This window comes from Eleginops maclovinus, chromosome 11, assembly GCF_036324505.1.
Source record: "Eleginops maclovinus isolate JMC-PN-2008 ecotype Puerto Natales chromosome 11, JC_Emac_rtc_rv5, whole genome shotgun sequence".
Classification (NCBI taxonomy): Eukaryota; Metazoa; Chordata; class Actinopteri; order Perciformes; family Eleginopidae; genus Eleginops; species Eleginops maclovinus.
In genome coordinates, this window is record NC_086359.1 from 793319 (window position 1) to 932767 (window position 139449).

Here is a 139449-nt window from a genome sequence, read left to right on the forward strand (position 1 = left end):
TAGATATATAGCTAGACTAGTACATATGTAACAAATGTTTGCTGTACTACAACCTATCTTAAAATACTCTCGTCGGCTATGCTTATAAATGTGTGTCAACTTTGCTCGCAAGACTGTACGTAATGAATAATAAGTGAGGTTAGCGACGCAACTCATTACCATTAGCGAATCACAGGCTACCATAGACTGGATAGGCGCAAGGCTACATTCTGTCAGCTTGAATTTCCTTTATATTATTTCAAACATATTTTTCACGATATGTAACGGTATTCTGGAAATGTGTTGAAATATCAAAGCGAATTTATATTAAAAAAAAACAATGGTGAACTGATCAACATAGGCTCTTGTCACGGACCACATGCAATGCCGCCGCGGACCACCAGGGGTCCGCGGACCACCGGTTGAAAACCCCTGCTTTAGGTAATCTATCACAAAATAATAAGCACATGTATTTTTATGCATTCTATTTATTTATTACTCAGAATGCCACCAGCGAGAGGTCCTCGATTCAATGTGCGGATGTGATTGCTGCCGTCCAAAATGGAGAAAGTGACTTTGAAATGGAATCAGAGGACAGTGACACCGCTTCGAGTGAAGAAGAGGCAGATGAAGATGCCTGTGGACAAGTGGACAAAGAAAACAATCCACCCAATGACCACCCAGTCAGGGATATGTGGAAATCGAGCCCCAACCAAATAAACCCACCAAGCCCCGTGACAGGTATCGCTGTACCACTAACGAGTACAGCTTCCAAAAGAATGGAACATCCATCAACACAAATACAAACGAAATTGAGAAACTGATGGCATGTACCTGAAGATGGGCCTAGTGCTAATGTCTGGAGTCCGTATGTATTGGGAGACAGACACACGGTACCCCCGTTTCTGATGTGATGTCATGTTGGCTCTGTTAAAATCCCCGGCTAAACAAATGCGGCCTCTGGCCGAGAAGTCTCTGTCCTGTCGATAATCCCATACAGCTCCTCCAGCGCTGTGTTGTTGTCAGCGTGCGGCGGAACATACACTGCTGTTAGAACAACCGATGTGAACTCCCTCTGCAGATAAAAAGGCCGGCATCCGATCATGATGTGCTCTAGGCTGGGAGAACAGTCCGAAGAAATGATCTCCACATCTGAGCACCAGTTGTTGTTGATCAAGTTTTTCAAAAAAAACATTAAAGAAATGAAAAAATCTGAAAACAAAAACATTTAAGAGAAACATATAATTTATTTTCAAAAATAAAATAAAATATGTTTTTCTTTTCAGATTCTGAGATTTTACCAAAGAGGATTTGAGAAAAAATGTTTGACTTTAATCTCAGAATTTTGATGAAGAAAAGTCTGGATTCTAAAGAAAAGTCTGGATTCTAAAGAGTAAAAATGATGGATGTTCGATTGTCATTTCGTCACAAGAAATGTACACAACACGGACATTGAAAAAATGAGGACATGAACAGATTGATTTCCCCAGCTTTACACCACACACAGTGCATGTACATTCATCAATAGCATGTACAGCTAACAGCAAGAAACAGACTAACCCTTTTTAAACATTTGAAAATAAGTGAAGCGTATTATATTTGGGGGCAAAGTGTTCCAGTCTGAAGGAGCTCTGAACACAAATGATCTTTGGGTCCGGAGGGAACAAAGAGCCTCAAACTGTGGTACCAACAACTGATGGGAGAGGTGGACTCAGACACCAGAGTGTAGGAATACTCTGTCACAGTAGAAGTACTCAGAGTAAAGTAGAAGTACTCAGAGTAAAGTAGAAGTACTCAGGTCTTGTTCTTGAGTAAAGTAGAAGTACTCAGATCTAGTACTTGAGTAAAAGTAGAAGTACTCAGATCTAGTACTTGAGTAAAGGAGAAGTACTCAGGTCTTGTACTTGAGTAAAGTAGAAGTACTCAGATCTTGTACTTGAGTAAAGTAGAAGTACTCAGATCTTGTACTTGAGTAAAGTAGAAGTACTCAGGTCTTGTACTTGAGTAAAGTATAAGTACTCAGATCTTGTACTTGACTAAAAGTATAAGTACTCAAGTCTTGTACTTGAGTTAAAGTAGAAGTACTCAGGTCTTGTACTTGAGTAAAGTAGAAGTACTCAGATCTTGTACTTGAGTAAAGTATAAGTACTCAGATCTTGTACTTGACTAAAAGTAGAAGTACTCAGATCTTGTTCTTGAGTAAAGTAGAAGTACTCAGATCTTGTACTTGAGTAAAGTAGAAGTACTCAGATCTTGTACTTGAGTAAAGTAGAAGTACTCAGATCTTGTACTTGAGTAAAGTAGAAGTACTCAGATCTTGTACTTGAGTAAAGTATAAGTACTCAGATCTTGTTCTTGAGTAAAGTAGAAGTACTCAGATCTTGTACTTGAGTAAAGTAGAAGTACTCAGATCTTGTACTTGAGTAAAGTATAAGTACTCAGGTCTTGTACTTGAGTAAAAGTAGAAGTACTCAGATCTTGTTCTTGAGTAAAGTAGAAGTACTCAGGTCTTGTACTTGAGTAAAGTAGAAGTACTCAGATCTTGTACTTGAGTAAAGTAGAAGTACTCAGATCTTGTACTTGAGTAAAGTAGAAGTACTCAGGTCTTGTACTTGAGCAAAGTACAAGTACTCAGATCTTGTACTTGAGTAAAGTAGAAGTACTCAGGTCTTGTACTTGAGCAAAGTACAAGTACTCAGATCTTGTACTTGAGTAAAGTAGAAGTACTCAGATCTTGTACTTGAGTAAAGTAGAAGTACTTAGATATTGTACTTGAGTAAAGTAGAAGTACTCAGATCTTGTACTTGAGTAAAGTATAAGTACTCAGGTCTTGTACTTGAGTAAAGTAGAAGTACTCAGATCTTGTACTTGAGTAAAGTATAAGTACTCAGATCTTGTACTTGAGTAAAGTACAAGTACTCAGGTCTTGTACTTGAGTAAAGTAGAAGTACTCAGATCTTGTACTTGAGTAAAGTAGAAGTACTTAGATATTGTACTTGAGTAAAGTAGAAGTACTCAGATCTTGTACTTGAGTAAAGTAGAAGTACTCAGGTCTTGTACTTGAGTAAAGTAGAAGTACTCAGGTCTTGTACTTGAGTAAAGTAGAAGTACTCAGATCTTGTACTTGACTAAAAGTAGAAGTACTCAGATCTTGTACTTGACTAAAAGTATAAGTACTCAGGTCTTGTACTTGAGTAAAAGTAGAAGTACTCAGATCTTTTTCTTGAGTAAAGTAGAAGTACTCAGATCTTGTATTTGAGTAAAGTAGAAGTACTCAGATCTTGTACTTGAGTAAAGTAGAAGTACTCAGGTCTTATACTTGAGTAAAGTAGAAGTACTCAGATCTTGTACTTGAGTAAAGTAGAAGTACTCAGGTCTTATACTTGAGTAAAGTAGAAGTACTCAGATCTTGTACTTGAGTAAAGTAGAAGTACCCAGATCTTGTACTTGAGTAAAGTAGAAGTACTCAGGACTTGTACTTGAGTAAAGTAGAAGTACTCAGATCTTGTACTTGAGTAAAAGTAGAAGTACTCAGATCTTGTACTTGAGTAAAGTAGAAGTACTCAGGTCTTGTACTTGAGTAAAGTAGAAGTACTCAGGTCTTGTACTTGAGTAAAGTAGAAGTACTCAGATCTTGTACTTGAGTAAAGTAGAAGTACTCAGGTCTTGTACTTGAGTAAAGTAGAAGTACTCAGATCTTGTACTTGAGTAAAAGTAGAAGTACTCAGGTCTTGTACTTGAGTAAAGTAGAAGTACTCAGATCTTGTACTTGAGTAAAAGTAGAAGTACTCAGGTCTTGTACTTGAGTAAAGTAGAAGTACTCAGATCTTGTACTTGAGTAAAGTAGAAGTACTCAGGTCTTGTACTTGAGTAAAGTAGAAGTACTCAGGTCTTGTACTTGAGTAAAGTAGAAGTACTCAGGTCTTGTACTTGAGTAAAGTAGAAGTACTCAGATCTTGTACTTGAGTAAAGTAGAAGTACTCAGGTCTTGTACTTGAGTAAAGTAGAAGTACTCAGATCTTGTACTTGAGTAAAGTAGAAGTACTCAGGTCTTGTACTTGAGTAAAGTAGAAGTACTCAGGTCTTGTACTTGAGTAAAGTAGAAGTACTCAGATCTTGTACTTGAGTAAAGTAGAAGTACTCAGATCTTGTACTTGAGTAAAAGTAGAAGTACTCAGGTCTTGTACTTGAGTAAAGTAGAAGTACTCAGATCTTGTACTTGAGTAAAAGTAGAAGTACTCAGGTCTTGTACTTGAGTAAAGTAGAAGTACTCAGGTCTTGTACTTGAGTAAAGTAGAAGTACTCAGATCTTGTACTTGAGTAAAGTAGAAGTACTCAGATCTTGTACTTGAGTAAAGTAGAAGTACTCAGGTCTTGTACTTGAGTAAAGTAGAAGTACTCAGGTCTTGTACTTGAGTAAAGTAGAAGTACTCAGATCTTGTACTTGAGTAAAGTAGAACTACTCAGGTCTTGTACTTGAGTAAAGTAGAAGTACCAGAGTGTAGGAATACTCTGTCACAGTGAAAGTATTCTAAATGTTCCTCCAGTGAAAGTAGAAAGTACTCTCCTCTAAATGTACTTAAAGTAGTGACAGTAAAAGTAGTCATTGTCTGATTGGTCCATTTCTGAATAATATCTCTGATATGTTTTATAATGATTGATCATTAAAGTGTTCTCAGAGCTGGTAAAGGTGCAGCTAGTTTGAATGGCTTTGTATACTGCAGGGTAGCTGCTGGATGTACTGCAGGTGAACTACAGTCTGATTTAAGGGATTATATTCACCATCAGTAATCCAGATCTGCCTAGCAACTACATAAATGTAGTCAGGGTTCCTACAGGTTTCTTCAAGTCAAATTCAAGTCTTTTTCAGACCTTTTTAAGACCATTCATGTCAAAACTTAATACCTATTTCACGGCCTATTTCACAGACATACCGGCAAAGAAAAACTTTTTTTTTTAAAAATGTGTTTATTATGATTAATAACGTTATTATTTCTCAAACAAATGTGAAAATGTGGACTGTAAAGCCTTATGGAAGAATTATGTAACTTGCAGCACAGTAGTGAATAGTGAGTACAACACCACAGCATCACAGCACAGACCACAGACAACAAGTCAAACAGAGGTGTGACAAATCTATTTATTAGCTAGCTTATTCCATGCTGGGAATATGGGGAGTAGAGAGACTCCAGAACAACAAACAAAGAAAATCAACTCAACAATAAATAAAATAAAGATCAAAGTCAACTCCTAAGCTCTTCACTTTTAGCAGCGATCTCTTTATCAAGGAGAGCCAGTTCTGCCAACTTCTCCTTATGGCCTCTCCGCAGGAGGTTGGACCTGGAGATCAGGTCAGCCATTTTGCTCCCTGCCTTTGCTTCAGCCTGCTCAGCCAGCCTGTCCGCATCCCTAGCCAGACCCTCAGATACCTCCTTTACGCGTATCCTCTTCACCTTCAGCTCCTGCAGACAGTCCTCTGCCTCCTTCCTCTTGAGAGCCTGGTCTTTTGCCTCCCTCTTCTTTCTTTCGTTCTCAAGGTGGATACGATACCTTGTCCTTGCTCTTGCTACACTTGTCAGTAGTGGTTTACTGAGTGGAACCTGGGTATCGGGTTGGGAAAAGAGAACCAGAGTCAGTGACAAACTCTAGAGACCAACTATGTTGATTCTATCAACTTTTAAGTCAACAGCATATTACTAGTGCAGGCAGGATTCATCTTACCTTGGTAACACCTCCATGTTGTATAATGTAGTCACACACCAGCCTCCGTGTGACCACAGTGTCCTCATGCAAATTATCTGACTCCACCTCTTTATTGATGGAGAATCCACGTTCAACAGTATCTTGGCCGTGGGAGAGGATGAGCAGCTTCTTGCAGAAGGCCCACAGCTCTGGATAAGGCTCCATGGCACTGCTCAGGGAGATGTCCAGCCTCTTCTGCATGGGAGCAAAGTAGAGGAAGTCCTCACTCCGGCTCTCCAAGGACAGGAGACTGTCAAACTGCTGCAGTATGACATCCCCTATGACAAAACAGATGAGAAAAATTTGAGAAAAACATAGATAAATCATTGGGCATTGCCAGAAAATCAGATTGAAAATAAATTCATGTGTAGCCTATAATTTGCCTCTCTTATTCCTACCCGCAGAAGTATTAGTTAGCTGTTTGTCCTGGAGAAACCTCTGAACCATGCCCTTTCATGTGATTCCTGCATCTTTCTGGTTCTCTATACATTACTGACGGATCCAGGCACACCATCTGCCTAACAGTCAGATACTTGAGGGGGCTTTTGTCCTGCACTTTCCTGATGATGTTACACAGTCCCTGCATGCACTCTCTCTTGAACTCTAGCACCCTGAGCTCTGCACCTTTAATGCTCTAGAGAGAAAGAAATTAGCCATGAATATAGAACATGCCTTCACTGACCTGGTTTCGCCTAACCATTTGTAAAATGATCTTTGAAAACATCCCACTACCTTAAGAACTGACTCTGCACCTAGACCAATGCTGATGTTTTGTGGGCTGAGCCAGATGGTCTTGTCTGTGACATCCAGTTTGGTCAGCTGCAGGGCAGTGATATCGTTGAGAACTTCTCTCTTTATGAAGCGTCTGAGTAGACTCTGTCAACAGACAAACACAAAAATGTCTGGTGCGGCTTTATCTCCTAATCACCAACATCAATCATTTTTTACACCTCTAAACCAAAAGCCCCATATTGTCAAAATGTATCAATTGAGCCCAATCATTGGTTATTATAACGTGAAGTAAATTATTACTATCATCAATTCGGTCAGGTCCTTGGAGAGGAATGGGAGCACCGGCTCGTCTGTTTGATATTTTGTTAGGAAGGGCGTGAAGGTCCTGGCAAGTGCTGCGTAGAAGTGAAATTTGGCCAGAATGAGTGGATCCTTTATGGCTGCTGCAACTGTGTCATAAGATCCTGTGAAAGGGACAGAGGCAGGACATTTCAACAAAAACTATGAAAAGGCCACACCACCACCAGGGTAAAGACACAGTCACAGACCTATTCACAGCATTTTAGTAGGGCCCACCTGTTCCAGGGTTAGGGAGTTTTTTTGTTTTCACAGCTTCCATGTACAGAAGAAGTGATGGCCAGACTACCAGGGCTCTCTCCACAACCGGAAGGTTTTCTACCCAACGATGGGCACAGAAAGAAAGGGGGAACACACTGGACTTGGTTACGGTGACGTAATCCTCTCTCCTGGCAGGCACATTGTTAAACAATGTGTGCATTGCTCTCAGCAACTTGTCCAGCAGCCATGCAGTGAACCCACACTTGAAAGCATTGTGTAGCGTGTGTAGGCCACAGCTAGACCTGAGGGTTTCATTGCAAACTTGATATTAGAAACCAAATTCTCCGTAGCAGTTCTCTGTATCACTTTGAACTTGTTTATTCAATGTAAACTGCACTACAAATACTTACTATTTTACTTTAATATTACTAATGGATCACATACACTCTCACCCACACACACAGAAATAACATTAGGCCTATAAACTCCTCACCTCCGTACTGCTCAGCTTGATCTTTCTGGAAAAGTTCGAACAGTTTCCAGTTAACACTGGGCCCATCCATTGAAATGGACACCAAGTCCTTGAGGTTCAGTTTGTCCATACATTCCTGAAAAAAGTGCTGCATTTGATTACCCAAGATAAGATGAATAGATGAGCAGCACATATTGTTAAGGGAAGTGCCTAATTGGTCATTGTGACATTGCCTTTACAGGACTGTGTATACCCCAAAAATGATATCAATATAAACTGAGAAATATTCAGAGTAAAAAAGGTTATGCTTACTTTGAGATGTGACAGCAGGTCTTGTGCAGTGGAATGTCCCATAAACCGGGAGCCCAAATATCTGGACTGAACCTGTCCCTCGTCCCAGAAGCGGACATGCACATCCAGCTTTATTTTTTGTAGTCTCGTTGAGGCTCTCATCGAACATCAGAACGAACGGGGATTTGTTGACTTTGGACACCAGTTCCTCTTTGATGAACACCGCTAAACCGAATTTGGCTATGTACGCCGTTTTGTCGGGACCACACGTGAAAGTGGTAGCTATGTCTGAATCCGGGAACATACATTTGAAAAGATCGGAAACGTTCTCATTTGAATTGTAGGACTGATGTTTGGCGACTGTGTTGAGAGTCCACAACACCTCTGCTTTCATTGTTGGTGTGGACCCAAAGGCTGTGCGCAGATCCACACTAACGGGCGTTGCGCTAGTAGCTGGAAGGGCTGTAGCAGTAACGTTAGCAGCTGGCTGGTTCACGTTACCTGCTACTTCAGACACATTATCAGCTAGCTGGCTAACATTAGCAGGCTGAAACACCCCGGCGACGGAGGGAGTTTGATCCTTCACCTTCATGGAACTGATGTGCTTGGCTGATTTAGCATGAGACTCTAGAGCCTTCACGCCCATGGTACCAAGCTGGATTTTTTTTTGCATACTGTGCAAAAAGCTTTGAATACGTTGTTTTCCACAGGTTTTACCCAGTGAAATGCTCGTTTGTCTCGCCACGCTTCATTAAATTTGCATTTCCCCATAACCACAGAATGTATCTTGGTCTGTCTATCTCTGGTCTGTGCTGCTATGATGCTGTAGCAAAGTGACGTCTTCCGACCCGGGGCAGCGTTCGTTCTCAATTATTGGTTCCGCCACTCTTTATTTAGGCTGTTATTTAATCAAAGTAATAGTGGTGGACAAATTAAACTTTTTAAAAGAATGCGATATACGGAGAAGTTACATACTGCACAAATTTAAGACCCAGGTATCAAAATTCAAGACTTTTTCAAGTCTTTTTAAGGTATTATTTCCAAATTCATAAATTCAATGCTTTTAAGACTTTTTAAGGACCCGCGGGAACCCTGTGTAGTGGAGTAGAGTACAAGGTAGCATTAAATGGAAATACTCAAGTAAAGTACAAGTACCTCATCATTGCACTTAAGTACAGTACTTCAGTAAATGCACTTTACACCCTGCTGTTGTACATAATGTGTATTGTTTATCAAGAACCTCAGTTCGTGATGAAAGTACAAAAGCGTTGAGCTTGTATTTTTACGGAGTTTCGTTCAAACTGAATAACGGCCACCAACCTGTTTCCATGACGACGGCTGTGGACAGACGCGGTCCCAGAGACAGCGGACAGTCAGAATATAAACGACGATATAAACCTTTAAACTAAAGTAATATCTAAATAAACCCCTCAGTGAGGATCTGTGTGGCTTTGTTGTTGTCACCGGAGTCAGAAGTAAGAAGCCATATTTGCCACAAACCAGTTCTCTCTCAGCTTACAACACTTCACGTCAGTTTACGGTAACAGCTGTTCTCACTATGACCGCCAGGGGGAGACATCTTCCCGTCAGATTTATGGAGAAATTCACTTTCTGCTCTTTCAACTTTTTACACCCACACACACACACGCACACACGCACGCGCGCGCGCGCGCACACACACACACACACACACACACACACACACACACACACACACACACACACACACACACACACAAATGTTCCTTGGTATACTTTTACTTTTAAATATTATTTTTGTATTAATATTACTGCTGAATTAATATTTATGTAGACTCTACTGCAGATTAGCCACAACCATGACAATCATCATTATTATTACAATAATTAATTATAATTATTGTTTGTATTCATTTTGTATTATTATTTTATAATCTATTTGCTTTTAATGCTTAGAATTGTCAAATTTCTGCTCAATAATCAATTATGATGCATTATTATAGATTACACTAGTAATTCATGTGAATTAATACAAATATTCGTATTAATTTACAGAAAGCATACTCTTACATTACATACACTTTTTTGCTTGTATTTACATTAAAGAACTGAGTAAATTGAATTAATATTAAAGGAAAGTAAAAGCAAAGGCTTGTTGTCACGTGTTTTTAAAGTCTTTTATTAACAACAAATAAAAACTGTTAGCAGCAAGAAGGTACAAAACTCTGGAGGTCATGTATGTACAGAACACACTCACAAACATGTTGTTTAATGCCAACCTTAAATACAAAGCATTAGAAAACACACAGAAAATGCTCTAATTACCTACAATAATTCCAAGTCACAGGGACAGGAGATGGACAGTTGTTAGATAAGCAAATAATAATTAAAGTAAAACGTGAATGCTTTTAGTTTTAAGTCGGAAATGTAGTTCTAAGAGATCAGACTTTTATTAAAGACAACACAAATATTAAATTGTAGTAAAACAATAAAAAGATGAATTTATTGATCATCTAATTTGTTATTGATGCAAAATAACAATTGTTAACAGCCTTTGTTCATGTTTGATAAATTCAATATAATACACATTTTCTTCCCAAATTATTGAATTTTTAGGACATATTTTAAATGAAAACATTTCCAACTAAATAATCCCTCCTGTTACTAAGTGCATGCTTTTAATTTGAGAAACCTACTGGACAGTAGTGCTTTGTGTCTCCTGAGATGCGTGATGTGAAGTTAGGTTCCTTTTGGGACTCTTCATAGTCTGTGCTTCGATTTTAAATTAATCTTCACTTCTGAAACATTCATGTTTCTGTGGGATTATTTAAAACTGTTTTCTTGTGAGTACCCTTTTGCTCCAAAGCTTTTACTTTGAAAACCTGCTAAACAGTACCTCAATGTTGATTTAAAGAAACGGCAAAGAAGAAGTGAGTAGTTTGTAAAAATAGTACTGATGTTATTTATAGAAAGTGTTCTGAGGTATGAAGTCATTTTTGGTTGTGCGCTTTTAATTTGAAAAACCTATATGATAGAAGTTTAACAAAATAAAATGTCATTAAAAAGTGTTAGTGCAAAAATAATTGATTATAGCGTTTTCTAGGATTTCAAATAAATAAATAAACAAACACAAAACTGCATTTTAGTTTATTTTATACTTCTGATGTCGCTGTTTGTCGTCTACTTCCTGCAGAAACCCCGCCAAAGTAAAAGATTGTATTTTCTTATCTAGGACTCGAGTCATTTTTCTGTTTACTCGTTAAACCCACCATGACGAGTTTGAGTTACGATTGTAGTTCGATTTTGGTAACAGGTTTAAAACGTTAGAAAACTCCAGTGAGAAACTCCAAACCAAGCGTTTCTATTGGCTCAGAGGCCGCACTGTGGACAGGTAAAACAGGTGCTGAACCTGTAGAGGGAGGTTATTGGTTCTACACCGGAGCTGTGGCGTTGGCCCAAGAGGGGAACGTGTCAAGTCCGAAGATCACATACCCCCAGGTGTTGATGGCCAGGCTGATGCAGCCGATCCCGAGGATGTTCATCACAACGCCGGCCTTGGCCTGCAGGGGGCGCAGAGGTTCAGTTACTGTCGTCATTTGACATCTCTATGACGTCATTTTACATCCCTTTGACGTCATTTTACATCCCTTTCAAGTAATTGTGTGTCTCTTTCTATTCAGTTTACATCCCTTTGTGTCACTGTGCCGCCCTGCAGGCTCAGTCATCTATCCTAAGGTCAGAATAAGACGGCAGCAGGCCTCACCATGTCGGAGACTTTGAGGAACCCGGAGGAGAAGACGATGGCATTGGGGGGGGTCGCTACCGGCAGCATGAAGGCGAAGGAGGCGCTGAGCGTGCAGGGGATCATCACGTAGAGCGGGTTCAGACTGATGGACTGGGACTGGAGCAGAGGAAGAAGTCAGTAACATTTCTGACTCTGTGTGTGTGTGTGTGTGTGTGTGTGTGTGTGTGTGTGTGTGTGTGTGTGTGTGTGTGTGTGCATTGCTACCATGGAGGCGAGGATGGGCAGGAAGAGCGTTGCCGTGGCAACGTTGCTGGTGCACTCTGTGAAGGTGGCGACGAGGAGGCAGAGGACGATAGAGATGGCTGCCGGCGGGATTGACTGCAGGGGGGTCATCTGATCCCCGAGCCACAGTGAGAGACCGGACTCCTGAAGAACCACACACACACACACACACACACACACACACACACACACACACACACACACACACACACACACACACACACTGAAAAACATTTCCAAAACATGTATTCCTTCAGAAACGTGGCTCTAACGTCCCTAACTCCAGCGAGGCGTCCTGACTAAGGTCTGACCTCACTGCCTTTGGCGAGAGCGAAGCCGCCTCCCAGCAGCAGCATGATGTTCCAAGGCATCTTCCTCTGAGTCACCTGCCAGGTGAGCAGTGCGGGGGCGGGGCCAGGGGGCACAGTGGACTCTGATTGGATAAAACAAAAGGTGTTTAAATCACTAAAGAAATGTCACCTCTCTCTGTCTCTGTGAGTGTGTGTGTGTGTGTGTGTGTGTGTGTGTGTGTGTGTGTGTGTATGTGCGTGTGCGTGTGTGTGTGTTACCTGTGTCAAAGCTCCTCCTGAAGCAGAGGAATCGCGGTGGCTGGGAGGGAAGAACGAACAGCAAGACGGCGACAAACAGAGCGACCGTCGCATCCGTGACGAACCTGCAGACATTTTTTCATCTGTTATTTAAACTATTTATTTATTTATGAGGTCGACCTGTTCCCATTAGGATGAAGTCTTTACCTTAGGAAAAGAATAATGACCAACGATAGATTTGTTGGGAAAGAAAGGGAAAACCCTTCTGTTGCAACGATGCTTTAAACCAGGATTAATAAGCAGTGACCGCCCCGCTCAGATCCAGTCCTGAACCCGTCTCGTTTGTTCCCAGATCTCCTGTGTCAGACGCTCTGCTCATGAATGAGTTTCATCACTTTGTACTTGATGCAATCCCAATGTTTGCACCCAAAAAGAACTGGCAAGCCTCCAAAGTCTGTCTGTAACCTTTTATTCAAAAGTCCTGTCAGTCAATAAGCTGTGCGTGCAGGAATACAACACGAAGAGGAAAACTGAGAATACAGTCAGGTTTATTACAGACACTGTACAGAGAGTGTACCACGTGTAAGGAGCAGTTTAATTAATATACTGCAGAGTTAATGGGAATACAGTCCATCACATTTTTGACCCAACTTATAATGAGTAAGCTGAATGATTATCAAGACCTTCCAGTCACAGGATGGAGGTAAGAGGTGGAGTTTGTGTAACCAGGAGCCATGTTGAAATCCTCTGTCTGTCCTGCAGGTCCAAAATAAGCCCCCCGAAACACCAGAGATCACCTGCTGCCTCCAACACTTTGTGTTTTACCATAGTTTGAGAACATTTAGGTGTTAAAAGGGTTCAAATACCCTCCAGAAACAGTCAGAGACCCTGACCCGAAGACATGAATAAAGCAGAGGATGTATCAGAAAGTAAAACTAGAGAAAGGATCCACTTCCTGTTTGTGTTTTTGATTTATTTCCCTCCCTCCGAGAAATCAAGTCGTGTTTTTCTGGATTGGACAAAAATCTCCGTCAGGACAAACAGATCAATGTGTGACGTCATGTGACCCGGTTTGTAAATCCAGAAAACAGTGAAGAGGTCAACTGGGCTTTCTGTGACTCCTGCTCTCTTTTTTGAGCTTTTGCACCACGAATAAAGGCTTAACCGATCACGTTTAGGTGAAGGGACTTGGACTCACAGCGTGATCTCCTGCAGTGTAGCTGAGGGTTAGGGTTAGCATAACAGATTTTGTTGCTGAGACAGAAAAAGAACAGTTTGTATTGAACAAAGTTAATGTTCTCCGGGTTTAATCGGCCTATAAAACCATTTTAGTGCCAACAATTGGGTTCAAAATGTACTTTGAAGACTCTGGGGCGACTACATCTGTGAAAACATGTGATCACATTTACAATCAGGAAGAAACTGAAGTCTCAGGACCAGTTTCTTGTCTCAAGAGAGACCCCTACTTTCAGGAATGGCCTCTAGTCTCAGGACTGAAGTCTCAGGACTGGCTCCTAGTCTCAAGACTGGCCTTTTCAGGACCCACCACTAGTCTCAGGACCGATCACTGGTCTCGGTACAGGACCTAGTCTGAGTATTTCTGGGTGAAAGGGTACTCTGCTCTCCGTGACCTGCAGTTTGCAGGTCAGTAAACAGGGTTTTCAGTTTGGCCTCGGGACAGGTTTGCTCTGTTTGCTCCTCGCCTCAGGTTCCTGTGTGGTGAGGGATTCTGCCCCGAGGCAGCGCCTGCGTTAAACAACACTGAGGGGTTAATTTATTCAGCTAATGATTGAATCTGGAGCTGTAGAGCCTGGACAAGCACAGTCCGACCTTCAGATAGCCTCTGATGTATCCACAAAGACTCATAGATACTGCTTTAGTGAGAAGCTGCGTGTTGTCGGGAAGCACCAGTCGAGGGTTGGCTTCACAGGTCTTCAGTCATTATCCTCAATCAGGTCAAATCTTTGGACGTTAGAGTCAAACTTCAGGGGCATCGCATTGCATCTTCTTTTTTTCAGGCTCTGTCTATTAAAAGGTAGTCAGAGTTTGTATGGTTTATTTAATTAAGTCTTAATCAACTCGTAAATAAACGACTGCAAACATCATATTTGTTGCGTGTTGAACCCGGCCTTTCTGACATCCCTGCATCATATGAATAACAGGACATAGTGTGGTGGTACTCACTCGGCCTTGGCGTTGAACACGTGCGTGGCCCAGCCGTCCACGAAGCGCGGGTCTCTGGTGAACCACAGCGCCACCATCAGGATGAGCAGCGCCAGAACGCTGAGCTCTCCATAACTCACCGGGCCCAGGTGCCGGTACTCCACCTGCATCACTTCGTACGCTGAACGCTCCTTCTCCGACTGCGCCGCCCCGCAGCCCCATGTCCTGCGCAGACTGGGGGGGCAGAGAGACAAGAGATATTAGAATGAGGGTTCCAACTGTGAAGCATGTTGTCAATAATGGTCCATTTTGATTGGATTGATCTGACTGAACTTTCACCTATACCAGTATGTGATTATCCATCAACTCTTTTCCTCTAGCTATAGTCAACGGTATCCCACATTCTGACCTTTTTAGAGTAAAAAAATTGGGTTTAATTTGTGCAGACTGGGTCTGATGACCATAAAGTCTGGAAAGAAGAGTAAAACTTGTATGAATGAGTTGAATGAATATCTAAAACAGAGCAGCACAGAACAGGCTGACGTTTTATAAACGATATCCAGACATTGATGGGAAGATACTAAGGTCAATGGTCTGTAGATCAAAGTGCTCTGGGTGTATTATTGTATGGCGGTGAGGCGACTCACTTGCAGCCGATGAAGAGGAATTGCAGCCAGAACCAGGCGAGCGTCAGCGTCAGCAACATGGTGGGGAAGGCGAACACGAACCAGGAGGCAAAGTTGATTACATCTCCATTCTGAGGGAAGAGTCTACGAGGGAGAGACAAGCGCAGGAGAGATAGTACGGGTTAAAGTCCTCAACTTAGAGAGAATATCATACCATTATTCATTCACTTAAGCTCCTCTATCCTGCTGATGTTGCTAAAAAACCACTTTTGGTTTCAGCAGTTTAACCTCCTGGAGTCACAACGGTTCACTCAGGTCTGTTGGTTAAGATCTTAATCAGGGGGTTTTCTAACAACGGATAGCAGGGCTTAAATACAACACACAAATTCTACTTTCAACTAGAAGAAGAAGGAACCCTTACTGGTCCCGAAGACGGGACATTTCTATTCTGCATCTGCCCCATCCTGGTGTTGGGAGCAGACGAATACCATATGTACGAGCAGTGTAGGGAACTGGTCTTTTGGGGCCTTGCACCGGGGAACTTCTGTTTCCCATGCCAAGTCCCTACAGACTTCGCCACCACCGCTCTTTTGAACGAGAAGACCAAAGGTTGTCTAAAACTGGAACCTTAATCTGATCAAAGAATCAGGACTGAAGACTCTGATGTTCATACATTGGACAGGGAGCCTTGGAGACCTGGTTGTCAATGGGTATTGGTTCTGAATGTGAAAAAGTGTGGAACAGAACCATTTCTGAGGCAAATAATCATAGGGACAGTTGCAGAAACCCAGCACCTTCAACTGCGGTGGTCCAACCCCGATCCTCTGCTGGTACGTTTATCAGAAGGCTAATAATTATTGCTATTAACTAACCTGAAGAAGAGTAATAAGCAGTGGTGTAAAGTAACTAAGTACATTTACTCAAGTACTGCACTTCAGAGTCTAAAGGTTTGTATTAGCACGTACTGGCTCATCTGTCCCATCAGCACCAGGTTGGGTCCGGTGCCAGTCAGCGTGGCGATGCCTCCGATGCTCGCGGCGTAGCAAACGCTCAGCAGGAGGCCTTTACTCATCCTGCTCTTCTCCTCGTCTTCATCGCTCACCTCCTCCAGCTCCATCTGACAGCAGACGCTCTCCGGCAGCACTAGAGGGTTACAGGACCGGGGGGAAGGTTATTCTCTAGTCTGAACACTGGTATGGATCATTGACAAACCGTGCATCGGGGTCAGGAGTGGTTCTAGCTCCCTGCAGGTCAGTCTCAGATCAATTATTAAAAACTACTTGCAGAGACATGATAAGAGAACTGAGAGCTCTCCATTCACACACGCTGTAGCAGGAAACTTAAAATCTACTGGACCCTCTTGTGCAAATATAGTCCCTCCTCGTTCCAAAATGCTAATCTTGTACCTCTAAAACTCTTTATAAACCAATTACAGTCTGTGACACCTCTCAGAAGACTCCTGTTTGACTACAGAGGAAGAACATCGATCTGATGAACAGTTATTTCTGTTGTAGGCAACAGATTTTCTTTGGTTGCCTTGCTGTAGACTCACCAGTCCCGGTGTTGGCGCCCTCTGACGGAAGTTTGCCCTGCGGGGTCGGACTGTCCGTCTGGACCGCCGATGAAGCCTTCTCCTCAGAGGACAGCTGGTCTTGTGGGTCGCTGGAGTTCTCAGCGCTGCTTTGTGATAATGTTGCTCTGTTCTGACCTGAGAGGAGACAATCAGAAGTTAGAAATCAGACTGAAATACGTCAGTATCTCACTCAATGATTCAAAGGTTAGAAACTTCAGCAGGCCACGAGTCGTACCGTTCTCCAGGCCGTTGCTGGTGGGTTTCTCCTGGTGGTTCTGGTCGACCCTCCTCCTCCGGGCCTCGCTGGATGGTTCAGGGTCCTGGTTCCCGTGCAACTGCTGCAGGACGGCCTGCACGATGGGCACCATCATGGCGGTGGTGGCCGTGTTGCTGATCCACATGGAGAGGAAGGCGGTGACTCCCATGAAGCCCAGCATCAACCTGAGGAAGAGATCATAAAAAACGTGATGAAGCTTCAACAAATACTGAGACGGTTTCAGAACTCTCAAGGTGCTTTTTGAAACCAGTATGACCAATGGTTGACATGCTAACGTTAGCATTCAGTTCAAACAGCTGAGGCAAAGAGCAGTGGTGCTTGATGGGAAATCAGAGCGTCTGAAGGTGATCAGTTCTAGTTATCCTGTAGTGTGTTGGTGTTCAGACTCACAGGGCGGGCCGGACCCCCACCAGCAGCAGGACCCGCAGCGCGATGCGTTTGTGGAGGTTCCAGTGCTCCACGGCCACAGCCACCATCAGCCCCCCCATAAACAGCATGTTGGTGTCCTTCAGGTACTGCATGCACACCTGAGCAGAGACAGACAGGTGGACACCGTGATGAGGCTCAATTCAGGGGGCAGCCTAGTGTGTGTCTGTGTGTGTGTGTGTGTGTGTGTGTCTGTGTGTGTGTGTGTGTGTGTCTGTGTGTGTCTGTGTGTGTCTGTGTGTGTGTGTGTGTGTGCCTCACATCTTTGGACTCCATGATGCCCAGCACAGGGAACAGGATGGTTGGCAGCAACGCCGTCACCGCCAGCGGCAGAACCTCTGTGCACCAGTACACCGCCATGAGGAGTATCACATAGGCACAGGCTGCCTCCTGCACACACACACACACACACATACACACACACACACACACACACTTTATTTGATGATCCTGAACGTCACCCAGTGCTCCGGTCACAGCTGTGTGCGTCTCTCTTTAGTGTCCGCTGGTCTCCGGTTGTGTGTGTCTCTCTTTAGTGTCCCCTGGTCTCCAGCTGTGTGCGTCTCTCTTAAGTGTCCCCTCGTCCCCAGCTGTGTGCGTCTCTCTTAAGTGTCCCCTGGTCTCCAGCTGTGTGCGTTTCTCTTTAGTGTCCCCTGGTCTCCAGCTGTGTGCGTCTCTCTTTAGTGTCCCCTGGTCTCCAGCTGTGTGCGTCTCTCTTTAGTGTCCCCTGGTCTCCAGCTGTGTGTGTCTCTCTTTAGTGTCCCCTGGTCTCCAGCTGTGTGTGTCTCTCTTTAGTGTCCCCTGGTCTCCAGCTGTGTGCGTCTCTCTTTAGTGTCCCCTGGTCTCCAGCTGTGTGCGTCTCTCTTTAGTGTCCCCTGGTCTCCAGCTGTGTGCGTCTCTCTTTAGTGTCCCCTGGTCTCCAGCTGTGTGCGTCTCTCTTTAGTGTCCCCTGGTCTCCAGCTGTGTGCGTCTCTCTTTAGTGTCCCCTGGTCTCCAGCTGTGTGCGTCTCTCTTTAGTGTCCCCTGGTCTCCAGCTGTGTGCGTCTCTCTTTAGTGTCCCCTGGTCTCCAGCTGTGTGCGTCTCTCTTTAGTGTCCCCTGGTCTCCAGCTGTGTGCGTCTCTCTTTAGTGTCCCCTGGTCTCCAGCTGTGTGCGTCTCTCTTTAGTGTCCCCTGGTCTCCGTTGTGTTGGAGCTTCTTGCAGCGTTTGGTTTCTGCAGCTTTCAGTAAACTGCTCATGTTTCCTCTGCTGAATGTCCTCTAGATGCTGCATGTGTTGAAGAGCTGCTGCAGATGTTTCTGTGTGAGTTCAGATTTGTGTTTCTAAATCTGCATCCTTTCTGAAGCTGCTGGAAGAGGTCTGGGTCTTATTATCCCCCCACAGCCTCGTATGAAACTGAGAGAACAGAAAGTGTTTTTGCAGAGATGTGAGGAGCTGTTTCTCCAGCCTCCTGCTGGGAAAGCTGTCCTCTCACCTGAACTCTTCTGCAGGTTAAAGCTGCACGAAGACAGCGTCCAGCAGAGGAGGAATCAAGAGCAACTTTATCAAAAACAGCAGGAGGAAAGAGTCTGATCTTAGTCCTCTGAGAAAGAGTAGGAGCTCTTAAAGACGGCCAGTGTTCATGTTGGGATTAACTGATGTTTGGACGTTTGAAAGGAGTGTTAGAAACAGCTTTCCTAACGCCTGCATGGGAACATGTCACAAAATGCAACGATTGTCGAGGAAAACGGGACGGGATTTTGAAACATTTCCTAACCTTTTTCCCAAAACACACACACACACACACACACACACACACACACACACACACACACACACACACACACACACACACACACACACACACACACACACACACACACACACACACCTGCTGGGAGGATGAAGTGTGGATTTCTGGGAAACGTTCTCAGAAACCAGGAAAAGTTCCTCGGGTCACATTACAAGTGTCTAATCATAATAACAGTTTCTGTGAGCTGAATATTTTCTGAGTACATCTGAGAGTAATGTTTTGCACAAAACGATGTATTGTTCTGAGTATTTTAAGATATACTTCTGCACATTTCTACGTATTCTTCTCTTCAAAATTCACTTTGGCTGTAGCGTATTACTATCATCTGTTATTTCCTCTAAATTAATGTGTATTGTTCTGACACCTGTCTCTGTGTGGGAAGGGTCAATGAATTCCTCTCTAACTGACGGTGAACGGTTGAACTGAGAGTGAATCAGTGACAGAGGTAATGTCCGATCTGCTGCAGGATCAGGACTCACCAGAAACATGTTCACAAACTGTCTGATGGATATCTTTAGAGTACATTTACTGCAGTTCTGCTTTTCACTACAACGCTGTGAGTCCTTCCGTCCTTTATAATTATAATCATATATTTATTTTACTATCACATTTCAGATTTTTTTAAATGTCTTACATTTATTTACACATTTCTGGCATCTCTAACCTACCTTAATGTGAAGTATCCATTTTTCTATCATACTATTAATTTAATATATATTGTTCTGCTCAAAGACAAAGATTTTTACATTCAATAGATACCTGAAACCTTTTTAGGGACCTGTATTTCACCGGTTTTTCAGCCATTTATTGGGATTTTTTTTTTCAACTCTTTCAATGTTCTACTTTTACAAACATTTCATACTTTTTAAGGAATTTCCAATCACATTTTTGTTGGCTTTTTTTCTCCCCAAAATTAAAATGTCCGTAATTTTATTAAATATAAAAAAGATAGTTTAACAAACCTTCAATAAAAACCTCCTGGCCTCTCATTATATTTTTATTACGCTTTTTAAAATTCTGTAACGTTTCTTAGGATCCTAAATTTCACTTATTTTTTTGCCAGTTTTGAAGAGAAAATCCTTCTTTTAAAGGAATTTATATAAATGCAATAAAGTAACATCAGGTTTCTGCACAATGACTTCTTACTGTCCTTCATATGAGCAAGACTCCCCCCCCACCATCTCCTTGCGACAGGTGCAGTACATCGCTGTAAGTCTACAATGACTGTTTCCTCACCGTGGTGCTGAGGGCCAGCGGCAGCAGCAGGAAGGGGCTGCAGACCAGGACCGCGACCCCCCTCCAGCTCCAGACCCTCCGCAGCATTCTCACACGCAGGGGAAGAACCGACATGCTGAGGAAGAGGAGGAAGAGGAAGAGGAAGAAGGAGAAGGAGAAGAAGAAGGAGAAGAGTTTAAATATCTGTTGGAGTGAATCAGGTCCTGAGTCCCTTCACTCCTCTCTGTCTCTGGCTGTCTCTCGATGTGATGCCCTGCACACGGCTGACACTAAATATTAACTCTCTCTCACACACACACACACACACACACACACACACACACACACACACACACACACACACACACTGCTTATCTCTCTCACAGAGTAAACTCAGGAGAGGAATTCAGATCTCCTGTTTCGTCACTTTTCTTTTTTTCTGCACAGAATCAACAGTCCGTGCTGAGGTAGTATTTGAATAGTAATTAAACCTGACAGAAGGAACAGGGTTTGTTTACAGTAAGCATCTTTCGGATTATGTGCACCTGTGTGTCTATGAGCTGGTTTGCACCACCTGGTGGTCGTGGTGCGCGCTGTCTTGGTGGTTCTCCTTTAGTGTCTCTCAGTTTGATCCATGCTGTCCGGAGAGGACGACCCTTTAATACAGAGCTCCTGCGTTCTGGGATATAGAGTCAGCCGGCGCTCCTCCTGTTGGTTCTGTCACCCGGCTGCGATGTTTGGGCAGACTCTCCCAGCTGACAGAGAGCGTCTGTCTGACGGCAGAAACATAAAGTTCACATCTTCATAACAACACATAAAACAGATGCACTCACCTGGAGCCAATCAGCAGGGGGTTAGGACCCTTCAGGAACAAAGACCCCCCCCTTTCTTTTTGTCCTGATCCATCGTTATAAAACTGAAAATCAGCTGATCAGATTTTGTCCACTTTGTGATGTCACTATGTTTCTTTGGGTTGTGCAACATCTTTAAACCAATCAGCTCTCAGGGGGGCGTGGCCAGCAGCTCATTAGCATTTAAAGCTACAGACACAGAATCAGCTCTTCAGGAGCAGGGCTGAAACAGAGGGGGTTATGGGACAATGATCTGTGTTTCAGCCAATCAGAAACAGGATCTGTAAATGGACCTGGAGTATAGTGATGAAGAAGAGGATGAAGAGGATAATAGGTGAGCTTTAAGTGGTATAGATAACAACAAGCTAAATATATATATTTTTAATTTGGACCTTTCTGTGCCGGAGACCCTCGAGACTTCAGGTGGCATTTACACTTTAGAGTTTAGTTTAATAGTTCTAATTGTGTGTGAATGTGGAGTTGTTTACCCCACTGTTAATTATGTTCTATTAATTAAACGTATTCACAAGAGTATGATAATACGCAATGGGTCTTTAATCAAACAGTTACCTGGAAGTGGATGAAAGAAATATCTGGATTACTGAGTTTCTGAAAGAAGTTGTTCAGATTCTTCTTTAAAGTAAAGCTTTCAGTACAAGGAGTTCAGTTCTTCTGTTGACCTGGTTAATCTGCACAGCCTCTGCTGACACCCAGTGACTTTAAAGGATAATGACATATCACAAACAAGGGAAATCATAAACTTTGACTTTAAGCGATTCAATTAAAGAAGAATCTGAACGTTTCTCAGATTCTCAGCGACCTGCAGGGAATGCTTCGATTAAGGAGCCATTTGTTTCCTTAAATGTATTCAAGGTAAAGACTAACGTTTGTGTTAGTGTGCATCTTCTTTAGGATCCCATCAAGGAGAACTTACACGTTTTATATTTCTTATGTTGGTGTGTGTGTGTGTGTGTGTGTGTGTGGCTGGCACATGTATGTAATACTGGCGGTCAGTCAGTGTGTGTGGGAGGGTCTGGATGGGCTTCTCTTGTGAACACACTGTGATAATCCACAAGGTGCCCCCTGACTCTGACCCTGCCTTCACCTGAGCAGGGCTCTGAGACAGGAACGGGTTTTAGGGGTTTTGTGTTTGAACCTCTGTGAATCAACAGAATCTTGAATCACACTCAGAAGATGTTCTCCTTCTGAAATGAGGATGACTCTCGGACGGTCGTGACTGACTCCAGTCTCAGAGTTGGCTGTGGTTTGTGGTGGAGCTCGGAGGTCGGGGGTCAGCGGAGGTGGAGGAAGATGTTTGTGACGGTGCGGGGGCGTCAGGCTGAGCCGGCGGTCCGGACAAACAAACGCCCCCGCTGTGTGCAGAGCGCTGTGAGGGCACCACACTCAGGACTGAGGTCTGAGACTCCCAGAGACCGGAGAGGGGCGGTGGAAGGTGGGGTCCCCTGCAACTGTCTCTGCAGATAGTGCGCTGATATCACGGAGGAAAAACGCATCTCATTTGACCCTTTTTTGCATCTATGCGTCTGTTTGCTGAAGTTCCTCTTCCATCCAAACCTCTGGAAGAATTTAAGAGGACAGGAAAGGCAGACGTCTTTGAGAAAGAGGATTGTTTTCTTCCTCATGCATTTTCCAGAACAATGTCCTGACCCAACTCCAGATTCATACAGAACCTCTTAATATATGAATGTCGGCCCAATAGTAATAATATTTCAAACGTAAATTCTCACTGTACATTTATATCCTGTTTGATTTTCCATTCCTCACACACTTAATGTATAATATCCTGCTTTACTTTTTTATGCTGTTTTAATTCTCTTGAGATGTTTACATTGTGTTTATTTCTAGTCCTTTCATTTCTCTAATGACCAACGCCTTGTCTTTTTATGCTGCTGCAAAGCAAACACTTCCCAAACTGGGATCAATAAAGCACTGGAGATGAAAATGAGCACCCTTTGATGAGCTGCTGATTGAATTAGAAAATGAATCCCAGCTCGTTGAATCTGGAGTCTTTGCAACCCATCTCTCTATTTCCAAACAGAGTCGACACACATGATGTTGATGATTAACCAGCACTGGGGGGGGGGGTCAGCGTTGAGTCCAGCCACTACTACGCCGAGCAGCCTCAGGACGGTTCAACACATCTGACTTTACTCTGAATTTCATCGTCTTTTAACACCTCCGCTTCCCCATCGTCTGCCTCCTCATCGCACTCAGGACCAGGTGAGTCTGACCCGACTGAGAATCAAAACATTTAGTTCTGAATCTGTGCAGAGATCTAAGAAACAGTTTGAAGAAATACAATAAATATAAAACGTGGGGACTAGGATAATCTTTAAATCAACTGAAGCAGCTCCAGCATTGCCACATTAATTTACAAACAAAAGGAGAAAGAAATGCTCTTTAAATCCACAGAATCAGGCTGTGTTTATCTAACTACGTGGTGATTTAACCATTTGTTCAGGGGCCCATTCGGTTTGAAGGGGTACCAACTACATTGCAAACCACTGTGACATAGCCAAGGTTGCTTCCTCCAAAAGACGGGGAAATTCTGAAAACTAAACTACAGAATATAAAAGAGATATCATTTAAAAAGCGTGAATGTGCTGCCGTGTTCCGTACAAACATCCTGCTCTATTTTCATTGTTATTTTGGAACAAACGAGAGGTGGAAGAAGTCTTCAGGTCTTCCTCTGACGTGATAATAGAAATACATCCGTGTAGAAATATACGCTGCTGGAAGTAAACTTGAATTTTACAAAAGTAAAGATATCCCACAGAATAAGGTTTTTCCTCCCAACACAGGAAACTAGAAATCACTGCCTGAGACAATGTTTAGGTGCCCAGAGCGGGGTCCTGATATTGAGGGGGGGTTGCTAACATGGTTCGGAGCCTTATCTGGAGCCCAGTGTTGATAGAGTCGTGTGGTTCATGCTTCAGTGAATTCTGCCTTCTGTGTATTCAGCGGCTTGCAGCCCAGCCAAAACCTGAACCAGTGACCTTTAGTCTGCGGGTAAACACCGCCGCCACGTCCAAAACCTCAAGTGACTCTGGAGCCGTGGCACGGACACCAAATAGATCCAACACGTTTAACTTTCAGACTGCATTATCTTGGGTACAATGGGATCATCATTAGATTTGATTTGGAAGTCCAAACCAATCCATTTTCAGTTCGGACAGATGCTAACAAACATGCTAACATGCTTGAGTGTTATCGTGAGTGATGTCAGGCGTCAGAGCAGGAACGCTGGGCCTAATTTTGAGGACTGAATTCTCAATATTTTCCAGTTATAAAATATCTCATGGCTTCATCGTGGTTTTGAGAGCATTTTAGATTTCAGGCCAGTTTGGAAATTGCTGTGCTATCAGGTCTAAAATAAATGAAACACGAGTGGTGACCACGAAAACAAATAGGCTCAACCATGGCATTCATACAGAATACGGATCTTCTGTGTCAATGTGTAGTTATAGTTTTGCTTTATCTAATGCAAACTCTCCACGAACAACAGCTGTCCTCATCCCTCCACATCAGAACCTACGATAAAAAAGGACTGCTGAAGTGATAGGAGGTATAAACTATCAGCTGGCTTCCTCTCCAGTCTGCAGGAGTGTATACCAGTGCAGGGGAGAGAAGACCCTAAAGATGGGTGGGTAAGATAAAGTGGCCTCTTCAAACACCCCTCCAGGTTTTAGGGGAATGGTACAGTCCAATTAGCCGGGCACATCTATATAGGCAGGTGCTGTTCATCAGCTCAGCCTTTTTCCAGGAGAGCTGCAAGACACTGACACAGCTGAACACATGAGTAACTCTCACTCATTCATCAAGATGACATGCACTCAGCACATCACAAGGAAGGAAGTAATGGATCAACTGGCTAAAAATGGATTGGTAGCAAATCAGACAGAATTAGCAGTACCTACCAGCAGGGCAGGAGTATGGAATATGGTATGAAGTAACAATGGCAAAAGTCATGGGACAGTAATTCTAATACCAGATACAAAGGGAAGGAGGAAGGAACAAAACAACATCAAGAAACACTGGAAATAGGAACTAGAGGCTTGAGGCTTCACAGCATCTCAAAGCGCTAAATAATGTGCATTAATGTACATCATATACGATGGTTATATGCACATCGTTCTACGCTGGGTCAGGACGTTGCCAGTTCCTGAAAAGAAGCACTTTCTGTAAAAATACATTCACTATGTGCTGTATAATTTGCTCTTTGGTTCCTCTTTCCTAAAAGTAATATTATTCAATCTCATGCTCATCATAAATAGAAGTTCACTGACTATTTTGTGTGATATTAGACGCTCGGATGAATGATCTCTCTCTGTTTCCAGGCGGGTTGTTTGGACATGAAGCTGTGTCTTCTTCTTTTCCTGCTGTGTCTCTGCTGTCTGGGACTGACTGTAAGAAGAACCTCAGTGTAGTAAACTTACCTCCCTGTCACCTCTCCAGAGAGTAAAGACTGTGTCCTCCTGTCCTCAGCAGGAGCTCAGTACTGTCCCTCCTGATGTCCCTTTGGGTGAAGAGAAGGAGACGGAGGAGGAGGTCGGCTGTGCAGGAGGCCAGGCGTTCAGCCCTGAGAAACGGAGGGCGGTAGGGGGCGCCATCGAGCGACTGGGTCTAAAGCTCCTGGGACAGCTTCCTGTTGGCCCCCAGCAGCCCAACGTCATCATATCCCCCCTCAGCCTCGCCCTGGCCCTCGCTCAGCTCACCTTAGGTCGGTCTGGGTTTACTTCCTCCAAGGAGTCTGTTTCCAGGTTTCCTGTTGACCAATCTGAATGAAATTTGGTGGAAGCGTGAAGCGTCTTCTAGGAAACAGCCCTACAATTCTTAAATGGATCCAAACCTTTGGGCAGATACAAGCATTATTTTCTGCCCTTCTAGTCTCTTTGTTGGTTTGTTAGCAGGCTTTGGGAAAAACTGCACGCTGGATTGTTAGGAGGCTGGGTGTCAGGGTGAAAGATTTAGGAAAACCATTTACAATTTTGAGGTTGATCTGAATTTCGGGGCATAGTTTTTCTGCTTTGTCCAAGAGCCCTACTGTTTATTTATGCTGGTTTGTCTGTGGGCAGGGTAATGGAAACAGCTCTGGCCCTATGTTCATTAAACTGGTTTGAAGGGTCATAAAAAAAACACATTACCTTTTAGAGCTGATCTGAGTCACTGGATGGAAATGCGAGGAAACGAGTTATGGAAAAAACTACTGGCTTGAGATTTGGTGGAAGGGAGAACAGAAACCAAGGAGAAAACCCATCACATTTTGGGATGGAAACATGCATTTTAAATGCGTTTATGGAAGAGGCCTCGCCGTACGTCTGCTCTTTTTTTCAATTAGGTTTTTTATTTGCATCCAAAGCTTGTTTTCCACTCTCTCAGGAGCTCGCAATGAAACAGAGAAGCTGCTGCTGGAGAGCCTCCACGCCTCCGACCTGCCGTGTTACCATCACATACTGGGAGCCCTGGTTCCTCACCTCAGGAACACGTCGCTGGAAGTGGCAGCTCGCACGTACCTGCGGCCAGGTAAGAGTCTGGAGCCGGGGAGGGTCTTCAAGAGATCTGGTGTTTGATTTGTTTTATTCGCCGCTTTTATTTTCTCTCTCTTCCGTCTCTCAGGGTTTGATGTGAAGTTGTCTTTTGTTGAGGACTCTCTGGCCAGGTATGAATTCAGTCAGGCCAAACAAACTTCCAGTAACAGACAATGAATTTTAACTTCCTGTATACATTTTAGAAGATACTCTTGGGTCAGCACAAAGTTTGGACACAAATACAGACAACGCTAAAGGCATAAAAGATCAGAGGGATACCTTATGTCCAACAAACGCTCAGCAACGACTCCACCTTTACAGATCACCTGAAGATAACTGTGTCAGGGCCTTAATGGGTGAACAGGTAACAGTGGGGATAAGGTCATGTGACCCTCAGGAGGAAGAGCTCTCTAGTGACGCCTGCTGGTCATATAGGGAAGGTACTGGTATTGAATTACATGAGCTGCAGAAAAGTTTAGGAAGGTGGAGAGAAACTACAGTCGAGACCTGAGGAGGTGCTTATGAGACTATGAGGGGGTTTAGTCACTGTGTAGAATCAGTTGTGCGTGTATATGTATATATATGTATGTATGTATGTGTGTATATATGATATATATATGATATATATAAACGCATGTTTTTCTCTCCAGGTACCGTTCATCCCCGGTGCCCCTGGTCTCCGTGGAGGAGGTGAACCAGTGGGTGGAGAACTGCACCAGTGGTCACATCTCAAACTTCATGGAGAGCCTTCCACACAGCGTGGTGCTCATGCTCATCAACGCCGTCTACTTCAAAGGTAAATCCCTCCCCCAAAGAGCAGGCTGTGGGGGGAGTCATGTCAGGACGTAGAAAAAAGGTTGTATGATTCAAATAACCCATGTTATCAAGTCCTGTTTGACCTTCATAATTGTGAAGGATTTTCAGGTAGAAAAGCAAACATTTTTCGGACAAACTTTAACATGCTGTTGTCACATAACTTATGTACTTAATTAGGCCCCTCTCTGCTTCAGATAACCCTACATATCAATGCTGACGTGCTGGCTCCTTTGATTGAAATAACTGTAGTTTTTGTTGCATTTTGAAAATTACAATCAAGTGAAAAGGACAACATCCTCAGCAAACAGTATGCACCCTAAAGTCTGACGCTCACCTTAAAATATGGAGTGTGGACTGATGCTTGGAGAGGTCCCAGTTCACCTCCTGGGGCCTGCCGTGGTGCCCTTGAGCAAGAAACCAGACCAGCTCATATTTTAAGGAACAATGACAACTTTGCATTGATGCTAGTTGGTTAATGTCAGATGGTTCACGGGACGCCCACACAAGAAAGACTCCTTTTTGAACAGCTAGTGCTTCCTGTTTCTCCCTGTTGTGTTTCTCAGGTGTGTGGCAGACCCAGTTCGACCCCATGGCGACCTTTAAGGAAACGTTTTACCTGAGCAACAGAAACTCTGTGCCGGTGGATATGATGAAGTCTCCTCAGTACCCTCTGCGTCTGCTCAACGACCAACAGCTGGAGGCACAGGTAACCACTGCGCAGATACAGAGGCTTTATTGTCATGTGAGAAACAGGAAATAAAAAGTCCTTATGAAACGATGGAGGTTCAGAGTCCCTCCCTCTCTGGCAGATCGCCAGCTTCCCCTTCAAAGGAAACACCAGCTTCCTGATCGTCATGCCTCTGCCGGGGAAAGGAAACCTGTCGGCGGTGCTTCCCAAGCTGAACATCTCGGACCTCTACAGACGCTTACCGCGGGAGAAAGCCATGCAGGTCAAACTGCCCAAAGTCAAGCTGCAGTACCGACAGGAGCTGCAGGAGGCGCTCACCAACATGGGTGAGAAAATGAGCCTTAGTAAGAAGTGCATCGAGTACAAAGGGAAGAAAGTCATTCATGAGCCGAGCGTCTGGCGCAGGAGATCAGGGGACAGACGGGACGGGTTCAAATCTGAGCGGTGCGTCACTGAATTACACCGTGTATTAATCCTGGGTTAAAGGACCGTTGCAACAGAGTTCATCCTAGTGGGAACAGGTCGACCCCAATCGTTACTTAAATATATAGTTTGAATAATAATGTCTGCAGGTTCCTCACGGATGTGCACCGTTACACTAAAGCAGCTGAACTAGGGAATTACCAAACTAGCATGCTTGCTAATTCTTTAACGTCACGCTGGGTACAGAAAAGGAGCCAGACCTCTAACGTCTTCACCGCTCTGGAGAAGCACAAGCTAACTAGCCAGCCATGTGTTGTCAGAGATCACTGCCCAAAGGCGAGGGTCGTCCCGGCCACTAACAGCAACCGCCATCTCCGTCTGTGCTTCAACAACCACAGAAATCAGATCCTTGTTCTACTCTCATTCCCTCCCTCTTCCCCCCCTCTCTCTCTTCCTCTCTCTCTGGTTCCTCCCCCCAGGCCTCGGCTCTCTGTTTTCCGGCCCGAATCTCTCCGGGATATCCAACGACCCTCTGCAGGTGACGGGCGTCCGGCACGCCAGCACCCTGGAGCTCAGCGAGGAGGGCGTGGAGGCCTCTGCCACCACCGCCGTCACCACCATGCGCTCCATCTCCCTCTTATCCGTGAACTCGCCGTTCTTCTTCGCCCTCGTCGATGACGCCTCCCTGACCCCCCTGTTCATGGGCTTCGTCACAAACCCCGCCCCCGACCGCGACCCCATGCTCAACGACGACCCCGGCCGCAACGGCACCATGAGCGACCAGCCGGAGACGGACAGCGTCGGGAGAGGAGGGATTAACAGCGTCAGCAGCGCCGCCGCTGGGGAGGAGGAGTAACTGCAGGCCGGCGAGGAGGAGAAAGTTTGCACCAGTATGAGGTTTAAAATATTTGGAAATATTCGTTGGTTTTATTGTTACTGAGTATAAAGCAAAGAAGCAGAGGACAGCTGTTTGAGTAATGTCATGAGAATGAACCAGATTATATTTAGAAACGAGTCCTTCATGTCCTGATTAAATAAAGTGTGTGACGGCTGTTTCTGATTCTCACTGATTCACAAAGTGTTGAGAATACATCTTTTATCTACAACCTGAGGACCAGGAGCGGGGGCTGATTTGTTCGGGGGGGGGGGGGATTAACCCTTCAGAGGTAAGACCGAGTGAGGAAATACTGCTTCAGGTTAGGGAGTATGAGAGGTTATATCAGAGGTGGAGAAGTACTCAGGTCTAGTACTTGAGTAAAGTAGAAGTACTCAGGTCTAGTACTTGAGTAAAGTAGAAGTACTCAGGTCTAGTACTTGAGTAAAGTAGAAGTACTCAGGTCTTGTACTTGAGTAAAGTAGAAGTACTCAGATCTTGTACTTGAGTAAAGTAGAAGTACTCAGGTCTAGTACTTGAGTAAAGTAGAAGTACTCAGGTCTAGTACTTGAGTAAAGTAGAAGTACTCAGAGTTAAAGTAGAAGTACTCAGGTCTTGTACTTGAGTAAAGTAGAAGTACTCAGGTCTTGTACTTGAGTAAAGTAGAAGTACTCAGAGTTAAAGTAGAAGTACTCAGGTCTTGTACTTGAGTAAAGTAGAAGTACTCAGATCTTGTACTTGAGTAAAGTAGAAGTACTCAGGTCTTGTACTTGAGTAAAGTAGAAGTACTCAGATCTTGTACTTGAGTAAAGTAGAAGTACTCAGGTCTAGTACTTGAGTAAAGTAGAAGTACTCAGGTCTTGTACTTGAGTAAAGTAGAAGTACTCAGGTCTAGTACTTGAGTAAAGTAGAAGTACTCAGTCTTGTACTTGAGTAAAGTAGAAGTACTCAGGTCTTGTACTTGAGTAAAGTAGAAGTACTCAGGTCTTGTACTTGAGTAAAGTAGAAGTACTCAGTCTAGTACTTGAGTAAAGTAGAAGTACTCAGATCTTGTACTTGAGTAAAGTAGAAGTACTCAGGTCTAGTACTTGAGTAAAGTAGAAGTACTCAGTCTTGTACTTGAGTAAAGTAGAAGTACTCAGGTCTTGTACTTGAGTAAAGTAGAAGTACTCAGGTCTAGTACTTGAGTAAAGTAGAAGTACTCAGTCTAGTACTTGAGTAAAGTAGAAGTACTCAGATCTTGTACTTGAGTAAAGTAGAAGTACTCAGGTCTAGTACTTGAGTAAAGTAGAAGTACTCAGGTCTTGTACTTGAGTAAAGTAGAAGTACTCAGTCTAGTACTTGAGTAAAGTAGAAGTACTCAGATCTTGTACTTGAGTAAAGTAGAAGTACTCAGGTCTAGTACTTGAGTAAAGTAGAAGTACTCAGGTCTTGTACTTGAGTAAAGTAGAAGTACTCAGGTCTAGTACTTGAGTAAAGTAGAAGTACTCAGATCTTGTACTTGAGTAAAGTAGAAGTACTCAGGTCTAGTACTTGAGTAAAGTAGAAGTACTCAGATCTTGTACTTGAGTAAAGTAGAAGTACTCAGATCTTGTACTTGAGTAAAGTAGAAGTACTCAGGTCTTGTACTTGAGTAAAGTAGAAGTACTCAGGTCTAGTACTTGAGTAAAGTAGAAGTACTCAGGTCTTGTACTTGAGTAAAGTAGAAGTACTCAGATCTTGTACTTGAGTAAAGTAGAAGTACTCAGGTCTTGTACTTGAGTAAAGTAGAAGTACTCAGGTCTTGTACTTGAGTAAAGTAGAAGTACTCAGGTCTTGTACTTGAGTAAAGTAGAAGTACTCAGGTCTTGTACTTGAGTAAAGTAGAAGTACTCAGGTCTTGTACTTGAGTAAAGTAGAAGTACTCAGGTCTTGTACTTGAGTAAAGTAGAAGTACTCAGATCTTGTACTTGAGTAAAGTAGAAGTACTCAGGTCTTGTACTTGAGTAAAGTAGAAGTACTCAGGTCTAGTACTTGAGTAAAGTAGAAGTACTCAGGTCTAGTACTTGAGTAAAGTAGAAGTACTCAGATCTTGTACTTGAGTAAAGTAGAAGTACTCAGGTCTTGTACTTGAGTAAAGTAGAAGTACTCAGGTCTTGTACTTGAGTAAAGTAGAAGTACTCAGGTCTAGTACTTGAGTAAAGTAGAAGTACTCAGGTCTTGTACTTGAGTAAAAGTAGAAGTACTCAGGTCTTGTACTTGAGTAAAGTAGAAGTACTCAGATCTTGTACTTGAGTAAAGTAGAAGTACTCTTTAATGAGCGGCGCCGCTCTGAGGGCAGCAGGATGAGTGTGATTTAGTTCAATACCCTGAGAGGAGACGGCAGCCCTTGGATGTCTTCTTGCCTCCCTGTTTTTTTTCCATGAGTCAGCACTTTCTCTCTGGTCTGCGCCCCGCCGCTCTGTTGGCAGCAGGGGGGGGGGGGGGGGGGCGCGCAGGGCTGTTTGAGCAGTCTGGTCTCTCCTGCAGAAAGAGAAACTGAGTCGTGGACCGAGCAGGAGCAGAGAGGTGAGAGCCTTTTTCATTACGCTGTTTGGGTGCATTTCGAATCTTTATACACAACTTCTGACTTTTTCATGTCAAGCAACGAATAGAAATGAATGCCCTGATGATTCAGAGCTGCAGGATGAAGCAGAGATAACCGTCAGGAAGCTCTTCACATAAATCCTATATGTTCTCCTGAAGAAAACACCTTCCTAGCTGCTAAACATCCATATGGTGACAGTTTAATAACAGACTCCAGGAACTGGATGGTTGTGTTTCCAGACACTGAAGATTTATTTTCTGCACAAACTTGCCTCAGTTTTTAGAAAATGTTCCAGCTCTGAAACAGTTGAGTTTATATAACATATGCAGGGTCCAACACTCAATCCAAACCACCACAGTGTGAGTTTAAAGGCTGTTTATCTCATAATATCGTGCTTTATATCGATGGATTCTCTTCCAAAGGTCAGGCTGGAGGGTTTGTTTGCAGCTGCAGGTTATCTGGGGTTGGTTTGTCGTCGGTGCCAGGAACATTTCTGCATTTCTGTGGATTAATGTTTGGACTCAGCTTTATCGCGCTGGGGCATTAAACTCTCAGACATGATGAGACAGTTGATTTGCAGCTAATGAGAAAACATTCCTGTGAGTGTCTGCAAGTTCCTGCAGGACATCGGGCGTCAGAAGACAAGGAGACCTGATGCCAGTTTAGTCTGTGCTCACAGGGACTCTGCTTCCTTTAACTCGTCTCAATGTTGGAAAACTAAACATGAAGCTCCGAAAACCTCTAAGAGAGAAATACTGTTTCAAAGAGAGTGATCTTGAGATCAAATGTCTAAATTGGACTTGTGTTCCTTCATGCTCTGGGGGAAAACTCAAACTTCTGTCTGTGCAGACCAAACTGCGACTCATTCAGGGGTTACGTAAGTCTGGAGCAGAGGCTGGGCGAAACTGAACCATTACTACCAGTTCATTTTCCTGTTTTTAGGGTTCTTTGTTGTTGTAATCTCATTTGAACTTCTTTAGCTTCTAGCTTTTATTCGTTTCATTTTCAAAACTGATTTTTAAGAAATCTAAAAGTCTGAAGAAACGGCTTCTGTGGTTTTTATGGAGGACACTGTCTGGGTTTCCCATCAAGCTGTGTGTGTGTGTGTGTGTGTGTGTGTGTGTGTGTGTGTGTGTGTGTGTGTGTGTGTGTGTGTGTGTGTGTGTGTGTGTGTGTGTGTGTGTGTGTGTGTGTGTGTGTGTGTGTGTGTGTGTGTGTGTGGTTCAGAAGAAACCAGGTCCAGATGTGCCGGGGAACAGTGTGTTTTTGGAGACTCAGTGTGTTGAGAGTGTGTTTCTATAAAACCCAGAGGCAGGATGATAGCACATGATTGCTGGGGAGATAATCGTCTGTTTGTTTTGTGCCGTGGAGTTTCAGCCGGTTGTATAATTTTGTGGCGTTTCCCTGCAATTATACAAAACACTGCCCTGAGACGACTGTGAGCGTCATGGGTTTAAAGGGGCCCTCCTCTGCTCACGTTCAGGTTAATGTTAGTGTTTTAGCATCTATAGTATATAAGTGTTTCCCCTCTGGATGTCACACAGGGATTTTAGCCTCTGCAGACCATTTACGTGCACTAAAACCTATAGAAACACCACTCTTTATGCTCTGATTCACTGAATAAATCAGACGTGTATAAACTGTTCCTCATCGTCGTGTTTCTATGTTTCAGGATGAAGCGAGCAACCTTCCTTCTGGTGTGTGGAGTCGCACTGAGCTTCTGTCGAGCTCAGGTATCTCACTTTAGACCTTTTCTTATCACCAACATGCACAGACTCAAGTCAACAGTGTGTTAGTCCGCCTCGTACAGACACAGACAAGAAGTAAAGGATTCATTTCTTTATTTGTGGAGTACAAGACACCAAAGACTCAGTGGCAGTGGTTCCATGATTCGCTTCAGTACAAAGGTTCAGCTTATTAGATATTCTGCCTTCTCTCCAAAGCTTGGCAGATGAAATTAGTTTCTTAAGCTAAACTGAATAAATAAGTCAAAGTGTAACGTCTCGTCTTAGACCTCTCTGTCTCGTTGAAAGCGTGCCGTGGTAGAGACGTCTTGTCGTTGTGTTTCAGTCGGACTCTGGAGGCGAGGAGGCTGGAGCGGAGGAGGAACATGTGGAGCTCTTCACCACGCCGGCCACCAAGATGGGCGCCGCCACCTCGGACTTCGGCTACAACCTGTTCCGCGCTCTGGCTGGCCGTGAACCCTCCACCAACATCTTCCTGTCTCCCATCAGCGTGTCGGTGGCGCTGACTCAGCTCTCCATGGGTGATGACACAAACACACTAAAACCAAGCTTAGGTTCAGAGTAATTTCAAGTGTTTGTGTGCTGCTGAAACACACCCTCATCCTCCCCAGACCGTGGACAGACGCCACGGTTACCATTGTTTCTCATAATTACTGCACTCAAGCAGTTCAGCCTGAGCTGGGTTTTCGGTTTGATGGCTCGCCAAAGATTCCAGCCCAACCCGATATCCAAAGGCGATATTTAAAAAAGCTTAATCTGCAACTGCTGGGAGATAGAGTCTTGCAACGGGAAGGAAACCGGCAAGAGGAGCAAGATCATTTACGGGTCAATTTCGAATACTTTAAATCAGCGCAACAGTCCTTCATGTAGTAGTTTTAGATATGCTTCATTTAACGAAAGAGGACCCGGCAAAGTCAAACAGTGAACATGTAGAGGCCAGAGAGGGCTGAGGAATGTTGGCAGGGACCCAGGGAACGAGGAATCAGACGGGAACAAAGACGACTAACTCTGAGACATATAGAGACAGGACTAACTACACGAACAACACTCAGCTGGGGGGGCAGGTGAAGACAGGAGGGCAGCAAAAACACAAAGACAGGAAGCAAGATAAGACATGAAAACTAAGATCACAAGTCAGACAATGATGACCACTCCCAGGATATTTCCCCTCATTGAACATGACCCCCTTCTGTCCCCAGGAGGGTCTGAGCGGGCTGAGCGGCAGCTGTTCCGGGCCCTCAGGTACCACACCCTGCAGGACCCCCAGCTCCACAGCACCCTGAAGGACCTGTTAGCCTCGGTCCGGACGCCTGGGAAAGGCCTGAGTACAGCGGTTCGGATCTACCTGTCTCGCCGTGAGTCTGGATGCTAACTATATCTACATTAATCTGTCCAGTTACTTTTGTCTCTCGAACAGCAGCCTAGACTTATCTTTGAAGAATCATTTAGCCATCTACAAACCGGTAAGCGAGGGGAAAGTATTTGTACTTCTGTCTCTGGTCTTTCAGGCATTCGTCCGAAGCAGGAGTTCCTCGCCCTGGTGGAGCAGCAGTATGGAGTTCTTCCCAAGTCTCTGTTGGGAGGACCCAAAGACGTGTCCGAGATCAACACCTGGGTGTCTCAGGAGACCGGTGGGAAGGTGCAGCGCCTCCTGACAAAGCCCCTCCTCCGAAACGCTGGAGTCCACACCGTGAGCGCCGCCTACTTCAAAGGTAAGTCCGAGGAACCGCTGCTGGTTCCCCTCAGGCGGCGGAGCGTGAACTCATCGTCCTGCTGTGAACAGGGAAGTGGGCGACCCGCTTCGGTCAGAGCGGAGTGATGGAGAACTTCCAGGTGGACGGTGCGGCACCTGTCCGCGTTCCCATGATGCAACAGGATAACTACCCCGTGAAGATGGGCGCCGACTCGGACCTGAGCTGCACGGTGAGTGGACCCTACGGAACAGTTCTTCAGCACCCCACCGTCTGCGATTTGACCTGAACGAACCCCCCTCCCCTGCAGATCGCTCAGATCCAGATGCAGGATGATGTCAGCATGTTCGTCTTCCTGCCGGACGCCGTGACGTCCAACACCTCGCTGCTGGAGGAGAGTCTGACAGCGGAGTTCGTGCAGGACCTGTCCATGACGCTACTTCCCGCCCAGGTGTCGCTCTCGCTGCCCGCCCTGAGGCTCAGCTACTCCACCGACCTGCTGCCACTGCTCGGCGACCTGGGTGAGTCTCGCCCTGTGTACCAACCGAAAACTAGTTCAGAAAACCATTGACTTCCAGACCCCGGGACAGGAAGTGCTAGACTCATTCTGATTCCTACAGGACTCTCTGATTGGCTCGCGGACACGGACCTGGAAAAGATCTCCACCCTGGCCGCCAAGCTCGGCAGTGTCAATCACAAGGTCGCCATGGAGACGGCACCCGAGGGGAACCAGTACCCGAGCGGCGGCGCCCCGGCCTACCTGGCCTACCGCGTAGACCGGCCCTTCCTGTTCCTGATCCGGGACGAGACGTCGGGGGCGCTGCTGTTCATCGGCAGGGTGGTCAACCCCAAAGCCCTGACAATATAACACACACACACACACACACACACACACACACACACACACACACACACACACACACACACACACACACACACACACACACACACACACACACACACACACACACACACACACACACACACACTCTTAGCTGGTCCTAGGGGTTCAGCTGTTTGCTTCGTGTTTCCGGTGGCAGATGTTTTGAGGATATTTGATTTACGTTCTTTTCTTCTTTTTGTATTCACGATGAAACATGTCAGCGTGCTCGTGTTAGCCCGACACACTCTGACAATATTCTGAGCTCAAAGTTTAGTTTTAGAGAAACGAAATCAAATGTTGTCCTTTGTGTTCAAAGAAATAAACAACAATGAAAGGAAACGTGTCTCTGTGGTTCTGCGTGCTCCCCAGAGGATGGACGTTTCATTTCTTAAAGAGGTGCTGTTCTTCTTCTGTGGTGTCCCTCTCCTGTGCATGTAAATGGTCTGCAGAGGCTAAAATCCCTGTTCCCTCCAGAGGGAGTTGACTAAAACTAAACCATAATAGTAAGAACTTTCTTTGACTAAGTTAGAACAAAATTGTAAAAAACTGGAATACAAAAGTGCTTTGGAAACAAAAAACACGAACTTTGACCAAATACAATGTACTTTAAATGTGTGTGTGTGTGTGTGTGTGTGTGTGTGTGTCCTGCACACAAGTGGTCTTGATTTTCCACGGTCAGATTCCTGAGGTTTCTGTAACGCTGCCCAGGAGAAACCGCAGAAGGAGAAATCGCAGGAGGAGGAGGAGGAGGAGGAGGAGGAGGAGGAAAAAAGAAGACTTTTTGACTTTTACAAAAACACTTTATTGCAGGTTTAGTAAATGTACATTTACATCAAATACAACAACAATCTATTTACCTCGAATAAATAAAAAAGCTACGCCTTAAAAACTTGTGTAAAGTGCAAATCCTCGTTCACCACAGAACATACGATGTCTTCATAACACCACCGTTGTTTAAAAGCTTCCAAGTCCCCGATGTGTTTGTAAAAACGATGCTCTAGCCAGAGTCTGGCTCTGATGTTGCACAGCCAGATCGCTTTTGCTTCTTGTCCCTTTCTGTTTTCCACTCTGTTCTTCCTACTTAGGTAGATAGCCATTTTAGCCTCACCAGAGAGGTAGTTTAGGAGCTGCCACTTTTCTCTGCTTGTCTTTCTGTATGGCGCTCCCATGATAAACACGCTCTCTGTAAAAGCTATACTAAAAAGACTAAAAACCAATGTGAAGAGAGAAGAAACCCGTGAGTCTCTGGCACTCTGTAAACACATGGAAGACAGTCTCTCTAACACCACAAAATGGACACTCGTTACTGACAGCAGGATTAATGATGGAGATAGCGCCGTGTAAAATTCTCCACTGGAGGTCGGCAGTACGTTTCTTTAAGGGGGGTTTGTACAGACTCCTCCACTGTGGGCCTGGTCCGTTTCCGGCACCCAGTCTAGTGCTCCACACAGTGGAGGCCCTGTCCTTCAGTCCATTTTTGTTAATGGTTTTGACCATGTTCATGTATATAGTCTTTTTGTCCGCTTTATGTATGCTCATTTTCTCTGGGTTTGCAACCTTGAGCAGGGGGCCCGTCAGCTCTCCGAGCCCTGGGCTCAGGTATATCTCCGGGAAAGGGTCTGTTGGGTCTGGTTTGGCTCTGCCCTGTCCGTAGCTCCTTAACAGTCTCTGTTCCTCAGCGCAGAGGCTCCGGCTCCAGAGTTGCAGGATCCTCTGGGCCACCCGGACAGAGTGTAGACCCAGCAGAGAGCCCAAGGCCCGGGCATCGCTCAGCTCCGGCCCCACTGCTTCCACCACCTGCTGAAGGCTCAGGGTCCCAGATCTGCGCAGCACCACCGCCAGTCCTGGTGTCTCGCTGCAGCTAACGTCCAGCCTGGCTCCATGAATCAGAGGCTCTTTTAACAACCAGTGCAGAGAGTCAGTCTTTGGACACCTTCTATGGTTAAAAAGGGCCCAAGACTTAAAAACACCTTGATAAAAGGGAGGTAACCCACTTAACTTTAGACTGGTTGAATCAGTTAAAAACAGAGCAGCATCCAGCCCCAGGTTACTCACGCGTCTTAGAATGCAGCTGCTCACATCTCTCCACACCAAATCAGCCGGGACGGTAAGATACCTTTGCAGAAACTGCACTCTAAAGGTGGCTGTTCGGCTGGCCAGGTGGACAAGGCCCTGTCCCCCCTCCTCTCTAGATAAAAACAGCACCCCCTGTGGCACCCAGTGTAGCCCATCCCAAAAGACATCTACCAATCTCTTTTGTATTTGGGCCAGTAGGCCTGAGGGAGGGTCTACACAGGTAAGGCGGTGCCACAGTTGGGATGCCACAAGGTTGTTTAAAACCAACACTCTACCTTTAAAAGACATCTGCGGGAGCAGCCACTTCCATTTGGACAGTTTTTCCTCAATCTTCTCTGTGACGTTCTCCCAGTTCTTCTGGACTATATTTGTGTTCCCTACGAACACCCCAGGTACTTTATCACCTCTACACAAAACCACAACCTCCCTTTCGTGGACACCTTTACCATCACCCACACCCTGTGCAACACCCCCGCATGCCCCGTCGGACACAGCAACAGCCCGCTGCTCCGGAGCAGCGGTGCGGTCAGCAGCCGCGGCCGCCTCCGGAGGGGAGCCCCCCACCACCACAGCGGCCACATTAACGGCCACCGTCGCTGGAGACACCCCTCCCTCAGCATCAGCCGCCGCCTCCGGAGGGGAGCCCCCCACCACCACAGCGGCCGCACCAGAGGGCACCGCCGCTGGAGACATCCCACCTTCAGCAACAGCAGCCGCCCGCTGCTCCACTACAACCGGCCCCGGCGCGGAGGCAGAAGTGACATCCGGACCAGGCGGAGCCGAGTCCCCGCACCCCGGACAGGCACTCACGGTGTGCCCCTCTTCCCCGCAACCAAAACACTTCATAACTGATGACGTTGCAAAAATCACGTAATCATAATCATCTACTTTAACGTGAAAACGGAGGTTGAGCTCCGCGTTCCGATTGTTCAGTATCATAGACCTGTCTGCGATGAGACACCACGTGCTTCAGTAACTGAGACTTACACCCAGACAGCATCTTCTTCACCGGAGAAACAAGTTTCCCGTGTCTGGATAGCTCTCTACTGAGGAACTCATCAGTTATGAAGGGAGGGACGTTGGACAGAACCACTTTGGTTGCAGGGAGCGTCAGCGGCTGCACCCGCACAAACACTTCACTCACCGTGATGCCTGTCTCGATAACGCGGTTCACTTTCTCCACCTGGTCCAGAAAGATCACGACCGCACTGTTCATCCGCGCCAGGGACTTAATGCTGCTGTGTCCGACCTTCTCCCCCACAGCCAGCCCGATATCCTCCACAGTGCATGGGAAGCCGGCCGATATTTTGATGCCGTGCTTCCGCGTGAGTCTGGCGAAGTCTCCATTCACCATGGCGTCAGACGCCGGCCGGCGAGACACCGGCAGGAGAAGCCCGCAAAACACCCCAAAACACCACCAAAAGACCCCAAACCCACCACCAAAAGACCCAAAAGTTAAGCAAATGAATCTACCACCGATAAACTATATTAAATTAACACCCACAAAATAAAGGGAAAATATAACGCAACAAGTGTCGTTATTTTCTTCCACTGGCCCTCCGAAAGTCTCCCAGCATGCACCGGAAGAAGAAGAAGGAGAAGAAAGTTGTTGATCCTCAAATACAACGATCTGAAAATACTGAAGAACAGCTGCAGAAGTTTTATCAGGAGAACAGTACCTCTTCTGCAGACCTGCCCCCTGCTGTGACAGATTTATTGAGTTGAGCTGTAGAGACTTGTTCATTCTTGCAGTAAAAGTATCTGGAAAATACTCGAACCCCTAAAGGAGTAACAGTATGGCTAATAACTAGCAGGCGGGCCGAGAGACAAAAGGGGTAAAAAATTTAGAAGAGAAAAAAAAGAAGAAAAAAGGAAAAAAAAAAGGGGGGGGGGAGGAAAAGTTTGGGGGGGGAGGGGGGAAAAAGGGTTGGGGACGGGGGAAAAAAAATTTCAATGAAAAAAAAAGGGAAGGAAAAGAAAAGCCCCAAAAAACCCCGGGGGGACAATGGGGGAAAATTTCCCCCAAAGGGGAAACCCCCAAGGGAGGAAGGGAAGAGGGGGGAGGGGAAGAAAGGGAAGGGGAAAAAGGGAAAGGAAAAAAAAAAAAAGAAAAAGAAGAAAAAAGAAAAAAGAAAACAAAAAAAAAAAAAAAAAAAAAAGGGGAAAAAAAAGAAAAAGGGGGAAAAATTTTTTAGGAAAAAAAGCAGCAGGAAAGAAGAAGAAAAAAAAAGGGCCCAAAAAAAACCCCAAAAAAAAAGAAACGAGAAGAAAGGAGAACATCCTTCCCAACCCCCCGGGAAAAAAAAAGGGGTTTTAAAGAACTTTTCAAAAAGAAAAAATCGGAAAAAACCCCAAAAAAACAGGGCGAAACTCCTTTTTTTTTTTTTTAAAAAAAAAAATTTTTTTTGGGGGTTTTAAAAAAAACTCAAAAACCCCCAACCCCAAATCATTTACTAATACACCCCCCCCCAAAATTTTAATTTTAAATAACAAAATCCCTCCAATTTCCCTTAAAAAACTTAACCCTTTATTTTAAACTATTAAAATTTTTAAAAATCCCTTTCCTTTTTCCCTTAAACCCATACCCCTAACAAACAAAAAAACCCCCCTTTTCCCCCCCAAACACTTAATAAAAACAAAAAAACAATTTTAAAACAAAAACAAATCCAAAACCAAACCCCCCCTTTAAATAAAACTCTTCCTTTCCAAAAACTTTAACTTTTCTCAAAAATCCACCTACAAACCTCACCGCTTTGATTCATTCACCTCCGATGAGACACACGTGCTTCAGTACTAAGCTTACACCAGACAGCATCTTCTTCACCGAGAAAAAAAGCCGTGGATCTCTCTACTGATAACTCACATTATGAAGGACCTTGACAGATCCACTTTGGTTCAGGACCAATGCCGCACAACTTCACTCACCTATCCTGTCACGATAACGCGGTCACTTCTCCCACTGTACCAAGAAAGATCGACCCACTGTTCATCCCAGGGACTTAATGCTGAGTGACTTCTCCCACACCAAGCCGTACCCCACATGCATGGGAAGCGGCCTACTTATTGACCGAGTTCCCAGGGCGGGAGTCTCTTCACCATGGCTCAGACCGGCGCGAGACCCGGGCAGTAACTCAAAACACCAAAAACACCACCAAAATGACCCCAACCTCACCACCAAAAGACCAAAATTAAGCAAATGTACTTCTACCACTCAATAAAAACATATTAAATTAACACCACAAATTAAAGGGAATATAACGCAACAAGTTCGTTTTTACTTCCACTCCCTCAATCTACTCAAGGGAAGAAGAAGAAGGAGAGTGTTACTCAATTAACTCAAAACAAGACCTGCAGAGTACACAGTACCTCTTCTCAGACTGCCCTCAAGATTTATGAGTACTGTGAGGCTTTTTACTCCAAAAGTACTGAATCGACCTAAAGAGTAACCCAGTATCAAAACTAGCAACATGTTGTCTCAATACATTAATAGACTTGAGTACTGTTATTCCAAGTACAACACTCTGAGGACTCTGCTTACTCAACGTACTAGACACCTGTCCCCTTTTCAGACTTTTGGATATCAGCTGAGTATTTCTACTTTACTCAAGAAAACTGATTACTTCTACTTTAGTACTCAAGTACAAGATCTGGATACTTTCTGCTTAAAATATAACCTTGAATAACTTGTACTTTCCCTAAAGTACAAGACCTGAGTATACTAGCTTTCAACAGTCCCTTACCAGCTCTGAGCACTTTACTGATAATCAATAAAGACCAGAGTATTATACTATACCAAGTCAGACCTGATACTTCTACTTTACTCTTAAGTACAAAGGATTTACTTCTACTTTACTCAAGTACAATATCTGAGTACTTCTACTTTACTCAAGTACAAGATCTGAGTACTTCTACTTTACTCAAGTACAAGATCTGAGTACTTCTACTTTACTCAAGTACAAGACCTGAGTACTTCTACTTTACTCAAGTACAAGATCTGAGTACTTCTGCTTTACTCAAGTACAAGATCTGAGTACTTCTACTTTACTCAAGTACAAGACCTGAGTACTTACTTTACTCAAGTACAAGACCTGAGTACTTCTACTTTACTCAAGTACAAGACCTGAGTACTTCTACTTTACTCAAGTACAAGATCTGAGTACTTCTACTTTACTCAAGTACAAGATCTGAGTACTTCTACTTTACTCAAGTACAAGATCTGAGTACTTCTACTTTACTCAAGAACAAGACCTGAGTACTTCTACTTTACTCAAGTACAAGACCTGAGTACTTCTACTTTACTCAAGTACAAGATCTGAGTACTTCTACTTTACTCAAGACCTGAGTACTTCTACTTTACTCAAGTACAAGACCTGAGTACTTCTACTTTACTCAAGTACAAGACCTGAGTACTTCTACTTTACTCAAGTACAAGATCTGAGTACTTCTACTTTACTCAAGTACAAGACCTGAGTACTTTTACTTTACTCAAGACCTGAGTACTTCTACTTTACTCAAGTACAAGACCTGAGTACTTCTACTTTACTCAAGTACAAGACCTGAGTACTTCTACTTTACTCAAGTACAAGACCTGAGTACTTCTACTTTACTCAAGTACAAGATCTGAGTACTTCTACTTTACTCAAGACCTGAGTACTTCTACTTTACTCAAGTACAAGACCTGAGTACTTCTACTTTACTCAAGTACAAGACCTGAGTACTTCTACTTTACTCAAGTACAAGATCTGAGTACTTCTACTTTACTCAAGTACAAGATCTGAGTACTTTTACTTTACTCAAGACCTGAGTACTTCTACTTTACTCAAGTACAAGACCTGAGTACTTGTACTTTACTCAAGTACAAGACCTGAGTACTTCTACTTTACTCAAGTACAAGATCTGAGTACTTCTACTTTACTCAAGTACAAGATCTGAGTAGTTCTACTTTACTCAAGTACAAGACCTGAGTACTTCTACTTTACTCAAGTACAAGACCTGAGTACTTCTACTTTTACTCAAGTACAAGACCTGAGTACTTCTACTTTACTCAAGTACAAGATCTGAGTACTTCTACTTTACTCAAGTACAAGATCTGAGTACTTCTACTGTCACTCCGAGTACTTCTACTTTCACTCTGAGTACTTTTACTTTCACTCTGAGTACTTCTACTTTTACTCAAGTACAAGATCTGAGTACTTCTACTTTTACTCAAGTACAAGATCTGAGTACTTCTACTTTTACTCAAGTACTAGAGCTGAGTACTTCTACTTTACTCAAGTACAAGACCTGAGTACTTCTACTTTTACTCAAGTACAAGATCTGAGTACTTCTACTTTACTCAAGTACTAGACCTGAGTACTTCTACTTTACTCAAGTACAAGATCTGAGTACTTGTACTTTACTCAAGTACAAGACCTGAGTACTTCTACTTTTACTCAACTACTAGAGCTGAGTACTTCTACTTTACTCAAGTACAAGACCTGAGTACTTCTACTTTTACTCAAGTACAAGATCTGAGTACTTCTACTTTTACTCAAGTACTAGAGCTGAGTACTTCTACTTTACTCAAGTACAAGACCTGAGTACTTCTACTTTACTCAAGTACAAGATCTGAGTACTTCTACTTTACTCAAGTACTAGACCTGAGTACTTTTACTTTACTCAAGTACAAGATCTGAGTACTTGTACTTTACTCAAGTACAAGACCTGAGTACTTCTACTTTTACTCAACTACTAGAGCTGAGTACTTCTACTTTACTCAAGTACAAGACCTGAGTACTTCTACTTTTACTCAAGTACAAGATCTGAGTACTTCTACTTTTACTCAAGTACTAGAGCTGAGTACTTCTACTTTACTCAAGTACAAGACCTGAGTACTTCTACTTTACTCAAGTACAAGATCTGAGTACTTGTACTTTACTCAAGTACAAGACCTGAATACTTGTACTCGAATACTCCAAAAATCAGGTCCTGTCATCTCTAGATGATCTCTAGTTGACAGGAAAGGAGCTCTGAAGCTTCCTTTATAGCCTCCTTTAGGAAACACTGGACCTTCCTTTAGGAGAGGAAAGGAGAACATGCTGTCCCACAATGCCTTGCAGCAACTTATACCGTGACGCAGCATCCGGCGGTTCACGGAAACAGCCGATCGTGAGAAATGCGTTCGGTGAAAGTTACGGTGCTGATGAAGCAGTCTGAAACTTATACCGTAACTTTCCAAAGAGCTTGGTTCTGAACGTTCAGCTCTGGATTCATCAAAAGGAGAAATATGAACGGTACTTTTACTGAAAGGATCCAATAGAGTCTCAGAGTCTCTGAGCTGTGTGGGGTTTCTGAAGCCTTTACTACATGTTGAACTGTGATATCCAAAGTGATAGCTGAAGGCATCACTAGTTTATTATAACTCATTTGTATTTATTATAAATATGTCATATAATCACACCTATTGGATTCATGTGGGTTAATACGTGAGGCCGGGGGGGGGCTTTGTAATGCAGGGTATCTGTCTCTCTGCTGTCCTGGTTCATAAAGCAGAAACAGCACCATCAGAGAGCACGGTGCAGAGGAGAGGCTCTCTAGCTTTAGAGGAGCTGTAGTTCCCCACAGCAGACGCTCATTAAGGACGGCCTTCATCATCAATACGTGGATAGTGTCGCTCAGTCGGGTTCTCAAAGCAGCCTCTGTTCCTCAGTCCTGTTGAGTTCTCCTGTCCACTGTTCCTTAACCCCGGGACCTTTCACACAGAGGTCAAGGAACAGCTGATAGATAGACCATAGGACCAGATTTTGGACTATTCCACCGTACCCCCAGTGTTTCCTAAAGGAGGTTATAGAGGAAGCTTCAGAGCTCCTTTCCTCTCATCTAGAGAATCAGAACAGCTCTTATCATGGCTGCCACTGAGGTACTTCCGGGTCATTTCGCTCCTAGGAACCTTCCTAAGATAGACTGACTAATCCACTGCACCCCTGAGCTGAAATACACTGATCACAGGGACCAAACCCAGCTGGGGAGGGGAAACACAGGGGCACCAGGTGAACACGATCAGCTGATCAGACAGGAAGTAACAACAGACAGGGGGTGAAGGATTTTCAAAATAAAACCGGAAACTGGTGTGACAGATCCAGACACTTTTAGCATCCTCACTTCTTCCTTTGAATGCTTTTGATTACTTCTGAAGGGGCAGAATAAATACAGTTTGATTCCTTCAGTCACAACAATCCTGGGTTATTGGTTGTTTCTTTATTGTCCTGCATTTACTGTTTTGTTTATTTCATACATTTGTTAAAAGAGTTCAAAGTACTTTTATGAAATAAGCAACTCTTTGGTCTCTCAAGTTTCCTTTGCAAATGATTGACTTCTTGATTCAAAACTTCACATTTGAACCATAAATCTCTTTCATCTCAGTCATTAGAATGTTTCTAGATCTGTATAAGTGCTGCATCATCTCGCCTCCTTTTACACCGTTTTTTATTTATCTGCACCCATGCATCGTATTTTAGAAGCTGTTTGCAGCTTTGTCCTCTGGGAACCACTGTCAGCTCTTCACCAGTTCCCAGTGAAACAGCCCTGTTTTCAGACACTTTTCCCAGCTGATCCAAGAGTCCTTTAAAGTCATTAATCCAGCAGAAGAAGAAGGATCATTTCCTGATGCGTTCTCATGTTGGAGCCTGCAGAGAGAAGCCGTTGAAACCACAACAACACGGAGAAGCTGCCTGGACTCGTCTGAGGGCAGACCTCCAGGAATGCTTCATATAAACTGAGAGAGGATATCAATCACTGAGCTGTCTCTGGAGACACAGGATCGCAGGAGAAAGTAAAACTAGTGAAGCAATCAGGGTTTGACAGGGCATGAGGAAAAGGCTAGCAGCCCAGATATTTCATCACAACCCATCCAACAACATCTCAGCCTGAAAGTGAGAGGAGGACTGAGGGGGCGTCTGATCCATAGAGATAAAAACATGTATTTATGCTGGTGCTCATGTTTACGGTGCAGTGAACACATCACAAGTGCATTTTAGGACTTCTAGAAACCGCCTGATGTAGTGTTTGCTCAGATTTGAGGGGGGGTCACCAACATGACGAAACTGAAGACAGATCCCTGTTTCAAACGTTTATTAAAAATCCCTCCGACTGCCTCAAGTTCAAGACCCTTTCACAGCTTTACATTAATACAAAAATAACTGAACTTCTATTAGGAAGGTGGAGCAGATTACAGTTAATGAAGATTATATTAAAAACAAATGTGATTCTTCAGCGACAGAAACTCTTATTATTACATCTGTCCGAGGACAAAGATGTGCACATTAGAACTGATCCATCATTAGAAATGAATGCCTCCCCTTGAGTGTAAATCTATTGGGATTAAACTAAAACAATAAGAGAGTTTGACTAAAATGAGGATGTTGAAGAATCACACCAGTATGATTTCTGACCTGCTCCCAGAACAGAGAGCCTCCACCTTTCACACACGGCGTCTGTGTTCAGATGTTAATCACACACATCTTTCAGAGCTGAGCCTCCTGTACACCAGCCAGGTAGAAAAGGAACACCTGTGTGACATTTCATTTGGTATAAAACATATTTACAAAAACATAGAGAGCTTAAAAAGAATATGCAGCATATTTTTCGAAGCTTTCAGAAACATGTAGCTTTGTAATTGCTCCAGAATGAGATCCACTCTGCAGGGTTAGCACAGCTTCACAGTGAAGGGATGCCCAAACAGTAGACCCCCCGTGGTGAGCATCCACCACCGAGACCCGGGACTTCTGAGGCTTTGGCTGAAGGACCGTGCACCAAGCCTCCAGGAAGCAAGTTTTCAATGCACACTTGGAGAAGAAGAAGATCCGCTGGGGTCTTTATGGTCGCTTAGAAAGGTTTGGTGCAAAAGCCTTCACCCAAGAGTCAAAGCCCGGATCCCGACTGAAGTAACCCGAGCCTTTCAGGAGGTCAAATAGACTAAAAGCCAGAGAGCGAACGCACAGACAGACTATATCCCTGAGCAGAGGAGAGGTTAATACATGGCTCAGCTTCTGTGCATCCACTGGAGGGTTAGCATAGAGAACAATATGAGAGTCTCTGGTTATACAGGCTGACGGATCCTTTACATCACCTCGCAGCTTCCACCCTGCCTCGTTCAGTGTCTGTATATCCCTGCGTCCCCCGCTTGTCTTCAGGTCTTGATGGCCTCCAGTTCCTTCTCTTTATACGGAGCGCTCACCGTCTCGTAGCCTCCCTCCTGCGGCTGCGGCTGGCTGGCCCTCCGGCGCAGGACCACGATCGTCAACAGGAAGCACAGCAGCGCGCCGCACACAAACACCACCTGCAGACCCAGGAACCTGCACACAGACACACACAATCACAGGGCGGGGGGGGGGGGGCGGGGGTCAAAGCTCTGGTTGTTTGGTGACCTGTGTATGATGAACAGCAGGCCAAGGAGGTGTTCTCTCTGGTTCAGTTTCATTTTATTTGAACCTGGAAGCCAGATTATTGGAATGAAACTTGGTGGAAGTGTGCCGCACGGACCAAGAGCGAAACCCCTTACATCTGAGATCTGACTCACGGATCCAGGCTAGATTCAGGAGTTTCTGGGACCAGAACCTCAAGATTCTGCCAGAACAACAGGCTTTTTTAACACTCACGAAGTGTTTCTCAAAAGAGAGGGTCTCAGCTGTATCATGGTCTCATATCTGGCTTCACAATATACAACAAAAAAAGCATGATAATAAAATATAAATGAAAAAGAGAAAGATATATGATGAATAATAGAAATGTAATAGATATAATAAAAAGATTCAAATAAAGAAAATATAATCAGAAATGTTGCTCACCTGTGTCTGAACCGGTCCAGGTCGTAGTACTGACAGGAAGTCTGCTTGCCGCACTTCCTGCCCCACAGGATGCAAGTGGTGTCGATGACACTACCGTACAACACCGGGCCGGGCATGAACGCTGCACACACACACACACACACACACACACACACACACACACACACACACACACACACACACACACACACACACACACACACACACACACACACACACACACACATACACACACACACACACACACACACACACACACACACACACACACACATTAATGACAGTATATCTTTCCTTACAGACGGTCCAGAATATGTCCATATGTTCAGAAGACAGAGGACCAGCACAGATCTGAGGTCAGTGAATGAAGGTCTCAGGCCCAAACCACAGACCTGGTGAGTGCCTTGCTTAAAGTGCTGAGGAAGCCATTACTCACCGAGCACTCTGAACAGCATGTACTGCACCCCCACTGCGAACGACTTGTCCTCCGCGGGCACCGTCCTGCAGACACACAGCGAGAGACACACAGCGTGATTAAGTCAGTGTGTGCTTCCTATGGGCGTGCGGCGTCATGCTGTGGGAATCCTGAGTCACTGTTGTGGTCTGATGGTTTCTGTGTCACTTCTTAGCAGTTGTATGTTCATCAGCAGTAGTTTGGTGTCTCTTTTTGTCAGATATCAAAGTAATTGGTTCCTTTCTGTTGATGTTCTCTCAGCAGACGTTCCTGCTTCTCTCAACTTCACTCTTTGCTTGTTTTCAGAGCTCTTTCCCGTCAGTCTGACCGTCTAATCTTTGTATTTATGGACTCGCTCAGAGTTCCAGTTTGGCTTCCCCCCCGTTTCTCCCCCTCTAATAATTTCCATATAATCCCCAAAACTTGTTCTGTTTTCTCAAAGGTTTCCAGATGCTGTTGGACCTCCACGAGGAATTCATCGTAACGTTTTACAGATGTGAGCCGCTCCTCATTTCGACTCAACAGCACACTTTTAGTGAAAGTGAATTTCATCAGCGTTTTATATTTAATCTCTTCAAATCACACGCTAGCATTAAAGAAGTAGTAATGTTTAATATAAACTTAGATTAGGGACATATCAGACGCTGTTCAGTTTCACATTTCTGGTTATTTTGAAACTAACAATAGCACAGTGAAGCTGCTGCTCCTCTCGGGATATTGAGGTTAGTGAATATAGCGTGAGGCACCAACATTTAGGCATTTGCACCATGATGCGTTCCTACCTGAGGATCATCATGACGGAGGGCGTCTGACAGAAGGAGGCGATGAAGCTGGTGACCCCCAGCAGAGCCACGAAGGGGAGCAGGAGGTGGGGACATCCACTGCCACAGGTTCCAGGAGAGGCGATGCGGAGACCCCCGACACACCCACACTCAGTGTAGTTCTATAGACAGATATAACCGGGGTTAGACAGCGCCCCCTACAGGCTGTGGAGGGGTCATTACAGACACAGTAAATAAACAACAAGGACAGGTCATGGGGTCATCTGTCCTCTGGAGAGATTAGGATATTTAAAAGTGCACATTTAGAGTAATGGGAAAATAGTAGGACATTTTTAAAAGAGTGAACGTTTTTAGAAAGAATGTCAGACATTTGAAAACATTTCAGATCTTTCAGGGAAAAAGTGGTAATTTGAACAAGAAGTGATTATTAAGAAATAAAATCTGACATTTCTAAAAGTAGAAATTTTGAAAAGAATCCAGAAATTTGAAAAAAGGTGAAGGCATCACTCCCCTCGTTCCAGATACATACTGACATGAGCTCCTTGACTGGGCTTGGTAAATATTCAGCTGTGGTTGTGAAGTTTCTGTTTCTGTATATCTTAGATAAATAACAATCTCCTTCCTGTAGTTAGGCGTGGATGTTTTTGAAGTCGTGACCTCCTGTATCGCTGGGGGGGGGGGGGGGGTCATTCCTTGGATGTGTCTGCTTTCCTTCATTCCTCTCTATTTACTGAAAACCCCCCTAAGAAGCTTACATTTCTCCGGCTGCGTTTCCCTCACAGAAACAAGAACAAGTAGAAGGATCTTGCACTTGAGTAAAAGTAGATATTGTACTTAGTTAGTTCCCACCTCTGACTTTAATCTGTAAAGTCCTTCTGTTTACCCGAGAGGATTTAGATCAACCAAACATCTGGACATTATATCTTTTCCTGCACATCTGGAACATCACTTAAAGTCTAAAGTTGGTTTCTCTTTCTTTTTTAAAAAACTAAAATGATTTCCAACATTGAATGAATAAAGGGCATTGATGCCAAGGCTTTCCATTATATCTACGGAAACTTAAACAGGAAGCCATCTTTATCCAACCTTTGCAACTACTCTGCATATCTAGAATGTTTCTCAGGTTTTATAATGATGGAAAGAGTGGCAGGACTCTGGGATTTTCTGGTAGAGTTTCTTGGTTCCCTGAGGAACAATGATTTAAGGGCCATACCGTTAGCCCATGTGATGTATCCGTTTATGAGTGAATGTCTCTCCAGCGTTTCCTGTGAACATCACGTTTCCTTCATCACAGCTTCAGCAGCTCTCAGTCCCTCCCTTTCGGTTACACTCACAGATTTGATTTGCTTCCATCATTGTTTCGCTTTGCTTAATAATGCCGTCTGTTCCCACTCAAGACCCTTTCCACAGAAAACAAATCATCAGGGAGTAGAAGTATGTTTGAATGCAAACTGAAAGCCAAATGGACTACATGATGTAGCCTTGGAAGAGACAATGAGAGAGAGAACGGATTACAGTTCAGATCTGAAAAAGCCATTTCAAAGTGAATCCAGCCTTTCAAAGACCATTATTCTTGCTAATGTTGTTTTGAATGTTTCAGATGTGGAGGTGTGTGACATCTTTTCAATAATGTAGTTCTTACGCTGGGTTTGTTGTCGGCGTCTATCTCTACGTTTCTGCAGCCGGCGTGGCACGGGGACCTGTACTCCACTCTGTCTGAACCACACACCGGGTTAAACGCCTCCGCCGGACACCGACAGCTGGTGCTGCATGACAACGCAGCACTGCTGCAAACACACACACACACACACACACACACACACACACACACACACACACACACACACACACACACACACACACACACACACACACACACACACACACACACACACACACACACACACACACACACACACACACACAGTATTATAAACTAAACGTTTATGGGTGTGTAGTTACACATAGTTATGTAGTGGTGACATCACCTGGTAACAGTGGGGGAAAATTAGTTCCCTGTCAATAGTGTATTTAGTTCTGTGAGTTTAGCTTATAATTGTTTAATTAGTTTCTTACAAAAAGTCAGAATCAGAAATACTTTATTAATCCCAAACGGCGAAAAAAAAATTCAGAAAAAATGATTATAGTTCCGTTTCAGGGCTGGAATTAGTTCCCTTGGTTGCTGGAATTAGTTCCCTTGGTCGCTGGAATTAGTTCCCTTGGTCGCTGGAATTAGTTCCCTTGGTTGCTGGAATTAGTTCCCCTTATATGTGAAATTAGTTCCCTGTCAGAAGTGGAATTGGGAACCTTTCAGAAGTGAAATGACTTCTCCAAAAACACTAAAATGTGTTCCCTGACAGTGTTTACAATAGTGTAAACATCTTCTTGAGAGTGAGGAACTTAGTTCCCTGTTAGTGAGGAATAGTTCTGTCAGTGGTGAAAAAAGTTCCCTGAGGGAAGTGAAATTAGGTTCAGTTCAATAGTGACATAAGTTCCCTGTCTGTTTTGAAATGAGGTTATTGTCAGTGACGGAATTAGTTCCCTGTTAGTGAGGAAACCGTTCTGTATTCCTTTTTAGCTGTTAAATGAGTTCCCTTCCAGCTCCATCTTCGCCTGTTGGTTGTAAATAAGTTTATATCGGTTGGGATGTAGGTCCCTTCAGTTGGTAAATTCAGTAGCTACCCTGGAGGGAAGACCCCGGCGACCCTCTGTGTGGAGCAGCCGAGCAGCAGCAGGGGTGTAGAGGACACGATGCAGAGCAGGATGGCCGAGGTGCAGAGCTTACTGGCCCCGCCGACAGAGAGACTCAACCTCCGCATCAGGACGCCGCCGAGGACCGTACCCAGCACCGCCAGCGGGATACAAACGCCTCCTGGAGAAAGTAAACAAGACAACAACTATTATCTTACTTTCAACAGCCCTTCAACACTGTCAGGGAACTAAAGGGAACACATTTCACCAACTATCAGTTTCGCTTCTGATAGGGAACTTATTTCAGTATAGAAAGGAACAGATCTGACCTCTGTAAGGAAATGGATTTTACAGGGAACTATTTTCACGGTTGGTTTAAAGGTAATTTTACCAATAACAGGGAACTAATTCCACCGCTGAAGGTTCATGCAAACTAAACTTTCCCTGAAAAATCTTAATGGGCTCTGACTGGTGTGCTAGCTGCAGACCTGTGCTCGCTCACCTATCATCATGGTGGAGAAGGAGACGGTCTGGCTGAACTGTCTCTCAATGAATTTGGCCATGAAGGTGGCGAGGCCGGCCAGCAGCGCCGCCAGGTTCACCTGAGCCAGAACCACCAGCAGGTAGATGGGGCTGCGCAGCGTCCGCAGAGCGATGCGAGGAAAACCTGAGGACAGGAGGGAGGAAGAGGATGAGGGACAGAAAAGTTTAGTCATAAAATGCCATTACTAGCAGGAATATTAACCCTTGTTTTTTCCCCAGTATTGCACAGGGTTTAAACCCCCACAGCTTCCTAAGAGCTGATGGTTCAACAGCCCAGGGACCTCTATTCGATGCCCTGCAGTTGCCTCATCCGCAGAAAGGAAGCAGAAGGGAAATAAGACTCTTACTTTTGAGGAACTGAAGGAGAGATGTTTCCGACTCTGTCTGCTGCAGCTGCTGCTTGCAGTCTGGAGTCGAATCCACGTCATCCTCGGCATCCTGCACAAATATGGAAGCAGAACGTCTTGTTATTTGGGCCTGCAGGCTGCTGGTCTGAGGGGCCTGCAGGCTGCTGGTCTGAAGGGCCTGCAGGCTGCTGGTCTGAGGGGCCTGCAGCTAAAGGTTTACATTAACCGCTCTGTAAGACACTTCAGATAAATGTGCATGCTGCAGAATGTGGTCTGTGTTATGAACGCTGCATATAAATCATCGTACTGTTGGGAAAGCATGTTACTCCTGGAAGGAGAAATGAATTAGTTGGTCAGTTGCATGAAAGGTTTTCCAATAAACAGTATGAAATGTTCATTTTCAGAATGCTAGTTTGGTTAATATTTCCCCGGCTGTTTTATTTATGAGGATTGAATACTTAAAACATCTTACTATATGTCATGTGGACATGTTTTACAGTGGAGGATGTGTCAATGCAGAGCAAACACATTTATTTCAATGCATTTCTTTTATTTTTATGCACTGTTAGAACAACAAACAAAACTCCTCTCACCTTAGAAAACTTCAGTCCTGATTATAACTAGTAAAAATAAATCTTCTTAAAAGTAAACCTAATTTAAATGCTAGTTATAGAACGCTGCTTGTGTTTTATACTTAGATATGTCAATAGAGTTTAAATGCATTTCTATTTATAGAACAAAACATCCTTTCATTAATTATGAAATATTAATATTGCTTTCCTTTTTGTATGTGTAATCTGTTGACAGATATAATATCTAATACTGTATATAACTCATGAAACAAGCACTTTTTTAGCTCTTGGGTTGCCTAAAAGCTCTTCTGATAAACAATCACATGCTCAGAACTTAGATTTGAGTTGGACCTTGGTCAGTTAGTGGTCCTGACATGGTGGTCTAAACGGGAATGTGTGTGTTTAGGGTTCTCTTGTGTTTACTCCCTGGATTTTTTAACCTCTGATCAAACCCAGAGCGAGGAGCCGAGCCTCCGAGTCCATCAGAAGATTTATGATCAAACAAACCTCCCGGGTTAGGGTCTATCTGTCAGGTAGCATCATCGGGCCCGATTACAGACACGCAAGAGGCCCCAAGACCTCGCCAAAATAAGAGCGTTAAGCAAAGAAGTCTGTTCTTTGTTGTTTTGCATCACAAGTTCTGCATCTTTTCGTTATGATTCCTGCAGTGGTTTTTTGCTGTTGTTCGCAGTTATTTTGTTACTCTGGAAAGAAGAGAGGAATGCCTGAATGAACCTGAAATGAAACATATTTAATGACTCAATGATGAACAATGTTCTGCTCATTCTCACCCACATTTCTCTCCCAGACAAAGTTATCTGAGGGTTTTGGTGTTTTTAGTCATTAGTTTCTCTGACTCAGCCGAGGTTAATCTTTGACTTTGAGGAGGAGTGTTGGCAGCGACACAAAAAAGCATTAAACTGCAAACCGTTCCAATATGAGGCGTGATGCCAGCAGGTTGCTCAACACTTTATTATATCTGATGCGACTCCCTGAGCTCAATCACAAAGCTGCCAAAGTCCAGAGCGTTATCTTACAGTGCAGTGAGCCTAAGCTTTGTACTTTATTATTAAGGCTTCGTGTTATTTAGCTCCTATAACATGTCAGACTAGTGGAAGGAAAACCCCAAAGTCCACATCCAGGAGTTTATTTGACTAACTCTGTCTGTGCAGATTCTCCATAAACCAGCAAAAGTTAACAATGCACATTGCCTCATATGCAGATTTAAAAATAGCATGTCAGATATATAGAAAATACTGGTGTTAATGTCAGTAATGAAGTGGGGAGGTATCTGTTAGCTACAGTTTGTACCCCTTCCACCTGTTGTGTTTGTTTTGTGAAATGAAGTGAAGTGAAGCTCAGTCTGCCCTCTGGCACCAAAACAGAAGAAGAGACAATGTGAAAAAAACATTTAAGGAATCCTCAGGTTGTTATCTGATGGATGACATGCAGCAGCCTGCAGGCGATCCAACAATAAGACCTGCAGTTCCGTCTGACAAGGAGGTCATGTTTCGCTGGTTGTTGAGAAACTACTGGTCTTTGGAAGTGTGCGGCATGCGTGACAGAAGAACACATTTGAGGAGGTTTAAGGGAGTCAGCAGATAGGTGGGGGCCAGGTTGTGAAAGGCTTTGAATGTGAGCAGGAGGTTTAATATGATAACCTCACATATTACTTCAACCATTTCCCAATTTAACAACATTTTTGAAGAAACGTTTCTCTGACGATACGTGCTGCCTCAAGAAATATCCTCAGCAGTGCTGCTCTGTTTCTACTGAGACACCTTCACTTCCTGTGGTTGGTTTTTTTTTTCCATAGCGATTTAATAATACTAATAATATGCTACTAGCACAGAACAGTTGGTGCAGGACGTTGCAAGGCGTCCGTGTGTGTGTGTGTGTGTGTGTGTGTGTGTGTGTGTGTGTGTGTGTGTATGTATGTGAGTGTGTGTGTGTGTGTGGCAAGTCACAGAACAATGCAGCGCCTGGACGAATCAAATGCCGCTGTGTTGCACCTCTGGAAAGACGTGAAGATTTGTTTTAAAGGGGCCTTATTCTGCAGATGTACTCCGAAAAATGTATACAAAGCATGAGCCCATCGTCCCAAAACATCGTGCGGCTTAAAGCTTCACATGTTGGAAGGACAAAGCTTGAATACATTTGGCTGGATTCAGTCCCAACACATTCGTTACTGTGTCTAAAAGCTGCAGAGACACTCGGAGAAAGTATTCTCTGAAACGGAGAGTCAGATTCTGTGTTTCAAAGTGAAGTGCTGTCGGCTGTGTTTCTGTTTCTCAGGGAGTTATTATAGCTGAAACTCTGTTGAGCAATAATTCTCCTCCCGAGTTTGATGAAACAAACTCTGTTGAAACGGAGCCAGAAACATTCCTTTAACAGCTTGCTAAGATGAGCCCTTTGTACATTTAGCATCCTGTTTATCCTGATCGTCTTCGACAGAACGTTTTTATTTTGGCTCTGATTTCAGGTTTCTTTAATCTCATATTGTTTCAAACAAACTTGAATGACCTTTTGTTGATGTCAAAGCTCTGAGACCTGTGTTTACTTCCCAGTCTCACCTCTTTGGGGATGCTTCGGGGGAAGAAGAGGTACGGCAGCGCGGCGAGGAAGAGGAGGCAGGATGCCACGAGGAAGCCCAGCCACCAGGCGCCCACCCAGCGCAGATCCTTATGGTTCAGCTGGATCTGGTCTGGATTATAAAAAGGAAAAGATATGAAACAAAATCTGAGCTTTTGTTATGACTTTCACATTTCATGCATAAAATCTACTTGCAAACATGAGGAAGATACCAAGCTATTAATAAAGAGCGTGAACACGTCCCCTCAGCCTCTCATGTGCAGTGTTGGAGGGCCAGCCAATAGGAGAGCAAGTTCTCCTTGGGATTTTAGCCGGACTCTATAACCATCATGGCCCCCGGTAGACCCCCACACATATAACAACACTGACTGTAACACCCCCTGCTGTGTTAATGACTGTGCAACACATGTCTGGCTGCTATCCTCTGAAGGTTTCCGAGGTCTCTGTGTATTTTGTAAACTGTGTGCTTCTTGTATATGTTTTTAGCATCTTGGTGAAGCATTAAGCGGTCTTTGGCTCTTTCTGCTGTAACTATAAACATTTCCCCGGCAAATAAAGTATTCTGACTCTGATTACATGCACTAACACCTACTGCATAGAACTGCAGGAGAGGGAACACCACAGAAAGACGATTAGGATCCCTGTGGTCTGAAATGACCTCATGATGTTTGCTACAATAAGCTGAACATTTAGAGAAGGTTCAGCAGCAGATGACTCGTTGAGCCTGTTGAGGAGTGGCTGGCTGCACATTGCACTATTACAACATCATTTGTGATGTTGTAATCCAACTCTCTAAACTGGTTCACCAACAGCTAGCTAATCAGAGCAGACACTGGGCTGTGGTGTCAGTACAACACACTGCTCATTGGAAAACTACAAAAGAAAAGGATCTTTGTTTTGATTTGTTTGACGTCTGTGGGAAAGTCTGAGCCAATTAAGCGTCACGTCAACAAAACGCCACCAGCTAAGTTTCAAACCCTAAGACCATCTGCATACAAGTCCCCTCTAACCTCTTCATGGACACACAGGCTCGATCACACACAAACGTTTACACTTTCATGAATCACCGCTCATCTTTAACCCTTCAAAATAAAAGCATCCTTTATTTGAGATATCTTTTTTCAATGAAGCCAATTGTTGTTGTTTTTTGTTGGTTTGATAACAGGAATCAAGTGTAATGTTCCCTCATATTTTCTTCTTATTCTTCTTCCTCACGTGTCAGAGATTTAATCCGTCCGGCAGCAACTTGTGAGGTCCGTCACTACACAATTCATTACAAGGACATTAAGTCCAATCTTCTTCTTTAGAAGCTTAAATAACACTGAGGTTGAGTCAATAAGTTCAATATTTATTATCTCAACGCCTTGCAGGAATAAAGATCAGACAGGTCCCCACAAAGTATATGCACATGCACACACACACACACACACACACACACACACACACACACACACACACACACACACACACACACCACACACACACACACACACACACACACACACACACACACACACACACACACACACACACACACACACACACACACACACAGTCCTCGAAGAGTTTGCATTGTGAGAAAATATCCTGCATGTACAACCACGTCCTGCTAAACATACAGTGGTATGCAAAAGTTTGGGCACCCCTTAGGAAAACCACTGCATCAGTTTGTCACTTGCTGAGCTTTTGAAGCAGCAACTTCATTTTAACATATGTTATACCTTATGGTAACAGAAACATCTCAGTAGTGAAATAACTTTTATTGGTCAAACAGAAACATGTTTATGTGCATTCAAACAAAAATAGGCATGTGCATAAATTTGGGCACCCCTAAGAAATAATTCCATTAATATTTAGTATTGCCTCCTTTTGCTGCAATAACGGCCTGTAGACGCCTCCTGTAGCCACAGACAAGTCCCTTAAGCCTGGCAGGTGGTATTTTGGCCCATTCTTCCACACAAAACGTCTCCAGTTCAGTCAGGTTTCTTGGCCTCCGTGCATGGACAGCCTTCTTCAAATAAATCCATACATTTTCAATGATGTTAAGGTCTGGGGACTGGGATGGCCATTCCAGAACATTGTACCTGTGCTTCTGCATGAATTCCTTGGTGGATTTTGATCGGTGCTTAGGATCATTGTCCTGCTGAAAAATCCAACCCCGGCGTAGCTTCAACTTTGTGACTGACTCTAGAACATTCTTGTCAAGAATCTCCTGGTACTGTAAGGAATTCATGTGGCCCTCAACTTTAACAAGTTTTCCAGTACCTGTGCTAGCCACACAGCCCCATAACATGATAGATCCTCCACCAAATTTTACAGTGGGCAACAAGTTCTTTTCATTGAATGCAGTGTGTTTTTTTCGCCATGCATACCTGTTCATGTTATGACCAAATAACTCAATCTTGGTCTCATCTGACCACAGTATTTTGTTCCAAAATGCTTCTGGCTTGTCCAGATGTGCTTTTGCATACCTCATGCGACTCTTCTTGTGATTAACACTCAGGAAAGGCTTTTTGCACATCACCCTTCCAATGAGCTCTTCCTGGTGCAAAGTACGCTGGATTGTGGAACGGTGAACAACTACACCATCAGCAGCCAGATGTTGTTGTAGTTCTCTGGAGGTGGTCTGTGGCTTCTCTGTGACCATTTTCACCATCCTTCGCCTGTGCCTTTCCCCTATTTTTGTCGGCCTACCACATCTTTCCTTCACACGGACTGTTCCTGTGGCCTTCCATTTCACAACTACGTTTCTGACTGTGGAGACAGACAGTTTAAACCTGTCAGATAATTTTTTGTACCCTTCTCCTAATTTATAATGTTGGATTATCTTAGCTTTCAGGTCAGTGGAGAGTTGTTTTGAGGTCCCCATCTTGCCACTCCCTAAGAAAGAACCTAGGCCAGGCACAGCCAGCTATTACCTATGTTAAATAGCCTTTTTCATGATTGGTTCCACCTGTCTTTGTAATTGAAGGTCTAATGAGCTAATCAAAGCAATTTTGTGCAGCAACCTGTCAGCTATAAATCCGTACAGGTGTTGAAATGAATGCTATTTATAAGGGTGCCCAAACTTTTGCACATCCCATTTTTTGCATTTTATTTTATTATAATAAAACTATGTAATGCTACCCTAAGAATTTTGGTCTGGAAAACACTAAAACGTCTACATCTTTGTAGGAAAACAAATGTTGTTGCTGTGATCTTCTATTATAAAGGAAAAGCAAATTGTCATGAAATCTCAGAGGGGTGCCCAAACTTTTGCATACCACTGTATATATTACACATGCATGCACGCACACACACACGCACGCACACACACGCACACACACACACACACACACACACACACGCACACACAAAAACACACACACACACACACACACACACACACACACACACACACACACACACACACACACACACACACACACACACACACACACATGCTGACCCACCAGTTGTGCACACATGATGAGGAACTAGTTTTTTTTTGGAACAACGCACAAAGGAAAGTGTAGCTGGGTCAGAGAGGCATGAAACATCCGGAGTTTGGACTTCAGCGTCCTGAAACCCATCGCGAAATACGAGCTGATGTGAAATCAGGCGCGGAGCAAACGGCTGACTCTGCAGAAATAGCTGCAACTCGAGTCGGGGGTTTGTTCAGTCTGTCTGAAAAGCTGAAAACCAAAACATCTAAAGATTCTGGGAAGTTTTTCCTTATCCGCTGCAAGTGTCTGAGGACAGAGGGTATCTTCAGATGCAAATGTGTAATTTGTGATGTAAGGCTCTCTATGAATTAGCCTGTTTTCATTCAACTGCCGCCTTAGTTCATCTTTAGCAAAACTAACTTGAATGGTGATTTAATGTGACGTACAGTAGCTGTGAAAACACTCTTTCTGTAGGTCACATTAAATCACCATTCATGTTAGTGTAGCTTGAACTCTGTCAGATATTTGTACTCTTTACCCGACAGTCCCTCTGTTGTATTTATGTATAAGTGATTGCAACATGCAGGAAGTCCTCCCCTCCGTCTTTAAGAAACAGGAATAATGAAGGATCTCCGGGCTGCGTCTCCTCACCTTTGGATATCTTGTCAAAGTCGACATAAAAGCGCAGCATGAGCGAGCCGCTGATGAAGCCGAACGCCGGGCCGATGGAGGTCACAGCGAGCAGGATGCCTGGAAAACAACAGAGAAAACAAATATCTGAGAAACAGAAACAAGGAGAAAGGAAATCCAGGAGGTTCAGTTTCTCTGAGCCAAGCAAAAATATCCACCCTATATTTAGAATTTATAACCAAATAAAATGTTGATTTAAGATTTGAACGTTAATGTTATTCATTTAGACAAAATTAAAGGTTCCACAGAAAGCCTCTCTCTGGTATTCAAATGTCTAAATGTTTAAAGAATGATGACGAGCTCTGCTCTGATTGGCTGGTTTACAAGGAGCAGTCCATGGCTGCCTCAGAGCCCACAGAAGTAAGGGAAGTTCGTGAAACCGTGAGAGATGAACCATGGAGGCTATTGGCATCAACCTCACATGTCTGAGCCTTTATGGAAACCGATGAATCTGAAGAACAGCCAGTTGGTCGGAGATTGGAGAGCAGCGTTACGGAGTGGCGAGTGTTAGCCTTAGTGTTTCCAGCTTCTGGTGTGTGCAGATGTTGGGGCTGGACTACCGTGTGTGACGTCACACACAGGGACTGTTGTAATTCACACATTTTACCGCTGTGATGCATATTCAAGATTTGCACGTGAAGGAGGAAACATGGTGTTTGAGGTTCACGGTATGTCAGCTCAGTGTACCGAGCTCTCCTTATTCCACTCTGCCAAGGTGAATACAGTGTTCCATTCTGTGGCACCTTTAAACGAAAATGCAGTAAAATTCTTTTAAATTGGTAAACTGACACAAAACCAAACCAAAAGATAACAGTTGCAAAACAATACTCAATACACTTATCTAATACAAGAGAAAACACGAGGAAAACAATGATAAACCCCGCAAAGAGATCTGGATGTAACACAAAACGATGCACAATCGAGAAATCACAGAAGGTTCATACAAGACGACAAATACAAAATCCTGCACAGAGAGCAAACATGCAGGAAAAGGTGCAAAGTGACTCAAAAGTCATGCAAAACCACCACATCAGGATGCAAAACAACACAACCTGAACCAAAAGACCCAAACATACTAAAGATAGATACACAATTACAGATGCTACCTGCCCAAAAACACACAATGTAAAACAACTGCAAAGAACCTAACGTTTTATAATCATTACAAATAGATGCAAAAAGACGACAAAGGGACACCCTATAGTTCAGGGGCCTCTTACATGTCTGTCCCAGGCCTCACACTGATTCCAGGAAACAATAAAAACAGGTTTGTTGTGGCGGAGGCTTCAGATTCCACAGGCTGGTGTTACTCTGCAGAGAGCTAACAGCTGATAGCAGCCTGTGAACAGAAAGCTGCACGGGCTCCAGGCGCAGCAATCTATTGGTCCTGAGGTCCAATCAGAGGCTCACTCATGAGGAGTTAACCTACTTCAGCCTTTCATCTCTTTATTTACTCGAGTCTCTATCGTCCAATCAGTAACTAAAGCTCTAACCGGTGATTATGAGCAGGAAGCTGTAAGATAAAACCAGGCATAACACAAGCTGGTGAGTGTGTGTGTGACACCTGAAGCACAAACATGACCCCCATTCCCCTTAATGCTGCTTTAATTGGAACGTTTTAATATGCTTTTAAAGGAAATGCCGACCTCCACTGAGGCTGTCTCCATACATAAGAAATAATAATGTTTACAGAAACTTTTCCAGTCAATAACATAATGCATGCACCCGCCCCGTGATTTGGATCAACTCCAATATGATTTGTGTTCTTCCTGGTTCCGTGCTACACCCTTACACCACCCTTCTTGATAATAAGGCCGGTAATTGTTCTGTAATCATGCAAACACCGGGCAAAACCCAGCAGAAAACATTACTCCTTCAGATGATATAAGTCCTCATTCTACTCTAGTCTGAATTCAAAAATATAACGTTAGAGCAAAATGAACCTAAGGTATCAAAAAACAGAAATCAGTGTCCAGAACGTAAAGGGTTTTAGAGTCATAGGATATTATTGTAGCTCAGTAATGATGTAAAAGTAATTGAAGTAACCGAATTAACAGAAATGGAGGTAGAAGGACCAAAACACATCTGCAAAATGGCTTCGAAGAGATGCCAAAGGACCGGAAAGAAGGAAAAATGAGTGCAAAAAGATGCAAGACGTCTGTGAAGAAGTTTGCAAAGCAACAACAATTTGGTTAAAGCCCAAACAAGACGTAGCAGGACTACAAAGAGAGGCAAACAACCAAAGGAACTACTAACGACTACAACAAACACAAAGAGATGCAAACAAGGGATGATGTCACCATGACTCGACACAAAATGACTACAATAAGAAGGAAAACAATAAAAACACGTAGAATAAAAAGCCCCAAAACAAACAGCAAGACAAAACATGGCCGATGACACTAAACGATGAAACACGATGGCAAACGACCCAATCTCTTCCTTCCAAGCCACCATTAAGTATTTAAATCATGACTCGGCGTTTCCCGGACTCACCGAGGTACAGCGGGGAGTTCTTCCTGCTGGCGTGGTCGTCGATGTACGAGATGCCGAACGGCTGGATGGGCACGGCGGCGATGCCCAGCAACAGCTGACCCATCAGCAGCAGAGGGTAGACCCCCTGCTGGGCCCCGCTCTGCTGCCTGCTGCAGCTCTGATTGGACGAGGAGGTGGAGACGGGGCTCTCTGATTGGCAGAGGCTGGATCTGTTAACGCCGGAGGCTGAAAAATAATAATCAACCCATAGATGTGAGCGTGAAACTTCCCCTCTTCAGCACTGACACTGAGAGAATGGAATTTAATATGACCAGTTTTCTGACATGTGATGTTTACATATACAAATGAGACTTCATTTATTATCTGCTCATTTGCATATTATCCGTCTCAGGTTCATCCTTTTTACTTCATTTTATTTACATTTTTTAGAGTTGAATGAGATCTCTTTATGGATCTCTTTTTTACTAGTGTTTAAAAGTTCACCAGATTTGCATTAATGCCCAAAAGGTTTGAGGCAATGTTTTTTGAAATGTCCTGAATATGAGTTGATTAACAAACATTTCACATTATTAAAATTGATAATAAAAGTTTGCATTAGTATCCAGAATATATTCACAAGATCTTCTACCAGACGTAGTAATACTTCCACAGTTTAGTGCAACTGCAAGTCCTGCATTATTCATAGGATTAGCATCAAATATACGAGAGTAACCAAAACTAATCAGGAACATTTTTGGACTTATTTCCATTTTGAAGGTGATAAAGGTTAAGCTAGGTTATTATACTGCCAGGTATCTTTATCCATAAGTAGCAGGAGAAGAAACTGCTGCTGTAAAGCTAGAGCAAATGTAGGTAAACTAACGAGGAAATATGAAAGGACAAAAGACCAACGTTTATACTAACATATGAAAATGATGAGTTCCAGATATTTATCAAAGAACACTAAGAAGAAGAACCTGAAGATGAGCTTTACCACACAATGAACGGTGTGTGTGTGTGTGTGTGTGTGTGTGTGTGTGTGTGTGTGTGTGTGTGTGTGTGTGTGTGTGTGTGCGCTCTCACAGCTGATGCTGTCCGTGTACTCGTACACGCCCCCCAGGAAGTGCGGCAGCGCCATGATCAGCGAGGCGAGACACGCCAGCAGAGCGCCGCCGCCGATGCAGCGCGGCCGGTGGACCCGACTGCCCAGGAAACTCACGAACACAATGAGGACCGTGTTCCCCACCTACACACACACACACACACACACACACACACACACACACACACACACACACACACACACACACACACACACACACACACACACACACACACACACAGTGAAAACGATCCTCTCTTCCGGTTTGGTTTATCTTATAGTGACATTTCTTTCAGTGAATGCCAGTGGGGCCCTCAGACACTTTGGGGCCCCTGGTTTATCCATCCATGCTTACTGACCTCATTGAAAGAAGCCAGGATCCCGGACTTCTGACTGGAGAAGCCGTAACGTCTCTCGATGGTGGAGATGGAGCTCTTCATGTAGCCCGATACCAACAGCTGAGCCAACTGCAGCAAACTGTGGCAAAACACGAAGAACTGCAGAGAAGGAGAAGAAGAAGGAGGAGGAGGAGGAGAGAGGAGGAGGAGGAGGAGAAGAGAAGGAGGAGGAGGAGGAGGAGGAGGAGGAGAAGATACTGAAACATGGCTCTCTGCAGACGTCAAACTCCTGATTTAATAGACTCCAGGTATCGAGTAATTTATGACACGATGGGTTCATCAGAGTTCTGTGACATGACAGGTCGAGAGGAAATGTTTTCATGAGAACAATACCAGGATGAACTTCAGGAAGGGAAGTTCTCACAGACATGAAGGAAATCTGAGCTGAAAACAACTGAACCTCGAACACAGAGTCGTGCAGATTAAAGAGCGTTTAATTCACACGTAGAAAAGCCACCAGCTCTAAATCCTCCCAGAAAAGCCTGTGAGATTGCACACAAACAAACCTTAATGTTGTTGAAGAGACTCCGGCGTTGGGCAGGGAAGCGTGACTCCTCGGGGTCAGAGGTCATTTTGAGGTCGTTGGCTCCCATGATTTATTTTTTATCACACCAACTGAAGCTCAAACCTGTAAAATACAAACACAGTTTCACTTAAGTAAACTTTCAAAGTCCAGAGTCTGAACACTCACTTTTATGACCTTAAGGAAGTGCATTTAAACATGAATGCGACGCACTGAGCTGCAGCGTTAACGTGCATGGCTGCACGTCTGCACAGAGACAGATGACAGGTGATAGGAGAGTGCAAGCTGCAGACTGAGGTTTGGATGGAAGCCAAAGAGATCACTGCAGGACTAAAACAACATGTCGAGAGAGAGGTAGATGTTTAATGAGGGTTCACAGAAAGAAAAGACCACGCGCTGACAAAGTTCCAACACGGAATGCATGGGACCGTCAGGGTTTCAGACGGGGGGGAACTATTGGCAATCTTTTTAGGACTCCTTGAAGGACTCTTTGAAGGACTCTTTGAAGGACTCTTTGAAGGACTCTTTGAAGGACTCTTTTTAGGACTCTTTGAAGGACTCTTTGAAGGACTCTTTGAAGGACTCTTTTTAGGACTCTTTGAAGGACTCTTTGAAGGACTCTTTGAAGGACTCTTTGAAGGACTCTTTGAAGGACTCTTTGAAGGACTCTTTGAAGGACTCTTTGAAGGACTTGGCTGCTCAATAATGAGAAAAGTTGAGAGTGGTTTTTTAGTCATTCAGCCAATTGAATACTTTTGCTTCCCAATGGTTTAAAGAGTCCTCTGATGGAGCGCCTCGATACCCAATTGGTGGCAAAGTGGAAAATAATGACCCAATTTCCATGACAGGCAGTTGCGTCACGGCCGGGGCCAGGGTTGTACTTTCTGACAATTTGTGAGTGTCCTTACACACCGGGGACACATATGTATGTATTATGTAAAAAGTGAATAGGGGACCTTTAAAAACATTTTATAGCAGCACCTAGTGGCCATTAGGAGGAGCTGCAGGGGGTTATTCTGCGTTACTTCACAGATGGAAACTGTAATGCTTTCCTCTTTCCCCCTCGGTCATGGTCTCTGGAGGTATTTCAGTGATTTGGCTGAGTGACTGCGGGATGGAGGATGACTCCGCTGACTCGTCATTATTTGGTGAAGCTGGGTTAGAAACCAGAGCCTGCCGATTAAATTTAGCTCCACGTGGTTCACCCCGAATCACTGAGGTGAGCTGAGACTTATTGACTTAGCAAAGACATTAAAGATGCTGAAAATGAAGCCTGATGAAATGTGAAACGTGTTGTCGATTTATTTAAATACTTCCAAACTTCATAAAGTACTTTCTACGGCAGAGGTGGAAGGAGTATTCAGATATTTTGCAAAACTAGAAGTCAAACTAGTGAAACCAAAGTGTAGAAATGCTCTGTAGAGTTACACCAAAAGCATCAGAAAGTACTTAAAGTACGAAAGGTAAAAAACATGTTGGTTTCAGATTTACAAAAGTTATATTATTGGATAAAAGTTGATATTTGTTTACTATCTATTTATTAATTTACACTTACTTTGTTTATAATACGTATTTAACTCACACAGTAGAAATGATCCTTTAAAAACAAAAAAACTGAGAATATTCAGTTTTTTAAATAGAGAAAAAAAAACAGTAAAAAAGGAAATAATAATAATAATTCAAAAAACCTAAAATAAGAAAAAGTGCGAATGGAAGTTAAATAACATAATAATTAAAACAAAATGCATTAACGCGTAGCAGCAAGTAAAAATACACTGCTGGTATTTTATGAACTTCATCAAGGGATCAATAAAGTTTGATCTTAGAATAGAATAGAATTACTTTATTGATCCCAATTTGGGAAATGTTTACGCTGCAGCAGCATAAAAACAATCAAGTTACAATACAACATAAAAAACATATACATTTCTGACACAAAATGTACAGAAAATATGAACAGAAACCAAACATACAGCAGGGTGTAATATGCACAATGAGTGTGAGAGGTGTGGAATATTCATAGAATGAATATGGAGTACAGTGTACTGGTTTCAGTCCAGTTCACAGACAGGCTATGGTGCAGAGTTATGGCAGTGGGCAGGACGGTTCTCCTGTACCTGTCCTTGTGACTTACAATAATACATTTATATATTTAGATTAATCTGTAACTCAATCTGTGAGTCCCAAACTGTATTGGAGAAAGTCATTTACCTTGAGTAAAATGATGAAGTAGCAGGAAATGGAGAGTCAAATATACACTGCATTAGCTACTCTCTAACACGGATCAGAACCACACCTCTGTCAGGAGTGAATGAATGTTTTCACTCGTTTGATTTGAAAGTTTGTAAAGTTTGTAAATGAGAACTCACTGTGAGCGCAGCTCCTCTGCGATCCTGCACTGTTCCTCACCCTCTGGGGGGAGGGGGAGGAGCTGGAGCTGGTTCATTCTAATCCCTTTGAAACTGTGAGGACGCCCCCTGCTAGATATCAGTGGGAATGCAGGTTTAACGAATCCGAACCAGAATCCAGTTTATTGCCAGGTGCCTTTACACATTGGTGTCTGGTGGGGCGACCAAAACGACCCAAGAAAAGAAGTGGTAAGAGTGGGCTGAAAATATGAAGATAATTATGTTAAGAAACTATTTATTAAGAAAGAAAAGGCTAAACCCAATTTAAATTAGAATGTACAAAGACACTTAAAAGCTGAAGCAGAAACACTTCTATGGGAATATTTGGCAAACTCCAGTGGAGTGTATTTGAAAGTGGAGGTCTGGAGACGTGCTGAGCCTGCTGCTTTGATCCTTTCAGTTTCAACCTTCAGATTTCTTTCCAAAGTTTTGACAGAATTTCAGACAATTTCTTCAAAATGATCCTTTTTTTCTAAAACATCTGAAGTTTTTTACTGAATTTCAACTTTAGAAAATGTCCCGCTATCTTCCATTATTATAACTCCTTCCTAAAAGCTCTGCCTTTTTTTAAACGACGCCTTTTAAAATGTCATATTTCTAACTTCGTTTTCAGTTTGTTCACTTCTTAGATAAACTCTAACCGCTTTTCAAAATGGGATCAGATGTTACTCTAAGTAAATAATGAATATGCATCAACTAGGGCTACATATAAGAAGAATATCTGTACTTATCACTGTCTCCAACAGGCGACCCTTTTTCAGATGAAAATAAAACAGTATTTTGAATTAATTTGAATAATAATTGGATTCAAATAGCGCCTTTCATTTAACATGTGTGTGTGTGTGTGTGTGTGTGTGTGTGTGTGTGTGTGTGTGTGTGTGTGTGCGCTTGCCTCGGACAGATGTGCTGTTCAGATGGCAGAGGCTGCTGACACACAGAGACTGAATCAGCAGAAACTCTTCAGACTGAGTTTACAAGTTCTGAAACATTTGTCCCAGCAAAGTGATCAAGGTCCAAAAGCACTCTGAATGTGGGGATCCTAAAAGCCCTCGCTAGACGGGACGTAACTCCTGCAGCAGCAGCTCCTCACAGAGCAAGTATTCCCACTGCCCCGGGCGATGAATCTGTCGCCCTTCCGCCATCAGATCTGAGGACGCTGATTGGGTGATTTTATGGTTTGCTCGTATATTTCTCGGGTAGCAACGGTCAGTGATTGGTTGGCTGCTGCAGTTGCTGGGGCTCTTTTCTGAGCGCCCCAGACGACATACTGTCATAATGGTTTAGATTTTATATATTAAACCGTATTGTACGTAAAGCACATACATTCTGATGATAATTAGTTATATATTATTTTGAAATATAAAAATAAAAACAGTATATTTATTACACCGGGGAGGAAGGTGGGGCGGGACCCTCGTGCCCTCTACTGGCCAGCCACCACTGCTCTACAGGTAAAACCAGCAAAACATACAGACACGGCAGACTGAAAAGAGACATGATATAAAAAGCAAACATGAAAGAGGGGCCGAAAGTCAGATTTAGAAAACCAAACCAGATGATTAAGGGCCTCAATGAGGAGGCCAGGTGTATTCAAGAGTTGGGCTTTTATCGCTGATTCCCGAAACTGTAGAAAATTAACTTTTGCATAAAAATGTTGCATTTGACAATCAGCTGAAGATGTAGCGGGGAAAAGTTAGTTGTGAACTGTAAAGAGACCCCTTCATTAAAGACCCTGAATGATCTCACAGTGTTTGTTTGTGGTTTCTAACCAAAAGTTTGTTGAAACTGTTGCATGTTGGGAGCTCAGGGGAGGACGCTGCCCCCTAATGGTCCACCAGTGTGATCACTGTGGCCCCAGCAGCCAGTAATGAGTGTTAGTGTTTCTGAAACATCGTTAATGAGGTCCGCTGTGAGCTGCTTCCTCACTAACACTGATCAACAGTTCCTGATGGTAATGAGCCCTGTGGGAGCAGAGGGGGGCAGGTAATAGATGTTTATCAGCGCTCAGAGGATAAGCAAGCCCCCAGGATCAAGAGCACTCAAACCTGTGACTGCTGCTTTCTGCTATCTCCTCCCTACATGTTATCCTACATCACAAAGGTCAAATGAACCTGGAAAAAGGGGTTAAAACGGGTCAGTTTCATTAAGATTAGCAATCAAAAGATCACAACATATTTCCAATTACATCCCCAATGCTATCATGCTAATAGTCTACAGGTCTCATGTCAATGACCCCTGTTGATGGCATTAGTTCTGCAGGTATCTGGTCAGAACAAAGTAGTAGGAATTGGATCATGAAGCTCATTCCCTTCCAAATTGTCCAAACCTTAAGCTGATATGTAAGCAATAGAAACTGAGAGCAAATATGTGATGTTCCTGTGGGTAGATTCCCTAGAACACGGTGTGATCACCGTTATACTGCCTGGTCCCTCTCATTTCAGTACCTTGATTTACCTGAGAGATAAAGACAATATAAACAAACGGCACTGATTGTGAATTTGGTCCAATTAGGGTTAGCTTTATAATCACATCCATTCATCAATAGTGCTCGGCCTTTGACATGAGATATTGTAGCTTAGCAAAGTATGTGATTTATTGTTAGGTTAGGGTTAGCAGTTTCACCCTGCTTCCAGGGGCTGTGATACGCTGGGCTGAGAAATCCTGCACTTGGCTCTGTGACGGATCAGAACCAACGTGAGTTCTGAAAGTTTCTTGTAACTCTCTGAGGTCGACGCTGACGCCGCAGCAGGAATATATCCGCAACGGAGCGAGCTTAAGTTTCACTCTCAAATGCACAACATAGCCCAGCGCCACACCCTCCCCACACATGGTGCCGCACGTTTGAACCGTTTTCAGGGGATTAGTAATCTGTTGGAGAAAACATGATCTATATTTTTATTCCAAGAAGCGTATGAACAACAATGGATGTCTTTTACGGACATTCATTCATGTTGGAAGTAGATTGAGATGTTCTAGGAGTGAGATACAGGTTCTAGATCTAATTAAGCATCCCATGAAGCATTGCATGAAGTCTGTTGACGAATCAGAGGCTGTTGTAGGTAGACCATGCAGGCCAGCCGCTGCTGTTTTCCCTTTTGTACTTATGGTCTCTTAACTATTTGTACATCCATGTTGTATCCCTGGAGCATATATGCTGATAGCTTAGCTTGTGATGAATACAAACATGTGTATTTCTTGATTAAGCAGCACATGTTTAAAAAGCATCTTTACCAAAAAAGACCAGGCGAGCCAAATGTATGAAAACAGGTGTCTGACCCCTGAGGGTTCAGGCTTTATCTGAGAGAGGCAGGGTTAGGCTGTGGAACACAATTACATGATGTAAGGACCTCTGCTTTGAACACTGGAGTTTAATGATATGGTATAAGACATAAAGAGCTGTGTCTTCTGTAGGAAATATAACATGTACACCCCCACCCCAAATACCAACACTGCTGCAGGAGATCTTGATTAAATACAGAAGGCCGGTCTGAAGGCTGCCGTTTCTCCAGAGACGGAGCGGCTCCCGGTCCGTCGGACCCTGAACGCCTCACTGCGGCAGCTTTATTTCTATTAACCTGCCGGGCACTGAGACACCAGGGATCTCCGAGGCCTCCAGGACTCTCATTACAGCCAACCCTGACTGCAACACACACACACACACAGGCCGGTGTGGACGTCAGATTACAGTAATGGGTCACACACAGAAATACCTCACTCCAACAGTTGAAAATACTATCAACCGTTTCTACAGTTTTGGCTTCTGGAAGAAAGTATCATTGTTAAAACATCTCGACAGACATCGTTAAATATGTTCTGTAATTACCAGCCAGGGACTCAGAGGACTCTGGCTTTTCCCAAACTACATCCGAGTTTTCAATTCAACCTTTCTGTGATTGTTTTGCCTCATTGTCCACTATGAATGCATTTTGTGGGGGTCACTTCCTGTGAGCAGATTGACAATCTACTGTTGATCTGGAAGCATGGAAGATGGGGGGCTGATTCCTCCAGATACCTGGGTGCACAGCTGGCAAAATATGAACTCAAAACTAGGAGAAAGGCCTCAAGAGTGCAGACCTCTACCAAGACCGTGCTGCTATTCGCACGGCTCTATTCCAAAGAGTGATGGGTTATTCATCGTGCCACATAACGGCCAGCAGTTTTTCAGGGAAGTGTTTGGGGGCCCTGTGGTTCTGGAGCCGATACAGCGTCGACACCCTGGGCCTCAAATGCCCAATACAGGTAATAAATATGGTACAAAAACTCAACGTTTTACAGACAAAGCTGCAGACAGATCTTCATATTCCTAATTTGAGTCACCCTTTGTACAAAATGTTTCCATGAAGAATTCAAAATGCCGGGCTACGATTGAGAGTCATTCAAATCTAGGAACAGGATAGAAATAACGTCAGCTGTTTTGTCCCCGTGGGATCATTCAACGTGCACACAGTAAGGAGTCTCTCGATGTCTCAATCCTTCCACTGTTGCTGTTGTTCCAATGCCTTAAACCCACCGGGGCTGCGAGCCGCCTGGTGGCTTCAGGTCGTGGGTTGGGTCTGAGCAGAGGAGCTCTCCTCAACAGAGGGCTTGTTGATCCACCTCAGCTGGTGTGGAGGGAGGCCGGGCGGGCTGAAGGTTCCCTGCAGAGCTGCTGCTGATTCATGTGCTAATTAACCACAGCAGACACAGAGGTGGTGAACCAGTGAGGTCGGGGTTACACTACGTTCCTGAGTCGGGGGACCTAGGGGTCCCGGACCCTCTGAAGCTGCAATCATCTGACATACTGACTTCTTTTATTGACCTTCAAATCAAACCCAAGCACTGACCTCGAAACAGGAAGTGTGAGGCTTTGACCTTTGACCTTTAGGGTCCATCACTCAGAGCTTATTTATCAAGCCCAACTTTACAAAGGCTCTGTTTGTCTCAGTGGCCTTTACAGTTAGTACACAACACAGGATCCAGGACTCAGGATCCAGGACTCAGGATCCAGGACTCAGGATCCAGGACTCAGGATCCAGGACTCAGGATCCAGGACTCAAGATCCAGGACTCAGGATCCAGGACTCAGGATCCAGGACTCAGGATCCAGGACTCAGGATCCAGGACTCAAGATCCAGGACTCAGGACCACAGCGTCAGGCACAGCCAGGACTCAGGATCCAGGACTCAGGATCCAGGACTCAGAATCCAGGACTCAAGATCCTGCACTCAGGATCCAGGACTCAGGATCCAGGACTCAGGATCCAGGACTCAACATCCAGGACTCAGGATCCAGGACTCAGGATCCAGGACTCAGGATCCAGGACTCAGTATCCAGGACTCAGGATCCAGGACTCAGGACCAGAGCGACAGGCACAGCCAGGACTCAGGATCCAGGACTCAGGATCCAGGACTCAGGATCCAGGACTCAAGATCCAGGACTCAGGATCCAGGACTCAGGATCCAGGACTCAGGATCCAGGACTCAGGATCCAGGACTCAAGATCCAGGACTCAGGACCACAGCGGCAGGCACAGCCAGGACTCAGGATCCAGGACTCAGGATCCAGGACTCAGGATCCAGGACTCAAGATCCTGGACTCAGGATCCAGGACTCAGGATCCAGGACTCAGGACTCAGGATCCGAACTCAGGATCCAGGACTCCGGATCCAGGACTCAGGATCCAGGACTCAGGATCCAGGACTCAGGACCACAGCGGCAGGCACAGCCACGACTCAGGATCCAGGACTCAGGATCCAGGACTCAGGATCCAGGACTCAGGACCACAGCGGCAGGCACAGCCACGACTCAGGATCCAGGACTCAGGATCCAGGACTCAGGATCCAGGACTCAGGATCCAGGACTCAGGATCCAGGACTCAGGATCCAGGACTCAGGATCCAGGACTCAAGATCCAGGACTCAGAACCACAGCGACAGGCACAGCCACGACTCAGGATCCAGGACTCAGGATCCAGGACTCAGGCCCACAGCGGCAGGTACAGCCAAAACTCAGGATCCAGGACTCAGGATCCAGGACTCAGGATCCAGGACTCAGGATCAAGGACTCAGAACCACAGCGACAGGCACAGCCACGACTCAGGATCCAGGACTCAGGATCCAGGACTCAGGATCCAGGACTCAGGACCACAGCGGCAGGCACAGCCACGACTCAGGATCCAGGACTCAGGATCCAGGACTTAGGATCCAGGACTCAAGATCCAGGATTCAGGATCCAGGACACAATATCCAGGACTCAGGATCCAGGTCTCAAGATCCAGGACTCAGGACCACAGCGGCAGGCACAGCCAGGACTCAGTATCCAGGACTCAGGATCCAGGACTCAAGATCCTGGACTCAGGATCCAGGACTCAGGATCCAGGACTCAGGACTCAGGATCCGAACTCAGGATCCAGGACTCCGGATCCAGGACTCAGGATCCAGGACTCAGGACCACAGCGGCAGGCACAGCCACGACTCAGGATCCAGGACTCAGGATCCAGGACTCAGGATCCAGGACTCAGGACCACAGCGGCAGGCACAGCCACGACTCAGGATCCAGGACTCAGGATCCAGGACTCAGGATCCAGGACTCCGGATCCAGGACTCAGGATCCAGGACTCCGGATCCAGGACTCAGGATCCAGGACTCAAGATCCAGGACTCAGAACCACAGCGACAGGCACAGCCACGACTCAGGATCCAGGACTCAGGATCCAGGACTCAGGATACAGGACTCAGGATCCAGGACTCAGGACCACAGCGGCAGGCAATGCCACGACTCAGGATCCAGGACTCAGGATCCAGGACTCAGGATCCAGGACTCAAGATCCAGGATTCAGGATCCAGGACACAATATCCAGGACTCAGGATCCAGGACTCAGGATCCAGGTCTCAAGATCCAGGACTCAGGACCACAGCAACAAGCACAGCCACGACTCAGGATCCAAGACTCAAGATCCAGGACTCAGGACCACAGCGGCAGGCACAGCCAGGACTCAGGATCCTGGACTCAACATCCAGGACTCAGGACCACAGCGACAGGCACAGCCACAACTCAGGATCCAGGACTCAGGATCCAGGACTTAGGATCCAGGACTCAGGATCCAGGACTCAAGATCCAGGACTCAAAATCCAGGACTCAGGATCCAGGACTCAGGATCCAGGACTCAAGATCCAGGACTCAGGACCACAGCGGCAGGCACAGCCACGACTCAGGATCCAGGACTCAGGACCCCAGCAACAGGCACAGCCACGACTCAGGATCCAGGACTCAGGATCCAGGATCCAGGACTCAGGACCCCAGCAACCGCCACGACTCAGGATCAAGGACTTAGGATCCAGGACTCAGGACCACAGCGACAGGCACAGCCACGACTCAGGATCAAGGACTCAAGATCCAGGACTCAGGCCCACAGCCGCAGGTACAGCCACGACTCAGGATCCAAGACTCAAGATCCAGGACTCAGGCCCACAGCAGCAGGCACAGCCACGACTCAGGATCCAGGACCCAAGATCCACGCCTTAGGACCACAGCTACAGGCACAGCCCCAACTCAGGATCCAGGAATCAGGACCACAACAAGAAGTACAGCCACGACTCGGCATCCAGGACTCAGGATCCACTACTCTGGATCCAGGACTCAAGATCCACTGCTGAGGATCCACGACTTGGCATCCACTACTCAGGATCCAGGACTCAGGACCACAGCGGCAGGCACAGCCATGACTCAGGATCCAGGACTCAGGATCCAGGACTCAGGATCCAGGACTCAGGACCACAGCGGCAGGCACAGCCACGACTCAGGATCCAGGACTCAGGATCCAGGACTCAGGCCCACAGCGGCAGGTACAGCCACAACTCAGGATCCAGGACTCAAGATCCAGGACTCAGGCCCACAGCGGCAGGCACAGCCACGACTCAGGATCCAGGACTCAGGACCACAGCGGCAGGCACAGCCACGACTCAGGATCCAGGACTCAGGATCCAGGACTCAGGATCCAGGACTCAGGATCCAGGACTCAGGATCCAGGACCCAAGATCCAGGATTCAGGATCCAGGACACAATATCCAGGACTCAGGATCCAGGACTCAGGATCCAGGTTTCAAGATCCAGGACTCAGGACCACGGCAACAAGCACAGCCACGACTCAGGATCCAAGACTCAAGATCCAGGACTCAGGACCACAGCGGCAGGCACAGCCAGGACTCAGGATCCTGGACTCAACATCCAGGACTCAGGACCACAGCGACAGGCACAGCCACAACTCAGGATCCAGGACTCAGGATCCAGGACTTAGGATCCAGGACTCAGGATCCAGGACTCAAGATCCAGGACTCAAAATCCAGGACTCAAGATCCAGGATTCAGGATCCAGGACACAATATCCAGGACTCAGGATCCAGGACTCAGGATCCAGGTCTCAAGATCCAGGACTCAGGACCACAGCAACAAGCACAGCCACGACTCAGGATCCAAGATCCAGGATCCAGGACTCAGGACCCCAGCAACAGGCACAGCCATGACTCAGGATCTGCAACTCAGGATCCAGGACTCAAGATCCAGGACTCAGGACCCCAGCAACAGGTACAGCCACGACTCAGGATCCAGGATCCAGGACTCAGGACCCCAGCAACAGGCACAGCCATGACTCAGGATCTGCAACTCAGGATCAAGGATCCAGGACTCAGGACCCCAGCAACAGCCACGACTCAGGATCCAGGACTCAGGACCACAGCGACAGGCACAGCCCACGACTCAGGATCAAGGACTCAGGATCCAGGACTCAGGACACAGCGGCAGGTACAGCCACAACTCAGGATCCAAGACTCAAGATCCAGGACTCAGGCCCACAGCCGCAGGTACAGCCACAACTCAGGATCCAAGACTCAAGATCCAGGACTCAGGCCCACAGCGGCAGGTACAGCCACAACTCACGATCCAGGACTCAAGATCCAGGACTCAGGACCACAGCAGCAGGCACAGCCACGACTCAGGATCCAAGACTCAGGATCCAGGACTCAGGACCACAGCAACAGGCACAGCCACGACTCAGGATCCAGGACCCAAGATCCATGACTTAGGACCACAGCTACAGGCACAGCCCCAACTCAGGATCCAGGAATCAGGACCACAACAAGAAGTACAGCCACGACTCGGCATCCAGGACTCAGGATCCACTACTCTGGATCCAGGACTCAAGATCCACTGCTGATGATCACGACTTGGCATCCACTACTCAGGATCCAGGACTCAGGATCCACTAATCTGATCAGCCATAAGCTTTACCAAAAAAGAAGGTCTAAAGCGCATTCTTAAAAACGGATAGGGTTTCTGCCACCGAACATTCAGATGAGGCCTGGACCTTTGTATTTAAGATTAGGCGTTGCTCTTGAATGAATACCATTAAGCATTGACTTCAAATTGAGCTACACATTGACAGTTAAGGTTAAGCATGAACTTCATTAATTATCCTTTATATCAATGAAACCATTTTTAACAATGACATTAATCAAATCAAGGGGGTCACAACCTTAGTGTTGAAAGAACTGCCTGGTATTCTCCTAAATGAATCTCCTAAAACACTCTCATACAATACAGTAATATCAAAATGACATTCAATTTCAATACATTTGAATATCTCATCAACAAGGCAATTAGTGAGGCCGGGTTGCCCATCGCTACCAGTTGGATGACTTGATGTTCAGTCACCCAGGACTCCAGAACATCTCTTATAAAATGGAGACACATGTGATGCTGTTCTGTCAGACGGCTGCGGGTGAGAAGCTGTGACAACAGGCACGGAAAGAGAAGTTTAAGGTATTACTGCCATGCTTTTGATTATTTAATCACTGAAATATTTTGAATGCATCCTCTGTTTACATTTGCAGAAACTTATACCTTGTGTGAGAGTGATTTTTGTGACCAATCAGCACCCCCCCCCCCCATTTGTGTCTTTCTTTTCAGATTGATGGAAAACTACACCTTCAACAGCTTTTACATCCAGCTGGAGGGGTTAAAGGTCACCGAAATGTCCCTGTACCCTGTGTTTTTCTTCTTCTTTTTCTCATACCTTTTTATTATGGTGGCAAATGTGGGAATTTTAATCCTGGTTTTAATTGACAAGAACCTTCAACAGCCCATGTACCTTCTTTTCTGCAATCTACCTCTGAATGATATTCTTGGAAACTCTATCTTAGTTCCTCGTTTGCTTGCAGATACCCTGCGTCCCCCCTCTGAGCGCCTCATCAGTTATCCAGAGTGTGTGCTGCAAGCTTTTACTACACACATGTTTGGTGCCACCTGTCACACGGTGCTCATCATCATGGCTGTTGACAGATATGTGGCCATCTGTAACCCCCTGCGCTATACGTCCATAATGACCAACAAGATGGTGATCAAGCTGACCGTTTCTGCCTGGGGAGTGGCCTTCGTTATGGTCGGGATTCTGCTGGGTCTGACCATACGGCTGAACCGATGTAGGACTATGATTACCAATCCTTACTGTGACAATGCTGCTCTGTTCAAACTGTCCTGTGAGAGTGTGTTCATTAATAATGTGTATGGCCTCACGTTCACTGTGGTTCTGTTCACGGTTTCAATCGGCAGCATGGTGATCACCTACAGTAAGATCACTGTGGTCTGTCTCACCAGTAAGAGCCAGTCTCTGAACAGTAAAGCCCTGAAGACCTGCAGCACTCACCTCTCTGTATATCTGATTATGTTACTCAGCGGTATGCTTGTCATCCTCCTGCATCGCTTCCCTCAGTACTCAGACTACAGAAAACTTGCTGCCATTTTATTCCACATCATCCCCGGCAGCCTGAACCCTATCATTTACGGGGTTCAGTCCAAAGAGATACGCAGATTCCTGTCACAGTTGTTTCTGCGTAAAAAGGTTTTGCCATCGTTGTAATGTCGATACAAATAAACAGGTATATATATATATATATATATATATATATATATATACGTGTTTATAAGAAGGAGTATGCCTGTGTGTGTTTGTTTTGTGCAGATTAAATGCGCGGTCAGATAAGTACTAAGTTGTGAAAAGATTGCTGACGTTTTAAAAATCAACATTTGCTTCATGACTCCATTATTTGCTGTAATGAAACGAAGCGTTAATTTATCCTTATTGATTATCTTGATGACATCACACTTGATAATGTCTGAATGTCTTTCAGGTTGTTGTTGCAAACACTGTGAAGCTTTTGTACTTTATGAAGGAAACGTTTCTGAACAGCTGATTTGTCTATGAAAGTCTCCCTTCTTAAACCTTTATTCACTGAAATCTAAAGGATGTTTTCTGATGCTTTAAAATGTATTTGATAACCAAAGTATTGTATAGTCCAGTTCTGAGGTCTTTACTCTGAGAGAGGGGACCACATCAGTCCAGTTCTGAGGTCTTTACACTGAGAGAGGGGGTCACATCAGTCCAGTTCTGAGGTCTTTACACTGAGAGAGGGGATCACATCAGTCCAGTTCTGAGGTCTTTACACTGAGAGAGGGGGTCACATCAGTCCAGTTCTGAGGTCTTTACACTGAGAGAGGGGATCACATCAGTCCAGGTCTGAGGTCTTTACTCTGAGAGAGGGGATCACATCAGTCCAGTTCTGAGGTCTTTACACTGAGAGAGGGGATCACATCAGTCCAGGTCTGAGGTCTTTACTCTGAGAGAGGGGACCACATCAGTCCAGTTCTGAGGTCTTTACACTGAGAGAGGGGATCACATCAGTCCAGGTCTGAGGTCTTTACACTGAGAGAGGGGACCACATCAGTCCAGTTCTGAGGTCTTTACTCTGAGAGAGGGGATCACATCAGTCCAGGTCTGAGGTCTTTACACTGAGAGAGGGGATCACATCAGTCCAGTTCTGAGGTCTTTACACTGAGAGAGGGGATCACATCAGTCCAGTTCTGAGGTCTTTACACTGAGAGAGGGGTTCACATCAATCCAGTTCTGAGATCTTTACTCTGAGAGAGGGGATCACATCAGGCCAGTTCTGAGGTCTTTACACTGAGAGAGGGGATCACATCAGTCCAGTTCTGAGGTCTTTACACTGAGAGAGGGGTTCACATCAATCCAGTTCTGAGATCTTTACTCTGAGAGAGGGGATCACATCAGTCCAGTTCTGAGGTCTTTACTCTGAGAGAGGGGACCACATCAGTCCAGTTATGAGGTCTTTACTCTGAGAGAGGGGGTCACATCAGTCCAGTTATGAGGTCTTTACTCTGAGAGAGGGGATCACATCAGTCCAGTTCTGAGGTCTTTACTCTGAGAGAGGGGGTCACATCAGTCCAGTTATGAGGTCTTTACTCTGAGAGAGGGGGTCACATCAGTCCAGTTCTGAGGTCTTTACTCTGAGAGAGGGCACTTTGAGCTGCTGTATAAATGAAACCTCAGAGACCAGATCTTTGAGGAGCAGGAAGGCGGGCCTGCTTCCTTCGGCTCAGAGTTGTTTTACTATGAAGTCTTTCTAATCTTACATCCTTTGAGAGTGAGAACTGTTTTCTGGTTAATCTGATATTTATTTTACACACAATCCATGATTTATGTTCACGATAAACGATAACAGTTACAAACATATGAAAGCTCACATTCATTACATTTCATTCAGCGTCCTCACAAATACAGGAACAGCCGTCATTACTAACAACCACTATTAACATGAATAATTAATAGTACCTTAATTTAATACACATTCATTTATCGTGAACCGACAAATGAATGATACTAAATAACATTTACCTGTCTTTAATAATGCTATAGTTCCTGTTTGTATATCTCTACTTTATGTTATGAACGCTATATACAATATTAAGTACCAAAGGATTCAGAAAACCTCATCAAACATTACATAGACTTTGTGCCAGAATCTATGTATTAAAAATAACTGGTGTCTTATTGTTAATTAGATGCTTTAATTAACAATTTATAAGATATTGTAAACCTTAAAAGTTGCCGTCCTGATAATAGATGTTAAAGATAGATGAGTAAGAATGAAGCTGATATAACACATTACACATTATGGTGTGTTCAACATAACCTGTAAACAGTAATCACTTGTTATAAGGAAGCCAAATAATGAATACAGTTTAATTAACTATTCATTTCAATAAGTGTGGTGAAAATATTCAAAGATCAGGATCATTTTTAACATGTCAGCACTAACTTCCATTAAAGACAAACTGCTTCTAAATAACTGGATTTATTTGATTGTTTCTGTTCAGAATTAAAACGATGGCAAAACCTTTTTACGCAGAAACAACTGTGACAGGAATCTGCGTATCTCTTTGGACTGAACCCCGTAAATGATAGGGTTCAGGCTGCCGGGGATGATGTGGAATAAAATGGCAGCAAGTTTTCTGTAGTCTGAGTACTGAGGGAAGCGATGCAGGAGGACAATGAGGAATCCACTGAGTAACATAATCAGATATACAGAGAGGTGAGTGCTGCAGGTCTTCAGGGCTTTACTGTTCAGAGACTGGCTCTTATTCATCAGACAGACCACAGTGATCTTACTGTAGGTGATCACCATGCTGCCGATTGAAGATGTTAACAGAACCACAGTGAACGTGAGGCCATACACATTATTAATGAACACACTCTCACAGGACAGTTTGAACAGAGCAGCATTGTCACAGTAAGGATTGGTAATCATAGTCCTACATCGGTTCAGCCGTATGGTCAGACCCAGCAGAATCCCGACCATAACGAAGGCCACTCCCCAGGCAGAAACGGTCAGCTTGATCACCATCTTGTTGGTCATTATGGACGCATAGCGCAGGGGGTTACAGATGGCCACATATCTGTCAAAAGCCATGATCATGAGCACCGTGTGACAGGTGGTAGCAAACATGTGTGTAGTAAAAGCCTGCAGCACACACTCTGGATAACTGATGAGGCGCTCAGAGGGGGGCCTCAGTATGTCTATGAGCAAACGAGGCACCATGATAGAGTTCCCAAGGATATCATTAAAGGGCAGGTTGCAGAAAAGAAGGTACATGGGCTGCTGAAGGTTCTTGTCAATAACAATCAGAACAACAATCCCCACATTCACCAACATAATAATAAGGTATGAGAAAAAGAAGAAGAAGAACACAGGGTACATGGACTTCTCCGTGACTTTTAGCCCCTCCAGCTGGAGAGTAAAGCTGTTAAAGGTGTAGTTCTCCATCAACCTGAAGAAAGGAAACACAAAAAAGATGGATACTGATGAGTCACAAAGGCTCCACGATCGATTCAATACATGTTAGACAATTTCAAATGTTCATCAGGGAGAGAATTAAAGCACTAAAGCATTATATTACCTCTAGTTTATTTCCCGTCACCAAATACTGAGCAGCCCCCTCCTGACAGAACGCTTCCACCTCTGTCTCAACTTTTAAAGAGACGCTCTGCAGTCACAACGTGGCTGATGTGACGTCCAGGGATCATGCTCGGCGTCTCCCCCTGGTCCAAACCCAACACAGTATACCCGCAGCTCCACGGTTGTTGGAGGTAACAGGGCTTAGAGGGACATCTTCAGTCACACGTTCAGAGACCTGTGTCTCCGTTTGGCCTTCCCGGTGTAGCGTCACGTCTTTCTAGACGCTACAGTAGTCTAGCTGCAGATCATGGAGTCCTCGTGTGAACCTGGAAATGTTGAAACCCCAAAGTGTTATGTTAGAAATGTATAGTAGGGGTCCCCAGCACATAGAAACTGCTGGATGCTAACCTGCATATGTTGGGCAATTAGCATAAATTAGCATAAGTTAGCATATGGGGACAATAGTTAAAAATGGATGGCTGATCTGGACAGTTTGAAGTGGTTTGGGGAGTTAATGAAGATGCTGAGTCCATTTATGACATTTTCAGTATAAAAAATGACAGTTTCTACCAGAAAATGCCAATATCTGTTCTCTCTGTGGGCAGATTTTGATACATTTTGGTTCAATTTGGCAGATCTATGGGACTATTGATCACCTGGATTGGACAGATTGCTTATTTGTTGAAAAACGATTGTCCACTGTAGAAGTAATAATATTCATCTTGTGCCCTCTGTTTCCAAAGGTGCCGACACTGCTCATGGTATTTAAAATCAGCCCACAGAAGGTACAAATATGTTAATTGTCTGGTTAAAACTGCTATTTGTATTTCAGAAATGGACTCAGCCTCCTCAATATCCTCCAAAACCACTCCAGATTGGTTCTAGTTAGGCCATAATGCCATTCATTTCAATTTCAATGGACACAACTAATGCTAATTGTGCAAATATATATATATATATATATATATATATATATTTTAAACTTTTGTGAATTATTGTGTTAAAAGATGTCACTAACTTTAGTTTAATGTAAGTATTGAAAAGATTATTCATAATTCTGATGCTTTTTCACGTTCTATCCAACGCCCGCCTTAACCAGAGTATTTGCAGGAAGTGAGGTTTCTTCTGATCTGATGCTTTGAGTTCAATCAGGAAATACTTCATTTTTTAAAGGACATTTATTGACACATGCACCATATGATAGAAATGATAAAAGTGGTGATTAAACCTGGTCCTGGGCGATGGATGAAGGTGTGTATTTATTCAAGTGTATTCATTTAGCATGAGAAACAAACAACATAACAGCTGACGCAATCTTAAAGGTGTGACTAATGGAACAATTGATCTTCTAATACCTCTGTTCTACCATGTGTTCATAACTCATGGCTGATAACAATTACCTTCTTATCACAGAAACTATTCCGAACACATTCAAACCTTCCCACTGTGTTCAGAATGTGTTGATGACTACCATAGATCTGTTGAACATCAGATAGATTGACCAGGAACGGATTGTTAACAATTAACAAGTATTATCTGAATGTCTGCATTATGTCTATAGATGACACATGGAGTGTTCATTCATAATTTAACGAGGTAATGTAAGAGCCATCCAAAGGATCTTTACAGGCGCTTTAGAAAGGAATAAATAAGGTCTAAAATGATTTGGACAACTATCCTAAAGTTACAACTGATGGGAATAATACGCTGTTAAAGAGTTAGTGGCCAAAGCATCCATAAGCATTACTCAGACAGAGTCAATACTTTGGTTATTAAATACGTTTTAAAGCATCAGAAAACATCCTTTAGATTTCAGTGAATAAAGGTTTAAGAAGGGAGACTTTCATAGACAAATCAGCTGTTCAGAAACGTTTCCTTCATAAAGTACAAAAGCTTCACAGTGTTTGCAACAACAACCTGAAAGACATTCAGACATTACCAAGTGTGATGTCATCAAGATAATCAATAAGGTTAAATTAACGCTTCGTTTCATTACAGCAAATAATGGAGTCATGAAGCAAATGTTGATTTTTAAAACGTCAGCAATCTTTTCACAACTTAGTACTTATCTGACCGCGCATTTAATCTGCACAAAACAAACACACACAGGCATACTCCTTCTTATAAACAGGTATATATATATATATATATGTGTTATTATTAGGAATTAATACGCAGAAACAACTGTGACAGGAATCTGCGTATCTCTTTGGACTGAACCCCGTAAATGATAGGGTTCAGGCTGCCGGGGATGATGTGGAACAAAATGGCAGCAAGTTTTCTGTAGTCTGAGTACTGAGGGAAGCGATGCAGGAGGATGACAAGCATACCGCTGAGTAACATAATCAGATATACAGAGAGGTGAGTGCTGCAGGTCTTCAGGGCTTTACTGTTCAGAGACTGGCTCTTATTCATCAGACAGACCACAGTGATCTTACTGTAGGTGATCACCATGCTGCCGATTGAAGATGTGAACAGAACCACAGTGAACGTGAGGCCATACACATTATTAATGAACACACTCTCACAGGACAGTTTGAACAGAGAGGCATTGTCACAAAACGGATTGGTAATCATAGTCCTACATCGGTTCAGCCGTATGGTCAGACCCAGCAGAATCCCGACCATAACGAAGGCCACTCCCCAGGCAGAAACGGTCAGCTTGATCACCATCTTGTTGGTCATTATGGACGCATAGCGCAGGGGGTTACAGATGGCCACATATCTGTCAACAGCCATGATGATGAGAACCGTGTGACAGGTGGTCCCAAACATATGTGTGGAGAACGCCTGCAGCACACACTCTGGATAACTGATGAGGCGCTCAGAGGGGGGCCTCAGTATGTCTATGAGCAAACGAGGCACCATGATAGAGTTCCCAAGGATATCATTAAAGGGCAGGTTGCAGAAAAGAAGGTACATGGGCTGCTGAAGGTTCTTGTCAATAACAATCAGAACAACAATCCCCACATTCACCAACATAATAATAAGGTATGAGAAAAAGAAGAAGAAGAACACAGGGTACATGGACTTCTCCGTGACTTTTAGCCCCTCCAGCTGGAGAGTAAAGCTGTTAAAGGTGTAGTTCTCCATCAACCTGAAGAAAGGAAACACAAAAAAGATGGATACTGATGAGTCACAAAGGCTCCACGATCGATTCAATACATGTTAGACAATTTCAAATGTTCATCAGGGAGAGAATTAAAGCACTAAAGCATTATATTACCTCTAGTTTATTTCCCGTCACCAAATACTGAGCAGCCCCCTCCTGACAGAACGCTTCCACCTCTGTCTCAACTTTTAAAGAGACGCTCTGCAGTCACAACGTGGCTGATGTGACGTCCAGGGATCATGCTCGGCGTCTCCCCCTGGTCCAAACCCAACCCAGTATACCCGAAGCTCCACGGTTGTTGGAGGTAACAGGGCTTAGAGGGACATCTTCAGTCACACGTTCAGAGACCTGTGTCTCAGTTTGGCCTTCCCGGTGTAGCGTCACGTCTTTCTAGACGCTACAGTAGTCTAGCTGCAGATCATGGAGTCCTCGTGTGAACCTGGAAATGTTGAAACCCCAAAGTGTTATGTTAGAAATGTATAGTAGGGGTCCCCAGCACATAGAAACTGCTGGATGCTAACCTGCATATGTTGGGCAATTAGCATAAATTAGCATAAGTTAGCATATGGGGACAATAGTTAAAAATGGATGGCTGATCTGGACAGTTTGAAGTGGTTTGGGGGGTTGATGAAGATGCTGAGTCCATTTATGGCATTAAATCAGAAATTCCAATATCTGTTCTCACTGTGGGCTGGTTTTGATCAGCTTAAGGTGGATTTGGCAGATTTAGGGGGTTCCCTATATGCTCCCTGGTTTAAACTGCTGACTGACTCAGCTTCCTCAATAACCTCCACAACCACTCCAGACGTGTTCTACTTGGTCAGTTTCAATTAATGCAACTTATACTTTAACTTATGCAAATTTCCCAACATATTGAGGTTAGCAGTTTCTATGTGCTGGGGACCCCTACCATACATTTCTATCATAAAGCTTTGGGGTCTCAACATTTCCAGGTTCACAATACTGGCAACTAGACTATTAATTAGGCAAACAGTGTAGCTAGAGAAGTGCATTAACCACATGCTGTTGTAACCTAAACTATAGGTTTACCTTTAGTGGGTCTTCCTGGAACACCAAGTTGGGACCATCAACATCAAATCACCTTTTCTTACCACAATGACAACATGCACAAACTGTAATGCAAGGTCTAAATCAAATGAGAGTCACCTAGCTGATGATTTAAGCTGGAATTGAAATGGTGCCTCACACGAGGCCCCAATAAACCCGGGGGTTCAGTATCGGGTTATGAATGAATATTAATAAATACATATACATATTCCTAAAATCCTGAATAAAGCTTGATAAGTTTAATTCAATTAAAAGAGTGTTATTGTATTTAAAGGCATCAATGTGGTGTATTTTAGGGTTCGGTTAGATGGGGTTAGGGTTCGGGTTAGATGGGGTTAGGGTTCGGGTTAGATGGGGTTAGGGTTCGGGTTAGATGGGGTTAGGGTTCGGGTTAGATGGGGTTAGAAACAAATGGAGTAATGTCTCATGATGAAGGTTTTAAGGGGGTATGGTTTCTGTTCCTCTGCACCGTAACATCAGGACACGTTATCTCCTACAGTCACTGGGTTAGTGCCATTCTATCAGATGTATTCTGTACACTAAAGGGGGAAAAACCCGAGCATACACATGTTTTAATGTCTGTTTGAAATCATTATGAGTGTGATTGCTATCACTATGGACACGCTGCACACAGAGTCACTCGTTACTAAGTGACAGGTGACGCTCCAGGTAAAGGCCTGAGATGCACTGAATATAAGTGCTGCAGCAGCTCCAGGTTGGGTCTTAGGGTGGAGGGGGCGTCATGGTACGACAAGGTTACGCTTCCCCCCACCTGCAGCTGGAGATAGCGTGTGTACCTCTGAAATATGTAGCTATTCTGTAATAACAGCGTGTTTCCTTTATTTGCATTTTACACTTTCTTTGAAGAGGGGACGATTGAGTCTGCTGTTTAAACATCAAATATAATATATGGAAAAGCCTTAACTTTAATATTCAATACTCCAGGTGAGACATTGCTGTTGATTACAGGCTTGATTATGCTTTGTCTTGTATTCATCTTCTGGACTGTAAACTCTTCCCTGTGTTCTTTGTGTGTCTGATTGGACGTCAGTGGGATCAGGGTCAGAGTAAAATAAGACATGAATCATCTTTGTGTTTAAAACCTGCATTACAATAACCTGATGCCTTTTCTCTAGCTTCTTCCTGATAGTCATTCTGTCCACATGACTGCTTATCTACGATGAAGCTGGAAGAGTTGACTGTACTGTACTGTTCGTTATTAAATGTGCAGTATATTAAATGTAGAGCATGACGCTCCGCCCTTTCTGCTTTGTAAAACATTGTTGTTGTTTTCACAGGAACTTTGCAGGGACATAGAGATGGAAAACCTGACTCTGAATGAGGATACCCTCCTCCTGGAGGGGTTAAAGGTCTCCCCTCAGTCCACCATCCCCTCCTTCGTCCTCCTCCTCCTCATCTACATCTTTGTCCTTGTGTCTAACATCACGCTGGTGGTGCTCATCACTTCCAGCAGTAGCCTGCACCAGCCCATGTACCTGCTGTTCTGCAACATGAGTGTTAATGACATCTTTGGGGCAACGATTGTCACCCCGCACGTTCTCCGGGACATCTTTATCCCTCCATCAGAGCGGTACATTCGCTACATCGACTGCGCCTTCCAGGCCTTCTGCGTTCACCTCTACGCCGGCACATCCCACACCGTGCTCATGATCATGGCGTTCGATCGCTACGTGGCCATCTGCAACCCGCTGCACTACGCCACCATCATGACCCACAGGATGGTGCTGGGTCTGTCGGTGTGGGCGTGGTCGACCACGTTCATCGCGGTCTCGATCCTCATCGGCCTCAGCGTGCGGCTGTCTCGCTGCAGGAAGGTGATACCCAACCCGTTCTGCGACAACGCCTCCCTCTTCAACCTGTCCTGCGAGAGCGTGCTCATCAACAACATCTACGCCCTCGGCTACACCGTGGTGCTGCTGGGCTCCTCCATCATCAGCGTCACGCTCACCTACCTGAGGATCGCCACGGTGTGTCTGCGCAGTAAGAACCAGGCCCTGAACAGCAAGGCGCTGCAGACCTGCGGCACGCACCTGGCCGTGTACGTCTTCATGCTGGGGTCCGCCCTCATCATCATCACCCTGCACCGCTTCCCGCAGATGTCGGACTACAGGAAGGTGGTGTCAGTTTTATGTGAAGCCACTTTGCCTGCTTTCAACGCCATCATCTACGGGCTGCAGATCAAAGCGATAAAGCAGAAGATTACGTTTTTGTTCCGCAGCAGACGCGTTCAGATGAAATAGAACGTTTCTGCAGCAATCATGTTGGAAGGACTGCTGTTGTAAATATGTTCATACCAAATAAATACTGGCTTCAGCAGATTGTTGAGCCATGATAATCTGATGATCGTTTTACATTCATTGCACATTTTTACAAAAAGTTTTCAAAATGAATAAATGATCATCAATAAACCCTCGTCATTCATGGAGAAAATGTTCTGAGAGTCATGCATTTTAAAACCAGAGAGACCAGGAGAGTTTATGCATCATCAAAGACATGTTGAATGAAACAAAGCTAAGGGTTATTGGACTAAAGAGGAGTTGAGGAACAGGTTTCTTAAGAGTGAAGTGTTCACACATTGTTTAATGACATTGCCTTTCTCATTGCATCTGAGTTACTGTTCATTCTGTTGAAGCACTCATTATTATCACCATGTTTCTGTCGACACGTTTCACAAAACGCAGAGAAACTAAAAGCTCCCGCTCCTCCAGTGGAAGCCTTAAAACCACAGTGTATAAAAACTTGCTTTCAAAACTTCACTTAAAGAAAAGTCAAACTCCTGAAGTTAGTAAAGTATTCCCATTTCAATATTCTTAAAGTACAAAAGTAAAAGCACCCCATTTCAGGTTAATATGAAATCACTTCCGGACCAAACGAAGGCCCCTGACGAGTGTTATGTGGTACAACAAAGGTTAAAATGTCTTCAGCTCACGTTAACCTCAGACCTTATTTCAGGATAACGACCAAACACACATTCAGAAAACCCACTGACCTCCAGACCAGGGGACAGGAAGTTATGAAATGCTGAGTAAGTCCCAGGTTTCAGGACTCATTCCTGCATCCGTACATTTATATTAAGCAGGCAAGTTATTTAAAACTCAAACCTCTGTAAAGATGTTAAAAACAGGCCAGAAGGTTCATGTTTCTGCTGTATAGCGGGGCCTTTTACCATGGGGGTCTTTGGGGGTTTCCTCACTTTCTGAGCCTTAAAGTGGCCTTTCAGAGATCTCCAGTCCATTTGTCTTTATATATTAGAACCAGAGGTTGCCGCTTTGTCCACACACGAGCACACCTCCAGATATTCAGTCATATACTGTATCTGTTGGCCACTTCCAATATCTTGAATGAACCTTCGGCAGATACACTCATGATGACGCTTGATAGTTGCCTAGTAACCATTGACCTGTCAGTGCGATGCACCAAATAAAGGTCCTCACTTCTGGTAGGAGGAGGAGGGAGGACTGTGTGTCCTCGGCAGCTGCTGTGAGACGTTGTGCTTATTTAAAATATCTTTATCCACCGGAGCAGCTTATAGGATGTCTCAGTGTGCAGGCTGTCCTCCAGTGTTGGTTTACCCCAGTTTTAGCCAGCGATAATTACATGTGTTGTTGAGTGTGTGTTTCTGCCATCACTTAATGCATTATAAGAGAAGTTTGTTTTGGCTGCTCACAGTGTGAGGAGAGGGATCCCTCCTCTGTGGCTTTTCTCTTGACATTTCTCCCCATGTAAAGGTTCTTATTGGAGATTTTCCTGATCTGATCTGAATCCTGTTCCGTGTTGAGCTGAACATTTACAATTTGTCTTGCAGGATCAGTGTCTGTGTTACTGTGATAACTATATATATGTATATATAATTTCACTTCCAGGAACAAGTCTTCATTAAATAAGATTTGAAGTTTTCTTTTGTAACTGGTGTGGATGTAAAAAGAACGAAGACATGGTGACCTAACGTTACGAGCCTCTGTTTCTGCAGAATAACACGATGATGCCTCTAATTTACAGAGTCATTGTTACTGACACACATTCAGATTCACTGTGGTAACTTTATTAGGACTTTTCAAACAGCTACAGGAACATGTCTTCTATAACTTGTAACATATGAAAGTCTGTTTAGCTACATGATAGAGAGCTATGGAAAACAGCACTGTTGGTAGAGATATCCTGATGCTGGAGGGGTTAAATGTCACCTCCCTGTCCTTCATTCCTTCCTTCATCCTCCTCCTAATCGTCTACATCTTCATCATGGTGTCCAACCTCGGCCTGGTGGTGCTGACCTTCAGGAGCAGCGGCCTCCACCAGCCCATGTACCTGCTGCTGTGCAACATGAGCATTAACGATGTGTTCGGGGCTTCCATCATCATCCCTCAGGTTCTCCGGGACCTCCTGACGTCGGACTCGGAGCGGCTCATCCAGTACGTGGACTGCGCCGTCCAGGCCTTCTGCGTTCACCTCCACGCCAGCGCCTCCCACACCGTGCTCATGATCATGGCGTTCGACCGCTACGTGGCCATCTGCAACCCGCTGCGCTACGCCACCATCATGACCCACAGGATGGTGCTGGGTCTGTCGATGTGGGCGTGGGCGGTGTCCTTCCTCATGGTGGGGTTCCTGGTCGGCCTCAGCGTGCGGCTGTCTCGCTGCAGGTGGATTATCCTCCACTTATTCTGCGATAACGCCTCCCTGTTTAGTCTGTCCTGCGAGAGCGTGCTCATCAACAACATCTACGGCCTCGGCTACACCGTGGTGCTGCTGGGCTCCTCCATCGGCAGCATCACGCTCACCTACCTGAGGATCGCCATGGTGTGTCTGCGCAGTAAGAACAAGGCCCTGAACAGCAAGGCGCTGCAGACCTGCGCCACGCACCTGGCCGTGTACGCCATCCTGCTGGTGTCCGGCTTCATCATCGTGATCCTGGCGCGCTTTCCTCGGCTGGCGGTGCACAGGAAGGTGGCGTCGGTCATGGGACACGTGGTGCTGCCGGCCCTCAACGCTCTGATCTACGGCCTGCAGATCAAAGAGGTCCGGCAGAGGGTCTTGGCTCTGTTTCATAAGAACAAAGTCGCTTCAATGGATGGTAATTGAGACGGTGTGTTTGGTGCATCGATTGTGTTGAAGTGATTCGTGGCGGTGTTTCTGCAGAACGGGCCCACAGAGTGCATCGTGCTCTGATGAACTACGCCTCAAAATGCTTCTTCTTTTCCATTGTATTAATGCATTAAGGCTGTAAATAATGATTATATCCACATTAATGTCTAAATAAAATCTTATGAACTTGCTTTTCACGGATCGTTTCATGACTCTTATTGTCTTAGTGTTTTTGGTTTGTTTCCCTGCAAGATTACAGAAACTCTTTCAATGCAAACTATCAAACTATTAAAAATGTAAACGCCACCTCAAGTCTGAACTAGGCCGGTCATCACATGTATTGCATTATAAAAGAATGGTTTGGGGTATAGATCATAGCGAAATGTGAGATGTTACACCGTCAAACAGGAAGTGGTACTCATGCGTCCAAAACAGCAACAATAAGACGTTTATTTTCCAGAGGTGAAACAGCTGTTTCTCTGTGATCTGTGATGGAAGCCGTGGAGCGTGCAGCGCTGCAGGTTATAAAATACTCTGCAGCACCGGCTCTCTGCAGGAGATCCATGTGAAGCAGGTGAGGCACACACATCTTCACCGTTCCTGAAGCATGCACGATGACTTAGACTCTGAAGACTGATGTAGAGACAACTTTCTAGTTTAGCTTGTGACTGAATGGTATTTTATTCTTTTTGTATCCTTGTATACGCATTGGTATTAGGAGGGGGAGATAGTGTTGCTTTAGATTGCGAATCAAGCTAAATAAGGTTTGTTTTGATTATAATATGTATATATATATGTATATGTGTATATGTGTATATGTGTATATGTATATATGTATATGTATATATGTATATGTGTATATGTGTATATGTATATATGTATATGTATATATGTATATGTGTATATGTGTATATGTATATATGTATATGTATATATGTATATATGTATATGTATGTGTATATATATATGTATATGTATATGTATATTTATACTCTTCTGCTTCACTTGAGTTTATTTATCTACACAAACAGTTCTCATACCTCTGTATTATTGTAATTGTTTTGCATCTTGTTCTGAATTAGTATTTCAGTTTTAAAAAGCCAGATTATAGCTGCTCTATTTACAGGCTGTGTTCTAACATGGAGCCCTTTCTGCTCGGGGTTACCAAGGAACACTATTCATACAAACCATGAGCGTCTAACATCAGGTTTTATGTTTACCACATTAGTTCTGCTCATGTCTTTTAAACTACATCCTGAATCTGAAAGTGTTTTGAAGCCCTTTAACAGAACAGCATGTATAATACAGCCCATCATAGCTTTAAGCAGCCTCACAATGGCAGACACACACACACACACACACACACACACACACACACACACACACACACACTCTTTGGCATAATCATTTTAAACTGTGTGATGTATCTATAGAGTGTGTGTGTGTGTGTGTGTGTGTGTGTGTGTGTGTGTGTGTGTGTGGAGGTTCTAATTCAAAGCGTCTTTAGTTTTTATGATGTTTTTGAATATTCTTTGTATTTATTTCCAACATCATCATCGTACGCAGAAAGTAACCGACTTCCTCTGAAAGCTCTCCGTACGATGAGTTGATTATCTGCGATGTTGCTGACAGAACTGTTCACAGATGAGAGATGAAGCCGTCTCTTTTATCTTGATCTGAATTCTGTTAACTAGCTTCAATTTCTCTTTCTCAATCCGGTTCGAAATGTTTTTAATCAAAGAATTGAATTAAAATCTGAATTTAAGTGAATTTAATTCAATGGGAGGATGGATCAAATCAGGAATAAAGCCTTCAGTCAAAAATGATGGCGTTTTCAGGGGTCTGTAAGTTATATTTAAATCATATTTGAATAAGTAAGTGAGATGTACGCTTTCTCAGCCTTTCCTTATTTTTCTCAATTCAGCAGATTTGATTCCAAACGTTACGACGTAAGACCACATCACATCCAACTTAAAAACAAGTCCTGTAAACACATCAATGTATTGACTTGTTAAAACACATATATATATATTATAACTATATATCAATAATTCTCGGCTGTATTTTGTGTTAATCTGATGCGTGGTGAGGCTCGTGTTCAGGGCCTTTTAGGAGCTACAGAAGATTCTGTGTTAAAAAGTCATGCAAAATTAAAACAAGACAACCGTTCGGTGCATCCAAACACATGTATGAAGCAAGGAAGCGCCTTTTGAATTATTCCGAGTGATTAAAGATCTTAGACGTCTTTTCATTTCAAGGCTTGTCTCTTTACTTCTCTACTTGTTCTTCCTGAGCAGTTGTATTACAGGTCTTTGCACGGCCTGTCTTTCTGTATATTTGCTCTTCAGACACACTTCTTTCATTCAGACCTCTGTAAACAGTAAACCAGATCATGCAGTGTTTTATTTCAATCAGGACGGACTTGTTCTGATGTAACAATTGAATTCTATATGCATGAGTGTTTAGAAAGACTTCCTGATTGAACTGGTGCTGAGCTTCGTTTGTGTCCAGAGCTGTTCTTATCTTCAGAATGGATGTGAGAGTAAAGACATATTTCTTGGTCCATTATTTACCAGGCCAATACCGCTGTGCAGTATGGAGAACCAGACTCTAGAGGCAGATACTTTGGTCCTGGAGGGGTTAAAGGTCACCCCTCAGTCCTCCATCCCGGCCTTCACCCTCCTCCTCCTCATCTACATCTTCATCATGGTCTCCAACATCTGTCTGATGCTTCTGATCTGCACGGAGCGCAGCCTGCACCAGCCCATGTACCTGCTGTTCTGCAACATGAGCATCAACGATGTGTTCGGGGCCACCACCATCATCCCGCCGCTGCTGAGCGATGTCTTCACTCCGATCACGGAGCGCTACGTGGGTTACATCATCTGCGTCTTCCAGGCCTTCGGTGCACACTTCTACGGGAGCGCGGCCCACACCGTGCTCATGGTCATGGCGTTCGATCGCTACGTGGCCATCTGCAACCCGCTGCGCTACGCCACCATCATGACCCCCAGGATGGTGCTGGGTCTGTCTGTGTGGGCGTGGGCGGTGCCCTTCATCATGGTGGGGATCCTGGTCGGCCTCAGCGTGCGGCTGTCTCGCTGCAGGAGGGTTATCTTCAACCCGTTCTGCGACAACGCCTCCCTGTTCAAGCTGTCCTGCGAGAGCGTGCTCATCAACAACATCTACGGCCTCGGCTACACCGTGGTGCTGCTGGGCTCGTCGCTGGGCAGCGTCACGCTCACCTACCTGAGGATCGCCATGGTGTGTCTGCGCAGTAAGAACCAGGCCCTGAACAGCAAGGCGCTGCAGACCTGTGCCACGCACCTGGCCGTGTACGTCATCATGTTCATGTCCGGCTCCATCATCATCGTCCTCCACCGCTTCCCGCACCTCTCGGATCACAGGAAGCTGGCGTCTATCCTGTTCCACGTGGTTCCGCCTGCTATGAACACGGTTATCTATGGACTGCAGATCAAAGAGGTCCGGCAGAAAATCTTCATCATGTTCACCAGGAGTCAGAGGATGGAGGGTAAATGACCCGATACTGTAAACTCTTCCTCGTGCAGAAACATCTGAACTCCTCACTACGCACTGAAACTACGATGACATTTAAAGTACCTTTACACCAGGAAACTGAGTTTGCGTCTCCGTTGATAATTCCTGTGTGATCTGAACAAACCAGGAATCATAAACACATTCTCACTGTAGCCGTAGACCCCGCTTCAAATGACCTACAGGTCTTTCGCAATTCAGGCTACATTAAGCGTGCTTCCTCAGGCTTTACAGTCACAAAAGCTCCAGGGCATTTGCAGCAAATGGAAGTCTGTGGCTCCTCCAATATGGTACTTTACAGACAGTACTGTGTTATTCCTGCTGCTGCAGGGGCACGTTTTCATACAGATATACAAGACTATTCTATTACAGATGCAATACCATGGATCTTCAACAGAATTTCTGACTATTTCTTAAAAATGATCACTTTTTTTTCTAATTTCTGACTTTTGTTTAATATCTGCACACAACACATTTATCCCATCCTGACCCAGGGTTTAGTCTGCAGCAGGTAACAGGGTCTCTGCTCCCTCTCTCTTGAGGCGTGCGTCCTCAAACCAAAATGTAGATTTTCCACGTAAAATGTACGAGCTGCCAGCAAACAATATCTCTGTTGGTCAGAAAGGTTTTACTGAGTCCAGAAATATGGAGATGGGGTCAGATAGAGTGTCAGATAACCTGACTCTAACCTAAAAACACATTGCAGACCTGTTCTCTACATCATACCTATCAAACATGGTATTGACATGTTCTCACACCACCCATGTTCACTAATGATTCATTATTTAAACATGCATTTTGAGAACTCCACTTTCTGCCAGGGCCGTACAAATAACGAGGTTCCCCAGTTTTTAACCCCCTAAGTCTGGCGCCCTCTCTCAGACCACAACCAACTTCAAACGTGGCCTTTGTTTTCATTCTGCTAACACACTTTGTGGCACCATATTCGACCAGGGGCACAACGTAGGGGGGTGGGGCAATGGCCCCCTGGCCCCCTTAACCCGCACCACACCAACATTTAACTATGTGAAGATTCCTGCTGTTGCTAAAATACTGAGAAGGTTAATCTCTCCATCTCTGCTAGAATCATAGAACGATTGGAAGAGTCTTGAAGTAGATGTGTTGATATCTGGGGTAAATAAGAAGGCAATGTGAATAAAATGGGAAGAATATACAGTTATCATATATTATTCTATACTTTAAAGTACAGATCATGTCCTCTTGATTGTTAGAAGTAGTACACTGGTGGCAGTCTTCTTCTCAGTCTTGGACAATGCTGTCTTTTACACATGCATGCTTTTTTACAACTGCTTTATTTATTATTCAGTTTCTTAGCGGTGTTCGTCGGTGCTCGGGACTGTTGTTGTTTGTGCTTTCCTTCAATGTATTTCCAGTTCAAATAAAGGTTGCATGAAAGTTTGAAAAGTTTGATGAAGTTAATGACTCAGTGAAAGGCCCTGAAGGTTGCCTCTGGGACTACCAGGAGACCAGTACCCCCTCCTGGTTGACGTCCCGGTCTCCGTCAGACTATAAAAAGTATTTACAGTTCACCTCCTTCAGGCTGGAGGAGGTCCCCGTCAGAGGTGAGCCTGACACACACTCTCACACACACTTGAACTGCTCTTTACTAACCCTATCAAACTCTAACCTCTCATAGGTTCACTGCTGTGCTTCTACTTTAGGAGAACCTCACCAGTTAGCACAGAACATGAAACTTTGCAGTGTATTTTTGCAGGAATATAAGATGTACTTGTGTTTGTTTTTTAATTGGTTGAGTATTTATTGAATTAGCTAATATACCTTTGACGAGTCTCATTGTTTCTAACCCTAAGGTATGTTGTCTACACCCAGCTGCAGGTTTCTTAAAGTCTCTCAGTCATGCAGGAGATGCTCTGGCTTCAGGAGTATTGTAAACCTGTTTTGTACAAAGCTGACTTTATTCTTCGGAGATGTAAAGGTGTGCAGATAACCTCTTTGTATTAAACCTAGGTGGGGGTCGTGCTTTGTCTCTCTGAATATCACGCTGATGTTTAAAGTCAAACTGTAGAGTTACTAAGTGAATGAAAGATATCTGTAAGTGAGTCTGAATAGAAGTCAATAGTAAAACTTGCTGTTCAGATATCTAGAAGTCACTTCTCATGAGTCTTGCTTCTTACCAATGGAAATCTGGACACCTGTAACTTAATCTGTCACTTTAACCCTTCACTTCTATTCAAACTCAAATACTGTATTTTATATCTACCTGGCCTCAATTGATCGCTTGGAATCATGTTCATAATTAGAATGAACAATTAAAAAAGTCTAGATGTAATTATTGATTTGTCTGCTTTACATATTACATATCTGTGAAACAGTGATGACCTGTTTTATTGGGGTGGAACACTTTGTGTAATAACTCGTATGAACAGTATTTTTCACTGTTTAAAAGGACTGTCATCTTAGATATCATCAACTCATTGTTTAGTTGTAAAATCCTTCCCTTAATGCACCAGATTTAAGCTAGATATTTCCCTATGACTGATAGCACTGAGCGATCGCAGTTTGAGCTTCATTTCTGGAATGAAGTATTCCCTAATTGTTGCAGGGTCAAAGGACTTTCTGAATATTTAGAACATCCTTTACACTCCAGGGGTTTCCTCTGCACATCCGTTGATCAGTGTTCTCTCCGTCTCTCTGCAGGATCCCCCCCCGCAGAATGGAGAACCAAACGTTAGATCTGAGTGTTCTTCTGGTGGAGGGGCTAAAGGTCAGCCCTCAGTCGTCCGTCCCGGCCTTCATCCTCCTCCTCCTCATCTACATCTTCATCATGGTGTCCAACATCGGGCTGGTGGTTCTGATCTGCATGGAGCGCAGCCTGCACCAGCCCATGTACCTGCTGTTCTGCAACATGAGCATCAACGATGTGTTTGGGGCCACCACCATCATCCCGCGCATCCTGAGTGACGTCTTCCTCCCCATGTCCCGGCACCTCATGTCCTATAACGAGTGCGTGGTGCAGGCCTTCTGCACTCACTACCACGCCTGCATCGCCCACACCGTGCTCATGGTCATGGCGTTCGATCGCTACGTGGCCATCTGCAACCCGCTGCGCTACGCCACCATCATGACCCCCAGGATGGTGCTGGGTCTGTCTGTGTGGGTGTGGGCGGTGTCCTTCCTGCTGGTGGGGATCCTCATCATCCTGAGCGCGCGGCTGTCTCGCTGCAGGAGGGTTATCTTCAACCCGTTCTGCGACAATGCCTCCCTGTACAAGCTGTCCTGCGAGAACGTGCTCGTCATCCACGTCTACGGCCTCGGCATGGCCATGCTCATAATGGCCTGCTCGCTGGGCAGCGTCATGCTCACCTACCTGAGGATCGCCATGGTGTGTCTGCGCAGTAAGAACCAGGCTCTGAACAGCAAGGCGCTGCAGACCTGCGCCACGCACCTGGCCGTGTACGCCATCCTGCTGTTCTCAGGCTGCATCATCATCACCCTGCACCGCTTCCCCAGCCTCTCGGATCACGGGAAGCTGGCGTCCATCATGCTCCACGTGATCCCGCCGGCTATGAACGCCATTATCTACGGACTGCAGATCAAAGCAATTAGAGAAAAAGTTATCGCCATATTCAGGATGAAAACCCCCGGGAAACAGAAAGTCAAGAACTGGGATGGTGAGAAATGAATGAACAGGAATTCAATGAAAAATGTCCTCTTTTAGACACAGATTTAGTGAACAGATCCAGACAAAACCCTGGGGTCTCTGAGGATCAGATGCAACAGAAGGCACAAATTCATTCGTCTGATTGATGTTTTTTTAACAGCTTTTTTGTCGTCTTGTTTGCACAAGTTATTTCCTGATAAGATGTTTGATATAAAGTATTACAATATGTCTGGCTTTATCTTGAGAGGAAGAAAGGGTAAAACTGAGTGTGAATAATAATAAACGAGTCAATCTTTATACTTCACACACGGCCTCTTTATTTACTATCAAAGTCACAGCTGTTCCTCTCAATCTCAGATAACTATTTAAATATACAAAAGACACACACACACACACACACACACACACACACACACACACACACACACACACACACACACACACACACACACACACACACACACACACACACACACACACACACACACACACACACACACCTGTACACGCACTTCTACTGTGTATACATAGATACATAATCAAACATGAAGAGGCATACATAAAAGCAGTTAATGTGTGTGTGTGTGTGTGTGTGTGTGTGTGTGTGTGTGTGTGTGTGTGTGTGTGTGTGTGTGTGTGTGTGTTAAAATCCAGGTCCAATGGGTGCAGGGGGAGAGAGTGAACCGTTGTGTTTAAAGGTTTATTACTGAATAAATTCCACACTCCGCAGGGAGTCCCCGTTCCAGGGTGAGGGAGGGGCTGCAGGCCACAGCAAAGGCCCTGTAATGTTCTCAGGATGTTTTCAAATGTGTGGAAAAGGTAATGAAGGAGTTTCATGCTGATATTCAAATTGGTATCGAGGATCCCACTTATTCTGGTTTAGACTTCTCCGTATTTCAAACCGTGACGTCTCTAATCTGAGTCGGTTAGCATGTCCTTTATTGTCCACACGTTAAAAGGCGCGGAGATGAGAGGCTCAGCTCATTGCATCGTGACGCCCGCTCCTCCTCACATCCACGCTGACAACCCGCCGAGTTGACGGCAACAGTTGCCCGGGTAACACCTGGTCTGTCAGCTTATAAAGAGTGCCAGCCCAGCCGGGGGTCTGTCAGGAGGAGGGTCACGACAGCAGCGGTAAACCTGACACACACACACACACACACACACACACACTTAGTCTTCACTGAGTGTGTTTGAACGGTTGAAATGCTTCTGCTGGAGCTGCAGATATTATGGCTTGTGATATCTAACTCGATGAAGCGTGTGTGAAATCTAAATGCTGCAGAGAATAACTTTCAGAGCGGGTTAGTTGTGACGTGTGCATGCAGCAAAGCTTCCCAAGTTAAAGTTTAGATGGCAGAGGCAGAGGCAGGAGAAAGCTCAAACAAAGAGTTTCTAGTTGGAACAACGCGAGTAAAAAAGCAGAAAGGTTTTAGCCTTCATTCAGAGGCTTGAATTGTAGATTTGACTAGGTTCATGTTGCCTGAAAACGAAGTGAAAATGAACAGACTCTCCAGATGAAACATGTCTGAAGGTGTCTTTGTTTTCATCAAACGGAAATGAACAATTTTACCAATGGGCTTTAGAGACTGGGGGGCCCTTATAAAGATAAGAGCTCATTTACCGGGTTTATCTTTCCTGGATCTTCTTTGATTTGAATAACTGTTTTCGAACGTGGTGTCTGGAGGGGGACAGTGACGGTCCGGGGGAAATGAATCTGATGTTGAGATGGTTTTCTTCAGACAGCGCTATGGTTTCACTTTGTTAACTGGTTTTATAACTCCTCACTGAACATTGAACTCCTTTACCTAACTGAATATGCTATTCCTGCACACTAAATGTAAATATGTCACTTTTTATATTGGGTTACCTTCAATAGTGTTTTACTGGTCGGATAGTTCACAGATTTGTCTCCTGTTTTGCATTCACTATCACTACCAGTTTCTATTTTGAGAATCTGATATTGTATAATTGTTTATTTTCTACTCCTTTTTATTTCTAATTATGTGCAATACCGTCTTATATGTATTCTTTCTCTATGAACACATATATTTATATATTTCAGGAGCAGCTTAGCGTCTGAACTCATAGTAATGCCATTGTATACTTTAAGATTTTAAAGGTGACATGTGGAAGTGTCTAGATATTTACTTTACTTAACTAGATGTTTACTGTGAGCATCAGGGTTGTTCATCTATTCAGGGTTAGTTTTGTGATGTTGCTATAGGAAGAATTCAGATATTTTGACTGTGAAGTTTTAATGAAAGAGTGGATGTTTTTATTGTTGCTTATTCAGTCAAAAGTCATTGATGTGAGAGAGACGTTTTGAATGCAAAAATTGAATCAAAGAGAAAATCTTTTATTTTATGCAATAATTCTGTTTTTGAATAACCCTAAATAAATCTTTACTCAGATACAATTCTTTACAAGTGAAACAATGATATTCCCATTTCCAGTTTGCTGTATTAACTTTAACCCACAAGTTAAAACATTCAAATATCTATGTTTTAAATCTGTCCTAATTTACCAAATTAATCATTTCAAAATGAAAAGAATCTGTTTGATTCTGGAATATTCACCACTGACTTACTCTGGAGGCTCTGAACGTGTTTAATAGGTTTTGCTTCATCATTACATCCCGTCTGTCCGCAGCATCCTCCTGCAGAATGGAGAACCAAACTGTGGACCCTGACATCATAACGATTGAGGGGTTAAAGGTCACCCCTGAGTCCTCCGTCCCGGCCTTCACCCTCCTCCTCCTCATCTACATCTTCATCATGGTGTCCAACATCTCTTTGGTGCTTCTGATCTGCACGGAGCGCAGCCTGCACCAGCCCATGTACCTGCTGTTCTGCAACATGAGCATCAACGATGTGTTCGGGGCCACCATCATCATCCCGCCGCTGCTGAGCGATGTCTTCACTCCGATCACGGAGCGCTCCATCAACTACATCGACTGCGTCGTCCAAGCCTTCGCCTCCCACTTCCACGCGGGCGTCTCCCACACCGTGCTCATGATCATGGCGTTCGATCGCTACGTGGCCATCTGCAACCCGCTGCGCTACGCCGCCATCATGAGCCTCAGCACGGTGGTGAAGCTGTCGGTGTGGGCGTGGCTGGCGGCCTTCGCCTCCGTCGCTATCCTGATGGGGCTGACCATCCGCCTGTCTCGCTGCCGGCGGGTGATCATCAACCCGTTCTGTGACAACGCCTCCCTGTTGAAGCTGTCCTGCGAGAGCCTGCTCTTCAACCACATATACGGACTGGGCAGCGCCGTGGTCATCCTGGGCTCGTCGCTGTGCAGCGTCACGCTCACCTACCTGAGGATCGCCGTGGTGTGCCTGACGGGGAATAACCAGACGCTGAACAGCAAGGCGCTGCAGACCTGCGTCACGCACCTGGCCGTGTACGTCATCATGCTGACCATGTCCTTCACGCCCATGATCACCCACCGGCGGCCGGAGTGGGCGGACAGCGGGAAGGTGGCGTCCCTCCTGTTCTTCGTCATCTCCCCCGTTATGAACCCGGTCATCTACGGGCTGCAGTGCAAAGAGCTCCGGCTGAGGATCTTCGGCGTGTTCCACAGGAACAGAGTGAAGGATGTGAAGAGCTTTCATTAATAACACTCAAACTCCTCCTGACACAAGAACCTGAGATCAACGCGCACGGACCCTCAACAATTCAAACTTTAAAGAATTTAAGAGCTTTTGATTTTCAGAAAAAAGTGAAACTTTCAGGATAAATTGATTTTTGAGATAAAATCCAATTTAGACGTTTTCAATCCGCAATGTGAAATATATACCCTGTTGTTGGCCGTTGCACTGTGCAATAACCACACTTTTATAATGTGCAATACGTCTTTTTAAAGTACCTTAAACCTTACACTCATTTTCCAGCCATGGATGAGTTCTTATTTGTCTGTACTTTTATTTTCTTGTGTGCCTTCTCTCTATATTTAACAGCAATAACTCTTCATTATTGCTGACTTTTACTTAATTTGTCACTTTAGTTAATTCTAAATTACTCAAAATAGTTTTATTTCCATGAATAAAAGAGAAAGACCGTAACAAGTAAATGAAGATTGCAACTAATGAATTGTATTTTCTTGTTTACATTTGATTTACTTACAGAAAATGTTTAGATCTTTTGTGTTATTAGTCAATACTGTAAACCCTAACAGGTTGGAAGTGATGCTTAACAAGGCCCTATTCCTCTTCTGTAGTTCTACAGGTTTTACTGCATGTAAATGGTCTGCAAAGGCTTAAATCCCTATGAAAAATAAAGACCTTTTTGAGCATAAAAGCATGGAAACACTACAGACTCTACTTTAATATTCATCCTTTAAAACGTTAATGGACTCTTAATTGGAACTCCCATAGATATGAAACAGGAGACATCGCTACACACTGATAATAAACAACAATAACTAAACACTGTTTTTTATTTGGGCAGATCAAGACAACTCATTCCTGCACCACTGCTTCAACAGTGGCTCTAGAGGGAGAACTGATTGCCATGCTTTGCAAAGGGAAGAAACATCTGTTGGTTTAGTCATCACATCCCTTCCTGAGTCCTCCAGCCTTCCTTTTATCCGCTGATTATGTGAGATCTGGAACACCTGAGCAGGGGAAGCCAGGAGCAGACCAGGGGTACGGTGGAATAGTCCAAAATCTGCTCCTATGGTCTATCTATCTGCTGTTCCTTGACCTCTGTGTGAAAGGTCCCGGGGTTAAGGAACAGTGGACAGGAGAACTCAACAGGACTGAGGAACAGAGGCTGCTTTGAGAACCCGACTGAGCGACACTATCCACGTATTGATGATGAAGGCCGTCCTTAATGAGCGTCTGCTGTGGGGAACTACAGCTCCTCTAAAGCTCCTGAGAGCCTCTCCTCTGCACCGTGCTCTCTGATGGTGCTGTTTCTGCTTTATGAACCAGGACAGCAGAGAGACAGATACTCTGCATCAAACTGCTTCATCAGCACCGTAACTTTCATCGAACTCATTTCTCACGATCGGCTGTTTCCGTGAACGGCCGGATGCTGCGTCACGGTAGAAGTTGTCCTTTCCTGTCAACTAGAGAATTCAAATAGCTCTTATCATGGCGGCCGCTGAGGGACCTCCGGGTCATTCCGCTCTGTTAGGAACCGTCCTAAGACAGACTATTCCACCGCACCCCCGGTTCCCCTTCGCAGTGAGAAGGAGAACAAAAGGGAAGAGCATGGAGGGCCGGGGTTTGATCCCATGCACCAAATGCCCGATCCGAACCACTGTCTCTCACCTGATGAACACGTCCTCAGTCAGTAGACAAATGACAGATAGAATCGGAGGATGAAACCCTCTTTATTTGTCACATACATGCACACAGCAGAGCACACACAGTGAAATTGGTCCTCTGCATTTAACCCATTCTAGTACTAGGAGCAGTGGGCAGCTATTGTGCAGCGCCCGGGGAGCAATGGGGAGGGGGGATTGGAGGTGTCCGGTGCCTTGCTCAAGGGCACCACAGCAGGGCCTAGGAGGTGAACTCGGACCTCTCCAAGTAGCAGTCCACTTTCCATTTTTCAAGTCTGTTCGGGGACTTGAACCGGCGACCCTACGATTCCCAGTCCAAGCCCCTACTGACTGAGCCACTGCTGGACGTGTATAAATGTATAAAAGACGTGAGTAGAACATCAAAACGTATTAAAGAACTAAAAGTGAACGTTCTCATTCCGCACAGTGGCCCATACATTGGACAGTAGAATCGATTATAAGTGATTACGTGTTTGTACTTTTGACTCTTTAAAGTCATTAAATACATGTTTTTTTTCCACCCTATTAACAATTGATATTTAGTTGTATTATATAATCTAATATATTTACATTACAAGTTAATACAAACATGCAAAATACACAATTCAATTCTGTAAAGCACAATATGTTCCTCTAGTAGCAGGAACTCAGAGGTATTTCTACTTCACTCGGGGACTACGCATTTTATTTCCCGATAGACTTCCTGTCAGGACACCGTGGTGACGTCCTTCCTGGGGGACACGGAAGCCGGTCTGAAGCGGATCATGGTCCTCCAGATGGACTCCCGCAGCTCCTTGTTCCTCAGACTGTAGATCATCGGGTTCAGGAACGGCGTCAGGGCGGAGTACAGCACGGACACAACGATCCGGACCTGGAACACCATCAGATGTCAGGTTTTATCAGACAAGGACAAAAGTCCTCTTAGAGAAGTTTCCCTTCATGCAGTTTGATTGTGAGGGAACCTTATTTGTAAAACCCTGTTTTATAATCCTCGATGATCAGCTTCTTCTGTTGTGCTACGCTAAGGATGTGGTTGAAAGCTTCAGGTGGATCTAATGTTGAGGTAATGAAGGATCTTTCAAACCGCTTACTTACTTTTTTTTCCAAAACCCTATTTTTGAGGCGCAGATGACAGACTTTAATATGAAAGCCAGATGAGTTGCCGTGTTTCTGTTAGAAATGTGTCAGCTAAGATCTCAATATACAGACAAATGGTAAATGATCTGTTTGTTGTTGGGCTATCTGAAAACACAAACACTGATGTGTCGTCACGTACCTCTGGGGAGAAGTTCCCCACCCGGTAGGAGATGTAAACAAACGAGGCCGCCCCGTAAGAGATGGACACCACGATCAGATGGGCGGCACACGTCCCGACAGCCTTCAGCCGCTGAGCGACGCCCATCCTCGACATGGACAGCCCGATCAGGACGTAGGAGGTGAAGATGAGGACTCCGGTGGACAGGAGCGCCACCATGGCAAAGGACAGCGACACGATGTTATCCACAGCCGAGTCGCCGCACACGAGCCTCCGCACGGATGACGGGTCGCACCAGCTGTGTCTCACCACGTACGGGCCGCAGTACGACCGCAGCCACGCCATGGTGGCCGGTGGCAGCGTGCAGAAGGCGCCGAAGCTCCAGGCTCCGGCGATGAGGATGAGCCTCACGGGGCGCGTCATGACGGCCGTGTAGCGCAGAGGGTCGCAGATGGCCAAGTATCGGTCGTACGCCATGACGGTCAGGATGGCGCGGCCGGTGACGGCTAACTGGATGAAGAAGTACATCTGCAGGAAGCAGCCGGGGACGGAGATGGTTTTAAGGTCTGTCAGGAGGCCGGACAGCATGTTGGGGATGGTGGTGGTTGTGTACATGATGTCCACGAAGGAGAGGTTGGAGAGGAAGAAGTACATGGGCGAGCTGATCTTCGAATCTGTCGACGCCTGCCGGAGGAGAAAGACTTTGCTGTGTGAACAGGAACTGAACCTACATGTCACATCCTCTTTGAGCGAGCATCAGCCGCCAGAAGCTGCGATAAATGTACTTTTTATCCAGTTTGAAGCTACACTTTTACCATTCACTTGCAGATCTCGTGCGGTTTCATTTTAAGTTTAGCTGCATGAAGGAGTTCAGTGATGGGACGTCTGGATCTGAAGTTATCAGACAAAACAAGCTAAGCTAATTAGCGGCAGCCAAGCAGCATTTATTTAGTTACTGCTTTATATCAGATCAAATCAAAGCAGAGCAGACCATCACACTTAACGGCAGGATCAAAACCTTCAAAATGAAACAGGACTGAACCCCAGACCCTGACCGATGAGAACATTTATTTTCGTACCACAAAGATGATCATGCTGTTTCCTCCCAGGATGATGATGTAACCCAGAAGCAGGACCACAAACAGGATCAGCTTCCTCTCTCCGAGGCTGGTGAGGCCCTGGATGACGAAAGAGACGCCATCGGGCTCCCAGGTGACGTTAACAGAGCCAGACCTGTGATTGGTCGGCAGGTAAGACTCTGGGGAGGGAGGCAGGTGAGAGAGGCGTTAGTAGTAACTGGTTTATAGATAAACATCATTGTTATTCATGCAGATTTACAAACAGGTTGCGATGCACTAAATATAAAAAGAACAAGACAATGAAAACCCTCATAGAAGTTAGAAAATACATAGTTTAAAAGCACCAGTATGAACCCCTGTCTCTACTGAACCAGTACTCGGTTAGTAGTCCAAGTGCTAAGACCACAATGTAGAAAAGCTGTGCAATCAAAGGTTTATAAAGTACTAAAGTAAAAGTACTCATTCTGCAAAATGGCCCATTTTAAAACACATATATTGTGCAATACATAATCCATTCTAAGTGGTACTTTTGTGCGTTAGTCCTGAATCTTTAAAGGGATCAAATAAATAAGATCACTTTAAAGATTCAGGACTAAGAGTACAAAGTACAGTATTTGCTTCTGAGTTGTGGTGAAAAGTACATGTAGTAGTAGGAACTCAAACACTATTTGAGATATTTGTGCTTCACTCAGGAAATAAACAGGTTTCTACCAACTCAATTCAACATTTTCAAATAATAATGAAATGTTATCTGCAAAATATTCAGCGATGAAATACAGGTAAACCTAGAGTACTTTTTCATGGTATTGTTTTGGTGCTTTTATCCCCTCTACAGTCAGGGGAGACTGGGGGCTTTAGTTCAATGACATTTAACTCGAATCCCCTTCTGTCTGTCCGGCGCTCTGCTCCTTCCTAGCCACAGCTCGTTGGTCACAGTCTCGCCTGCTAACTGACAGTTTATCCAAGTTTCTAGTTCCTGTTTCTGCATTCATCCTGCCTGCCTCCTGCCTCTAACCCTTTACCTTTGCAAATATTCTTAATAAAACCTTTTTGCAACCGCTGCATATCTCAGTGCTTTCTGTTCTGCATTGGGTTCAATCTGTTCTCTAGCCTGAGGGTTTCCCTTTAAATTAAGTCTATTTGGGACCTTGAACTAATCACAGCAACAAAGGTCTAATGCACATCCTCCTACAAGGCAAGTGGTACACCTTTTTATATAAAAGATAACACATTCTGAGCTGGATTAGGAGACCGGACACAGGAGCTTAGGATACTGGCATCGTTCCCTTACTGTCTCTGACTCTGTTCTTTGTGCAGTATCTGTGACTACATAAAGAGATCATACTGGATGTAATATGCCTTTCATGCAAGCATACGCCCCAAATCATAAGCTTCTGTCTCCAGTCTCTTTCCTAAGATATCCAGACATTATCAAAATGCACAAGAATAAATGCTGACACGTTAGGCAGCAAATATGTGACCCTCTTAAGGGGGAATATGCAAATCAACGAGCAGTATTTACTGTATAAACACAAGTTCTACGCAGTTTCAAAACAATACCTCACAGAATTGAGTTTTAACAGAAATCTTGATATGAAGGTTCTCTTTTTTACTCTAAAGTCAAGCAAACAACTTCACATCCTGATTTCAATTAAGAATAAAAGCTGTGAAATAATGCCTTCAAGCTTTGCTCTACAAACACATTAAATAAAAAGGGTTTTTCTAGAGACAGGTAGAATCTGGACACACCTTCGTAACTGGGCCGTAAGTCACAACATTGATTGCACTAATAAGCATAACATAGTGAAGCATTAATGAAAAGCACAGACACTCTTACAGACCTCTGGGGCTTTCAGGAGAAATATCAAAGAGGAGAAGCTCCATCTCCCCTCAGCAGACACTAACACTGAGACAACAAGTGCACAATAATAATACAGTACAGGTTTTCAATGTGACTTCACCTGTGCACAGGTTCAATTTAAGAGCAGATAAACAGTATTCAAAGAGTCAGAAAGCTTCAACAAAACAACAATTCTTTCACTTTATCTTTTAAAAGTCTGGAAGTCTTACCTGGATATCTAACATCCAACGTGGCGCCGCTCAGTCGGGTTCAGTCAGCAGACTTTTATCTACGTCCATGTTTTACCTTTTTCAAAAGCAACTGACCCTGAGATAATTGTGGACACAAACAACCTTAATTGCACAAAGTGACATAACATCCCTTTCATTAAAAACCTAAATTGTGCACAGAACAGCAAAGGATACCAAAGGGACTCATTTTAAGTTTCCTCTGTGGTTAAAAACAAAAAACTCCTGGAAGAAAAGCATTATAAACACAGGCCTAATTGTCCGTGTTGCCAAAGTAACGCCTGTGCTTCAAATGTTTTTAATGTCCTAATTAAAGATCAGACGCTCTTCAGTTTAATTGCTTGTGTGTTTTCAGTTGTGGGTAACTTTCTTCCTATTGTTCTTTGAGGGTCCAAACTTTACACGTTTAGTTCAGCAGGATGATCTCCACATATTAACATCACTTTTATAACGGATTTGTGAAGTATAAAGCTAATGGCTATAAAGGAACTACAGCACGGTCACATGACCTCACGTCACCACCGCTAAGCTAAAGGCGGCTAATGTTGGGCTATAAAGGAACTACAGCACGGTCACATGACTTCACGTCACCACCGCTAAGCTAAAGGCAGTTAATGTCGGGCTATAAAGGAACTACAGCACGGTCACATGACTTCACGTCACCACCGCTAAGCTAAAGGAGGCTAATGTGCGGCTATAAAGAACTACAGCACGGTCACATGACTTCACGTCACCACCGCTAAGCTAAAGGCGGCTAACGTTGGGCTATAAAGGAACTACAGCACGGTCACATGACTTCACGTCACCACCGCTAAGCTAAAGGCGGCTAATGTTGGGCTATAAAGGAACTACAGCACGGTCACATGACTTCACGTCACCACCGCTAAGCTAAAGGAGGCTAATGTTGGGCTATAAAGGAACTACAGCACGGTCACATGAGTTCAGGTCACCACCGCTAAGCTAAAGGCGGCTAATGTTGGGCTATAAAGGAACTACAGCACGGTCACATGACTTCACGTCACCACCGCTAAGCTAAAGGCAGCTAATGTCGGGCTATAAAGGAACTACAGCACGGTCACATGACTTCACGTCACCACCGCTAAGCTAAAGGAGGCTAATGTTGGGCTATAAAGGAACTACAGCACGGTCACATGACTTCACGTCACCACCGCTAAGCTAAAGGCGGCTAATGTTGGGCTATAAAGGAACTACAGCACGGTCACATGACTTCAGGTCACCACCGCTAAGCTAAAGGAGGCTAATGTTGAGCTATAAAGGAACTACAGCACGGTCACATGACTTCAGGTCACCACCGCTAAGCTAAAGGAGGCTAATGTTGAGCTATAAAGGAACTACAGCACGGTCACATGACTTCAGGTCACCACCGCTAAGCTAAAGGAGGCTAATGTTGGGCTATAAAGGAACTACAGCACGGTCACATGACTTCAGGTCACCACCGCTAAGCTAAAGGAGGCTAATGTTGAGCTATAAAGGAACTACAGCACGGTTACATGACTTCACGTCACCACCGCTAAGCTAAAGGCGGCTAATGTTGGGCTATAAAGGAACTACAGCACGGTCACATGACTTCAGGTCACCACCGCTAAGCTAAAGGAGGCTAATGTTGAGCTATAAAGGAACTACAGCACGGTCACATGACTTCAGGTCACCACCGCTAAGCTAAAGGAGGCTAATGTTGGGCTATAAAGGAACTACAGCTCGGTCACATGACTTCACGTCACCACCGCTAAGCTAAAGGAGGCTAATGTTGGGCTATAAAAGAACTACAGCACGGTCACATGACTTCAGGTCACCACCGCTAAGCTAAAGGAGGCTAATGTTGAGCTATAAAGGAACTACAGCACGGTCACATGACTTCAGGTCACCACCGCTAAGCTAAAGGAGGCTAATGTTGGGCTATAAAGGAACTACAGCTCGGTCACATGACTTCACGTCACCACCGCTAAGCTAAAGGAGGCTAATGTTGGGCTATAAAAGAACTACAGCACGGTCACATGACTTCACATCAAATGTAAGCGAATGTTTACGGAATCAAGAGTTTTTAATTGTTCATCTTTAAGTTTCTGAGTTACAGCAAAGATATACATTAAAATAAACAAACATATCAATGTCAACATTTATAAACCAGAACTAGCTGACTCTTGAAGTACATTAAGTTGGTTAAACCTTTCCTTCTTTTTACCTGTTGGAAACACAGCTTCTCTTTGAATCAGGTGTACAGTCCCTCATACAGTTCCTACCTTTTGCAGTTTTAATGGGTCATGTTCGGGTCAATTAGGATTATAATCAGATGTTCACTTTGATTGCTTTTAAGATTCTCACTAATGATATTCACATTGGTTTTGTACAGAACATATAAAGAAAACAACACACAAATGATTCAGAATCAAATGGAGGGTTTAACTCTTTTAAAATGGTATAAATTAGACAAACACTTGTGTATTTCTTTGGACTGCAGCCCGTAGATGAGGGGGTTCAGACTGCCGGGAACAACGTTAAACATAATGGCCGCTATCTTCCTGTACTCTGCGTACTGGGGGAAGCGATGGAGGATGATGATGGTGAACCCACTGATGAGCATCATGAGGTACAGACACAGGTGAGTGCTGCAGGTCTTCAAGGCTTTGCTGTTCAAAGACTTGCTCTTACTGGTCAAACAGGCAGCTGTGATTTTGAAATAGGTGAGGACGACACAGCCGATAGAGGCCGTGAGCAGGACGACCGTGAACATGAGGCCGTACACGTTGTTGGCGTACACATTCTCACAGGAGAGTTTGAAGATGGAGGCATTGTCGCAGTAAGGGTTTGTGATCAGAGTCCGACATCGGTTCAGCCGTATGGTCATACCGAGCAGAATGGCCACTAGAACAAAGGCCACCCCCCAGGCAGAAACGGTCAGCTTGATCACCATGGTGCCGTTCATTATGGACGCATAGCGCAGGGGGTTACAGATGGCCACGTATCTGTCAAAAGCCATAACCATGAGCACCGTGTGAGCGTTGGTGCCGAACATGTGTGTGGTGAACGCCTGCACCAGACACTCGTAGTAATGAATGAGGCGTTCAGACGGCGGCACCATGATGTCCGAGAGCACCCGGGGAACAAGCAGAGAGTTCCCCATGACATCGTTCACTGACAGGTTACAGAACAGGAGGTACATCGGCTGGTGGAGGCTCCTCTCTTTCCAGATCAGGATCAAAATGCCCACGTTGGATAATAGGATGAACATGTAGGCCGAGAGCAGGAAAAAGAAGATAGGATACTTGTTAGTGTTGGTGACCCTTAACCCCTCCATCTGGAGCGTGAGGCTGTTGTAGGTATAGTTCTCCATCAGAGCTGTGCAGGAATACAAGAGAAAAAGAGAGGAGAAACATTAGCAACATAGCGACAGCAATAACAAAGAGACTGGTGACAGTGTTTCCCAACCTGAGGGTCGGTAGGCAGTGAAAGGCAAAACAATCAAATCTATATCTTGAGAATCCTGCAAGTGCATTAGATATCAATAAGCCCAACCATGGTACGTGTCAGGTGCAGGGCTCTTGTTCTTATATTATCCAAGGTGCTGGTGAAACACTGCAATTCTTTAAAGCAACACATAAAACATCACATCAACAGTGAAGTACCTACAACTGAGAGTCAAAGTGATCTCTAAATACACAGACGCAGTTTTAGAAAGCTTCAACTGGTGAGCCAGACAAAAGCAAGACAACATAAAGGATCAGTCGCAGTAAAGGGGATCATAAAGGAAAGATCAAACTCTTGTAAAAATGATACCATTCTTTGCGTAATGCTGAAAGGAAAACACAGTTAGAGACGTCACATGTTATAATTGCAACCTGTTGATTGAAATGCACTACACTGCAGTCGGAAAAGCACAGAAAGGTGCACAAACAGAGCGTAGACCAGCTGCAGATGTGTTTGAATCTCTAATCCTAATCTTAATTGACATTAGTGAGGCCGTTTACTTTTAGATGACGCTCTGTAAACATAGAATCTTGAAATCCAACGCCAAAGATAAAATCGCATGAAAACAAAGTCTCTCACAGCAACGGTTCTGCACTATTACCAGCTGCACTGAGATGCACGAACCACTCAATGGATGTGAATGTAAAGTCAGCAAAACCACCTCTCAGCGCAACAGCCTGCTGGCCTTCCTGTTCAGGCCTCCTCTGAAGAATACACTGAACGCATTCGGTTTTATCCGCCTTATTTCCTGTGGGAAAACCTTGATCATGACCTCAGAAACATTATGTAATCTTCATGGCTTACTGGGATCAAGCTTGTGAAGTGGGAATGCATTTATACTGTTTTTTTGCCACTTCTTTAAAGACATGCAGCTCCATTCTTTGGGATGCCTGCGAAGCGGTATGTTTCAGTTATATCTGATAATTATAAGCATTTTTAATACATTGGTTTAAAATAACAAATAAAAAACTGATATCCAATAGAAATACGTCCACGTGTAACACTATTGTATTATACACCTTCATTTTAGCTCCCCTTCCTGTTGTTACCAGAGGAATCACTGCTTGTATTTTAGTGGTGCAGCTACGTTTAAAAAAAACTCATGTCAACTGGTTTGGACCTTTTCTAAGTGTTGTTAAATTGTAAAGGCGCGGGTTGTGCCTTCAGTATGGATGGGATTTGACAGTTGAAGGAAAAACCCAAACTATTTGAGAAAAGGTGTTTTGAACTCAGCTGTTAATCGGTCTGAGCGTGCACACTTATAAGATAATACTCATCAAACAAAAGGAAGGGACGTTTATTTTAATAGCACATTTCAGAAACAAATTCATTCACGTTGATTTATGAACAACATCAATTATAACTGCTGCTTCCTTTTCACCATCATCACAATCAATGAAGTGGAAATAATGTGGTGTCATCACACAGCTAATTAACCATCATGCACAGACTTTCCTTTCCTAGCAGAAGTCTGGCTTGACAGTGAGGGCAGAATTGTAGGATATGCACTTCAGAACTAGGTGCTCTGTCCGTGGGAAGCGGTTATTTTCTCTACATTTCACCAAATAAAGTATTTATTCTAGGCTTCATTTATACTGGGGACCATGTCCTCACCACGTTGCGTTGCACAAAGAATTCAACACTTTGAGAGAGAGAGCTTTGCAGCAACGTAGTTAATGCAGTAGTTGTCAAAAAGAGTATTGTAAGCATATGGATGTGTGTATGGTTTGCAGGAGTGCTGTTCATTATGGGTTGATGAAATATTAAGAAGGATATATTTTTGTCATAATTATAAATATAAGCAAAGGTTTTTATAAATAGCACTGATTAACTGCAGGAGTAACAATCATATACCGTACATGCTGTTGATGAACGATAGCACACTGCTTTGCCCCTTTATATGTCATTTTTGTGATACAATTATAAATAAACAGAATGGAAATGATCTTTAGTAGGATGGAGAAACTTTCTTGGGCTCAAACAAGAATCTGCGTATCTCTTTGGACTGAACTCCGTAAATGATGGGGTTCAGGCAGCCAGGGGACGATGTGGAACAAAATGCAAGTGAGTTTTCTGTAGTCTGAGTACTGAGGGAAGCGATGCAGAGCAATGTTAGAGATTCCACTAAAAATCATGATCAGATACACAACCAGGTGAGTGCTGCAGGTCTTCAGGGCTTTACTGTTCAGAGACTGGCTCTTACTGGTGAGACAGACCACAGTGATCTTACTGTAGGTGATCACCGTGCTGCCGATTGAAGATGTGAACAGAACCACAGTGAACGTGAGGCCATACACATTATTAATGAACACACTCTCACAGGACAGTTTGAACAGCCCGGCATTGTCGCAGTAAGGGCTTTCAATCATAGTCCTACATCGGTTCAGCCGTATGGTCAGACCCAGCAGAATCCCGACCATAACGAAGGCCACTCCCCAGGCAGAAACGGTCAGCTTGATCACCATCTTGTTGGTCATTATGGACGCATAGCGCAGGGGGTTACAGATGGCCACATATCTGTCAAAAGCCATGATCATGAGCACCGTGACACTAGTGGTTCCAAACATATGTGAGGTAAAAGCCTGCAGCACACACTCATAATAACTGATGAGGCGCTCAGAGGGGGGCCTCAACATGTCTATGAGCAAACGAGGAACTAAGATAGAGTTCCCAAGGATATCATTCAGAGGCAGGTTACAGAAAAGAAGGTACATGGGCTGGTGAAGGTTCTTGTCAATAAAAACCAGAACAACAATCCCCACATTTGCAACAATTATAAATATATATGAGAGAAGGAAACAGACAAAGACAAAGTACATCGACTCCTTCGAGACATTGAACCCTTCCAGCTGGAGGGTAAGGCTGTTGTAGGTGTAGTTCTCCATCAACCTGAGGGAACAAAACAAAAGAATCAAAGACCATTTGTCAAGATATTAGGTTGTATGACTAAAGGCAACAGAAATGTCAATGGTATTTTATTGCACAATCCATAGTTTTAATGTATCTGCCACTTTTCTATCTTGTGATGAAACACTTTGCATATCCATAATACCTTCCCTTTCTGTCTCTGGTTCCAACCTGTCTTCTCTTTTAGTTTCTCCTACCCTGCTGGTAAAGCCCATCAGCACTAAAACCGTTGCACTGTTTTGTAGACCTGACTTTAACTTTAGGGAATTGAATCATCATAACCTGGGAACATGTCTGAAGCAAACTTAAACACTATTAAAACAGCCGTCTCACCGAGCTGTGACCCTTTGCTATCCTCAGTTGCACCGCCATCTTTCAACTACCTCCCACACAACACGATCCTAAAAAACATCACCAAGCAAAGAAATCATGAACAATTTGTAATATATTTTGACACCGGACTCTAGGACAGGCCGTGCACAGAAACTGAGTACCTGTGTAAGAAGGGAATGTTCGAGCAGGATGGAATTGTGAGCTTTAGATTGTTTTGGTTGTGCATAATCACTGTTATATTCCCAGGTGCTTCACGACTTGCAGCTTTATTAAAGACAGGGTTCAGTCTGAACCTGGTATCAGGGTCTCTGCTCTTACTGGTGGCGTCCCCCTCAAACCAAAATGCAGATTTCCTCCCTGAAATGTTAAAGTGCTGCCAGGAAACAATCTCTCTGTGGGTCAGAAAGGGTTTACTGAGTCCAGAGATATGGAGATAGGGTCAGATGTCTGGTCAGACGGCAGAGACAGCTTACGGAGAGTAAATAGGGGATGGATGTCCGGTGGGTCTGCGGGGGACGCGTGGCAGGCAGCAGGCTGACACTGAGACTGAGATTTCTGATCCTTTCTTTTACTCTCCTTTTTTCTGGAGAGGAAGTAAAGGAACCGGAGCTCTGGATCTATTTGTTGTTGGAGGTGTAATATATGAATCAGCAGCTTTAAGACGTGAAGACACTGTTATTGTAATGCAGGATTTACACCTGAAAGTGGGCGGGGCTTAATTTAGATTATCACTTTTTCCCCCAAAAATCGGACAATTTTTCTAATTTCGACTTAAAAAATGTCCCACTCTTTTCTCATTATTCTAACTCCTTCATTCTTCACACTTTTTGTCTCCCAATTCTTTTTCTTTTCAAACTTCAGATTTTTTTCAATTTCAGACTATTTCTTCAAAATGATCACCTTTTCCTAAAAAATCTTACTCTCTTTCTAAATTTCCACTTTAAAAATGATCAACAGGATTTGTTAAATCAGCTTTTGAAATGTTTAAAAGTGAACCCAAATACACCGCCCGGCCAAAAGACAGGCCCCCTCTGATATCCGTTGGACCGCCTTCAGCTTTGATCACGCATTCTCTGTGGCATCGTTTCCACGAGCTTCTGCAACGGCTCAACATTTATTTCTGTCATTCATTTTGATCTTGTATTGATGACGGGAGATTCAGACCACTGATCAAAGTCTTCTCCAGCACATCCCAAAGACTCTCAATGGGGTTCAGGTCTGGACTCTGGGGGGGCTGATCCATGTGAAAATGATGTCTCATGCTCCCTGAACCACTCTCTCACAGTCTGAGCCGATGGGTCCTGGCATTGTCCTCTTGGAACATGCCCGCTCCATCAGGGGAGAAGAGATCCCACTGATGGAATAACCTGTCCTTCAGGATATTCAGGGAGTCAGCTGACCTCATTCTTTGGGTTGCTGAACCTAGACCAGACCAACTGCAGCAGCCCCAGATCATAGCCCTGCCCCCACAGGCTGGGGACCTTTCTTTTGGGCCGGGCAGTGAATGTTATAGAGTAAGAAATGTAATAAACAAAGGCAGGGCCAGTTTATTTATACAGTACAGATCAGCTACAAGTCAATCTACAATGCTTTACACGGAAAAACATCAAGAAAATAAGAATTCAACTGACTAAAGCTCAGAGAAGCAACTCAACTTTGAATGTTAGCCCACCTTAAGTAACCCCTCTTTAATCCACAGTTCAACAGAGCAGGAAGCAGGGACTTTGCTGGAGTCTTGAATAGTTTTAGCATCTATTCACCCAAAAATGAGCTACAACCACACTGCACTGCGCTACGTTCAAAGCTATAATGCTACTTAGTTACTACTTACTTATAGGTTCACTGAGAATACAGTCGTGACAATAAGGTTGTAAATCATTAACCAGAACTCCTTTCCTAGTAGTTTTCTAGTTCGATATTGATGGCACACTTGTAGAATTCACACATCAGAACTAGATATATGTTGTATTATCATGCCTACATTCAACCATATTACTATGACAGTTATCTTAAAGACATGCCTTCAAATTGTTATTGAATACCCTGTGAAATGCCTTTCTGTTATCAAACTGTAGGAGGGACTGCCATGCCTATACTTTTCTGCAGAAGACAATATTATGAATTATAGGATTGCAGTCTCTTTGCCCTTAATATGTGTTTGTGTTAAGACATTTATAAATGAACATTGGAAATTGTCTTTAGAACGATGGCAAAATCTTTTTGGGCGTTAACAACTTAGCCAAGAATCTGCGTATCTCTTTGGACTGAACACCGTAAACGATGGGGTTCAGGCTGCCAGGGGACGATGTGGAACAAAATGCTACAGAGCTTTCTGTAGTCTGAGTACTGAGGGAAGCGATGCAGAGCAATGATAGACATTCCACTAAAAATCATGATCAGATACACAACCAGGTGAGTGCTGCAGGTCTTCAGGGCTTTACTGTTCAGAGACTGGCTCTTACTGGTGAGACAGACCACAGTGATCTTACTGTAGGTGATCACCATGCTGCCGATTGAAGATGTGAACAGAACCACAGTGAACGTGAGGCCATACACATTATTAATGAACACACTCTCACAGGACAGTTTGAACAGCCCGGCATTGTCGCAGTAAGGGCTTTCAATCATAGTCCTACATCGGTTCAGCCGTATGGTCAGACCCAGCAGAATCCCGACCATAACGAAGGCCACTCCCCAGGCAGAAACGGTCAGCTTGATCACCATCTTGTTGGTCATTATGGACGCATAGCGCAGGGGGTTACAGATGGCCACATATCTGTCAAAAGCCATGATCATGAGCACTGTCATACTAGCGGTCCCAAACATGTGTGAGGTAAAAGCTTGCAGCACACACTCTGGATAACTGATGAGGCGTTCAGAGGGGGGCCTCAACATGTCTATGAGCAAACGAGGAACTAAGATAGAGTTCCCAAGGATATCATTAAAGGGCAGGTTGCAGAAAAGAAGGTACATGGGCTGGTGAAGGTTCTTGTCAATAAAAACCAGAACAACAATCCCCACATTTGCAACAATTATAAAGAGATAGCAGAAAATAAAAAACAGACAGACAGAGAAGACGGACTCCTTCGAGACATTGAACCCCTCCAGCTGGAGGTTTAGGCTGTTGTAGGTGTAGTTCTCCATCAACCTGAGGGAACAGACAAAACAATAAGGGATCATATTTGAAGAGAGCGTACAGGTGCTTCTCTTAAATTAGCAGATAGTATCTTTGTTAATTTACACAACAGATTATTTTAGGATGTCAACGTATCCTTGTTTCTTTTGCAGCTGAAAGAAGAAAGGTGTGTCAGACATTAAACCCTGAAAGTTGTGAAATGTGTTGAACAGTTTGTAGATCCATACCTTGTTGTCTTTAGTTCTTCTTGTTTCTCCTTCACTGCAGCACTGAAAAGTTTTTCAGCTGTTGCACTCTTTTGTAGATGTGATTGTAACTTCAGGGAATTCAACTAGAATGCGCATCTAGCAGAGGCTGTCATCAGAAAAGGAATGACGCTGCAAGGTGGGGATTGTTGAGGAAGTAGCCAGTTGATCCTTGACAACCTTAAAGGACGTTTGAGCTTCAAAGGCCTAAATTGGTTTGGCTTTGCATGAAGTTACAGCTGCTAAGTTGCTTCACCAGTTGCAGATTGATGAAAGATATTACTGCGCAGCTTATCCTTAAATCAGCAATGATAGTGGATAGTTGGTGCAGCTGTGGTGTGATGCATGGAGAGGACAGCTAGCGGCATGTTCGTGCATCCACACGTTGCTTAATGCAAACATTCCTTCAATCATAACTTTAAAGGCTTGTACACTTTTAGTCTTCAGGTTCTGTGGACTGCTGCGGTCATGCGGATGTGCAAGCAGTGCCCTTAATAATCAATTAAGACCAAAAAAAGAAATCTTTTTGTTGTTGTTCTTGGCAAATAAGCTAAAGGGGCATTGACCACTAACTGGACCTGAGAGATGGGATTGAAACAGTGGCCTTTGCAGTCGGCTTGTTAGCAAGTCTTACCGTCTGCTCATTTAAAATGTTATGGCTGCACGCTATTCCGCAGCACGTCCTCCAACCAAAGCAAACCCTTGATGCATTGCACGGGCATGACTAAAATGAAAGTAGCCCCTTAAAGATAAAAGGACAACCTGTAACAGGATGGCTATGGGAGGCAGGGAAGAACTCTTTGTGTCAGAGTTCAAAATAAATCAAGTAAAACCTGCTTGAAACAGGATATTTATAACTGGAGAGTAGACAACAGTTTCCTGAGGTCATTGTATGATATAGAGGCCTGGTAAGAAACCAGAGGATCTGCAACCTTTTTAATGGCAATGGTTTGAGAGACAGGTATCATATTTGGTTTGAATGTAAACATAAAAGTATGAGTTATTAAAGAAAAAAGGCCCTTTGAAAAAATAATACTGAAAACCAAACGTTTCTTTTTTAACATAACTATAGTTCATTTACAAAATCTTTCACCAACACGTTTTATAACAAAGGCTGGAGGGTAGTGGTCTTTAAAGAAACCACACTGATCTGACGGATCTCCATTTGTACTGTACGTGTGATTATTAATGCTCAATACAGGCCAGAGTTAATCCTGGAGTCCCGCAGCGCTCTGTACTCTGACCTTTTCTAATCACTTGTATTTGATTTCTTAAAGATGAAAGATTCAACTTTATTGTCATTGCACAGAGTACAAGTACTAGGACAACGAAATGTGGTCTCTGCATTTGACCCATCCTAGTGTTAGGAGCAGTGGGCTGCCATTATGTACGGCGCCCGGGGAGCAGTGTAGGTAACCAGTGTCTTGCTCAGGGACACCACGGTGGCACTTGGTCTTTCGGGGACTTGAACTGGTGACCTTCCAGTTCCCAGGCCAAGCCCCTATGGACTTCGCCACCACCGTCCCAAGGCAGCATTATTAGTAAAGACTGCATAATCTTTCAGAGTCTGTTAGATGATACTGAGTTATGTCTGTCGATCAAGTCAGATTAAACATCAGGTGTGCCTTAATGACGCAGAAGCCTAAAAGAGCTACACTTTTTAGATGTTCTTTACAGACTAACTGAAATGATTATACTGAATTACAAACATTATCTAAAGATATAGGTAGTTTGGACAGGCATTGCCCTGGCCTCAAGAATAACCTCAAACTTATGTTTTTTAGGATTCTCTTTAACTGGAACATTAAAACAACTTGAAGGACCGATAACACCACAAACTCATCCTGTCTATTTTCCTTATTGTGACTCTAAATTATCCGGCTGCCTCAATAACTCATGAAGTCAAATTATCATGTCCTTTTCTCATGATTTCCTTGTATTGTTAATGTCTTTTAAAGTTGACTATGTTTGTATACGTGCACGTACTGTCTGTGGGACTGCAGGACGGAGTCCAGAATAAACTTCCTTACAGGGACAATAAAGTACATCGTATTGTGTTGTTGTGTCTGTGCAAACAATATCCTGGGGAAGGGATCTTCACTCATTCTTTCCTTAGGTGGGTTTCATTTAATAGCCATGCTTATCATATGACTGTTGGTATTTATTGCACAGATTTTACAAGGACTTGCAGCCGTTATAACTCAGCGTACAGTTAAAGGCGCACTTGTGTACTTTCACGGAAAACCACAGCAACACATTATTTGGTGTGTTGAACACAACATAACAGAACACAACACACATGGAAGTGTTCATTATTTTAATGCAAAAACTTTCTTAGATCTAAATAAATTGGAGAAAAACCTGCGTATCTCTTTGGACTGAACACCGTAAACGATGGGGTTCAGGCTGCCGGGGACGATGTGGAACAAAACAGTACTAAGTTTTCTGTAGTCTGAGTACTGAGGGAAGCGATGCAGAGCAATGATAGACATTCCACTAAAAATCATGATCAGATACACAACCAGGTGAGTGCTGCAGGTCTTCAGGGCTTTACTGTTCAGAGACTGGCTCTTACTGGTGAGACAGACCACAGTGATCTTACTGTAGGTGATCACCATGCTGCCGATTGAAAATGTGAACAGAACCACAGTGAACGTGAGGCCATACACATTATTAATGAACACACTCTCACAGGACAGTTTGAACAGCCCGGCATTGTCGCAGTAAGGGCTTTCAATCATAGTCCTACATCGGTTCAGCCGTATGGTCAGACCCAGCAGAATCCCGACCATAACGAAGGCCACTCCCCAGGCAGAAACGGTCAGCTTGATCACCATCTTGTTGGTCATTATGGACGCATAGCGCAGGGGGTTACAGATGGCCACATATCTGTCAAAAGCCATGATGATGAGCACCGTGTGACAGGTGGTCCCAAACATGTGTGTGGTAAAAGCTTGCAGCACACACTCTGGATAACTGATGAGGCGCTCAGAGGGGGGCCTCAGTATGTCTATGAGCAAACGAGGAACTAAGATAGAGTTCCCAAGGATATCATTAAAGGGCAGGTTGCACAGAAGAAGGTACATGGGCTGCTGAAGGTTCTTGTCAATAAAAACCAGAACAACAATCCCCACATTTGCAACAATTATAAAGAGGTAAGAGAACAAGATGAACAGAAAGGCAGGGTACAGATACCCTTTAGAAACATTGAGCCCCTCCAGCTGGAGCGTGAGGCTGTTGAAGGTGTAGTTTTCCATCAACCTGAAAGAACAACATGTTTAAATCACAGGTAACATTTACTTTACCTTACATATAGCACAATGAAGCTGCAGGAATAAAATATTCTTTACGTGGGAATGAAATGTGTCTGAAAATAATGAGTTGCTGCCGCCTTTTACTTAGTCCCTCTTCATCACTTCCCAACTCACTGTGGATCTCAGTATCTCCTCTGGGTAAAAGCTTTAAAGACAGGATGCGATCGCAGAGGGACTAAATCCTCAGGACATCAGTTAAGGTGTGGCAACATTCAGAAAACACCATACAATAGTCAACAACTGGACTTACTGACCAAAGTGAAGCATTCTGGGGATTCTTTGAACAAAAGAAAGGTTAAATGTATTGTAATATGTTATTGAAATACAGGGGTTAACGTCACTTCCTGCCAGAATTAGGCCCCGCCCTCTTTCAGGTGAAAAATCCTGCATTAAAATAACAGTGTCTTCACGTCTTAAAGCTGCTGAGTCAGATATCGCTCCTCCAACAACAAATAGATCCAGAGCTCCGGTTCCTTTACTTCCTCTCCAGAAAAAAGGAGAGTAAAGAAAGGATCGGAAATCTCAGTCTCAGTGTCAGCCTGCTGCCTGCCACTCGTCCCCCGGTATATTCTTTAAATGCTTTGAGCAACACAAACCAATTGTAAACGCAATGTATTCTTTAACACTAGAACCTCTAGGGGTCGCTGTATACCTTAAACCTGCCAGTGGGTCAAATTGACCCGCTACTAGAATGCGTGGATTTTCAAGGTACAACGATCTTTTTTTATCATACTAAAACACAGGGTTGTAGTCTTTAATACAATTGTGAAATAGATGTATGCAATACTGGGGGTGTCCTTAACTTTAGTGTTCCACTTGAGTTGGAGTAGTACAGTTGTGTTGTCCTTTTGTGTGTGTGCCACCATGTTTCGGGAGCGCGATGTGCATAACGAGTCACGTCCTAGTCTGTGGGGTGCGTTCAATTACTGTCTCTGTCAGCCCGGGGGGCGTCCCACAGCAGGGAAGTTTGAACGAAAATGTTGGGATGGCTTCACTTTCCGCGGAGGCTCTGGATCGCTGTCAGATGACCCGTCAGCGGCAGACCGAACCCAGGACACATCACTCGGTCCTGACGCCTCCCCACCATCAGACTCTTCTTCACTCAGACGGTTTAGCAGCGCTAATGCCTCCTGTACATTCAGGAGTCTCTATCTTTTGTCCATTTTAAAAGTCTCTCTACAAAATATGACTGGCTCTATAAGGAACAGCAGTACACTATAGGCGTTGCTGTAGCAACACGTCATGTTTATCTTTACACCGAAATAATTACCGCGAAAACCAGGGCATTTTCTATAGGGGTAAATATTACCTGCTGGCGTTGATAGGTGTAAATGGCCATTTTTAAAATCTGACTTCATATTGACCATTTTTAACAGCAGAAGGTGTTACATAACACACTTTCAGGAAAAGTCACGGACTGGAAGACCTGAATATTTTACTGACAACAACAATAACAACAATAACAACAACAATAACAACAACAATAATAACAACAACAACAATAATGACAACAATAACAACAACAATAATAATAATAACAATACTAATATATTCAGTATAAACAAAAACAGCAAGTAAATATATTATAAAATAACACAAGGCAATTTACAGCTCCAACAAACACAGTCTTCGTCTCCACCCTTTATGACTTTGCACGATGTAACCAGTGATCGCAGACAAATTTAGGAACACATTTTCTCTAACATGATGGCAAAACTTTCTTGGACTTAAAAGAGTTAGTCAAGAATCTGCGTATCTCTTTGGACTGAACTCCGTAAACGATGGGGTTCAGGCTGCCGGGGACGATGTGGAACAAAATGCTACAGAGCTTTCTGTAGTCTGAGTACTGAGGGAAGCGATGCAGAGCAATGATAGACATTCCACTAAAAATCATGATCAGATACACAACCAGGTGAGTGCTGCAGGTCTTCAGGGCTTTACTGTTCAGAGACTGGCTCTTACTGGTGAGACAGACCACAGTGATCTTACTGTAGGTGATCACCATGCTGCCGATTGAAGATGTGAACAGAACCACAGTGAACGTGAGGCCATACACATTATTGATGAACACACTCTCACAGGACAGTTTGAACAGCCCGGCATTGTCGCAGTAAGGGCTTTCAATCATAGTCCTACATCGGTTCAGCCGTATGGTCAGACCCAGCAGAATCCCGACCATAACGAAGGCCACTCCCCAGGCAGAAACGGTCAGCTTGATCACCATCTTGTTGGTCATTATGGACGCATAGCGCAGGGGGTTACAGATGGCCACATATCTGTCAAAAGCCATGATGATGAGCACCGTGTGACAGGTGGTCCCAAACATATGTGAGGTAAAAGCTTGCAGCACACACTCTGGATAACTGATGAGGCGTTCAGAGGGGGGCCTCAGTATGTCTATGAGCAAACGAGGAACTAAGATAGAGTTCCCAAGGATATCATTAAAGGGCAGGTTGCAGAAAAGAAGATACATGGGCTGGTGAAGGTTCTTGTCAATAAAAACCAGAACAACAATCCCCACATTTGCAACAATTATAAAGAGGTAAGAGAACAAGATGAACAGAAAGGCAGGGTACAGATACCCTTTAGAAACATTGAGCCCCTCCAGCTGGAGCGTGAGGCTGTTGAAGGTGTAGTTTTCCATCAACCTGAAAGAACAACATGTTTAAATCACAGGTAACATTTACTTTACCTTAAATATAGCACAATGAAGCTGCAGGAATAAAATATTCTTTACGTGGGAATGAAATGTGTCTGAAAATAATGAGTTGCTGCCGCCTTTTACTTAGTCCCTCTTCATCACTTCCCAACTCACTGTGGATCTCAGTATCTCCTCTGGTAAAAGCTTTAAAGACAGGATGCGATCGCAGAGGGACTAAATCCTCAGGACATCAGTTAAGGTGTGGCAACATTCAGAAAACACCATACAATAGTCAACAACTGGACTTACTGACCAAAGTGAAGCATTCTGGGGATTCTTTGAACAAAAGAAAGGTTAAATGTATTGTAATATGTTATTGAAATACGGGGTTAACGTCACTTCCTGCCAGAATAAGGCCCCGCCCACTTTCAGGTGTAAATCCTGCATTAAAATAACAGTGTCTTCACGTCTTAAAGCTGCTGAGTCATATATTGCACCTCCAACAACAAATAGATCCAGAGCTCCGGTTCCTTTACTTCCTCTCCAGAAAAAAGGAGAGTAAAAGAAAGGATCAGAAATCTCAGTCTCAGTGTCAGCCTGCTGCCTGCCACTCGTCCCCCGCAGACCCACCGGACATCCATCCCCTATTTATTCTCCGTAAGCTGTCTCTGCTGTCAGACCAGACATCTGACCTCATCTCCATATCTCTGGACTCAGTAAACCCTTTCTGACCCACAGAGAGATTGTTTCCTGGCAGCACTTTAACATTTTGGTTTGAGGGCGCACGCCCCCAAAGAGAGGGAGCAGAGACCCTTTGATTGACATTTCAAACTTGAGTACAGCAAGCACAAACCCCACATTGGAATCGACGGGTCAGCCTGTGGAGGGGCCCACAACAAAACCCTTTAAGGTTCCTGAATCTGTTTTCAATTGGAAAGCCATGCTTGGCCTCACTGTGTTTCCACCGCTGTATTTATCCTGTCAGCTAGTTTTTCATATTTGATTTTAAAAGGGGTAGACAGCTGTGTAGTTTGAGGAACATGTTGGTGTATATTCTTTAAATAATTTGACCAACACTAACCAATTGTAAACTCAATGTATTCTTTAACACTAGAACCGTCAGGGGTCGCTGTATACCTTAAACCGCCAGTGGGTCAAATTGACCCGCTACTAGAATGCGTGGATTTTCAAGGTACAACGATCTTTTTTATCATACTAAAACACAGGGTTGTAGTCTTTAATACAATTGTGAAATAGATGTATGCAATACTGGGGGTGTCCTTAACTTTAGTGTTCCACTTGAGTTGGAGTAGTACAGTTGTGTTGTCCTTTTGTGTGTGTGTGCCACCATGTTTCGGGAGCGCGATGTGCATAACGAGTCACGTCCTAGTCTGTGGGGTGCGTTCAATTACTGTCTCTGTCAGCCCGGGGGGCGTCCCACAGCAGGGAAGTTTGCACGAAAATGTTGGGATGGCTTCACTTTCCGCGGAGGCTCTGGATCTGTCAGATGACCCGTCAGCAGCAGACCGAACCCAGGACACATCACTCGGTCCTGACGCCTCCCCACCATCAGACTCTTCTTCACTCAGACGGTTTAGCAGCGCTAATGCCTCCTGTACATTCACGAGTCTCTTTCTTTTGTCCATTTTAAAAGTCTCTCTACAAAATATGACTGGCTCTATAAGGAACAGCAGTACACTATAGGCGTTGCTATAGCAACACGTCATGTTTATGTTTACACCGAAATAATTACCGCGAAAACCAGGGCATTTTCTATAGGGGTAAATATTACCTGCTGGCGTTGATAGGTGTAAATGGCCATTTTTTAAATCTGACTTCATATTGACCATTTTTAACAGCAGAAGGTGTTACATAACACACTTTCAGGAAAAGTCACAGACTGGAAGACCTGAATATTTTACTGACACAAAGTTACAGACAATCATGGAACAGCTGCGGGTCAAATTTACCCATTGGCGGTTCTAGTGTTAAAACATAATAGATCATAGAGGGCCTTTGGTTGGGAGGAAAACAAGAACATTTTTATTATTGATAGTTGAAAAGAGATACAGGCAGGACATATGGAGAGGGAACTCAGACTGTTGAACCAGGTCTATGCTGAACTTCTGAAACATGCTATTTGAAACTTCACTAGAAGGTCAAATAATTACAGGGTTGAGAAAATATATGAAGCTCGATACAGACAGGAGCTTTGGAGAAGGAACTAAGTCTGCAAAGCCAATTATAAAACCTGAAACAGCTGTGATAGAGAGATGTGCTAGGTTATTGAAAGCTATGAAAGCAGGTCAGTGATTCTATAGTTAAGGAGCTTCATTGGCCTTGAGAGGTTAAACTCCTCCAATCTTTTGTGATCGACTTCCACATTTGTAAAAGTGCTTGACGATGCTAGTACGCAGCTCCTTACTGGCCAGTCCGTAGATGATGGGGTTAATAACTGGTGGAATGACAATAAACAGGATGCTGAAGAACCTCTTGATGGTTTGCGAGAGCGAGGGGAACCTTTGAATTATAATTAGAATCACTGAAGCTGTTTGGTAGAGCACGTACACAACGAGGTGGGGGGCGCACTTCTGGAAGGCCTTACTGCGGGCAGATCTGCCTTGCTTTACAGTAGCATGCAGGATTCTGAGGTAGGTAAAAGCGATGATGAGGAAGACGCTTGTGTTCAAACACCAGCTCATGGACAGACCTAGAAAAACAAAGAACACATCATTTGTCAGTGAGTCATCACGCAACATGCTGAACACCGGCTGAAAAGGGATGTGTGGCCCTTTTTAACAACACACTGCGTGGTTGCTGCTTCATGATAAACCAATGCACTCACCATAGATGTTGTTCATTGGGGTGGGACTGCAGGCCAGGTTCAGGATAGCACGGTTGCTACAGTAAACGTGTCTGATGCTGTTGCCACAAAGCGGGGCGTTCACATGGAAGGAAAAAAGCACAACGATACACACCACAGCTGCAGCCCAGGCCAGGGCGCAGCAGGAGTGCAGCCGGGCCGAGGTCATGATGGCGTGATACTGAGGGGTTCACACACAGCGATGTACCTGCAGAGGGAGAGCAGGGTTACAAACACAGCATCCTTTGCTTCTTTTCTACTATCAGCCTCTGTTGACCTGTTTCTGCATGCTCCAAAAAAACCCTCCACTCTCATTCTAACAGATAATCACAAATATAGCTGTAAGGAACATAAGGAAGCAGCTTGAAAGGCAACAATCACCCTCAGAAATCCCTTCAGGTGCTTATTTGTGTCTGAAGCAGTTTGACTCTTTACACACTTCATCATAACAATTGCTGCAGAATATCATTTACCTTCTGTGGTGTCGTTTCATTCCCTTTATGGGCTCTTATAGAAACAGGGTGTTGCATGAAGGGTCATAAACAATAAGGCATTACTTTGGAGGAATTACAAATCTAATGTCCTCACAGATCTTTCTAATCCCTCAATACAGACACCGGGCTGGGGGGGGGGGATGCATGCAACAAAGGTGCTTTCCTACTTCATTCAACATTTACTAACTTAGTACAAATGGGAAATGGACTGTTTTTATATATCGTTTAACCCGTCTTCAAGCCTCTCAAAGCACTTTGTATTTGGTCATCATTCATACGGAGCAATGTGTCACTTGCTTCGGGTATGTCACACACACACGCACACACAGACACACAGACACACACACACACACACACACACACACACACACACACACACACACACACACACACACACACACATACACACACCATTTGCTAGCGGGAGCAACTCTGGGTTCAGCATCCTGCCCACGGAGACATGAACAGGTAGACTGCACGGGCTGGGATTGAAGCAACATCTTTCCGATTGAAAGACGACCACACTCCCTCAAAGCCCCAGAGGCTAAAAGAACAGTCCTAAAACACATCGACCTGGCATGAGTGAAATCGATAACATGAGAACACTTAATCATCAGGGTCACTCTAACACCTGACAGCACATTCAATGTCTTTTTGAAAACGTCTGATTGTGAGAAGCTCTCCTCATGTGCTGATGCACCTCAGTACCTGTCGTAGGCCATCACACCCAGGATGGTCTGCATTGCGAAGCCGTAGGTGTGCACACAGAAGGCCTGGGCGATGGCTGCGATGTAGGTCATTCTCTTCTGGCCCGTCAAGAAGTGCACCATGAAGCGAGGCAACACCGTCGTGCCCCCCAGCAGGTCACACACTACCAGGTGACAGACCATTACAAACATGGGTCTGTGCAGGTTCTTGTCGATGATAATGATGCACATCACCACACCATTCGCCAGCAGCAACATCACATAGTTACACAGAGCCAGGAAGAACAAGAGGGCGCCATAGCCGGGGGGAACATAGAAGCCCTCCAGCTCAAACACAATGGGCTGTTTGAGAGGAGTTACCATCGTCAGGTTGTCCATCCAAAACAGTGCAGCTCTGGAAAAGACAAGTGCAGGAAAACCCTCACAACAAGTCATGATACTGATCTTAACTCTAGATTTATGTAAAAGGTGCACACAGAAATATAAAAAGAGACCTCTGCCTCTGTCGTCTTTCTTCCACTGTAATTCTTAACTAAATGAAATAGAGTGCACTATTACCTGCAGTGAAACAGACAACTGGTGCTCAATGAACAGACATATAAGGGCAATGCATCAAGCACCTGAGAGGGGAAGAACTTCAGGGGAAATCCAATGAAGTAAAAGCCTACAGCGTCTTGTTACGCCTCCCGTCTTCTCTTCAGAGACTTGATTCTGCTCTGACCTCGGGAGTAGAGTGGGTTTGTCTTTTTGATGTTTCAATTGAAACATCGACCTGCCCTAGATGCGGCACATCAGTTGACACGTGGCTGTGTTCAAAAAACAAAATATGTGATTGACACTATACAGAGAAACGTATTGGAACACACCAAACTCATCCAGCCATGCCTTTATGGACCTTGCTTTGTGCACTGGTGCAGTCAGGCTGGAACAGAACAGGGCCTTCCCCAAACTGTTTCCACAAAGTTGGAAGCGTAGAATATTCCGGAATGACTGTAAGTAAGATGAAGCGGTAAGAATCCCCTTCACTGGAACTAAGGGGCCTTTGCACCAGGCCCTAAACCAGTTTCTGCTGCAAAGGGCCCGATACCTTCTGGAGCCCGCCTTAAGTTGACATTCAGGGAAATGCAACTTTGGCACCAAGTTTGCCTCCTGGTCATCAAAATACTAACCATTCAGAGTGGTTTGGTTTCTGGTCCCCAGAATCCTAACGTGAAGATCATTGTAGTATTAACCTGGTGTTACTCCTCCTGAAGCTCCACTGCGGTGGTGGGGAAGTCCATAGGGACTTGGCCTTGGAACTGGAAGTTCACTGGTTCAAGACCCTGAAACACCAAGAGCTACCGAGGTGTCCCTGAGCACTGTTGCCTGGATGCATTACGTATGGCCGCCCACTGCTCCTAACACGAGGATGGGTCGAATGCAGGATGTACATTTCTCTTCTGTGGGGCCAGGAAGGCTTCCTCTGTGGGACCAGTAAGGGTATATCCCAGCTGTGTTGGGCAGACTGAAAGGTGAAACGAGAGGCCACCTCTCATACAAGGTGGAATCTTACCTGGTTGTGTCCTCTTGGCTATCAGCTGGGCCCAGGTAAGTCTAGACTCAGAGATGAAACAAACTGGCCCTTCTCTCTGCACACAGAGATGCATACCCACCAACTGGACTGTGGTGTGGAACGTAACAAGAGCATGACAATCAATAAGTCTGCAGTCCAGGCCGTCACACACTTTGATCAGACATGGTGGATAAGATAAGGATTACTTTATTAATCCCAAACTGGGACGTTTTTGCGATGAAGACGTTTATGTCACTAGGATCAAATCAGCCCTTGGCAAGAGTAAGAATACAGCTGTCTCAACAAAGTCAGTAATATCAAAGTAAGTGTATGATGGTTGTGTTGTTGCAGAAACTTGAACCGTCTGTTTCTTAGTGGGAACAACCTCAAGGAGATCCTGGCCCGCAGGGACCGTCCTCCTCTGCTGAGATCATCCCGTCACTTCATGAAAGTTACTTCAGAATGATGCAAGTGATGATGCCACAGTTTAAACCTGATTACTCAACGATCTGTGGATGCTGAACTTATAACCATAGACACACATCTAACCATCAATGACCCTGATATGTCTCACAGCTCCTTCCTATTCTCACCACCTTTAGTTATGACTGTCTGTCCGTCTGATCAGTTAAAGGAGCTGCTATGAACCGCTGTTGGTGGGTAAACACTTGTCGCAGAACATAATAATAGTCTTAATTGTCAGCTTGTGGTGCAATTAAAATACAAAACTGTGTGATGTGGGATACTCCATACTGTACACTTTAAAGGTACCCGTATTTCCAGTATGTTAAAGACCTGGAGTTTCTATGTTTGTGTTCACATGACAACAGAGACAGCAAGGTCTGAATAGAAGTCGTAAAGCAAGTAAAGAAATGCTTGTTTGTGTTTATCCAAAATTACAAGGCAACTAACGGTCAACAGAAGGACTCTTTCAGTCCATTCAGAACATTGTGTGTGTGTGTGTGTGTGTGTGTGTGTGTGTGTGTGTTATAATTATGACTGTCCTGGAGGCCTCAGAGCTCCCTGGTGTCTCGGTGACCGGCAGGTTAATTAAATCAAAAGCTGCAGTGAGGCGTTCAGGGGCCGATGGACAGGGAACCTCTCAAGGGAACCTTCAGGCTGCAGACCGGCCTTCTCTCTTTACCTTCATAGTTCTCTCTCTGCTTCCTCTCTCCAGGTGGTCATCCTCACTTGGCGTCTTGTCTGACGCAGCGCTCGGTTGGTTTTGCGGTTCTTAACAAAGGTGTTCAAAGGTTAGGGTCGGAGTTCTGTTCATCTATTCTCCATGAAACTGGGAAAACAATGTCTTTATCTTCATGTTCATAAAGGCATTCTCAGGGGAAAGTCCGCCTCCAACTGTTCAAAGTTTGTGGTTATAAGTCATTACAACGATTTTGAGACTTGGCTGATGGAGTACGTGAGGTAAGGGCTTTATGTCAAACTTAAAAATAAAGGTTTGAAGCCTAAAAGTTGTGAATGCTCGGTGAAGTTTCATCAGGGTTTGTTGATTGGATCAGGGTAACTTCTCTTTTTCCAACGCTTGTTTTGCTCATTGCTTGATCCCTAAGTCGCTGAGTTGTTTCGCTGTGGGAGCAGACTTTGTTGGAAAACCAGCTGCTGAAGTTTCATCATGCATTGACAGTGCAGCGAATCCCTCTTGATCCCGGGGGCTTGCTTATCCTCTGAGCGCTGATAAACATCTATTACCTGCCCCCCTCTGCTCCCACAGGGCTCATTACCATCAGGAACTGTTGATCAGTGTTAGTGAGGAAGCAGCTCACAGCGGACCTCATTAACGATGTTTCAGAAACACTAACACTCATTACTGGCTGCTGGGGCCACAGTGATCACACTGGTGGACCGTTAGGGGGCAGCGTCCTCCCCTGAGCTCCCAACATGCAACAGTTTCAAGTTTTTGGGGGAAGTTGGCTTTTGTAACAGTTGCTCCATTTCAAAGTACAATTGAATAAAATAAAGATATGTGTAAACAAACATAAGACGTTTAAGTGAATCTTAATTGTCTTTACAATAAATATTAAAAATGTGTATATTACAAAATACAGAGTTGTGTTTCAGTAATCCTAGTCCAGTTATTTTTTCTCCCAGACAAATGATTGAAAACCAGAAACAAAGGCCAACCATAGATATAAAAAAAGCTATATTCAATCCCATAAAATCAAGAGGCCCTTGAGACCTTACTTTGACCCCCAGGTTTTGGAGTAAAGAGCCAAAGATAGCTTGGTATTAATTGAGAAGCACGCCGAAACACTAAAGATCACTTCAGTTTGAACAGATGAAATGTATGTAATGTGTATGAATGGTTATGGTTTCATATAAATATAAATAATATCATAGATGGATGAACTCCGACGATTGCTAACAAACAGCAGGGGTACGGTGGAATAGTCCAAAATCTGGTCCTATGGTCTATCTATCAGCTGTTCCTTGACCTCTGTGTGAAGGGTCCCGGGGTTAAGGAACAGTGGACAGGAGAACTCAACAGGACTGAGGAACAGAGGCTGCTTTGAGAACCCGACTGAGCGACACTATCCACGTATTGATGATGAAGGCCGTCCTTAATGAGCGTCTGCTGTGGGGAACTACAGCTCCTCTAAAGCTCCTGAGAGCCTCTCCTCTGCACCGTGCTCTCTGATGGTGCTGTTTCTGCTTTATGAACCAGGACAGCAGAGACAGATACCCTGCATTACAAAGGCCCCCCCTCCGGCCTCACGTATTAACCCACATGAATCCAATAGGTATGATTATATGACATATTTATAATAAATACAAATGAGTTATAATAAACTAGTGATGCCTTCACCTATCACTTTGGACATCACAGTTCAACATGTAGTAAAGGCTTCAGAAACCCCACACAGCTCAGAGACTCTGAGACTCTATTGGATCCTTTCAGTAAAAGTACCGTTCATATTTCTCCTTTTGATGAATCCAGAGCTGAACGTTCAGAACCAAGCTCTTTGGAAAGTTACGGTATAAGTTTTAGACTGCTTCATCAGCACCGTAACTTTCACCGAACGCATTTCTCACGGTCGGCTGTTTCCGTAAACCGCCGGATGCTGCGTCACGGTAAAAGTTGCTGCAAGGCATTGTGGGACAGCATGTTCTCCTTTCCTCTCCTACAGGAAGGTCCAGTGTTTCCTAAAGGAGATTATAAAGGAAGCTTCAGAGCTCCTTTCCTGTCTGTTAGCAACACAAATCAAATGTAGGTGAATAATGTGTGATACCTGAAAACGCTTTCAGAAAGAACAGCCTACACCCCGTCTGTCTTCAGGGTTCATTTATTCTGCTGCAGCTCATCCCTTAAAACAGAGCCTCAGAGTGCTGAGAATCAGAGGAGATATGAAGGTTGCATCTCAAGCTGGTTATAGAAATAAGTTGTTGGGTTTTTTAATCAACTCAGGTTTGTTAGAGAATGTTTCTAATTCTAAAAGACTGAATTGATTTTACATTGGGCTCATTAATATATGTTAACATATATCTGAGAAGTACAAAATAAGAGCAGCAGGAGTTTAATGTGTGGGCCATATCCATTATACTTTTAGAATGTGCTGAGGGTCGATTCAGAAATGGCCTGCGGGCCGCATTTAGCCCCCGGGTCGTAGTTTGGACACCCCTGCTCTGGAGAATTCAAGCCGCTCTCATCATGGCGGCCACTGAGGGACTTCCGGGTCACTCCGCTCCGTTAGGGGCAGGGACTCCCTTTCGCTTTCTTAGTTTTTTGCTTTTCTTTTTGTATTATTGTTTTCTTATTTGTATTCATGTATTCCCTCTGTGAGGACGAGAACATCATCAATAATATCAAAGATTGAAATTACACAACTTACTAAATACTCCTCCAGTACCAGCAGCAGCTCTGCAACCGGGGGGAAGTATTCAACGTGGAAGTATGTACTGCAGTTATTTATGGTGTATATATTGTAAGTAGTTGTGGTGTGTGTGTTGGTGGGGGGGTGAATGAATGAATTTGAAGCTTGTTGGCTCCATCTACTGCTAAGCTGTTGCTGCTGCAGGGTAACCAGCACTTGTGGGGACTTTATGGAGGTGTTTATCTCGTTTGTTTGGTGGTTATACGTCTGAATACACTCCTTACACATTAAGCCCATTTCATGGCAGACTAATATTTCTAAGCAGTATTAAAACAGAGGAAGGAAACAACCTTAGTGTGAATATTCTGCGGACAGAAATCCAGTAAACAAAGCATTTGTAATTAGAAATCTTTAATGTGTTTTATGGCAACAACTATGTGTCTTATGTAAATATGTTAACAACACACAAACAACATATACTGCATAACAAGAAGTGACAGTGAAACATTTGGCATGTTGTGTTGACATTGTGAAGACTACAAACACCGCCTCACGGCCGAGTACGGTTTCTGACTTTGGAAAAAGGGGTTCACATTTGAATAGAATTTTGAGTTATTTTTCCCCCTCAAACCAGAATACAGATTCTTCCCCCAAAATGTTAAAGTGCTGCCAGGAAACAATCTCTCTGTGGGTCAGAAAGGGTTTACTGAGGCCAGAGATATGGAGATGGGGTCAGATGTCTGGTCAGACAGCAGAGACAGCTTACGGAGAGTAAATAGGGGATGGATGTCCGGTGGGTCTGCGGGGGACGAGTGGCAGGCAGCAGGCTGACTCTGAGACTGAGATTTCTGATCCTTTCTTTACTCTCCTTTTTTCTGGAGAGGAAGTAAAGAAACCGGAGCTCTGGATCTATTTGATGTTGGAGGTGCAATATATGACTCAAGGCTTTAAGACGTGAAGACACTATTATTTTAATGCAGGAGTTACACCTGAAAGAGGGCGGGGCTGAATTTAGACCGAAGTGACGTTAGCGCCTCATGCTGTATTTAAGCCGGAAAAACCTGCTGACCAAGATTTGTATTGACAGGAACTTTACAATGAGGAAAAATGTTTCCCTTCTGTTTACTTCCTTTAAAACATATCATAGTATTTTAATCTCTTCAAATCTAGTAAACTGCCTAAAAGTTTCAAAGCATTTGAGTTAATAAAAGCTTCTGAACACGTGATGATAAAACCTGTTGAGGTAATATCTTGCAATGAATAATTATGTGCCTCCATGAGATAACTACCATGATTATCACTTTTCATCATTAGTTTTGTGAGACAATGTGAGAGGTTAATTATGCAGGGTTATCTCTGAATCATTGTTAAGCATCCTCAGACAGATCTGCTGTGATCCCTTCATGATTTCAGAGTTTAATCATTTGATTAAGGACAAAGGATTTGTTTTAATGGAGCATTCCCCAGGTCTCCATCCTATTGCCCACAGTAATTGTGTTGGCACCTCTGCTGTTAGCCCGACGCTGGACCACCAGCTGTCCTTCACTGCTAACATCGCCGCTACGACCCGATCCTGCAGAAACACTCTCTACCACATCAGGAGGATACGTCCCGTGCTGTCCCAGGAGGCAGCACAGGTCCTGGTCCAGGCTCTGGTCCTACTGTACCCCACTCCTGGCTGGTCTACCTGCAGACGTCATCCGACCTCTACAGCTAATCTAGAATGCTGCAGCCCGACTGGTATTCAACCTCCCCAGTTCTCCCACACCACACACCTCTCCTCTGCTCCCTTCAAGACCCTGGTACTGGCCTACCAAGCTGTGAGGGGATCTGGTCCATCCTGCACCCAAGACATGGTCAAACTGGACACTCCATCTCTCCGCTCTGCATCAGCCAATCGGCTTGCTAATTGGAACCACCCACCCCCCCCAACAAAAACACGCCTGTCTGCTATCCTGGCTCCTAAATGGTGGAACGATCTTCCCACTGACATCAGGACGTCTTCAAAGTGAAGACCCACATGTTACACTTGGGCCGAATACCCCCCCCGCCATCATACAAATGTACCTCTGTACTCGGAGGAGCGACTGTGACCGGATTGTAAGATCTAGATTTGAGTTAGCAAAACTCAGGCCAGCGTTCGTGTCCAAACTCAGGAAGACTCCAACAAAATTCACCGATAATTCAAAACCTCAAGTCACGTTCGCTTCAGAGGTTTAACGAGATGAAGGGGAAAGATGTTGATATGGTTTATGCTGCAATCAAAGATACATAGATTAAACAATACAAAGACTTCCTGTTTGCAGTCCATAATATCCCACAGTTCAACGTGATGGTTTAAAACCAATCCTGCATGCATTTTAAGTCGTCAAAAAACACTCGAAAGGTCTAAATATAAAAAAGTGTGGCATACTTTAACATGAACGTGTGTGTGTGTGTGTGTGTGTGTGTGTGTGTGTGTGTGTGTGTGTGTGTGTGTGTGTGTGTGTGTGTGTGTGTGTGTGTGTGTGTGTGTGTGTGTGTGTTCAGCTCTAAGACATACAGTGGTAAGTCATAATGTAAACACATATATCGCCCTCTGTTTTGATCATCACGAACAGATGGAAGCCCGTTCATTAAGAACATTTATTGAAGATTTTTATCCTAAAATCAAGTTTTCCTCCAAACAGGTGAAACACGCTTCAGGTGCACAAGCTGGAAGTTAGTTTGAAATGTCCTCGGGGTATGAAAAGTGCCTGGTATTTGCTGTGATCAGTGCTAGAGAATATGGAGTTCATTCAATAATCTCTCCCTATAAGACTCGGGGGTAATCTTTATTTGCAAAGACACCAGGTGTGCTTTAAACGTGCAGCAGATTCACTTTAAGCCCATCTGTGATTCATCAGTGCTCCGACAAAACCAGCATGTTTCACGTGTTTGAAGGACAGTAAGATTTAAGACGTTATGCCAGCTCCACACCATCGTCATCTGATTGGAATCTTTGCAGTCCCGTCAGATGGCTTTCCCCAGGATCAGGATGCTCATGAAGAAGACCATGATGAAGAAGAGCCACATGAAGAAGCGGTCCATGACCTTGGCGACCTTCCTCCACTCCCCGATGCGCAGCTGAGCGGCCCGCTGGTCCTGGTACGAGTTGGCAATGTACTCCACGTTCCTGCGTAGTCCCTGGTGCTGGCACACACACACGGCTCTCACAAACACCTCCCTCCTGTCGTCCCCGGCTCCGCCTCCGCCCCCCTCTGCACCTCCGACGCCTGTCTTTTCCTCCACATGCTCACCTCCTCCTCCTCCTTCTCCTCCTCCTCCACAGGCAGACTCCTCCCGCTGAGCTCCTCCTGCGGCTCCTTCTTCCTCGGAGTGGTCGATGGTCACAAACATGTCCTCCTTCCACTCGGTCTGGTTGCTTGAATCGCGGCTCGGCTTCAGAGCGTCCCCCGCCCCGTCCTCCTCCACCCTCCCGGCCCACACCTGCCCGTTCACATCCCAGTTTGTTCCTTTTGGGTTGCTGGCCCGGGCTTCAGACTCCTCCTGAGACTGAGGCTGCTTCCTGGATGCAGCCCCCCCGAGGCAGTTCTCCCCGACCTCGTACACGAAGCAGATGCGGGCGAGGTAGTTCAGGATGAACCGCTCGGCCCACTGGGGGACCGGACGGGCCTCTGGGCCGCAGTGGTGGATGTTCATGATGAAGATGGTGAGCGCTGTGGATGCGGTGACCATCGTCATGGTGGCGATGTAGTACTTTCCTGTGGAGGAAAGGAGATGGAGATCAGTTCGAGTTCAAAACACACACTATAACACCAGGAGAGTTTACAGGAAATCCAGAGTAGAGATACTTTGACCCAGGATCACGTTGCTGTTTTCTGTTTCTCAAATGATGATGATGATGATGTTGATGATGATGATGATGATGATGATGATGATGATGATGATGATGATGATGATGAAAACAGTAACACCAAATGATTGATCAGTTTCTGAAGGGGCGTTCAGTTTGTACCCTCAAACCCATGGGCGTCAGCTCCCTCCGCTAACAACACTTACTTTGATAACTAGTGCAGTAAGTAAGCTCGGAGCAACTGTTGGGGCCATGTCTCCAGTGTTCCCAGTATAAATGACAGCCATGCTCACACCTCAAACTCCAGATCTCACAACTTTTAATAGGATTTGAAAAGTAAACAACTAATTGTGTTCTCGCTTTTCAATCGTATGTACTTTCGGTTTAGCTCCTTAAATGAACATGGTTTGTAACATAGAAAGCACAGGTGTGCCCCCCTCGTTATCTCTTTAGCTTTAGTCGACTAAGAGCTTTAGATGTTAAGTAATTCTCTCGTGCTTTGTTATGCAGAATTTTCAAGAGACTTTAGGGCTCGTCTCTGAAATGTGGACCATTGTTTTATTAACTTATAGATCATTGAGTAGTAAAGGTTTTGGCGTAGTATGCAGTTGAATTATTTAGGATGCAACACTTTGTACTTCAGTGAGATGGGAACAGGCCGTACAGAAAGGGCTCTGCTGAAATGTGAACTGCTGTTGGCATCGTGAGAGTCGAGAGCATTGATTCCCCGGCGGTCATTGTTGTATTTTAGAACAGCGCCTGCCTCATCAACCCCCAGGCCTCCTGATCATTACCGTACAGATAGTCAGGCATAGAGAGGGTGCTTACTGCCGGGCTGCCAACATTTTACTGCCTGCTCAGTTTATTTGTGAGGAAACAAAAAGATATCACAGACCAAACAATTACACATTTGCCTGCCTGGCATTTTGGTTCCCCTTCTCAGCAGTAACTGTATCTCAGAATATTTAACATTCATTTAAAAGTCTTTGGTTTCACGATTACATCTGATCTGAATCTCTGGTGGTGAGAGAGGGAGGGTAGAAGAGGCAGAGGTAAAGAGCTGCAACAAACATCAGGGTTAACACGTAGACATGATATCACGGGAAGAAAGCACCACTAATTCTTGGGTTGCGGTCGAATTGCTGTATTCCTGGACCTCTGCGTGAAAGGTCACGGGTTAAGAGTAGTGGATAGGAGAATTCAAATGGACTTAGGAAAAGAGACTGCGGTGCTTTGAGAATGTGCTGTGGGGATATATATTTTTTTATATATATTGTTTTGCAAATTATTTGGTGGCCCACTTGCAATGCCTTCGCGGCCCACTAGGGGGAGAATCAGCTCTTCGGGGCTGAGGTACTTCCTGGTTCAGCAGACAGTGTGAACTGATTATGAGCTGAACTTCAGACTTGTGTTTAACACGACTCAAAGCAGGCAGAGTCGAGAGGCTACGACCCTCCCTTTGCAAAATAATGTACACAGGTACTTTGGTGTCCTTTATTTATAATATGTCACCATGAATACAGAAACTATGTACACTACACAATCCTTTACAATACATATCATTTCCACTTACTTTCTAAATACACCAGTTTTACCAAACAGTAAAAAAATCTTAGCCTTTGTGTTTCCAACCATAATGCAACTTCTGAACGCGTAGAGTTTGTGTCGTACTGCTCCAACAACGTCTGAGTCAACTTAATTCCAACGTATGAATACCAATTTTACTTCGGATTTCTGAATTTATGGACAAAAGACCTAATTTGGGGAAATTTTATGTCATTTTTTAGGTAGAAAAACTTAAATAGCAAACTATGGATGCTTTAAATTTGAATAAAACACCAACTGTTCAATGACAGGAAAAAAACCGTATTTGTTATATTGAAACATTTTGAAAAGGGTCAAAGTTGACCCGAGGACAAAAGGAAGGTTAAAGGAACTATGATGAATGATGAATGTATGTGTACATCCTCTATTACACTGCAGGTCTATTCTGTAGGTACATTTCAATCAGTCTGTTTCCATGCACATTTATAATGTATGCATAAATAACCTAAGGGCAGTCTCCATGAATTTGAAAAATATCAAGAAGTTTGAATTTGCAAAACCAAAAAGAGGGAACATCTTCATGGTGGAACTGCTCTTTCTTCAGCTGTACTGTATTCCTAATCATGGACCCCCTGCTGCTATCGGCCTCAACACAAAGAACAATCCTTAGTTCCAGATTCAAGTCCAGAAGAAAACACGTTT

General features: G+C 44.3%; 20 protein-coding genes and 2 pseudogenes across 24 annotated transcripts in view; 8 read left to right on the top strand and 14 right to left on the bottom strand.

The window, feature by feature from the left end:
* Nucleotides 1-5101: 5101 nt before the first annotated feature.
* On the bottom strand, nucleotides 5102-7916 carry LOC134871636 (uncharacterized). Of its 3 annotated transcripts, none has more exons than XM_063894425.1 (6): nucleotides 7505-7905; nucleotides 7030-7313; nucleotides 6754-6917; nucleotides 6454-6597; nucleotides 5701-5999; nucleotides 5102-5579 (listed from the first exon to the last, which is right to left on the bottom strand). In XM_063894425.1, the coding sequence occupies exons 5-6, from the start codon at nucleotides 5920-5922 to the stop codon at nucleotides 5223-5225; spliced, it is 579 nt and encodes a 192-aa protein (XP_063750495.1). In that variant the 5' UTR covers nucleotides 5923-5999; nucleotides 6454-6597; nucleotides 6754-6917; nucleotides 7030-7313; nucleotides 7505-7905; the 3' UTR covers nucleotides 5102-5222. The 3 variants fall into 3 exon arrangements, with proteins under 3 accessions (XP_063750495.1, XP_063750494.1, XP_063750493.1); XM_063894424.1 differs by lacking the exons at nucleotides 5102-5579; nucleotides 5701-5999 and adding an exon at nucleotides 6006-6355 and having other exon boundaries at nucleotides 7505-7619; nucleotides 7796-7916; XM_063894423.1 differs by lacking the exons at nucleotides 5102-5579; nucleotides 5701-5999 and adding an exon at nucleotides 6006-6355 and having other exon boundaries at nucleotides 7505-7908.
* Nucleotides 7917-9916: 2000 nt separating this feature from the next.
* Nucleotides 9917-20650, bottom strand: LOC134872736 (Na(+)/citrate cotransporter-like). Its single transcript, XM_063896157.1, has 13 exons — nucleotides 20421-20650; nucleotides 17655-17783; nucleotides 17358-17494; nucleotides 16926-17131; nucleotides 16670-16825; nucleotides 16083-16260; nucleotides 15139-15261; nucleotides 14513-14725; nucleotides 12350-12453; nucleotides 12092-12213; nucleotides 11763-11924; nucleotides 11517-11654; nucleotides 9917-11313 (listed from the first exon to the last, which is right to left on the bottom strand). Exons 1-13 carry the CDS (start codon nucleotides 20532-20534, stop codon nucleotides 11185-11187), a joined length of 1911 nt encoding a protein of 636 aa, XP_063752227.1. The 5' UTR covers nucleotides 20535-20650; the 3' UTR covers nucleotides 9917-11184.
* A 2621-nt stretch (nucleotides 20651-23271) lies between these two features.
* On the top strand, nucleotides 23272-29778 carry LOC134871740 (alpha-2-antiplasmin-like). Of its 2 annotated transcripts, none has more exons than XM_063894589.1 (9): nucleotides 23272-23491; nucleotides 25609-25677; nucleotides 25760-25991; nucleotides 26651-26794; nucleotides 26888-26930; nucleotides 27450-27595; nucleotides 28179-28321; nucleotides 28425-28629; nucleotides 29206-29778. In XM_063894589.1, the coding sequence occupies exons 2-9, from the start codon at nucleotides 25624-25626 to the stop codon at nucleotides 29580-29582; spliced, it is 1344 nt and encodes a 447-aa protein (XP_063750659.1). In that variant the 5' UTR covers nucleotides 23272-23491; nucleotides 25609-25623; the 3' UTR covers nucleotides 29583-29778. The 2 variants fall into 2 exon arrangements, with proteins under 2 accessions (XP_063750659.1, XP_063750658.1); XM_063894588.1 differs by having other exon boundaries at nucleotides 23281-23491; nucleotides 25757-25991.
* Nucleotides 29779-32033: 2255 nt separating this feature from the next.
* serpinf1 (serpin peptidase inhibitor, clade F (alpha-2 antiplasmin, pigment epithelium derived factor), member 1) lies at nucleotides 32034-36824 on the top strand. Its single transcript, XM_063894481.1, has 8 exons — nucleotides 32034-32147; nucleotides 33839-33899; nucleotides 34237-34432; nucleotides 35111-35266; nucleotides 35420-35623; nucleotides 35695-35834; nucleotides 35913-36123; nucleotides 36223-36824. The coding sequence occupies exons 2-8, from the start codon at nucleotides 33840-33842 to the stop codon at nucleotides 36468-36470; spliced, it is 1215 nt and encodes a 404-aa protein (XP_063750551.1). The 5' UTR covers nucleotides 32034-32147; nucleotide 33839; the 3' UTR covers nucleotides 36471-36824.
* A 9831-nt stretch (nucleotides 36825-46655) lies between these two features.
* On the bottom strand, nucleotides 46656-67394 carry slco2b1 (solute carrier organic anion transporter family, member 2B1). 2 transcript variants are annotated; one of them, XM_063895437.1, is made up of 15 exons: nucleotides 67349-67394; nucleotides 64963-65084; nucleotides 64418-64555; nucleotides 64040-64202; nucleotides 62978-63202; nucleotides 60443-60541; nucleotides 56348-56478; nucleotides 53203-53293; nucleotides 52815-52979; nucleotides 52304-52493; nucleotides 51264-51408; nucleotides 49622-49782; nucleotides 48822-48886; nucleotides 48386-48506; nucleotides 46656-47893 (listed from the first exon to the last, which is right to left on the bottom strand). In XM_063895437.1, exons 2-15 carry the CDS (start codon nucleotides 65047-65049, stop codon nucleotides 47728-47730), a joined length of 1947 nt encoding a protein of 648 aa, XP_063751507.1. In that variant the 5' UTR covers nucleotides 65050-65084; nucleotides 67349-67394; the 3' UTR covers nucleotides 46656-47727. The 2 variants fall into 2 exon arrangements, with proteins under 2 accessions (XP_063751507.1, XP_063751506.1); XM_063895436.1 differs by having other exon boundaries at nucleotides 67191-67366.
* Nucleotides 67395-77327: 9933 nt separating this feature from the next.
* LOC134872126 (olfactory receptor 8G17-like) lies at nucleotides 77328-78272 on the top strand. Its single transcript, XM_063895277.1, has one exon. It carries the CDS (start codon nucleotides 77328-77330, stop codon nucleotides 78270-78272), a length of 945 nt encoding a protein of 314 aa, XP_063751347.1.
* A 2317-nt stretch (nucleotides 78273-80589) lies between these two features.
* LOC134871534 (olfactory receptor 8G17-like) lies at nucleotides 80590-81537 on the bottom strand. The gene has a single exon (XM_063894253.1). The coding sequence runs from the start codon at nucleotides 81532-81534 to the stop codon at nucleotides 80590-80592; it is 945 nt and encodes a 314-aa protein (XP_063750323.1). The 5' UTR covers nucleotides 81535-81537.
* A 2289-nt stretch (nucleotides 81538-83826) lies between these two features.
* LOC134872127 (olfactory receptor 8G17-like) lies at nucleotides 83827-84762 on the bottom strand. Its single transcript, XM_063895278.1, has one exon. It carries the CDS (start codon nucleotides 84757-84759, stop codon nucleotides 83827-83829), a length of 933 nt encoding a protein of 310 aa, XP_063751348.1. The 5' UTR covers nucleotides 84760-84762.
* A 2403-nt stretch (nucleotides 84763-87165) lies between these two features.
* Nucleotides 87166-88107, top strand: LOC134872312 (olfactory receptor 5B17-like). The gene has a single exon (XM_063895567.1). It carries the CDS (start codon nucleotides 87166-87168, stop codon nucleotides 88105-88107), a length of 942 nt encoding a protein of 313 aa, XP_063751637.1.
* A 1888-nt stretch (nucleotides 88108-89995) lies between these two features.
* Nucleotides 89996-90946, top strand: LOC134872327 (putative gustatory receptor clone PTE03). Its single transcript, XM_063895584.1, has one exon. It carries the CDS (start codon nucleotides 89996-89998, stop codon nucleotides 90944-90946), a length of 951 nt encoding a protein of 316 aa, XP_063751654.1.
* A 2595-nt stretch (nucleotides 90947-93541) lies between these two features.
* LOC134872128 (olfactory receptor 52P1-like) lies at nucleotides 93542-94489 on the top strand. The gene has a single exon (XM_063895279.1). It carries the CDS (start codon nucleotides 93545-93547, stop codon nucleotides 94487-94489), a length of 945 nt encoding a protein of 314 aa, XP_063751349.1. The 5' UTR covers nucleotides 93542-93544.
* A 2710-nt stretch (nucleotides 94490-97199) lies between these two features.
* On the top strand, nucleotides 97200-98168 carry LOC134872129 (olfactory receptor 8I2-like). Its single transcript, XM_063895281.1, has one exon. It carries the CDS (start codon nucleotides 97200-97202, stop codon nucleotides 98166-98168), a length of 969 nt encoding a protein of 322 aa, XP_063751351.1.
* A 2645-nt stretch (nucleotides 98169-100813) lies between these two features.
* LOC134872130 (olfactory receptor 2F1-like) lies at nucleotides 100814-101767 on the top strand. The gene has a single exon (XM_063895282.1). It carries the CDS (start codon nucleotides 100814-100816, stop codon nucleotides 101765-101767), a length of 954 nt encoding a protein of 317 aa, XP_063751352.1.
* A 2379-nt stretch (nucleotides 101768-104146) lies between these two features.
* Nucleotides 104147-107658, bottom strand: or6at1 (odorant receptor, family 6, subfamily AT, member 1). The gene is made up of 4 exons (XM_063895283.1): nucleotides 107616-107658; nucleotides 105775-105953; nucleotides 104717-105379; nucleotides 104147-104311 (listed from the first exon to the last, which is right to left on the bottom strand). The coding sequence occupies exons 1-4, from the start codon at nucleotides 107656-107658 to the stop codon at nucleotides 104147-104149; spliced, it is 1050 nt and encodes a 349-aa protein (XP_063751353.1).
* A 2611-nt stretch (nucleotides 107659-110269) lies between these two features.
* Nucleotides 110270-111214, bottom strand: LOC134872133 (olfactory receptor 52N4-like). Its single transcript, XM_063895285.1, has one exon. It carries the CDS (start codon nucleotides 111212-111214, stop codon nucleotides 110270-110272), a length of 945 nt encoding a protein of 314 aa, XP_063751355.1.
* Nucleotides 111215-113296: 2082 nt separating this feature from the next.
* On the bottom strand, nucleotides 113297-114233 carry LOC134872134 (olfactory receptor 8G17-like; annotated as a pseudogene).
* Nucleotides 114234-116786: 2553 nt separating this feature from the next.
* LOC134872135 (olfactory receptor 8G17-like) lies at nucleotides 116787-117732 on the bottom strand (annotated as a pseudogene).
* A 2549-nt stretch (nucleotides 117733-120281) lies between these two features.
* Nucleotides 120282-121229, bottom strand: LOC134872320 (olfactory receptor 8G17-like). The gene has a single exon (XM_063895576.1). It carries the CDS (start codon nucleotides 121224-121226, stop codon nucleotides 120282-120284), a length of 945 nt encoding a protein of 314 aa, XP_063751646.1. The 5' UTR covers nucleotides 121227-121229.
* A 1753-nt stretch (nucleotides 121230-122982) lies between these two features.
* LOC134872136 (olfactory receptor 8G17-like) lies at nucleotides 122983-123927 on the bottom strand. The gene has a single exon (XM_063895287.1). It carries the CDS (start codon nucleotides 123925-123927, stop codon nucleotides 122983-122985), a length of 945 nt encoding a protein of 314 aa, XP_063751357.1.
* Nucleotides 123928-126272: 2345 nt separating this feature from the next.
* LOC134872137 (olfactory receptor 2K2-like) lies at nucleotides 126273-128423 on the bottom strand. Its single transcript, XM_063895288.1, is given in 4 exon segments — nucleotides 126273-126634; nucleotides 126770-126970; nucleotides 126973-126995; nucleotides 127990-128423. Coding segments are annotated over 4 exon segments (1020 nt in total).
* Nucleotides 128424-136060: 7637 nt separating this feature from the next.
* The window catches only part of LOC134872698 (neuronal acetylcholine receptor subunit alpha-9-like), a 17543-nt gene continuing 14154 nt past the window's right edge, over nucleotides 136061-139449 (bottom strand). The window contains exon 6 of the mRNA XM_063896103.1: nucleotides 136061-137110. Within this exon, the coding sequence (XP_063752173.1) occupies nucleotides 136359-137110 (752 nt within the window). The 3' untranslated portion in view covers nucleotides 136061-136358. The remainder of the gene's footprint in view (nucleotides 137111-139449) is intronic.
* The window catches only part of LOC134872697 (E3 ubiquitin-protein ligase TRIM39-like), a 3032-nt gene continuing 2265 nt past the window's right edge, over nucleotides 138683-139449 (bottom strand). The window contains exon 2 of the mRNA XM_063896102.1: nucleotides 138683-139449. This exon is cut by the window's right edge and continues 1724 nt beyond it. The gene's annotated coding sequence lies outside the window, so the exon portion shown is untranslated.

Bases quoted from the DNA above. Each gene is read 5' to 3' on its own strand.
- LOC134871636 (XM_063894424.1), bottom strand. From the start codon at position 7,231: ATGCACACATTGTTTAACAATGTGCCTGCCAGGAGAGAGGATTACGTC. The intron at 6,918-7,029 runs GTGGGCCCTACT...TCCCTTTCACAG, and splicing joins ACTCCCTAACCCTGGAACAG to GATCTTATGACACAGTTGCA. The intron at 6,598-6,753 runs GTAATAATTTAC...GTCTGTTGACAG, and splicing joins ACCTGACCGAATTGATGATA to AGTCTACTCAGACGCTTCAT.
- LOC134872736 (XM_063896157.1), bottom strand. From the start codon at position 20,534: ATGTCGGTTCTTCCCCTGCGTGTGAGAATGCTGCGGAGGGTCTGGAGC. The intron at 16,261-16,669 runs GTGAGTCTACAG...GTAACCCTCTAG, and splicing joins GGGCGCCAACACCGGGACTG to TGCTGCCGGAGAGCGTCTGC. The intron at 11,314-11,516 runs GTGAGGCCTGCT...CGCCCCCTGCAG, and splicing joins TCCTCAAAGTCTCCGACATG to GCCAAGGCCGGCGTTGTGAT.
- LOC134871740 (XM_063894588.1), top strand. From the start codon at position 25,624: ATGAAGCTGTGTCTTCTTCTTTTCCTGCTGTGTCTCTGCTGTCTGGGA. The intron at 25,678-25,756 runs GTAAGAAGAACC...TCCTGTCCTCAG, and splicing joins TCTGCTGTCTGGGACTGACT to CAGGAGCTCAGTACTGTCCC. The intron at 28,630-29,205 runs GTGAGAAAATGA...TCCTCCCCCCAG, and splicing joins GGAGGCGCTCACCAACATGG to GCCTCGGCTCTCTGTTTTCC.
- serpinf1 (XM_063894481.1), top strand. From the start codon at position 33,840: ATGAAGCGAGCAACCTTCCTTCTGGTGTGTGGAGTCGCACTGAGCTTC. The intron at 35,267-35,419 runs GTGAGTCTGGAT...CTGGTCTTTCAG, and splicing joins TCGGATCTACCTGTCTCGCC to GCATTCGTCCGAAGCAGGAG. The intron at 36,124-36,222 runs GTGAGTCTCGCC...TGATTCCTACAG, and splicing joins GCCACTGCTCGGCGACCTGG to GACTCTCTGATTGGCTCGCG.
- slco2b1 (XM_063895437.1), bottom strand. From the start codon at position 65,049: ATGGGAGCCAACGACCTCAAAATGACCTCTGACCCCGAGGAGTCACGC. The intron at 63,203-64,039 runs GTGAGAGCGCAC...ATTATTTTTCAG, and splicing joins GTACACGGACAGCATCAGCT to CCTCCGGCGTTAACAGATCC. The intron at 56,479-60,442 runs GTGAGGAGACGC...TTTATAATCCAG, and splicing joins CTTTGACAAGATATCCAAAG to ACCAGATCCAGCTGAACCAT.
- LOC134872126 (XM_063895277.1), top strand. From the start codon at position 77,328: ATGGAAAACTACACCTTCAACAGCTTTTACATCCAGCTGGAGGGGTTA.
- LOC134871534 (XM_063894253.1), bottom strand. From the start codon at position 81,534: ATGGAGAACTACACCTTTAACAGCTTTACTCTCCAGCTGGAGGGGCTA.
- LOC134872127 (XM_063895278.1), bottom strand. From the start codon at position 84,759: ATGGAGAACTACACCTTTAACAGCTTTACTCTCCAGCTGGAGGGGCTA.
- LOC134872312 (XM_063895567.1), top strand. From the start codon at position 87,166: ATGGAAAACCTGACTCTGAATGAGGATACCCTCCTCCTGGAGGGGTTA.
- LOC134872327 (XM_063895584.1), top strand. From the start codon at position 89,996: ATGGAAAACAGCACTGTTGGTAGAGATATCCTGATGCTGGAGGGGTTA.
- LOC134872128 (XM_063895279.1), top strand. From the start codon at position 93,545: ATGGAGAACCAGACTCTAGAGGCAGATACTTTGGTCCTGGAGGGGTTA.
- LOC134872129 (XM_063895281.1), top strand. From the start codon at position 97,200: ATGGAGAACCAAACGTTAGATCTGAGTGTTCTTCTGGTGGAGGGGCTA.
- LOC134872130 (XM_063895282.1), top strand. From the start codon at position 100,814: ATGGAGAACCAAACTGTGGACCCTGACATCATAACGATTGAGGGGTTA.
- or6at1 (XM_063895283.1), bottom strand. From the start codon at position 107,658: ATGGAGCTTCTCCTCTTTGATATTTCTCCTGAAAGCCCCAGAG. The intron at 105,380-105,774 runs GTACGAAAATAA...CTCCTCCGGCAG, and splicing joins ACAGCATGATCATCTTTGTG to GCGTCGACAGATTCGAAGAT. The intron at 104,312-104,716 runs GTACGTGACGAC...ATGGTGTTCCAG, and splicing joins TGGGGAACTTCTCCCCAGAG to GTCCGGATCGTTGTGTCCGT.
- LOC134872133 (XM_063895285.1), bottom strand. From the start codon at position 111,214: ATGGAGAACTATACCTACAACAGCCTCACGCTCCAGATGGAGGGGTTA.
- LOC134872320 (XM_063895576.1), bottom strand. From the start codon at position 121,226: ATGGAAAACTACACCTTCAACAGCCTCACGCTCCAGCTGGAGGGGCTC.
- LOC134872136 (XM_063895287.1), bottom strand. From the start codon at position 123,927: ATGGAAAACTACACCTTCAACAGCCTCACGCTCCAGCTGGAGGGGCTC.